The sequence below is a fragment of the Mustelus asterias genome, chromosome 4, assembly GCF_964213995.1.
Source record: "Mustelus asterias chromosome 4, sMusAst1.hap1.1, whole genome shotgun sequence".
Classification (NCBI taxonomy): domain Eukaryota; kingdom Metazoa; phylum Chordata; class Chondrichthyes; order Carcharhiniformes; family Triakidae; genus Mustelus; species Mustelus asterias.
This window is the reverse complement of record NC_135804.1, coordinates 21,065,566-21,209,744: the sequence shown is the minus strand read 5'-3', so window position 1 is coordinate 21,209,744 and position 144,179 is coordinate 21,065,566. Positions and strand designations below refer to the sequence as shown.

The 144,179-nt window shown below is 44.4% G+C and overlaps 4 protein-coding genes across 7 annotated transcripts; 2 read left to right on the top strand and 2 right to left on the bottom strand.

Moving 5' to 3' along the window:
- Positions 1 to 16,935: 16,935 nt before the first annotated feature.
- LOC144492535 (uncharacterized) lies at positions 16,936 to 50,418 on the bottom strand. Its single transcript, XM_078210645.1, has 6 exons — positions 50,014 to 50,418; positions 31,129 to 31,236; positions 29,770 to 29,909; positions 27,300 to 27,396; positions 20,675 to 20,799; positions 16,936 to 19,031 (listed from the first exon to the last, which is right to left on the bottom strand). The coding sequence occupies exons 1-6, from the start codon at positions 50,096 to 50,098 to the stop codon at positions 18,855 to 18,857; spliced, it is 732 nt and encodes a 243-aa protein (XP_078066771.1). The 5' UTR covers positions 50,099 to 50,418; the 3' UTR covers positions 16,936 to 18,854.
- Positions 50,419 to 90,982: 40,564 nt separating this feature from the next.
- spata2l (spermatogenesis associated 2-like) lies at positions 90,983 to 101,961 on the top strand. Its single transcript, XM_078210642.1, has 3 exons — positions 90,983 to 91,093; positions 98,646 to 98,949; positions 99,278 to 101,961. The coding sequence occupies exons 2-3, from the start codon at positions 98,647 to 98,649 to the stop codon at positions 100,322 to 100,324; spliced, it is 1,350 nt and encodes a 449-aa protein (XP_078066768.1). The 5' UTR covers positions 90,983 to 91,093; position 98,646; the 3' UTR covers positions 100,325 to 101,961.
- A 16-nt stretch (positions 101,962 to 101,977) lies between these two features.
- LOC144492531 (uncharacterized) lies at positions 101,978 to 143,507 on the top strand. 4 transcript variants are annotated; one of them, XM_078210639.1, is made up of 2 exons: positions 101,978 to 103,860; positions 143,437 to 143,507. In XM_078210639.1, the coding sequence occupies exons 1-2, from the start codon at positions 102,696 to 102,698 to the stop codon at positions 143,469 to 143,471; spliced, it is 1,200 nt and encodes a 399-aa protein (XP_078066765.1). In that variant the 5' UTR covers positions 101,978 to 102,695; the 3' UTR covers positions 143,472 to 143,507. The 4 variants fall into 4 exon arrangements, with proteins under 4 accessions (XP_078066765.1, XP_078066764.1, XP_078066766.1 ...); XM_078210638.1 differs by lacking the exon at positions 143,437 to 143,507 and adding an exon at positions 108,158 to 109,473; XM_078210640.1 differs by lacking the exon at positions 143,437 to 143,507 and adding an exon at positions 108,175 to 109,473 and having other exon boundaries at positions 101,978 to 103,932.
- On the bottom strand, positions 109,720 to 138,753 carry cdk10 (cyclin dependent kinase 10). The gene is made up of 14 exons (XM_078210637.1): positions 138,599 to 138,753; positions 136,121 to 136,193; positions 132,560 to 132,631; positions 130,033 to 130,135; positions 127,177 to 127,258; positions 126,899 to 126,966; positions 124,708 to 124,760; positions 122,796 to 122,865; positions 121,008 to 121,067; positions 120,282 to 120,405; positions 117,780 to 117,919; positions 115,915 to 115,967; positions 111,063 to 111,189; positions 109,720 to 110,256 (listed from the first exon to the last, which is right to left on the bottom strand). The coding sequence occupies exons 1-13, from the start codon at positions 138,677 to 138,679 to the stop codon at positions 111,095 to 111,097; spliced, it is 1,074 nt and encodes a 357-aa protein (XP_078066763.1). The 5' UTR covers positions 138,680 to 138,753; the 3' UTR covers positions 109,720 to 110,256; positions 111,063 to 111,094.
- Positions 143,508 to 144,179: the final 672 nt, after the last annotated feature.

Sequence of the window (144,179 nt, the reverse complement as noted above, 5' to 3'; positions counted from 1 at the left end):
GATATTATTAAACTAGAAAGAGTGCAGAAAAGATTTACTAGAATGCTACCGGGATTTGATGGATTGAGTTGTAAGGAGAGGCTGGATAGACTGGGACTTTTTTCTGTGGAGCGTAGGAGGCTGAGGGGTGATCTTATAGAGGTCTGTAAAATAATGAGGGGCACAGGTCAGCTAGATAATCAATATCTTTACCCAAAGGTATGGGAGTCTAAAACTAGAGGGCATAGGTCTAAGGTGAGAGGGGAGAGATACAAAAGTGTCCGGGAGAGATACAAAAGTGTCCAGAGGGGCAATTTGTTCACACAGAGGGTGGTGAGTGTCTGGAACAAGCTGCCAGAGGTAGTAGTAGAGGCAGGTACAATTTTGTCTTTTAAAAAGCATTTAGATAGTTATATGGGTAAGATGGGTATAGAGGGATATGGGCCAAATGCGGGCAATTGGGATTAGCTTAGGGTTTTTTTAAAAAAAGGGCGGCCCGGCAAGTTGGGATGAAGGGCCTGTTTCCATGCTGTAAACCTCTATGACACTATGACTCTATGAATGTGAAATTTTATTTTTCATTATTAACATAGACCACAATGTGCATTTGTATAGCACCTTTAATATACTTAAACGTCCCAAGGTGTTTCACAGGAGTGTAATCAGACAGAAATTAACACTGAACCAAAGAAGCTGATATTAGGATGGGTGTCTAAAAGCTTGGTTAAAGAGTTAACTCTTCAGGAACATCTTAAAGGAGAGAGAGAGGTGGAGAGGCAGAAAGATTTAAGGAAGGAGTTCCAGTGATTGGAACCTAAGGTCTGGTTTAAGTTAACGACTGTCCATGATGGAGTGAAGGGAATAAGAGTGTGTCAGTCCATGCTGGAGGAACATAGAGTTCTCAGAAAATTGTATAGATGAAAGACTTAACAATCGGGATTACAAATACAGAGTGGAGGAGGTTTACAGAAACTGGATGGAGGAGGATAGAGAGATTGGATGGAGGAGGTTACAAAGACTGGAAAGTGGAGATAACAGGGATAGGATGGAGGCGATTTACAGAGATAGGATGGAGGAGTTTAGAGAGACTGAATGAAGGAAGTTATAGAGGTAGCATGGAGGAGGTTTACAGAGATAGGATGGAGGAGTTTAGAGAGACTGGATGGAGGCGATTTACAGAGATAGGATGGAGGAGGTTAGAGAGACTGAATGAAGGAAGTTATAGAAGTAGCAAGGAGGAGGTTTACAGAGATAGGATGGAGGAGGCTAGAGAGACTGGATGGAGGAGGTTTACAGAGATAGGATGGAGGAAGTAACAGAGGTAGCATGAAGGAAGTTTACAGAGATGGGATGGAGAAGATTTACAGATATAGGATGGAGGAGGTTACAAAGACTGGCTGGAGGACTTTATAGAGACTGGTGTCACAATGACAGGAAATCATGCCTGAGTGATACCTACCTACAATTTCAACTGCTAACCACAGATCTATTGAACTGTTTGAAGAAGACCTGTTTTAAAAAATACAAAAAAAAACTAATCAAAGGATGGCTGTCACTAGTCACCCTATAACCAATACTGTAAGTTAACCAATTCCCTGGAAAATTTTGAGATGAATTGCACTGCAGACATGTTGCATGTAACTTCACACCTGGGTTGTCAAGGTCTGCTTCAAACAGAGACTCTCTTGAAAGGAAGGCATCAAAATGCAAAGCAATGGACGTTGATCAGCTGTCGTTCTGTCAAGACAATGGGAACTGCTAACCAACCAGAAAGTCATAAGACATTCAAAATTCCTTGTGTTGGATGAGATAACCCCATCTGCTGTTGATTTATTTCTTGAATTATATCAAAAGTTTCAGACGTCAAAAGGTCAAAAAATGGGATTACTCAGTCTGCAATGATGACTGCAAGGCATGCTAATCAAATTCCTTTCCGGGAATATGCAGACAGGAGTTCTTAAAATTGTTTCTGGCAAGCAGAAAGTGGAGGAAGAGAAAGAAGCATGACAGTCAACTGAAACATTGCCCAAAGAAAGCAGCAAAGATATTTTTCTCTCTCTTTCACATCTTTATTATTTTTTCTTGGGTTTAGTAACTGAAAAACTCACAGACCAGGATTTTATCCCTGTGTTCACTCCACACTCAAATAACAACGTCTGCATAAAATCCCATGAATCTCACTGATGATGTCTCAGGATGTAATTGTCCCTGCCATTGATGTAATGAGGTCCCCACCCAGGAAGGTCACCTGGGGGCAATGCCAAGGTGAAGTCGCCAGTGGGCAGTGCCAAGGGTTCCTCTGGGCAGCTCCATGGGTTGGTGGGGGGGAGTTGTACATGGGGGGTTCGTGAGGACTGGGTGTTCTACGTGTATACGTATGAGGGAGTCCAGTGGAGGTTTCCCCGTGGAGATGGAGGGATTCCCCATGTGTTTGTGGGGCAACCTAAGAAGAAAAGACAGTGTGCGGAATTCCCCCGCCACACTGGTATAAAAGTTGGAAATTCCCGCCCGACTGTCAATGGGGTTTCACATTGTCCGCTAACCACCCACTAAAATTCCAGTGGCAGGTGGGATGGGAGAATTCCAGCCAGATGGTTTTACCAGAGGGTGACCCAATCTCTGGAAGGCTGGAGTTGTCAGCTGTTTTAGATCAAAGCCCGTCGGCGTGAGGGCATGGGACATGCCTCCAAGATTTCTTTTCCCCAGTATTGGACAATATGGCGAGAAAAAGCTGGCAGTTCAGCCAGCAAGATTCTCGCCACTTTTTCACCCAGCCCAACACTTTAAAAAAATGGAAAATTCCGGCAACTCTTTCAGTGAATGACTCATTTAATTGGCTGCTCACTAACAAATAAATACATTTGAATTAGAAAAGGGGAAAATATTGAGACCAACTGAGGGCCTGAATTGAAGGGGAGTCAACTCATTTCTCACCCAGTCAATACTGGATGGAAAAAGTTACAGAAACAGGATGAGAATCTTACAAAATGGTTCTGTTGAAAACTCACAGACCTGAAATGTCACCTCTGATTTACTCTCCACAGATACTGCCGAACCTGCTGAGTATCTGCAACATTTTGTGTTTTTATTTGAAAATGTTATATTTGAGGCAACAGTGGAGAGGCAGGTAATGTAGATAAATGAGCACAAGGTGATGGGTAAATGGTATGTGTTAGAATACGGACAGCAGAAGTTTGGATGATCTCAAGGCTTTGGAGGCTGAGAGATGCGTAAAATATTGGCCAGACTTCTCCGGCTGCTCACGCCCCACCGCTGCTGCAAGCAAGGATGGAGAATTTGGCGCCCAGCCAAATCTCCGTTCTCTGCAGCGGGACCAGAGAATCCCGCTGGCATGAACGGCCAGAGAATTCCAGCCACTGGAATGATTGAGTCTGAAGGTTATCAAAAGCGCAGATAAGGGCTTCAGCAGCAAAGGGGCACATTGGCAGATTTATATCAGTATTTAAGGATTGTAATCCACTGAGATATATTTAATTGCAATGCTGTTGGAAAGAAGTATTTTAAAAATTGAAATAATGATAACAGATACATCGATGAAAACTGGGTAGGTTGCAGATGTCCAAGTTAAGACTTCCTCAGCTATTAGAAAATTATCATACAGTGCCACCTCTAAAGTGAGAAGAATCGTAGGTCGCAGTGACTGATTTACCTATCGGGTTCCCTTTATTGAATCACCAAGAGCACACTGGAGTACTGTACCTACCCAACTCTGAGCTTGAATTACCAAGTCTGCCATGCATTGTCAGGCAAGATATTTTACAATTCTACCCAGGGCTCCAGAAGGATGATCACCAGTCAATCACGAGGTAACTGACAAGCTGAGCATTGGAATATCACTAAAATGAGACCAGGTACCAACAACCCCTCACAAAAGGCAAGCTGGGCAGTACATTATTTATGAATGCATATTTACCATCCTCTTAAGCATGACATGGCCTCACATCCTCCACTGAACCATGGTTCTATCAATTGGATATGCAGATCTTCAACATCAATGGTTTGAATTTTGCAACTTAATCATAGTAGGCACCAGACCTTTAATATTTGAGCATATACTCTCATATGTAGCTTCCAGGTAAATGCCTTAAACTAGCTGTCATTCCAAATGTCAATGTTTCTCATCAACCATACAATTGTATCTGCCTTCAGTACAATGGAAAGAGTTAGTGATGTGACTACCATTTAGAGGTCTAAATCTAATGGTGAATATGGGACATACCAGTAGCTTAATCCAAGAAAGCTCAGCACACATAGTATGGCTGTAGGATGTTTGGTCAAATACTTTTCCATTGCCATGCCGAACTACCAGGTACGCAAATGAAAGGCCCTTGTGCAAGATCCAGGTTTAAACTGAGATTAGTAGCAGGGGAATTAAGCTTGGTTCCTTGCCAAATAACATTACCTGGGGACCTAGGTTAAGTAATTGTTAGAGGAATTAAGATAATCAACAATAATATGTGTACTAAGCAGTCCATTACTGTCATTAAATCATTATTAACCTAAGAAGAACAGAGTCATTTTCCTATGTTAACAGGCAGCTGATATTATAATTGCGCCACACGAATTGTTGGATTAGCAAGTCTAAGAAAATCTTCAGGAAGGTTGCTTCAAACTGGGCAATTGCGTTACTGAAGCTCCACAAAAACGAACGCATCTGATAGCGTTTTCATGTGGATCACATATTCTTTAACTTCTGGGCATTTTTGTTCAATGGTGATCATGAGTAATATATATGATACCAGGGCCTTGGAGATGGTTTTGGAAGTGAGAGTTAATTAGATCCCAAGCCAGATGATGAAGAGTGAAACTAGATGCCCACCCTTTTCCTTGCTAATAGGTATATTTACGGGATGCAACATTACATACATCTGTTTTCTACCTACTATCTCCCACTTCCTTGCCCCAGCAGACTATGGGCCCGATTTTACCAAAATTTCGCGCCCGTGGTAAAGTTGGGCGTCGGGCCTAAAACGCGGTCCAGACCCGGCTCAAGGCCAATCGCGCCTTTACCAACGGCCGATCGGCGCGCGCCCGAATCGGCCAGTGGGCCGATTTAGATGCATTTAAATCGGCATAATGAAGCCCGCGCCCAACTTACCCAAGGATTCCCACTTTACGAGGCTCCAATCCGATCGGCACCCGCGCATGTACCGTGTTGCTGAATTCAAGTCCAATAGGGCTTCAACTCAGCAACTGAACCGCCGAATCACCCCCGACCACCCTCCGTGGACCGCCCCCGTGAACCACCCCGGCAGCCCACCCACCCCCCCCCACCCCCGATCGGACCACCCTGGGGCACAGGCCCCGCCAGCAGGCCCCCCCCCCCCTCGGGATCGGACCCCCCGGGCCCCCATCTACCTTGATCCCTGGTGTCCGTCGAAAGCATCTTGCGATCCTGGATCCTGGCCTTCCTCCGGGGGTCCTGATGGGCAGGATGACATCTCTTCACTGGGGGGGGGCGGGGGAGGGATGTGACATCTCTTCCCTGAGGGGGCGGTAGGGGGGGGAAGTGACATCTCTTCCCTGAGGGGGCGGTAGGGGGGGAAGTGACATCTCTTCCCTGAGGGGGGGGTGGGTGGGGGGTGGGGGGGGATGTGATGTCTCCTCCCTGTGGGGCGGGGGGGGGAATGTGATGTCTCTTCCCTGAGGAAGAGACGTCAGGGAAGAGATGTCACATCCACCCCCCCCCCCCCCACCAGGGAAAGTCAGTGCTGTCAGCGCTGCCTTTGACTTTCGCGCTCAGGCGCGCTGAGTGCTGTTCGGTGCTCCGACAGATGCAAATGCGCTAGGCCCCGCCCACTGGACCCGTGCCAAAAAAAGGCGTATAGGGGCGCTGGAGCGCGGCTGCCGGGTGCGGGTCTGATTTACGACCGCACCCGGCACTTAGAGCCGATTTGGTAAAATCGGCCCCTATATCTATACAAGTTCTAAAGGTATTTAAAGCACCAATGTCCTTCACCTGTGTATCTTCATATGAGAAACGTTTCTTTATTAGAGTCACAAGTAGGCTTACATTAACACTGCAATGAAGTTATTGTGAAAATCCCCCAGTCGCCACACTCCGGCACCTGTTCGGGTACACTGAGGATGAATTCTGCATGTCCAATGCTCCTCACCAGCACATCTTTCAGACTGTGGGAGCAAACCGCAGCACCCGGAGGAAACCCATACACACACGGGGACAACATGCACAGACAGTGACCCAAGCCAGGAATCAAACCCGGGCCCCTGGCTCTGTGAGGCAGCAGTGCTAACCAGTGTGCCACCGTGCTGATTAACAGTAGAGTGGAGGTAAAATGTGTCCGGCCAGTTTGCTGACATGATCCTGCTTCTAGCCACTTTTCAGGGGGAGGGCTGAGTCAGAGGTTAGCAACCCAGCCAGCAGTGATGGTAAAACAATTGAGGAGGATAATTGGGCAATTAACTGCAATCTCCCACTGCCATTGTAATTTTCCCAGTGTCACACGGGCCTCACACATGCGTCAGCACTGCCACGTCTCTGAGAAGGAGGTGCACAGTGTCTGAAAAACATGAGCAATCATTGCTTTCTAGCAAAGAAATGCAAGGCTGCTGCTTTCCCTGACAGAGGCTTGTCATTGCATCAGGATCTTCTGAAAACTGATCTTTCTGAGAGGGCTGGGATCAATGCAGTCATTCCCATCGGATTGACCATGCTGTCATTGCAACCCTCCCACTCCTGCCACATTCCACACAACAGCATTCTCATTGCAGACATGGTAAAGATCGCTGGTTGTCATTACAATGCACTGTGCTGAATGACCTCCTGCCCCCCACAGCTCGCTTGTCCGTGCTAAATGTGGGTTCTTAATTAGCAGCAAAGAAAATGGTCCCGATGGCCAAAAATTGAGGGCAACGTTTTCTGGCCCTTCCCGCCAGTGGGATTTTCCAGCCCCACCAAAAGTGACCCCAGCCCGTGGCGGGTTCCCTGGCAGTGTGACAATGCAAAATGCCGGAGACATCGGGGGGGGCGAGGCGGGGAGACCAGAAGATCCCACCGCCGGCCAATGACGAGCCCCTCCGCTGCTGGAAAACACACTGTGGGGGGAGGGGGGAGGGTCGGAAAATCCTGCCCTATATGTCTAAACATTCTGCCTAGTTAATGATCAAAAATGAATTCTAATTTTACACTATCCTGCAGCGACAGTCATAAGATAATTTAGATCATTAACTCAATCCTGTTTTTGGACAGTGCCATGTTTAGGCTAAACTTCCCAAATTATCCTCATTTACTAGATATTCAATGTTTCATAACATTGATATCATAGAATCCTAGAATCCCTACAGTACAGAAAGAGGCCATTTGGCCCATCAAGCCTGCATTGTCAACAATCCCACCCAGGCCCTATCCCTATAACCCCAAGTATTTACCCTGCTAATCCCCTTGACCTGAAGAGCTATTTTTCAGCATGGCCAATCAACGTAACCCGGAGTGTGGGAGGAAATGGTGGCACAGTGGTTAGTGCTGCTGCCTCACAGCGCCAGGGACCCGGGTTCAATTCCGGCCTTGGGTCAATGTCTGTGTGGAGTTTGCACATTCTCCTCGTGTCTGCGTGGGTTTCCTCCGGGTGCTCCGGTTTCCTCCCACAGTCCAAAGATGTGCAGGTTAGGTTGATTGGCAGTGTCAGGGGGATTAGCTGGGTAAATATGAGGGGTTGCGGGAATAGGGCCTGGGTGGGATTGTAGTCAGTGCAAACTTGATGGGCCAAATGGCCTCTTTCTGCACTGTAGGGATTCTATGAATTCTATGAAACTGTAGACCCGGAGGAAACCCATGCAGATATGGGGAGAGCATGCAAACTACACACAGATAGTCACCCGAGGCCGGAATTGAACCCAGGCCCCTGGCGCTCTGGGCAGCCGTGCTAATCACTATGCCGCCATGCCACTTTAACTTTTGCCTTTCACTTTTTATGAAAGAAAGCACAGGCCATTTTACGTCACTAGACCGTTACCTAAGTTAAGGGCTCAGGGAATTGGAACATTTTTAAATATGTTTTTCCTGTGAGCGTTGCTGGCAAGGCTAGCATTTGTTACCCATCCGCAGGTAGTGGTGGGCCGCTTTCTTGAACCATTGCAGTCCATCTGGTGTACATACACTCACAGTGATGAGAGGAAGGGAGTTCCAGGATTTTGAGCCAGTCACAGTGAGGGAACGGTGAGAGGGTTCCAAGTTAGGATGGTGTGTGCCTTGGAGAGGATCTTGGATTTGTTTGTTGTATGTTCATCATCTTTTGTCGATGGAAGGATGAATAGAAGATTTTAGGGGTAAGGACTGCACTAATTATATAAGGAGTGTTTTGCAGTGTATCCTTTTGTCTTTTAATTAGACAGCATTCTCGGACTAATCTGGAGCTGGCAATCTAGCCATGTTAAACAGCGGGGTGTTTAAATGCTAATCCAGGGGTGAAATGTCAATGGGTTGAGTACATACAGTCAGACAGTTTCTGAAATCACTCTGTAGCTTCGAGCATCACCGCTGGCCCATTAGTGCTGTTTCCCACCCAAATCACCAGATCAATTTAGAAGCTACGGAAGATCAAAAATCCTTATCCCCTGCTGTTGTTTTGTTGCCCTGTCTCAGGCCGTTTCCCCCCAAAAGACAGGCGTGTTCACTTGAGGTTTCCCCTTTGAATTAATCTTGATTGTGAAACTGACATTGATGAAAATTACACAAATGTTGGACCCTGCCATTAGTACAATTTGCTCACAGAATGTCAGAACGCAGTTAGGAAATGAGGAATGATTACCAAAGAAAAGCATTTTAAAAATAAATATGTCCTAGAACGCAAACGTATTGTGCTCAGCTTTAGAAATTGGCAGGCACTGTTCAAGCTAAAAGCTGAAGTCAATAGCTAAGTGATTATGTAAGTGACATAGAGGCTGATTTTAAAAAAATTCTTTAATGGGCTATGAGCATCTGAGGGACCCTCCAACATTTGTGTGGATTTCCATTAGATATAAATCTGAGTACCAGTGGGAACTATAATATTATGTTCTGGATTCTACGTCTGATACTCACTACTAAAGTTATGCAGCTTGATGAATCTGCTAAGCCTTTGGACTGATTGTAGCTGCAGTTATTTCCTAAAAGTCATGAAAAATAGAAAAACAAATGCATTTGTTGTCCATTCCTAATTGATGCTGAGCCGCCTTCTTCAACCTCTGGAGTCCTTGTGGTATATTTCCTCCAAGTCATTTTTGTCATTATTCCTATTAATTTTAACTTTGTTAGGGGGGATTGCATTCCATCATCTACGATGAAGGTCATTTGCTTATTTCATGTACAGTTCTAAGTATATCAATTTGTCCAAATGCTTTGTTAGGAATAAAATGAAACATTGTTACCAAAGGACCAACATCAGAAAGATCATTATATGAGATGCATATTGCCTCAGGAAATTGCACTGATATTACATACTTCTTCACAGAACGGAGGGGAAAACTCATGAGTGATAGCATGATCATACAGTCTCTAAACTCATGGAATCATAGATAATGTAGAAACTAGAAGCAGGAGTAGGCCATTCGGTCCTTCAAGCCTGCATTGTCATTCATTTTGATCATGGCTGATCATCGAATTCAATATCCTGATCCCCCCTTCTCCCCATATCCCTTGATCCCTTTAGCCCCAAGAGTTATATCTAATTTCTTCTTAAAATCAGACAACGTTTTGGCCTCAACTACATTCTGTAGTAGTGAATTCCACACATTCACCACCCTCTGGGTGAAGAAATTTCTCCTCACCTCATTTCTAAACGGTTTACCCCTTATCCTCAAACTATGACCCCTAGTTCTGGACTGCCCCACTACTGGGAACTTTCTTCCTGAATCTAGCCTGTCTAAGCCTGTTAAAATTTTATAAGCTTCTGTGAGATCCCCTCTCACTCTTCTGAACTCCAGTGAATATAATCCTAACCGACTAAATCTCTCCTCATATGACAGATCTGCCATCCCAGGAATCAGCCAGTTACACCTTTGCTGTTCCCCCTCAATAGCAAAGATATCGTTCCTCAGATAAGGACACCAAAACTGCACACAATACTCTAGGTGTGGCTTCACCAATGCCCTATACAATTGCAATAAAAAATCCCTATTCCTATACTCAAATCCGCTTGTTATGAAGGCCAACACATTATTTGCCTTCTTTGCTGCCTGCTGTACCCTGCACGCTTACCTTCAGCAACTGATGCACGAGGACTCCAAGGTCTCATTGAATATCCATCTCTTTCAACTTACACCCATTCAAGTAATAAGCTGTCTTCCTATTATTGCTACCAAAGTGGATAACCTCACATTTATCCACATTATACTGCATCTGCCATGCAGATGTCCACACACTCAGCCTGTCCAAATCACACTGAAGCATCTCTGCATCCTCCTCATAGCTCACCTTCCACACAACTTTGTATCATCTGCAAATTTTGGAGATAATATATTTAGTTCCCTCTTCCAAATCATGAATATATGATATGAACAGTTGGGGTCCTAGCACAGATCCCTGCGAACCCCACTCATCACTGACTGCCAATCAGAAAAAGACCCATATATGCCAAGGCTTTGTTTCTTATCTGCTAACCAGCTTTCTATCCATCTCAATACATTACCTGCAATCCCATGTGCTTTAACCTTACATAGTAGTCTGTTATTTGAGACTTTGTCGAAAGCCTTCTGAAAGTGTAAATAAACTGCAAGATGTAAGATACATGGGAAAATAAAGGATGGTACAGTGGTTAGCACTGCTGCCTTACAGCGCCAGGGACCCAGATTCGATTCCGGCCTCGAGCGACTGTCTGTGTGGAGTTTGCACTTTCTCTGCGTGGGTTTCCTTTGGGTGCTCTGTTTTCCTCCCACAGTCCAAAGATGTGCAGGTTAGGTGTATTGGCCATGCTAAATTGCCCCTTAGTGTCAGGAGGATTAGCGGGATAAAAATGTGGAGTTACAGGGATGAGGACCTGGGTGGGACCTGTCGGTGCAGGCTCGATGGACTGAATGGCCTCTATCTGCACTGTAGGGATCCTATGATTCTGTGATTAATCAGTGTCCAGGGAGCTGCAGCGTTTGAAGCTCACCAGCTAGCTATAAAGCAGTTACCATTCGGAATGTTATCTAACTCCAAGCGTTGTGTTCATGAATGAAAAGCAGTCTCCATCAGCGGACCCTCTGATCTGAAACTCAAATCCTTTTAAGTGCTGCAAATGTATCAGTGTGTCCAGATGACTTAAAGAAAACTTTAATGGCAGTATATTGCTCACCGAGGGCTTGCCGATCTCATTCGTCTGAATTCTCCAGAAGCTGGGAAATAACACACCAGCAGATGACTGTACACAAGTCAAAACTGTTTGGTGCTGTCCACTGTCAGTTTAAATATTACACAGAAGTCAAATCATTCAGCAAGATATTGAGTCAACACGATACCTACAAACAACATAATGGAATTGGTCTACAATGCATCTGATATACAACAGAACTTGTGAATAAAACATTTAGATTTTTTATCGAGAATCCTTTCAGCTGTCATTGTAAATTAATGATGTAATTTATTGAGCTGGGAATCTTATCTTGGCTGTTTAAAGTGAAAAGCACATATTTGAGGGACCCTCCACTATTTGTATGGATTTCCACTAGATATAAATCTGAGTATGAGTGGGGACTATGATACTATAGTCTGAATTCTACTTTTGACACTCACTATTAGAGCTGCACAATGTGATGAAGACATCTGCTGAGCCTTTGGGCTGATTGTATCTTCAGTAGTTTCCTAAATGTTATGACAAATAGAGAAACAAATGTTACAGCCAATAGTCTATGGGCAGAGTCTATGCCAGTCCATGGTTAGGAATTGTAAACAATAGAGCCTGAATACAGAAGACCAAAAATAAGTTTCACACGCACTAAACATTTATAACCTTTGGATGTGTTTGGGCAAGTCAGTGTTTGTGGTCTAGCAAATGCATGTTTTGTCAACCTCACTAAAGTCTCAGTATTGCTATGGAAGATTTGATGCATGTATCACGTGACCCATTTCTTTCTATTTTAAAAATAACTTAGGGCCGCAATTCTGACTGTTGATAATTTCACAAATTAATTCTCTGGCCGAAATTTTACCGGCATGGAATCGGAGCAGGTGAGGCTCGCAGAACTGAATTCTCCGTTGGCCTCAGGCGGGATTTTACGAGCCTCACCCAAGCGAGGTCATAAAATCCTGGCATCTGTCTCTAAAGCAGAGTCTTTGGATATTTTTAAGGCAGAGCTGGATAGATTCTAGCTTAATAGGGGGTGAAAGGTTATCAGGGTTAGGCAGGAATTTGGGGTTGAAGATGCATTCAGATCAGCCATGATCTTATTGAACGGCAGAGCAGGCTTGAGGGGCCGAGTGGCCTACTTTTGTTCCTAATTTGTATATTCATAATTACTGTCAGGAACATATTGTCCTGTAGGCACCGAGGGTTTTAACATATCTTCCATACTCTAATGCAATCGAGCATAAATGTTTCAGCAATCCAATGCCCCTTATGGGGAACAAGAATTTTGATGTCATAAATTAAATAATACATGTTTGTAATTTAATTATTATGCCTCTGATGTAGAGGAAACCAGTTTACTTAACCTAAGTACATTGTCTTGTAAAATTAAGCATTCAAACCAAATAACCAAATGGGGGAAGTGATGGCCCAGTGGTATTATTGCAGGACTATTTATCCAGAAACTCAGCTAATGTTCTGAGGACCCAGGTTCAAATCCTGCCATGGCAGATAGTGGAATTTGAATTCAATAAAAAATATCTGGAATTAAGAATCCATTGATTGTCGGAAAAATCCATCTGGTTCACTAATGTCCTTTAGGGAAGGAAACCTGCCATCCTTACCTGGTCTGACCTACATGTGACTCCAGAGCCGCAGCAATGTGGTTGATTAAATGTGTTTAAATGAATGCTGGTCCAGCCAGTGATGTCCTAGTCCCATAAATCAATAAATAAATGTCAACCATTAAAACTTGGGATTGTAGTGAGGATTAGAACCATAGAACCATAGAAAATTACAGCTCAGAAACAGGCCTTTTGGCCCTTCTTGTCTGTGCCGAACCATTTTTTGCCTAGTCCCACTGACCTGCACTTGGACCATATCCCTCCACACCCCTCTCATCCATGAACCCGTCCAAGTTTTTCTTAAATGTTAAAAGTGACCCCGCATTTACCACTTTATCCGGCAGCTCATTCCACACTCCCACCACTCTCTGCGTGAAGAAGCCCCCCCTAATATTCCCTTTAAACTTTTCTCCTTTCACCCTTAACCCATGCCCTCTGGTTTTTTTTCTCCCCTAGCCTCAGCGGAAAAAGCCTGCTCGCATTCATTCTATCTATACCCATCAAAATCTTATACACCTCTATCAAATCTCCCCTCAATCTTCTACGCTCCAGGGAATAAAGTCCCAACCTATTCAATCTCTCTCTGTAACTCAGCTTCTCAAGTCCCGGCAACATTCTTGTGAACCTTCTCTGCACTCTTTCAACCTTATTTACATCCTTCCTGTAACTAGGTGACCAAAACTGTACACAATACTCCAAATTCGGCCTCACCAATGCCTTATACAACCTTACCATAACACTCCATTAGTGTTATGGTAAGATTAGTCCTCTGTATGATCGAAAGTCGGAAAAAAAATACAATGCAGGAATGAGAACTGAAGCGGGTAAAATGTGTTCATAAAATCACGCATTTATTGTCTGTTAGTAAATCGACTGTCAGAAAGGCCCATTACTGCAAGAATCCTCTAAATATAGTTTTGCATTCTCCACAGGAATGAGACCTTGATCTTCCTTTCAAATTAGCATTGTGTGATTCCAGGGAATTTTCACAGTAACTTCATTGTAGCAAAGCTGTCTCGTGACACTGATAAATAAATAAACATCATGGGAGGAAGATGGGCATTCAACTTTTGGCTAGTGCATTGAGAAGGTTCATTGATGCAGAAACTTGCTTTTTCATCTGTCCCCAATACGTTGCAATGCACTGTGCTTATTGACCTTGAATATTTAATTTGCAAGATAATATCATGCCCCTGTTGATCTGCGCAATACCAGACTGCACAACATTGAGAAACACTTGCTGACTCTGGCTATTGCCCTCTTTCTATGTACTCTAAGTGCAGTGGGAGCAAGTTGAAAAGCCAGCGCGAGTTATCATCGCTAATTTATCCTTATTCTATTGTCTCATATTCTCACTGGTCTGTCTGCCACCATCCAGTGATAGTCCTGTGAAAGATACAGCTACAGACTTGAAGCCTTCCTGTATTGTGACAACCTCTTCCTCAAAAGGCAACAGAACTGCCCTCCCACTCCCCTCCTGGCAGTCCTGATCTCCCAATCCCCTCCCCCCCCAATAGGAAACCATCACCGCATTCCCACGTCCCCCCTCCCCAGCCCTGACTCCCCCAGAAGGCCAACCACCCCCCCACCCGATGGCCAGCACTGATCGCTGTACTCCCTCCCTCTGCCATTGATCCCAAAGTAAGAAGTCTCACAACACCAGGTTAAAGTCCAACAGATTTATTTGGTAGCACAAGCCACAAGCTTTCGGAGCGCTACTCCTTCATCAGGTGAGTGGGAATCGTGTTCACAAACAGGGCATTTCAAGACACAAACTCAATTTACGAGATAATGATTGGAGTGCGAGTCTTTACAGGTAATCAAGCCTTAAAGGTACAGACAATGTGAGTGGAGAGAGCGTTAAGCACAGGTTAAAGAGATGTGTATTGTCTCCAGACAGGACAGTTAGTGAGATTTTGCAAGCCCAGGCGAGTCGTGGGGGTTATAGATGGTGTGACATGAACCCAAGATCCCGATTGAGGCCATCCAGGCAGGAGTGTTCTCTTCCTGTTGGGGAACTCTTCAGCAGTCACGGACATTCAGCCTCTGATCTTCGGGTAAGCGTTCTCCAAGGCCGACTGCATGACACACGACAACACAGAATCGCTGAGCAGAAACTGATAGCCAAGTTCCGCACCCGAGGACAGCCTCAACCGGGATCTTGGGTTCATGTCACAATATCTGTAACCCCCATGACTTGCCTGGGCTTGCAAAATCTCACTAACTGTCCTGGCTGGAGGCAATACACATCTCTTTAACCTGTGCTTAACACTCTCTCCACTCACATTGTCTGTACCTTTAAGACTTGATTACCTGTAAAGACTCGCATTCCAACCACTATCTTGTAAATTGAGTTTGTGTCTTTATATGCCTGGTTTGTGAACTCCCACTCACCTGATGAAGGAGCAGCGCTCCGAAAGCTCGTGGCTTGTGCTACCAGATAAACCTGTTGGACTTTAACCTGGTGTTGTGAGACTTCTTACTGTGCTTACCCCAGTCCAACGCCGGCATCTCCACATCACTGGTCCCAAATGCAGAGTGGCAGCGGGATCCCCACCCCCCACTGATCTCCCAACCCCCAAAGAACCTGCTTCGCCTCCTATGGCCCCACCGCCTTGGGACTTCCCGATGCCTGGTGAGCAGTGCCAAGGTGCCCCCTGGACATTGCCACTTTGCCCCTTGGGCAGTGCCATGGGGCTGGCAATGCCCAGGGGGCAGCCCCCCATGGCCCCAGCCTCCTGGGGGCCTCCCTTCACTCTAGCAGGGTTGGGCCGCCAGCTCCTCATTAGTGAGGAGTTGCTGTAAACCCCACTGGAGTGAACCACTCCTGACAGGGGGGAGAGGCTATCAGACCAGGAAACTTGAGTCCTGAACCCGTTAATGATATTAAAATTCTCATTTAAATATTCAAAGCAGCTCATTTTTGATTTCCAGCATGGAGCTGACCCTGCCGGAAATCCAGGGCCCAGAGATACGCAGAGACCATGGTGCCCAGCGGGAAGCCCGCTAAACGGCCTCTGCTGATGTGCCCCTGCCCTGTAGGGGAGAGCTGAGTGGTGGTGATTTTAACCTGAGGATCACCACAACTCAGGTGAGTGACAAGGTTGAGAAGGCTGGGCCTTCATGAATAACCTCAGCTGATACGGGAATTGAACTGCATCACTAACCAGCTGTCCAGCCAACTGAGCGAAACTGACCCCAATTATTTTTCGTTCGTAATGACTGTTCTCCATTGTCCCGCTACCTGTGACTCTCCAACGGATTCCATTCTTATCCATTCAACCATAGCCAGAAAATCACTTGGAATAATTTTTCTTCCCACTCCCACACCATTCTCTCTGGATACTCCAAGTATCTATCCACATGAACCCGTTTTACTATTTCTCATCTAATTGCTGCCCTCCAGGTGGCAAATGAGGTTCCCAATGGACTTCAGCAACATATTCCAAAAATGTCAGGTTCCAACACAAACTCCAAAAGATGAGTTTTAAAGTAATGGGAAATGAGATAGTCATCCAACAATAAGGGGTAGCATGGTGGCACAGTGGTTAGGACTGCTGCCTTTCAGCACAAGGGACCTGGGTTCAATTCCAACCTTGGGAGCAGTAGGAGCTGGTTTGCTTCAGATTCCAGCATAGGCAGTAATTTGCTTAGGGACAGCAGGGTGGCACAGTGGTTAGCACTGTTGCCTCACAGCACCCGGGTTCAATTCCAGCCTTGGGTGACTGTGTGGAGTTTGCATATTCTCTCTGTGTCTGCATGGGTTTTCTTCAGGTGCTCCAGTTTCCTCCCACAATCCAAAGATATGCAGGTTAGGTGATTGGCCATGCTAAATTTCCCCTTAGTGACCCAAGATGTGTAGGTTAGATGGGGTTATCAATGTATGGAGTTACAGGGATAGGGCAGACGAGAGGACCTGGGTAAGATACTCTGTCAGAGAGTCACTGCAGACATGATGGGCCGGATGGCCTCATCTACACTAGGAATTCTATGATTCCAATGACAACAATTTATTCTTACTAACATTTAAAACAAACACATTTATCTTTATAAATTATATTTATTAAAACATGCAACAGAATTGACAAATAGCAATTTACATCAAATAATGATGAACATCAGCCACATTTTACAGAGGAAATATTATTTTTAAAAGTTGCAAGACAACAGTTAGACTAATTATTCATCTGCTGCAATGAACATGTAATGTTGGTTAAACACAACTCACATTAAGAATGGCAAATGGCCAAAGTCCTATAGGTTAACTAAAGTAGCGGGCAACTTACGTTGATACTAAAACTACAAAATACTGAAAGAGAAGATGTGCCTTTCAAAGATGAACCACAATTCATTAATCCAAACTACACCTTTGGAACAATTAAATTAAATGTCCCCGTCTTACTCCTGACTGTAAGTAATGATTCATTTATTTGTTGACATGCCTGTTCATTAGTATTTTTATGTTTTGGATTATTAGTGCATTTGAGAGAGTGTTGATCTGCTCTGACATTTACCAATAAGATATAGCCTTAGAAATGGAAGATGGTTAGATGTACTGACATCGATACTAGGTTCCTTGATCTTGTTATTCCTTAAAATTTTCAGGAACTACAGTATAAAAAAAAGGGATATTAGGCTTTCCAGAAAAAGATTCTCTTAGTTTGCTGTAAACTTATTTGGCTAAAAGAAGTGCTTCAAACCATTTTCTAAACTCCAATGATGTGACATTTGTCTGACTGGTGAAGCTTTTTGAAATCATGCAAGGAACACACCTTTTGCCAAGTTCCCTTAAGGACAGAAACAAAACCATTTTTATTTAGATCATAGTTTCTCGTTTCCTGAGTATTACAAAAAGGGCAACTAGTTCAAAAGCAGTTCAGATGATCCCCAAGCATTCTGGCCAGACCATTAAGTAATATTCAAGGGCAATACTAGTTAGCAAGCTGCCCACAGACCTCGAACTTTAGGCGATGTTTTCTGGTCATTGAATTACACATTTAAGTTAAGTTGGAGGATGCATGTCTGAATTTAGTGGCATCACAATATCTCTTTTCACCTTATCACATGGACCAGTTGGCACATTGTTGCTTCCTAAGCAATTGACAAATACTATTTACACATTGAACAGAACAGACTTGTTCCAATGTCATGTCTTGGTGATCCGCATTAAAAATGCAGGAGGAATGAGGCACTGTTCCACTTTATGTTGGGGGTTTTATCTACAGCAGGTGGATACAAGACAGCAGGAGAAATGCTGCACTCTTGCTACTCCAGTGAAAGTTAATTCATTCCAGTGTGGCTCAATACTTCTCAGACCTGGACCACTTTGGTACGGCAGCATTTTAAACACAGCTCCAAATTGTGAATGCACTATTTGCTCATTTACAAGAGTGAAAAAGTCATCTTCGTCATTCATTCATTTGACTACAGATTCTTGAGGCCAAAAATGCACATTAATTTTGACTGCGTGCTGTCTTTGAATGCAAAGCAAAAGATGTAATTCAACCAATACAGAGATCAGACTTAGTTTTACCTCCTGATTCGATGTGTAAATAAAATTGCTGGAACTTTGGTAAGCATTGATATTAACAACAACAGTGAAAAGTAAAAAATTTTGAAATGTGACTTTAGTCTTCTACCCTATATCAGAACACTCTGACAACACAAGTGGAGCTATTTTCCAACAGGCTATTTAGTCGAACACAACATATGGCTTTGGGCTCTATGTTAATTTAAGTTTCTATCGGCTTTCTAATTGTCATATGGTGACAATAAACAAATCATCTATATCAACGCGAAACTTAACTTCCTTTAGCTCCCAGTGCTAAGATTAGGCACACACACTGACAGACACATCACTGGTTCTATGGTAAAGTGCACACTACTGTAGAGTTATAGGACTTTAAAATAAACTATACATGCAAGATGGGATGGTGATTTGGCATGCCAACTTGGAGTTTCTTCACTTTCAGACTTTCCCTTCCACAATCAAGGTTTTGAGATCCGCTGGGGTATTCACACAGAACACGTGATGTGAGACAGATTTCTTCTCCAAGACAGTGGCTATTGCTTCGCCCACATCCAAATGATTCACAAAACCCGGAGCAATCCGGTCTGGGGTTGCAACACCCATGTTAAGTTTCACCTGTCAGATAGAATATAAATAAAGACATTAACCCACTGAGATACAGATTAGCGGAATTTCCATGTTGCTAAATAATAAATGTCACAGCCCCTATTTTGTGATCACCTACCATGCAACTGACCTCAAAGAAAGTTGCCCGCAGGGATATAGCAATGCCTGTGACATGGATTTCCCCTTTCCTGACATCAGTTTGAATCTGGTGCCAAGTCAAGGGGATCTCCAGGCATCCAGTAAAAGAAAGGTCATCAATCAGGGTAAGCAACCAATCACATTGAAGTATTCTCACAGACAGTAAACCTGGAGGCAAAATGCACTGATCCTTTTCACTTTCAATCAAAATCTTACAGAAAATGAAATAAATGATTAGGACATATACACAGGATTAAAGTAGAAGCTGAAATATCATACATACACTTAAAAAAAAAGTGATTTAAAAAATTTTTTATGGAGAAATTTGATACTCCGCAACTATATACATAAAATAGATTTTCAGGTTGACTGAGGTTGTTAAAGTAGTAACTATGAATATATTGCATAATTAGAAACCCACTTACAGCTCATTACAGGACATGATCTTTTCAATGATTCCAGAGTTTTCAAAGAGAGACTAATAGTGCAAAAAGGCACATTCTCACCAGTTCAATGATTTCTACTTGAATTCAATCGGTGAGGATTTCAACAGTGCATGTTATGGAAAAGTGCAGATTAACTGATGTTAGCTTCTGGATTTCCAGATTTAAATGCACATGTGTGGACTCCAAAAGAAGCTGTCAGCTTCAAAGAGGTGGATGCTGACAGTTTCACCTTCATTTCCAACTCAAAATTTCAGGCCATAAAATGTCCAAATGTTTACACGACAAACTGATTTGTAGGGACTTTTAAAATGTCTTTCTTTTAAAGCAGATCCCCAGTCCTGACATTTAAATGTTCACCTGAAAATTGCGGAGAGTTTCTTCAACTTTATCCCAACTATAGTTAGATGGCATACTCTATGCAGACCCAGTTTTAACTCTTTCAGTGCAAGTCATTTTGTGTGAAAACACAACTCCAAATGTCCTGACATTAACAATGAAAAGCTGAGCTTAAAAATCAGTCAGTAATACTGATATCAGAAGTAATTAAAAAGTATGGAAACTACTTTAATGCCCTTTCATGCAAGAGAGCAGAGAAAGTTCAAATTCAAGTGTAAGAAATACAGATATGTATCTAATTCACAATCTAAGACATGTAGAAGAAAATCTAAAGGCACCTTCTCAAAATACTGATCTTTAAGCTTGTACAGAAAACAGTTACAATCCAATGTAGCTTTCACTTTATCTTATTGGGCGGCACGGTGGCATAGTGGTTAGCACTGTTGCCTCACAGCATCAGGGACCCCAGTTCGATTCCTGGCTTGGGTCACTGTCTGTGTGGACTTTGCACATTCTCCACGTGTCTGCGTGAGTTTCCCCCCACAGTCTGAAAGATGTGCTGGTTAGGTGCATTGACCCAAACAGGTGCAGAGTGTAGCGACTAGGGGAATTTTACAGTAACTTCACTGCAGTGTTAATGCAAGCCTACTTGTGACTAATAAATAATAAACTAATAAATGGAATGTATTAGAAGGTAATTTCCTTAATTTGGCAAATTCTTAAAATCTTTACCTCATTTAGTTTGCATGGGACATCAGGATATTCCTCTCTGACAACCTGACAGAATGCCAGAGCTCCCGCAGCACCCAGAGTCAAGAAACCAGTTCCGGGCATCAGCAGACGCTCTCCTGCACCACCTACAATGGAGGCAGAAAGTAACAGTGTATGGGTGAAATGAACAATTTGACATTTGTTTGGGGTTCCTGCTCTACTACCCTAAGTATTTTATGAAGCCCAACTAGACCCCAACAGCTTTTCTATTTTGGCATTAGTGTGAGGATAAGATGTTTCACTCTAGGTGTGATTCTATTGACACACGAGAGAGTTTTTATCAAAACAAAATTTAACGATATAGTTTAACTACAACACATGAAGTAGTCTCACAACACCAGGAAAAAGTCGAACAGGTTTATTTGGTAGCACGAGTTTTCGGAGCGCTGCTCCTCCCAGCACTCACCTGATGAAGGAGCAGCACTCCGAAAGCTCATGCTACCAAATAAACCTGTTGGACTTTAACCTGGTGGTGTGGGACTACTTACTGTCCAACGCCAGAGCAACGCCGGCAACTCCACATCATGTATAACATATGAATTAGCTTACTATTTACCAACTGAACAATACTTAAACATGACAAGATACAGTTCTTAACTGCTAACCTATCCTGATTAGTTCCAATTCAAGCAATATTCCTCTGATAGACATAAACTCCTCTTCAAAATCAGTTAGCACCATACAGGCTTACGTGCTTGGGCATCTTAACAGTCCCAGAGCTTTTTGAATACCTCTGGACAGAGAGAAAAACACCCATCTTCTGACAGTCCCTAATAGCAACCTCCAGAGAGGAGAGTGAGAGAGACACACACAGACAGATATCCCTTGCTTCTTTCAGAACCAGGCAGAAACTGACTGTTTTAAAATAAAAGAGAATCGTGTGTTTACCCTGCAAGCTTAGCTCCTCCCCTTCACATGACTCTGCCTCAATCAACCTAGTCAAAACCCTACTCTGAAACCCCAGGAGAAAAAACAAATAAACAAAAATGTCTCAACTCAGCTTAAAACAAACACATCCCTCGCTAAAATCAATTAGTCTGCATTCTCAGCATGTGAGCTACCTGGTGCAGACAAATCTGCACCATGTAAAACAGAGTTGAATCTTACACACACGCCCTTACAAGAAACATGATAAAAATAATTTCTTAAAGGCATCACACATTGCATCTTGAACTTTTGGCATGGATTCATTAGGGCTTTTCACTAACAAAACTGGAACCGCAAGGTACATAACCCATTAATCTAGTTCTCAGATATAGAAATATATTCCATTCATGGCTGGAGAGATTAATTTCCAAGCAACAGAAGGATCAAAACTGTATGATACCAAAATAAGATGGTATTATTTGTGGGTGCAACACTATTAGAGTTCCTCTACCTTAGCCAACTCCAATGCTATCTACAGGATTCAAGGGCATTCCCAGCAGAGATCCCTAGGCATAAACAAGGGTGGAACATGAACAACAGCAGATTTCTCTAATCTGCAGCCCAGCAGCAGAGGGTGGAATTGTTGCACAACATTGAGATGACTCAGTATAGACAAGGGATCAAACCTGGAACCTCTATAGACCATAGAAGTCACCCTCACAGCACAAGGTGCATATAGTCTCTACAATCAGCTGAAAAAAATCTATTAATGAAAATCGTGGCTGATATGTTCCAAACAAATCTACACAATTTGCTCAATCCACTTAAATTCATATCGGAAATGCAACTCTTTTGGGAAATACCTCAGGAATAGAATAGGGTAGGAGACAAATTGAGATTTCCTTACATATAGTTTATTTGCCAAGATCATGGCAGAATTTTACAGCCTTCTTGGTTGTGGGCAGGGATGGGAAATGCGGCAAGACATTCAAAAGTCCATTCATTTGGCAGGACCAGAAAGTCCCACCGGCAAGAGGGGCCCGTAACATTCCACTGGAGAGAGGGACGGTAACTTCCCGCCAGCAAGAGGGGCCGTACCTTCCCGCCCCATGAGGGCGATTCTCCCATTGTGACTCACAAATTTTCTGGCAGGTCCGGTCAGGAGAATTATGTGCCGGCCATTTCACGGGATTTGCGCATGCATTCCCGACGCATGCGCGTCTCCCAGAGCCGGAGAACAGCTGCAGTTGGGACCGCGCTAGAAACCGATGGGAAGAGAGGCAAGTCATTTAAATCTTTTTTTAATGTATCTTGCATGTGATTATTGGGCCTGACACGGAACTTGCCAGGCCCGAATGAATCTCCCACCCCACCAGTAGTACTTCATTCCGGTGGGGTTTAGAGTAGCTCCCCACGTTCGGACAACTAGCGGGAGACCCTGCTGGATTGAAGGGGGGGGGGGCAATTGGGGCCCCCCAGCCGTGGGGGTTGGTGCCCCCTGGACATGGGCACCCGGACAGTGCCAACCTGTGCCCCTTGGCACTGCCCAAGGGCCCATACCCAGGGGGCACCTTGGCACTGCCCATTGGGCATTGGGCAGTGCCAAGGGGGCAGGCCGATTGTCAGCAGGGCTGAGGGTCGATTGGTGGGGGATCCCGCTGCCACTCCGCATGGGGTTCGGTCTGGGATGGAGGGAGACCAGCAATTGAGGTGGGCTGCTCTGCCAGATTGGGGGGGGGGGTCTGTCTCCTGGGGGGGGGGGGGGGGGGGGCGCTGGACATCGGGGTGCTCCAGAGTGGGGGGGGATGGGGGTTGGGTCTGGCCCAGTAATTGTCGTGGGGACCGCAATGGTGTCAGAAGGGGACAGCACTGCGGGGGTCCCGGGCTGGCCAGCAATTGAGCTGGCCAGCAAACGGGGAGACTGACAGATCGGGGCTACTGCGCATGCGCAGAGTTCCGGAGCTGTCAGACTCCGGAGTGAATAGACCCCACCCCCTGGGATTTTAATGAGATTCACGATTGTGACCTCTGCAGTGCAGAGTGGGGAGATTCAGGTCTGAAGCTGCACTAAAAAAACAGTCATGATCTAGACCAGTGTTCTCACCAATTCAGGACTTTTGGGAGAATTGCCCGCCATGTTTCTACAGTGAAGATTTGCTGTCTCCAAGAGAGTCGCTGATGTCGAGTTGAAAAATCAAAATCAAAGCATTCTATAGAGATCTTAAACTGTGGACTAAGATCATAATTTCAATTTTAGACGCAAGCTCAGCTAATCTGTCTCATTCAGCCTCCAGCGGCAGAATGTGATTGAGACACAAATTTTACGAGTAGATTCCATCTCAAATCTTGACCAAATATCTTTCTGATTTTTGTTCATGACCAGAGCATAGATTGAGCTCAGTCATGAATTATTAAAAAATTATTTTCATAGAATCCCTACAGTGCAGAAAGAGGCCATTCGGCCCATCGAGTCTGCATTGACCACAATCCCACCCAGGCCCTACTCCCACATCCCTACATATTTACCCCCTAATCCCTCTCACCTACGCATCTCAGGACACAAAGGGGCAATTTTAGCATGGCCAATCAACCTAACCCGCACATCTTTGGACTGTGGGAGGAAACCGGAACACCCGGAGGAAACCCACGCAGACATGAGGAGAATGTGCAAACTCCACACAGACAGTGGCCCAAGCCGGGAATCGAACCCAGGTCGCTGGAGCTGTGAAGCAGCAGTACTAACCACTGTGCTAAAGTGCCGCCCTACCACTATGCTACTGTGCCGCCCTTGTTGCCTTTCCTCAATTCTGTAACGGGAGCTTAGAAAAGGGATATTTAAAGGGTAGATAAAAATGTCAGATCTTGGGCATTTGTGTCTGAATAATCTTTTCCTTTATCATAAATGTTTGAGATGGTTTCCTGAGATCCGTGTGACGACGAACCAAGATTACATCGGTGGCCACAATCCAGAGATACTAATGTCACGGACATCACGCAATGTAGGAAATGCAACAAAAGAAATTGCTAAACCGTGCATGGACTGAAAATTGGAGTAAAAGAACTGGCAGCGCATAATTAAAGAAAGATTTGTTACCAAAATAAATGGAATGTATAATAGCCCATTACATATATGTCAGAAAAGACAAAAATCTGAAAAGAATGTCAGAACCATTACTGCATACACCATACAAAAGGCTAGAAATTGAAGTTCTTCTTTTGGGAAGGAGTAGGCAAGGCTATTACTTTTCCTTTACATGAATGACATTCACTGTCAGGTTTTTAATCCCCCCCTTCCTCCACCGGACTGGTGCCAGCAAAAGAATTTAATCAAAGACAGTGCAGTGCTGCTGTATCAATGGTTTCCTATCACCAGTTGCTGTCTTTTATTTCTCCATTCCATATTTCCCCCCAACTCCCAAAATAAGTTCAAATCCCCGCTGCCGATTTAAAATTGAGGATTGCCGAGCAGCATAAATACTGAGAATGGAGATCGAAAATCAGGACTGATAAGCGGGGTTGGGTGAGAGGTTTAAATACTACAGCATTGGAAGAATGGGCTAACAAATTAATGGAGACGCATATTGAGATCAGACAGAGAATCATTGGCCGCGATTCTCCCATCGCAACCCGCAACTTTTCTGTCAGGTCACGGTGGAAGATGTGTGTCGCCGGCCTTGTACCGGGATTTGCGTATGCGCCAGGAATGCATGCGCATCTCCCAGAGCCGGCGAACACTCACCGGTCAGACCACACTGGAAACCGGCGGGAAGGCAGGTAAGTAATTAGAGTCTTTTTAACATGTATTTTAAGTATGTTCATCAGTTCAATATCAGGAACTTTCAGGTCCCGACTGAATCTCCCACCCCGCCAGCAGTACTTCATTCCAGCAGGGTTTACATTAGCTTCCCACATTCGGGGAAATAGCGGGAGACCCCGCCGGAATGAAGGCCGGAATCGAGGCTTCCCAGGGGGTCGGGTGGTGGGAGAGGTGACCCCTGGGCATGAGTACCCTAGCAGTGCTAGCCTGTGCCCCCTGGCACTGCCCAAGGGGCAAAGTGCCCATGCCCAGGGGGCACCATGGCATTGCCCACTGGGCATTGGGCAGTGCCAAGGGGTGGGGCCTTGGGCAATTGGGTGAGGGTCCCGCTGCCACTCTGTAGACAGTATCGGTCTAGGATGGAGGGAGGGCAGCGATTGGGGCGGGCTGGTCTTCCAGGGGGTGGGATGTCCATCGGGCTGGCCTGGGAATAATTGTAGGGACCACGATCGGGCCGCGGGTGGTGGGAGGAGGCTGGAGGGACAACACTGCGGGGGTCCCGGGCTGGCCAGCGAACGGGGAGTCTGACAGATCGGGACCACTGCGCGTGCGCAGAGTTCTAGAACTTTCAAATTCCGGCATGAATAGGCCCCGCTCCCCTGGGTTTTTAATGATATTCACGACTGGGACCTCTTCAGTGCACAGAGTGCGGAGATTCAGGTGAGAAGCTGAACTGACAAAACAGATTTAGAACAATTTTCCCGCCAATTCAGCAGTTTTGGGAGAATCATGGCCATTTTGTGGGTACCAATATGGAGGTGAAAATTTTGATTGTTAGGAACATAGCAACATTTATGCTCTGAGAATCCTGGATTGTTGGGGAATTTTTTTTTCAGTGGAATTTCTGGTGGTGAGCATCACCTTATATTAGTTTCCCTTATAGCTTAGTCACTTTATACACAAGCTGCCTTCTATACAAGCACATCTTGTAATTCTTTTCATATGTACTGTAATATAATTATTCATAGAATCTACAGGACAAAAACAAACCATTCATCCTAAATTTTCTCTTTTATTCATTCGTGGGACATGGGCGTTGCTGGCTGGCCAGCATTTATTGCCCATCCTTAGTTGCTCGGGTGTAGTTGAAAGTCAACCATATTGCTGTGGGTCTGAAGTCACACATAGGCCAGACCAGGTAAGGATGGCAGATTTCCTTCCCTAAAGGACATTAGAACCAGATGGGTTTTTCCCAACAATCAAAAATGGTTCATGGTCATTAGTAGATTCTTAATTACTGAATTTTTTAAATTTAATTTAAATTCCACCATCTGCCGTGTTCGAACCTGGGTCCTCAGAACATTAGCTGAGTTTCTCAATGAATAGTCTAGCAATAATACCACTAGGCCATCACCTCCCCAAATGGTCCATGCTATTGTTTATACGCAAGGTGTAGTCCCTCTTCCCACCTTGTCCCTCTATCCCTCCATTACCTTTTCCCTCATGTGCAGAATCAAACCTCATCTAAATTGCATCAATCCTATTTGCTTCAGCTATTTCATGTGGATCCTTTTTAAGGATCCAAAAATTCCCAAATGGAATCCACTGGATTATCAGATCATGCTGCTTGATGCTGATTTGGTGCCTGAAATGTAAATTTTTCCATTCATCAACACTATCCCCTCTCATCCTGGTAGGCACAACATTCTTTAAAATAAATATATAACCGAACTATTCATGCAAACACACCTTTTAAATGAAATGGAACAGTGGCAGAGGGAAATAGATGGAGTGCCTGACTGCTGTGGTTTAGAAACCATCCTATTTTGTAAGCAGGATCTAAATTTAGAAGTTCGGCACGTGAAAACTTAAGACTTTTCTGTAGAAATTCTGAAGAATCCAAAAGAATATATGATTCTTGAACAAGTTGCCACGCCGTGGAGACAGGGGTAATCTACTCACCAGTTATAAATGTGTACGATCCATTGTGGTCATCTTTAACCAAAGGGAAGAATGCCTTCCAAGATGTGAATGTGCTGAGCACCAAGGTGTTTAGAACCTGCAATATGTAATATATATATTTAACACCATGGTAAATTATTTGCTTTGAAGGTTGCTGCACAGATTTCATTGTTCTGAAGCTTTTGTCCATTATTACCTGTGAGGTCTGTTTCTTCCTTATTTCACCCTGCAGCTTCCATCATGAATTTTACATCGGAGGCACTGGAGGTTCCAGTCTTTGCCTCCCTCACTCAAATCATACATGGGGAAAGGTGCACAAAGGAAGCCTCATGAAGCAGTGGCCCTATTGGATTTGATGGTTTGATTTCTCGAAGCTTTGTAACCTTGCATGTTATTATACCTCAGTGCATCCTTTGGCATTTGACAAGGTACCTTACAAAAAGATGTCATAAGATAACTTATGGGGTGGCATGGTGGCACAGTGGTTAACCTGGGTTCGATTCCCGGCTCGGGTCACTGTCTGTGTGGAGTTTGCACATTCTCCGTGTCTGCATGGGTTCCCTCCGGGTGCTCCCACTGTCCAAAGATGTGTGGGTTAGGTTGAATGGCCATGCTAAATTGCCCCTTAGTGTCAGGGGGTTAATAGGTAGGGTTATGGGGATAGGGGTTGGGTGGGATTGTAGTCGTTGCAGACTCGATGGGCCAAATAAGTTCCTTCTGCACTGTAGGGATTCTAAGAGCCCATTGGGTGTTGGAGGTAGTATATTGGCATAGATAGAGAACTGGCTAACGGATAGGAAACAATGAGTGAGGAATAAGGAGTTCTTTTTCAGGTTGGTGACCTGTAACCAGTGGGGTTCCACAGGGATCAGTGCTGGGACCCCAACTGTTTACAAACACATTAATGACATGGAGGAAGGAACCAAATGTACTGTGGCAAATTTGCAGATGACACAAAAATAGGTGGAAATGCAAGTTGCAAGAGAGACATAAACAGTTTACAAAGAACATAGAACATTACAGCGCAGTACAGGCCCTTTGGCCCTCGATGTTGCGCCGACCTGTGAAACAAATCTAAAGCCCATCTAACCTACACTATTCCAATATCATCCATATGTTTATCCAATGACAATTTAAATGCCCTTAATGTTGGCGAGTCCACTCCTGTTGCAGGCAGGGTATTCCATGCCCTTACTACTCTTTGAGTAAGAGGTATTGATAAGTTAAGTAAGTGGGCAAAAAGTTAGAAAATGGAGTGCAGTGTGGAAAAATGTGAATTTGTTTGTTTTGGAATGGAGGGAGAACAAAAGAACAGAGTATTGTTTAAGTGGAGAAAAACTGCAGCAAGCTGCAACACAAAGGGACTTGGGGGTACTTGTGCACAAAACACAGAAAGCTAGCACACAGATGCAGCAAATAATCAAGAAGGCGAATGGAATGTTGGCCTTTATTTCAAGGGGGTTGGAGGATAAGGGTAGGGAAATCTTGCTGTAACTGTACAAGGTATTGGTGAGAGCACATTTGGAGAACTGTGAGCAATTTTGGTCTCTTTAGTTAAGGAAAGATATTATTTCATTGGAGACAGTTCAGAGAAGATTTACTGGGATGACCCCCAGTATGGAGGGATTGTCTTGTGAGGAAAGGTTAAACAGGTTGGGATTCTACTCATTGGAATTTAGAAGAATGAAAGGTGATCTCATTGAAACATATAGGATTCTTAAAGGGCTTGACAGGGTAAATGCTGAGAGGATGTTTCCCTTGATGGGAGTGTCTAGGACCAGAGGGCACAGTCTCAGAATAAAGGGGTGCCAAATTTAAGACTGAGATGAGGAGGAATTTCTTCTCTCAGAAGGTTGAGTCTTTGGAACTCCATGCCACAGAGAGCTATGGGACCAGAGTCATTATGTCTATTTAAGGCTGAGATAGATGGATTTTTGATCTGTAAGGGAATCAAAGATTATGGGGAAAGGCAGATAAGTGGACGTGAGGAATGTCGAGTTCAGCCATGATCCTATTGCATGGTGGAGCAGGCTTGAAGGGCCGAATGGCCTACTCCTGTTCCTATTTATTACGGTCTTATGGTAATATCATACTCTGACAGGAATTCTAACATGAAAGAATTTGCTTTGGCTGTGAGGTGGTCATTTAATGATTGTCCCATCATGATTCCAAATTATTAAATCAATTAAAAGGGAAATACTTTAATCTTCATGTCATGTGGAAACTGAACAAGGGCTGGGGACGATTAAGGGCAGTTCAAATGGATTAAGGAACGACAATTTTAAATTACAAGGGGCATGGACATTGCCCTGAGCCAGTGGGGTCCTCAGCAAATATATAAAGCGAGACAGAGACGCTATCAATGCATTGTAAGACCTCTCATTAATAAATCACATGCAAGGAATAGTTCATAATGGTCTGAATGTGCAATGTTGTTCAAAAGGTTTGAGGTTTTAATCCTGACACTTACCCTATTCAGTTCCTCGAGTGTTTGAGTGTGAGGAGGACCACCCTGCCACCAGCTGAACCCCAGGGATGATACAATATCCGTCACTTTTCCAACAACTTGCAGTAGTTCTTTTTTAGCTGCCTCTGCACCATCTTCAGAACCTGGAGGCATTTCGGGGAGTTAAACCAGTGCTACAAAGTGGAACATGCACTAACATTCCTCAACTTTATTTCTTACCTTTGATTTTATTAATATATAGTAAAGGGTTTATTACACCTCTAGTCTCTTTAAAACTGGGGCGGCACGGTGGCACAATGTTTAGCACTGCTGCCTCACAAGACCAGGTACTCGTGTTCAATTTCCGGCTTGGGTCACTGTCTGTGCAGAGTCTGTACGTTCTCCCTGTGTCTGCGTGGGTTTCCTCCGGGTGCTCCAGTTTCCTCCCACAGTCCGAAAGACGTGCTGGTTAGGTGCATTGGCAATGTTAAATTCTCTCTCAGTGTACCTGAACAGGTGCCGGAGTGTGGCAACGAGGGGATTTTCACAGTAACTTCATTGCAGTGTTAACGTAAGCCTACTTGTGACACTAATAAATAAACTTAAGCTTTATTAATGCTTCAACTTAAATCGGACCCCTTGATATGCTTATACTAAAAATCCAAAAGGGTGAAAGGACAGGAATAGTTTGTTTATACTGAAAGCAATGTTAAGCTTCTTATCTGGGAAGATAGTGACTTATTGGTAATGTCACTGGACCATTAATCCAGAGGTCCGGTTAATGCTCTGAGGACATATGTTCAAATCCTGCCATGACAGTGGGTGGAATTTCAATTCAATTAATAAATCTAGAAGATAAAACTAGTCTCAGTAATGCAGACCACCATGAAACTATCAATTGTTGTAGAAACCCATCTGGTTCACTTTAGGGAAGGAAATCTGCCTGTTCTGGCCTACACATGACTCCAGACCCACTTGCAATGTGGTTGGTTCTTAACTGCCTTCTGCAATGACCGAGCAAGCCATTCAGTTCAAGGACAATGAGGGATAGGCAACTAATGCGGGCCTTGGAAGAATATCCCATGGAAAAATATAGAAAAAAATGTAAATGAGTGAGTCTGCACTGAGGTTACATAGAATTTACAGAGATAGGCCATTTGGCCCAACCTGTTCAGCCAGTGTTTATGAGTCTCCTTTCACATGTCCTCATCTAACCCCATCAATGAGATTCAAATTGAACTAAAATTTATTTTATCAGGCTTGAATAGAATTTGTTGAGGTTTCATGCTGATCTTTCTCTAGCCTCCTTTTTCCACCAAATGTGGAGTAAGAACATTTATTTTGATCATTTTTGAGTTACTGCTCAAAAAGAAGACACCTTACCGACATCTCCAACCAACGTAAAAAGCCTAGATCTGGTAGCAGCCGGGACAAAGTTCTTCAGTTTTTCCAACCGGGCTGCATCTCGGGATATAGCTGCCACCCGGAAGCCTAAAAAACACAAACAGGGATTCAACAACTGTAACACAAACACAGCCCTCTTGCAAGCAGAGAAAAATCATCTTTTAGAAGGGGAAGGGGGGCGGATTGTTAGAATGAAAAACTTCTCATGAACAAGTTTGGATCTGTCTCAACACAAATTCTTAATTGTTGCCAGTTGGAACATTTGACATTAAAATGGCAATCAGGATAGAGCACAAGAAAGGCATTTTCAAAAATGTGTGCTGGGGAAATTCCAGTCATGGACTTCGGAGTTTAACCAAAAATCGTTGGGCCACAGTATAAGGTATTTTACTTTATAGAATTTCTGAATATCTGGTATTTGGATATTTAGTATTGCAAAATCTGTTCTCCATGTTTCTAACTTCTTTGGCCTTCATAATCATTAAAGCTCACTTGAAAGAAATTAAAATGAAAAGTGTGATTCATTTAATTAATTAATCTGTTTTAAACATCAAAGCATGGTGATGTCCCGGACAACATTCACTCCAAAATTGGTTAGCTGGTCATTACCTCATTTAATGCTTTTTGTGGGACCTTGCCAAGAACAGAATTGCCTGTTGCACTGATCTACATTATAAATGTGACTGCATTTTGGAAGTAATTTGTATGAAACACATTGCGACATGCAGAGCAGGTGAAAGGTTTTGTATGAATATTTCTTTCTTTCCTGCACAAAGGGATACTAAATACACAGTCTAGGTAGACAGACAGAATAGACTAATTCAGAAAATACTACCGTGCCATAGTATGACTACAAACAAATGTGTGAACATTGAAGCGAGGCAGGCAAATTGATCTGTGTATTGTTGGTAGTAAATGAGTTCAAGCATCCATACGAAGTTACTTAGCTATTTTAACAAAAAACTTCTTCAGCATTTTCTCTTTGCATATAAGTTTTATATGAGCATACTAATGTGCCATTATTGTCATAGAGCATTGTTTCAACTCACATGTAGCATAGACAGAACTCTTAAGTGCCCAGAATATATTTTACCTAACATCATCATCTGGGCCCTACTATTACAGAGCCAATTAAGTTTTTTTCCATGAGCATACTGGCTGCTACAATCCCTACATGTCTTTTGCCTAAAAGGGGACTTCATCTCCTGGGGTGATTAGCCACTCTCGTCCCAAGGCAGATGACCCTCTTCTGTTATGATGCACTTAACAGGACAATCACCACAAATCACCCCATCCCTCCCCCTTTAACTCCTTTAAACAATCTTCAATAACCAAGCTACTCAAGCCCAGATTCTAATTAAATATTATACATGCACACACATGCGAGTTGGACAATTAGTCTTTTATTGGAAGATTTTAACTATACACAGTTCCAAATACGGTCTTGCATGCAACTCTTTCCTACAGGCTTGCTACTTTTCCATTCATGTGGCCAATTCAGCAACCCCCTTATGTGAATTTTAAAATAAAGTTTATTTATTAGTGTCACAAGTAGGCTTACATTAACACTGCAATGAAGTTACTGTGAAAATCCCCTAGTCGCCACACTCCGGAGCCAGTTCAGGTTACACTGAGGAAGAATTTAGCATGGCCAATGCACCTAACCAGCACGTCTTTCGGACTGTGGGAGGAAACCGGAGCATCCAGAGGAAACCCACGCAGACACAGGGAGAATATGCAAACTCCACACAGACAGTGACCCAAGCTGGGAATCAAACCTAGGTCCCTGGCGCTATGAGGCAACAGTGCTAACCACTGTGCCACCGTGCCGCTCTGAATCTCTGCTTTACTAATCCAATGACATTACCATTTTTACGCTACCGGTTCCCTGTGGTAGACAGTCACCTTGCCGGAGGACAGTGGCCTGAAGTAACATTGAGTTAAAAAATGCGAACCATGAATATGTCTGCCTTAAATCCCTTTACTCTCCTTAACAAAGGTGTACTTGAGTTATTTTAAACACATTAAAGCCTCTGAGAAAAAATGGAGAGAATCTCAAACAAATAAATTGAGCATTCCCACCTGTTATGCCCCAGCCTTTAGAATTTGCGGCATTTAATCAACTTTGCCATTCTTTTTCGAACCCTCCAACAAATCAATGTTCTTTTGAAGAATGAAAGTTCAACATCACACAATGACCTGTAATCAAAGACTCTTAAGAAACATTCCATTCCTCGATTGATCCTGTTGATAACAGCCTCAGACTCATTAGATGTTTCCAGTGAAATGGTTGATAATTACACCCAAGCATTGGCTAGCACCTAAGTGGGGAGTCCCATGCTCAGATTTAAACAGAAGGACTGCATAAAAACCAGAGACTAAGGCACTTTCAGCTGCTGTCAATGTGATGAATTACTAAACAATGTTGGTCTGAATGTACAATCATGTTATGTGAGACTTCTGGGAAAGGGAATCACCGGCGGGGATTTTCCAAACCTCCTGCTGTTGTTGCTTGCCATTAAAGTTAAAGTTTATTTATTATTTATTAGTCACAAGTAGGCTTACATTAACACTGCAATGAAGTGACTATGGAAATCCCGTAGTCGCCACACTCCTGCACCTGTTCGGGTACACAGAGAATTTCGCATGGCCAATTCACACCTAACCAGCACGTCTTTCGGACTGTGGGAAGAAACCGGAGCATCCAGAGGAAACCCACACAGACACAGGGAAAATGTGCGGACTCCACACGGATAGTGACCCAAGCCGGGAATTGAACCCATGCCCCTGGCACTGTGAGGCAGCAGTGTTAACTACTGTGCCACCCTACTGGCCAATGCTGTTTTTCATGGCTCACTGACCACAACCACTGAAAATATAAATTCTTCTTCCATAAACCAATCAAATGCTAAACTGTTAACAAAACTGAAGATGCAAACACGTCTATGCATCATTAATATATTTGCCACCTCACCTCAAATATATACATTAACATTACTCATCATTCTGCATCAGGGAACAGGCTCATATCAAGGTAACAGGTCAAACACTGCAGCACAATATCACCATTTTTAATAAAATTGTACGTGTGTGATGATAATGATTTTAATTGAAATAATTTAGGAATCAGCCATGATGAGTCAGTGGCATAATCTGATTTGATCTCGCTAACAAGAGTCCTTTTAAGATCATGGGGGAATGATCCTTGACATCCCTCCATTCATGAAAGGTGATGACAAGCAGCGAACAAATCCATTTCACAAGGGGTGTTATAATATGGCGGACCTGTGCTGATGGCTGAAGAGGCCACTCCTTGAGAGGCAGATTCTGCCCCAAGCTGCACATGAGGCTACTAAGTGACATTGTGGGTTCTTGTTTTTGACGTTGGCGCCTTTTGCCAAGCCGCTGTAGTATCTGGTCATTCTGGTAGTGCATGCCATCCCACATGGGGTGCCACCATTTCCCTGTGTCATCAGTTCATGTCTTCCATGTGTGATAATCGATGTCTAAAATGCCCTCCTGTCATACGTGAGAGCATCCTTGAACTGGAGCTTTGGGAGTCCTACTGGCTCCACCTACCTCACCATCCAGAAAGTTGGTGGGTACGCAACTATCTTCCTTCCTGCAGACATGCCTGAGCCCCGCTGCTTGATAGGATAGCTAACAAACTTGCGTGTTCTGCCTTGAAGAGGATTGCTCCACTTGTCCTGTCAGGACATATTCATAATGCGCCTCAAACAGTGAAGATGGAGACTGTTGAGCCTCTTTTTTTGATAGCTGTAAATCATTCATTTTTCACAGCTGAGGTGCTGAGGACACAGGTCTTATAAACTAACAGCTTGGCCCTAAGGATCGGCTCCATGCATGCATTGCGAATCAGTCAATGCCTGCTGCTTTCCCTATCTGTATAAAACGCTCAGCATCAAGGACCTGATTTTCTATCATCATGGACCCAAAGGGAATGTCAGCACAGTAACAAACCAGGTTTGTTTCTGTTCAATGGCCCATCTCCTAATCATATAGCAAATTATACTTAGATTGCTCATATCTTCCATTTATCAATGTCGTTAAAAAGACGGACAAGTCTTGTCGGCGTTTAAGGAGAATTAAGTTAAGATACTGAAATGATAAACCTTCGAAGTGTTCTTTCTGCTACTTTGTTTCAACTTCTTTAAGAATAAAAACTACGGACTCCATTTGGTTTCCCCAACTTATTACACTAATTATCAATGTGTCTCAAAGTGTCTGTGAAGCAGGTTACAACATTTTTGTATTTATAACTAAGATTCAGAAGTTGGATGAGTCATTAACCCACCCACGCCCTTTTACAAAAGTTCAGTAAAATGATCGAAATTGGACAAGTTCAATGGAGTTTTTTTTTCCCAATCATCCACTCTCTGCCTATCCCTGCCAGTCCTGCAAGTGATTACATGCACCAAGTACATCACACAAAGGGCAGTGTTTGGAAAATAAATCGCAACAAGATATTGAACTGTTGGAGCAAAGTCACACCTTACACTGACTCAGTAACCTTAACATTCCTGCTGCAGTGGCAGATCTCATAACTACCTGGAATTAGGTGGGAGGTCAGGTGTTTCGCACACATTGTCACAGATTCGATGGGCTGAAGGGTCTCGTCTGCACTTTACGATTCTATGATTCTACCAGTCAGACTTAACACATACCCTGTCCCAATTCCCAGGGGTGAGGAAATTAGCATAAAGATGGTGGTTCCACACCACTTTCAACACTCCCTAGGGGCCTACCTTACCAAATGGCAAGGACTTTCAGAATGGCACCTTGCCACCTCACAAGAGTTGCTCCAGCTAAAGATCTGACTGAAGACCCTGAAGATCCCACGCAGATAAAGGGAGAGTGTGTGAACTCTGCACAGATAGTGCACTTGTGATGCCAAGGCATACAAGGCTATGGGCCAATTGCTGGAAAATGGAATTGAATCGTTGGGTGACTTGTTTTTAATTGGCGCAGACTCAACTGTCTCAAAATATGAGAGATTTGACATTTGCCACTTCCCTTTTTACCATCAATTGCTCTTCAAGAACTGCTTCCCCTCGTCCCCCCACCAAAATAGGAAGGAATCCAGCAGAACTGGGCCCCATCCAGATCATGGCAACCATATTAGCAGATACAAGATGGGGAATTTTCCCATCACGCTCGCCACGGGAAACGTTGCGGGTGGGGGGTGGACCAGGCAAAGGTTCGTTGACCTCGGGTGAGATTTTCTGGTTTTGGGACAAGCGTGGCCAGAAAACCCCGCCCAAGGAGCTCGTTGCCCAGTTTTTATACAGTAGGTGTGAGTCATAACTGTCTAAATGTTTCTTAAAAGACAAAATTGTACATGTCTCAACTACTACCTCTGGCAACTCATTCCAGACATTGACCATACTCTGAGTGAAAAAACTGCCCCCTCTGGACCCTTTTGTATCTCTCCCCTTAAACCTATGCCCTCTGTTTTAGATTCCCCTACCTTTGGGAAAAGGTGTTGATTATCTCTACCTTATCTATGCCCCTCATTATTTTACAGACCTCTATAAGATCACCCCTAACCCTCCTATGCTCCAGGGAAAGAAGCCCCAGTCTATCCAGCCTCTCCTTACAACTCAAACCATCAAGTCCTGATAGCATCCTGGTAAATCTTTTCTGCACTCTTTCTAGTTTAATAATATATGCACCGTGGGTTGCAGTTGGGTGCGGGAAGGCAAATCAATTTCTTCTGTTTCATTCAGGAATGCTTAGGTTAGGTTAGGTTGATTGGCCATGTTAAATTGATCCTATTGTAAGGGAGATTAGCAGGGTAAACGCGTGGGGTTGTGGTCAGTACAGACTCGATGGGCCGAATGGCCTCCTTCTGTACTGTAGGGATTCTATGATTCTATGAATGCTGTCTTTCATTCAGGAATGCTCTGGCTAATTGAGATCAATTAACTCAGATTTGAGATCAGACCAGGGTTATTACTTATTAAAATGATTCAGCACTGGAAAGAGTCCAGAGGAGATTTACCAGGCCTGGGCTTTAGAGTTTTAGTCATGAAGAGAGATTGCATAGACTGGGGGTTGTTTTCCTTGGAGCAGGAGGTGGGGACATGATTGAGATGTATAAAATTGTGAGGGACATAGATAAACAAGAATAAACTTTTCCCCTGATTGGAGGGACCAATAACCAGGGGGCATAGATTTAAGTTAAGGGGATGTGAGGAAAAACTATTTTGCCCAAAAGGTGGTGGGAGTCTGAATCTCACTGCCTGAAAGGGTAGTGGAGGCAGAGGCCCTCATAACATTGAAGAAGCATTTAAATGGGCACTTGCGATGCCAAGGCACACAAGGCGATGGGCCAAGTGCTAGAAAATGGGATTAGAATAGTTAGGTGGTTTATCTTTAACTGGCGCAGACTCCATGGGCCGAAGAGCCTTTTTTTCTATGCTGCAGACCTCTATGACACACTATGGGCCCTATTTAACCAAAAACGTGGTAAAGTTGGGTGTGAGGCCATTAACGCGATCTGCGCCCGCATCCGCGCAGGTTGCCACTTTACCGAAACCCGGGAATGGCGGCGAGTCGATTCGCGCCCAAAATGGGCGCAACGATGATTTAAATGCATTTGCATGCATTTAAATTGAATTAATGAACTGCCCGCCCAACTTTATCAGCATTTCCCCCTTTACCACCGCGTTTGCCAATCCGGAACCGCGCCATAATGGACCTGCTAAATAAAAGTCTGAATCGGGTGCTCCAGCTTCTGAAGAGCGCGTTCAGAGCTTCCAACGGCTCACTGACTCAGATCAGTGGTGGGGGGGAGGAGGGAGGCGGGTCAGATCATTCTCTGGTTGGCGGGGGGGGTGAGGAGGGTAGTGAGGCCAGACCATTGTCTGGTTGGTGGGGGGGGGGGGTGGAGGAGGAGGAGGAAGAGGGTCAGATGTATCTCTGGGGGGGATGGGAGCGAGAGGGCCGACCGTTGTCTGGTGGTGGGGGGGGGGGGGGGGTGGGGGGTGGGAGGGCTGATCGTTGTCTGGTGGTGTGGGGGGGGGGGGTAGGAGGGAGGCGGCTAAGATGTATCTCGGGGGGGGGGATGGCCCGATCGCTCACTGGTGGGGGGGGCAGATGGATCTCTGGGGGGGGGGGGTCCGCTGCCACTCTGTGGGCGATCAGTGGGGAGGGGAGGGGGGCAGGGGTGGCAATCGGTCTGGGTAGCGGGGGGGGGGGTGAATAAGGGGAACAGCGATGTGTGTGGGTAGTGGGGGGGCTGGATAAGGGGGACAGTGATGTGTGTGGGTAGTGGGGGGGTGGATAAGGGGGACAGTGATGTGTGTGGGTAGTGGGGGGTGGATAAGGGGGACAGTGATGTGTGTGGGTAGTGGGGGGGTGAATAAGGGGGACAGTGATGTGTGTGAGCAGTGGGGGGTTGGATAAGGGGGACAGTGATGTGTGTGAGCAGTGGGGGGGGGTGGATAAGGGGGACAGTGATGTGTGTGCGCTTTCTCCGCTTTCTGCGGCCGGGGAGCGATCTGACACGGGCGCGCTTTTTCAAATTCTTTTCTAACTGCGCATGCGCAGTTCAGAGCTCCGATCGTTTTGGCCGCGCTAAGCCCCGCCCACAGCGCGAATGGGATTGGAGATGGCTGACAGCATATGGGGGCGCCTGAAAGCAGATTTCTAAGTCAGATCTGCATTTCACCCAGATTCGGCACTTAGAATGAAAATGGTAAAATCAGGCCCTATGTCTCCATGACATACTAAACATATCAATTACCCACAGAAACACTGGGAACTCCCATCTGTTGGCCTTGCCCAACGTTGATATTTGGTAGCCCCATAAAAAGCCTGCACAATCTTCAATTTCCACTAGATAATTATTCCAAAAATTCTATCTGGTTACATTTCTGTTTGTCCCAGTCAATGCTCTGTTGCCTGTAAACAGAAGAGTGGAGTTTGAAGCTGGATCCCAGGGCTTCTGTTGACCATCTATGTTACCATTTGTGGGACTTTGTGCAGGTTACTGCTGTACCTATCCGCAAAAGGACAGTGATTACATCAAAAGTAATTTCCCTTTGGATGTCCTGAATATCCATGTCATAACTTTAAACTTCAGCAGCACCAAAGAATGAAGAACAGTACAGCACAGGAACAGACCCTTCGGCCCTCCAAGCCCGTGCCGATCATGATGCCCCGGGGAGGCAATGGTCTAGTGGTATTATCGCTAGACTCTTAATCCAGAAACTCAGCTCATGTTCTGGGGGACCCAGGTTCGAATCCCACTACAGCAGATGTTGGAATTTGAATTCAATAAAAAATATCTGGAATTAAGAATCTATTGGTGACCATGAAACCATTGTTAATTGTTGGTATAATCCATCTGGTTCACTAATGTACTTTAGGGAAGGAAATCTGCCTTCCTTACCTGGTCTGGCCTACATGTGACTCCAGAGCCAGAACAATGTGGTTGACTCTCAACTGCCCTCCAAGGACAACTAGGGATGGTCAATAAATGCTGGCCAACCAGTGACGCCCATGTCCCATGAATAAAAATTAACTAAACTCTAAAAAAAAACCTGCTGTCCGGATTCAGTCCAGATTGAAAGAAATATTTATTTAAATGTCTGTCATAAACAGAAAGAGCATGTTTGCATGTTTATACTCCAGGAACGAGGGTGTGGGCAGGCTCTTTCCACACAAAAGCTGCTGCAAATGCAGGAGTGACTCTGGGCTACTGAGCTATCAACATTTTCACTGTCAGGGACCCTCTACTTATTGTCTCTTTCCAATGGTAAGGCTTAAATTGGAAACTCATCTTATGAAGAAATTGAATTGTATTTTGTGTCATTTCTGTCACTGCAACGTTAACCTCTTGGCCAGATCAGCATTGTAAATGAGAATTGGTTCTCAACTGACTTAATAAAAGTTAAATAATACACAAATAAATGTATTAGACAATTGCCCAGCAGAAGTTTGAACTTCCTGGGCAATTCCCGTGCAATCTTTGCAAGGGGACTTCCCAGAAGTCCCCCAGCTTAGCTTCTGGATCGCCTCCAGGATATGACAGCCCCCTCCCCACCCCCAACCCCTGATAAAAAGTAATTCTGGGCCAGAGATATGTTTGAGAGGAAGCTTGATAAACATATGAGGGAGGAAGAAATTGAGGATTATGCTGATAGGTGAAAAAAGATGGGAGGACTCTCCAGGTGGAACATAAAACACCAGCATGGAATTGTTGGGCCAAATAGCCTACACATGATCTGGGCATGGAGGTAACTGCTAAGAGAACAGGGTTATTTCAACTCTCAGCTTTCAAATGTCTCTGTTAAAATGACATTGACAAAATAACTTCTCACATCCTGCTAACCGTATAATCGTAGAATCCTTACAGTACAGAAAGAGGCCATTAGGCCTATCAAGCCTGCACCGATCACAATCCCACCCAGGCCCTATTCCCGTAACCTCACACATCGCCCTGACACTAGGGACAATTTTGCATGGCCAATCAACCTAACCCTCACATCTTTGGACTGTGGGACGAAACCAGAGCACCCGGCGGAAACCCACGCAGACACGGGGAGAAATTGCAAACTCCACACAGATAGTGACCCGAGGCGGGAACTGAACCCAGGTCCCTGGCGCTGTGAGGCAGCAATGCTAAACATTGTGCCACCGTACCGCCCATCTGCACAACAGATCTAGCGGACATTAATATAAAATGAATAGGCATCAAGCAAGGTCAGAAGTAATATTCTCCCCATCTGCACATTCTCAATATGTGGAATAGACTCAGTTAATTTAGCTTTAGTTATTGATTAACAACTTTATAAAGAGCTGGACAAATGTCTGCTTAGGAATGGCTTTGTGGGATGATGAATACAGATTAAAGTAATACATGATCGTTCATGAACTACTGAAATCACATGCCAAGAAAAGTAGCCTTTGCAAATGCCTTGACAGCTCCAATTAGTTTATTCCCTTTTCTACACAAATTCATGTTTACTTTTAACAATCCCAAAGGGCACTTGACCTCTCCCAAAGGGATCCTAGGTGCTCAAGGTGTTCTGGCGCCATATCCGAAAGGGTATCCTACCATTCCAAAGAACCTACTCTCCTACCAGGTCTAATGTGCATTAGTTGTATTTCTCAGTCCCTCTTTTTTCATGTCAAATTTAAGTGAAGGTAGCTGCATTTAACATGTAACTGCCTCCATGAACCATGGATTGTCCAAAGTTTTACCCACCCCATCCACCCCCTCCAAAAATGGTCAGGCCTGAGACTTCTGGGTTCAGGACTCTGGTGCCATTTTGTCAAAGACAGAGAGCACCTCCATCTCTTTGGAAAGTCAGGCCATCGTTATCAAAGTAGAGAATGCTGGGAATACTCAGCAGCATCTGTGGAGAGGGAAACAAGGTTAACTTTTCAGTTTGGTGATCTTTCATCAGGACCAGAAGAAGTTAGAGTTGTAAAACATTTCAAACAAGTGCAGAGACAAGCAAAGGACAAGGGAAGGACAAAAGGCAGGAGCGATTCAGCGACAAAAGGGATGATGGTGCAAGGCAAAAGGAGATGTTTTTGGGGCAAATAAAGAAACAAAAAGGTAGGTCTAGAGCAGGAGTAAGTCAGAATAGCAGCATTGTTACCAACAGCCATTGGTACAAATGGAGTAATGGTTAGGATTAAAATTGTTGAATTCAATATTGGAGTCCGGAAGACGGTAAGGTGTCAGATTGAAAGATGAGATGCTGTTTCTTGAGCTTGTATTGAGCTTCATCAGAAGAGTGTAGGAGGTCAAGGACAGAGACGTCAGACTGGGAGCAAGGCAGGGAATTAAAATGACAGAGGATTGAAACTTCAAGGTCACCCTTGTGGACAGAATGAAGGTATTTCCAAAGTGATCCTTTCCACAGTGCAGAGGAAATCACATTTTAAGCTGTAAATGTACCAAACTGAAGATAGTGCAAATATACCATTGTTTCACCTGGAAGCAGAGTTCAGGGTCCGAGACCAAGGGAAGCGAGGCTGTAAAAGGGTAAGTGTTGCATCTCTTGCACTTGCATGAAAAGATGCAAGGGAAAAGGGAAGATATATTGGAAACACTGGTAGGTGGCATTGACAGCATAGATGTGGCGGAGACAAAGAATCTGGGACCTAAAGAGTCCTTTCAGGAAGCAGGGCAGAAGAAAGTATAGTCATGATAGCTGTGAATTCAATGGATTCATAGTAGATATTGGTCAACGGTCTATTGCCAGGAATGTATAAAGCAAAGTCAAGGAAAGGAAGCAGAGAGTCAGAGATGTGAAAGGCAAGAGGAAATTGGAAGCAAAGTTGATGAATTTTTCAGTTCAGGACTGGAGCAGGAAGCGACATTAACAGAGTCAATGTACCGGAAAAGGAGGTGAGGGAGGAAGCACCATGTAGAGCTGGAAGAAAGAATGCTCCATGTATCCCACTAAAAGACAAACATAGAACTATACAGCCAAAGCGTATTGTTTGAGGAAGGGAATGGGTATACTCAGTACAGTTAGTATTTTAGCTCCCAAAAAAGAATATTGAAACAAATTGATTTTTGATTCAGAGTGTTGTCAAAAGACATGATACATTTAATCTCCTGGCCGGCAGCATATGGGGAGCTGTCTGTTGTGTCTCAAGCTGCGAAAGTGCTTCTCAGCTAATGTCAGTGATGTACTTCTCATAGATGTAGCAGAGTGGTATCATTCTTAGTCCTCAGGGCTGTACAGGAGGTGTCACCAACAGTGTAAAAATTCCTGGTGAGTATTAACTTTCAGAATTGACAACACCTCTCAGACCACATTCCGTAACCAAGAAGGAATCTAATCCATACTAATGTTAGAAGAGCCACTCCCTGACAGACCTACCACTGATGTCCTCCAAGTTGCTCTTTTCTAACATCGCAGCTATACAACAACTTTCAATTTTATTTATTAGCATCGCAGGTAGGCTTACATTAACACTGCAATGAAGTTACTGTGAGAATCCCCTAGTCGTCACACTCCGGCACCTGTTCGGGTACACTGAGGGAGAATTTAGCATGGCCAATGCACCTAACCAGCACATCTTTCAGACTGTGGGAGGAAACAGGAGTACCCGGAGGAAAGATACAAAAGTCTCAGGACATGTATCAACCGACTCAAGAACAGCTTCTTCCCTGCTGCCATCAGACTTTTGAATGAACCTACCTCGTATCAAGTTGATCTTTCTCTACACCCTGACTATAACTGTAACGCTACATTCTGCACTCTCCTTTCCTTCTCTATGTATGGTATGCTTTACCATACCATAGCGCGCAAGAAGCAATACTTTTCACTGTATACTAATATATGTGACAATAATAAATCAAATCAAATTCAGCACTTCAAAGTGTTCCAAATAAACATGCAGTGAATTCCATGATCTAGCAACTCAATACATTGGATTTTTGCCAATAATATTACCAAAGCACTGAAAACAAAGGAAGCTCCATCAACTTGGTGATAACTGATGAACAGAATGTGATTTTTTTTTTCAATTAAATGTCAAGGTAAATAAGAATAAAGATTGAGTAATTTCAACTTCTCAAAATTTAGCACGTTACTGATAGCTGAAAAAAATTTAACCTTAAGAAAAAGGATTTACCATTAACAATAGCTGGATAGAGAAGATTTTGAAAATAAGGATGGGGCCTGGAAATTACAGCTGGAATGTTACCATCACAGTGGCGGCCCTGGCCATGGACTCAAAAGGAGAGGGAAACTGCCTCAGGTGTATGCGGGACTCCAGCTGCATTTTAAGGGGCTCTAACGGCTAATTGGCTGCTGTTGGAGCTGCCATCTTTTAAAGAACATGCGGCCACCTGTAGGAGCTGCTGGCCAATCAGAGGATTGGAAGCTTCAGTGGTGCCACCACGAGTGGTGGCCACCACTGGGACTGCGCCTGAAGAAAGAAGGCGCCATGGAAAGACACCATCTTAGCAGCTAGATAAGTGGACTCTGGGCATCCTGGAGTCAGTCAGGCAGGCGCTGGTGAGGGGAAAGGAGTGGGGTGGGGGAGAGTGGTGGTTCGTGGTTACTGAGGGTAGTGGTGCTGTTGCCAAGGGGACAAACATTGCCGGTGGGTGGTCCTTCTGTATCCCAAAGAATGTCCAAATAGGAGGATCCCTACCTCACTGAACTCACTGAGAAGCTGCCAGTTTGCTTCGCAGGTTTCCCATGAAATGTAGGGCCCAGTTGAGTTAGCAGAGAGACTTTTAATTGGCGCCTGCATAGGGAAATTGTATTTCCCACCTGTCCCACTGCTGGTAAAATGGTATGGTGGCAGGAAGGTGATGGACCCTTCAACATCTGAAATTTTATGGGCCACCACCCCCCCAACACCTCCCTGTCCATCCCCAGATGGGTTTGTAAAATCCAGCCCCTCTTGCATGCAGCACATGGTTACTAACCTTTCTGCGTTGCCTGAGATTTCCCAAGCACTGTTGCAAGCTAGCTAGGAGGAAAAAAACAATGTCAGCAAAGCTAACCTGATGACTATCACTGCTGTATCTGGAACTTTCACGGAGGTTATATCATCAACACTTTGCTTGGTCTGATACCTTGCAGTTCCCAAATTCTCTTGAGGTGGTCTCTTCCATGGCGCCAGTGCTTGCCAATGGATTTGTAACAGAAGTGGTCTTTGTGGAATGGAGAGTTACTTTCCCAGCATCCATTGCAGCAGAGAACCCGCTCTATCCCTGTACACATCTACAAACATTTGACTCCAAGGGATAGAACAGTTTCTCAATCATTATGGATGCTGGGTAGAGAACTCCCCATTTTACAAAAGCCAATACCACTTTCAAACTTGCCTTTGGAAGTTTCAATAAATCAGAGATTGTGTTTGCTCTTTTCGTTCCTGTGACTGCCTGCTCATGCTGGCATGTAGAAATCGAGAAATACATTGCTACAATAACGCTCACTGAATAGGAGGAACATTTGAAGTGAAATATGAATTTACACTAAATATAAAGATAGCTGGAAGCTAGTGTGTAAAATAGAAATTAGAAATTGGCTTTCCTCACTAAAATCTGAGTTGACATCTGTAATTAAGTGACAAGTTTTAACTGATCTAAGAGCAGAGCCAAATTTTAAAAGTGAATTCAATGTATTCAGTGAATAGCGTTGTCAGCCTGGTGGGTTGTAGCAGTAGCAACAGGAACTGAGTGTTGTGTGTTATCAGTGACTGTAGTTGGAGTGACAGAAACTGAGTGTTGTGTGTTATCAATGACTGTAGTTGGAGTGACAGGAACTGAGTGTTGTGTATTATCAGTGACTGTAGTGGTAGCAACAGGAACTAAGAGCTGTGTGTTATCAGTGACTGTAGTTGGAGTTACAGGAACTGAGTGTTGTGTGTTATCAGTGACTGTAGTGACTGTAACAGGAACTGAGTGCTGTGTGGGTGTGAAAGCTGACTTGGTGCTTACAAAAATGAAGTAGTTGCAATGGTCCCATCGGGAAACTCACTTAGTTAAGTTAATAATCCAGTCAGGCTGACAGAGGATATACATTGCTGAATATCTGCTGTTAATTAATCTCTCCCCATATTGTCAGACTCTTCCAGTTAATTTATACAATGACATCACCAACAAATATCATTAAATTAGGTAACTAATATAAAAATAACCAGGTAAATATTAAATGAAATTGAAGTTAACTGTTTTTACTATTTCATGAAACTCTATTTTGGAAAGGCACTTTGATGTTAATCCCTGGATTGTGCTCAGTTAGTTCTCCTACACTACATAGAACATAGAACATAGAACATTACAGCGCAGAACAGGCCCTTCGGCCCACGATGTTGCACCGACCAGTTAAAAAAAAAACTGTGACCCTCCAACCTAAACCAATTTTTTTTCGTCCATGAACCTATCTACGGATCTCTTAAACGCCCCCAAACTAGGCGCATTTACTACTGATGCTGGCAGGGCATTCCAATCCCTCACCACCCTCTGGGTAAAGAACCTACCCCTGACATCGGTTCTATAACTACCCCCCCTCAATTTAAAGCCATGCCCCCTCGTGCTGGATTTCTCCATCAGAGGAAAAAGGCTATCACTATCCACCCTATCTAAACCTCTAATCATCTTATATGTTTCAATAAGATCCCCTCTTAGCCGCCGCCTTTCCAGCGAAAACAATCCCAAATCCCTCAGCCTCTCCTCATAGGATCTCCCCTCCATACCAGGCAACATCCTGGTAAACCTCCTCTGCACCCTCTCCAAAGCCTCCACATCCTTCCTGTAATGTGGGGACCAGAACTGCACACAGTACTCCAAGTGCGGCCGCACCAGAGTTGTGTACAGTTGCAACATAACGCTACGACTCCTAAATTCAATCCCCCTACCAATAAACGCCAAGACACCATATGCCTTCTTAACAACCTTATCTACTTGATTCCCAACTTTCAGGGATCTATGCACACATATACCTAGATCCCTCTGCTCCTCCACACTATTCAAAGTCCTCCCGTTAGCCCTATACTCAACACATCTGTTATTCCTACCAAAGTGAATTACCTCACACTTCTCCGCATTAAACTCCATCCGCCACCTCTCGGCCCAACTTTGCAACCTGTCTAAGTCTTCCTGCAAACTACGACACCCTTCCTCACTGTCTACCACACCACCGACTTTGGTGTCATCAGCAAATTTGCTAATCCACCCAACTATACCCTCATCCAGATCATTAATAAATATTACAAACAGCATATTACAAATATTAATTCACCCAACTATACCCTCATCCAGATCATTAATAAATATTACAAACTAGGACAACTCAATACTATGGTTTCTATGGCCCATTAGTAGAATGCATGCTGCGGATTGGTGAAATATAACTCCCTTTCATCTCTTATTCTGTTGTGTTGTATCAGACAACTTATCTGAGATAAATAACCCACTGACGGAAGGTATTGCAGGTCTGCATGCTATCCGAGGCAAGGCTGCTTTTTTGCTGTATCTTAGTTTTAAGCTTTCCGATTTCACAACAGGCTGGATTTCGAGGGGAACAAATTATTAAATCATGATATTGCATATAATTAACAGACCAATCATGACAGAATACAGCACAGGCCCAAACAACTGCATGAATCGCAGAAAACTAGTATGCAGGTACAGCAGGTAACAAGGAAGGCAAATGGAATCTTGGTGTTTATTGTTAAAGGATTAGAATATAGAAGCAATGAAGTGCTGTTGCTGCTACTGTACAAAGCATTTGTGAGACTGCACTTGGAATATTGTGAACAGTTTTGGTCCCCTTACTTGAGGAGGGATGTAGTTGCATTGGAGACGGTGTAGAGGAGGTTCACTAGATTGATTCCAGCGATGAAGGTTTGACATACAAAGAGAGATTTGGCAATTTAGGCCTATACTCCCCGGGGTTTAGAAGAATGAGAAGGGATCTAACTGAGGTAGTCAAGATGATAAGGGGGATTAACAAAGTAGACGTGAAGAGGATGCTTCCTCTTGTAAGGCAATCTAGAACATGTCATAGTTTTAGGCTAAGCGGCAGCAGGTTTAAATCAGAGATGAGGAGAAATGACTTCTCTCAAAGGGTGGTGAGTCTGTGGAATTCACTGACGCAGAGCGTGGTGGATGCCAGGACTTTGAGTAAATTTAAGGAAGAAGTGGACAGATTTTTAATTAGTAGCAGGCAGGAAGGTGGAGTTGAAGGCAAGATGAGATCAGCCATGATCATATTAAATGACGGAGCAGGCTCGAAGAGCTAAATTGCCGACTTCTGCTCTTAGTTCGTATGATTATGGTTCTTACGATTCTTAATTAAAAAGGCCAGGAGTTCAATGAGGCAAAGATTATTTGTCTCTTAAAGCTCTCATTTGGGATCCACATATCGTCAATTCTAAGTTTTGATGCCGAGTTTTATGCATTTTTTCTGTTGGAGTTCAAATTCACCACAACTTGTAACATCATTCCGGTTACTCAAGTCCTGCAATCTGTTCTAATTCAGTGCTCCTCACGTTTTTTCTTAACCTGGCACTTAATGCAAAACTACAAGTAACAAACAAGAAAGGGAGAGAAAATAATCCACGCTGACCGTCCCCCAGTCATTCTGGGTGGCTAATTTTGAGTACCTGTAGCAATACATTGCCTTTTGTGCTGTAATTAGTCACTCATGGCTGGATGAAAGTCAAACAGAACCAAACATGCACTTGTCACATTCCCGAGCAGCTGGGTAATAGGTTTTAGAAGCTGCTCGGGGGGGCTTCGCATTGCAGCGAAGACAATTGAACTGAAGACCAGGGCAAGATATCTTTCTTTTAATCTTTAAGTAATAAACATGGCTGGCGAAACACTGCCACGAAGTGATTAGGGAGTGGAGCAGCGAAGTAACTTGTCAGAGATTCATGTATGTGTCTTAATCATGCTAGTTTTCACTTTGTTTTCTTCCAGGTGATGCCGTTCTTCATATATTCTTAAGATTGGGCAAAGTTGATTTGACCTTACCGTCATACTTAAAGTAAACTCGAGGAGGTTATGGAAACAGAGTGCTGAAATCACAGCATAGCCACTGGATATTAAGCATCACAGGTAGCTTGATTTAACTCCGGGTTTTTTTTTAATTGTTCGCGATTTACAAGGGGCATTTTACAGGAGATGTAAACTTTTCTCCTCCCTTCTCAGATGCAGACCCGCCTGTCCTACAAATCCTGCCATTCTGCTTTTATGCTGAAATTTACCTGCCCTGCATCTTGTTAAAAACTGATTGGACCTGCAATATTGCACCAGCATGTGTGGTATGTCATTTTAGGCAGGGGTATCAAAACCTAGAGGACAGCGCACAGGAGATTTACTACAATGATACCGGGGATGAGAGACTGAACAAGCTGGCTCTGTTCTACTTAGAGCTGAGAATGTTAAAGAGGAGTTATAATAACTTTCCAAAATAATGAAGGGCAGTGACAGAGTAAACTTGGAGCGACGGTCTCCGTTGACAAAAGGGGGTGTCCAAGGGACATGTTTGTATGGTAATTGGAGTAGCAACCTCGGGGGGGGGGGGGGGGGGGGATTGTTTTTTTTTGCAAACAGTTGTGATCTGGAATACACTGCCTGAAAGTGATGCTGAAATCAGATTCGATAGTAAATTTCCAATGGGAATTGGGTATATACACAAGAAAAATTTAAATACTCCTTGGTGGGGAGTAATTAAAAACAAACTCTTTCAGGTGGCTGGCAAAGATATGGCAGGCCAAATGGCCTTCTTCTCTGTTATTTGATTCTCTGAATTACCTTTTGGAGCATTATTTTCACCTTACATTCTTCCGTGGACAAAAAAGCTAGTTAATTGAGCCCAGATCTTTCATCAATAATTCCTTTCCTTTAGATAAACAATGGGAATCGGAATTCCAAAATTGTGCAGATTACGTGGATTGGCCCTGCTAAATTGCCCCTAAATGCAGAATTTTCCCATCCTGCCCGTCACGGGAATCATAGCGGGTGGGACAGGACCACGCAAAGTCCATCGACCTCAGGGGGGACTTTCCAATCTTGGGGCGAGTGCAGGCAGAAAATCCTGCCCTTAGTGTCCCAAGATGTGCAGGTTAGGGGGATGAGTGGGGTAAATACATGGAGTTATGGAGATAGGGCCCCGGGTGAGATGCTCTGCCAGAGAGTTGGTGTCAACTCGATGGGCTGAATGGCCTCCTTCTGCACTGTAGGGATTCAATGAAACAGCAAGAGCGGTGTGCAAAATAAACCCATAGCAGAATGAAGACAATAGCTCAAATATTCCATTAAACACGTGGCAAAGATTAATAAATGCCATGAGAAGGATTCGCCACCTAATTCAGATCCCAAAGGTGCCTATAGTCACCACTTACCTTTTTCCAGCAGAACTTTGACAATCCCCGAGCCAACAGTGCCGGCTCCCCCCAGCACAAGGACGGTGCGCTCGGCTGCAGACATCCTGGTCGGAGCGAGTGGTGTTTGCAACCTCTGGGAGTGAAATGAACAGAGTGGCGAGACAGAGACGGCGCCTGGACTTATAGCGGGCTGGGAGAGGGGCGCTCCGCCTCCCCTAGGCACAATGCTCCACCCAACACTGACACATCTCAGCCGCAAACACAACACCCTCCTGTACCTGTCAACAGCACCACTGAGATTCACACTCGCAGAGAATGACCTTTTCCTGACACCATCCGATGAAGAAGTTAAACAAAACTCTCCCAGCCAGCCTGTGAGAAATGACTAATACACTTTGACACTGATGTTCCCTCCCAAAACCAAACAAGCAGAATGTTTTTGGGATCACAAGACGGCTCATTCCCGGATTCTGGAATTCTGATGTGAAAACCTCCACCTGGAGAATGACTGGCCGAATGTGCCAGAGATCTGAGCGCTGGTTAGGAGCGAGTCAGAATTCTTAATCAGTGCAGAGATTGGAGAGATTGCCCTGACAGGTAAGTACAGGCTGACTTCTCCACGCTGCAGCAAGCCCGTTTGCTAAACATGTCTCCCATTATTTTTCAATCTGTCCTCCCTCACCGCTCTACAGTCTGCAGTTTTATAAACAAGACTTTGATGTCTCCCTAACCTTAGTACATTCTGGTCTTCAATCCCTTTCTAATCAACCTTGACAAAGTCTGGCACTTCACAAAGCACCACCTGCTGCCTCACAGCACCAGGGACCCAGGTTCGATTCCCGGTTTGGGTCACTGTCTGTGTGGAGTTTGCACGTTCTCCCCGTGCCTGCGTGGGTTTCCCCGGGTGCTCCGCTTTCCTCCCACATTCTGAAAGACATGTTGGTTAGATGCATTGACCCGAACAGGTGCTGGACTGTGGCGACTAGGGGAATTTCACAGTAACTTCATTGCAGTGTTAATGTAAGCCTTACTTGTGACTGATAAATAAACTTTAATGTGGCCCAACTTGCTTCAACAACAGTTTGTGGAGCCAATGTTAAACTCCACCTAATTAATATCAGTACAAATACATTGGGGCAAAATTCGATAGCCCCCCAAACAGGCATGAGGATGGCAATGCACTCCTTCCTTTCGATGGAGGTAATACACATCCTCGGCACTTGCCTGCTAATTCTAAAGACAGTTACTGAAGCCCAAGGCTGTTGAGCTGACTGCATGCCTCAGCAGGGGGCCCCCAAGTTCATCCAAGGCTAACACTACCTAAAGCTAAAAGTAAAATACTGCGGATGCTGGAATCTGAAACAAAAACAGAAAATGCTGGAAAATCTCAGCAGGCCTGAGAACATCTATGGAGAAAAAATAGACCAATGTATCAAGTCTGGATGATCAAGTCAGAGTGGCTCTGGTGAAGGGTCATCCTGACTCAAAACATTGGGCGTGATTTTCCGGCCATGCTTGCCCCGAAACTGGAAAATCCCACCTGAGGTCAATGGACCTCAGGTCCCGCTACGATTCCTGTCACATTGGCTCTGTTCTCGCTCCACAGATGCTGTCAGACCTGCTGAGATTTTGCAACATTTTCTGTTTTTATGACTACTTAAGACTAGCCTGCAGTACTTAAAACCAATCTGCACCCTTTAAAATGGTGGTGGGCGGGCGGACGGGGGATACTGGAGGGTACATTCTGGCTGGAGCAAGTGTTGGAAGTGGCTGGGATGGAGTTACACTCTCGATCCACAGGAAGCTCCCCAGATAAACTCGGCATTCTAGGGTCAGAAATCCATCATTGTTGATGCAAGCAATGTAGCCCCGAGAACCTGGATGCAGTTCAGGAAGAATTTTAATGACCTCACCTGAGTGGTCATGGTCGGTGAATATATTTTTGAATGCCATGTCCTTATATGTGAATCAACAGCCTCATTCATTGCTCAATTCACCACACTCCTTTCACTCATCTCCCAACCATCTCTGTAAACCACAACCCATACATCACAATCATAGCTCTTTTCACCCTCGCATCTTTAGCACTGCAGCAAGCCTCCCACCCAAATCTCACAGCTTGCAAAACATTGCAAATGAGTCAACAATGACAGGTAGATCTATCCAAACAGATTGCGCCACACTCAATAACACACTTCTCTCTTGCACAACCACAGGCAACAGAAGATAACTGGCACAGGACAGGTACCACAGGACAGGCACCATGGAACAGACACCACGGGACAGGCACCGGAGACAGGCACCATTGGACAGGTGCCTCTGGACAGGCACCTCTGGACAGGCACCATGGGACAGGCAACATGAGACAGGAATGGCTGCCTGTCCTAATCCTGATGGAAGAGGTAGTGCTTGCCATCACTGCAATGAGGCAGTGACCATTTGCAGGGCTGGAACTATTGAAAGTGATGCTATGCTGACTGGTAATCCTGCCTCTCACATATCAATGCCCACTCAAATCAAAGTGGCTGCTGGTTTTCAAGCTGCACATGGCCTAAGCATGCCGCTCTTGCTTTCCCTGCTTTGCCAGCGGCGCTGACATTCCATCAAAGAAATTTCCAAAAACTTATAGGTGAGCTCCCCACATGGTGAGGCATGGCACATGAGTGACCTGCGGTCAGAGCAGAGGGAAAGGATAGCGCACACACTCAGCTTCTAGAGGGTGAGGTTGCCCAAAGCTCCTGTTGCAGAGGACTCGGATAAGGACTTTGACAGAGCGGTGGAAAATACTGATGGGCATTCACACAGAGATACTTGCTGCATTGGCAGGTCTGCCAGAAATCCTACAGTCACTGTCAAGAAGATTCTGGCATCAACTCGGCACAAGGCTTTGTGAAGAGCATGAAACCCAACATTTCCACCATGGAAGTGGTGGCCAAATCTGTGAGAAGACTTGTGAACCTGACCATGATGCAGTGTCTGATGGTCAATGTCTCGACTATCATTGCAGCACAGGCAGAAGCCACACAGAGGGTTGCATTTTATGGGGAAGGAACTGACAACTTGACACCACCCCCTCCCCCACCCTCCCCCCAACCCTTGGTGGAAGGAAAGTTGGCTGGAAATCAACACGGCCGGGACAAGCCCATTCCGCAGCCATACCATGCTGGGATGGGGAGGAAGACCTGCCTTCAGACACCCTGCCGAAAACACACCTGGCAGGGGCATGTAAAATCCAGCCAATGTCTGTGGAAACTCAGACTGAAGTGATTGTTCTATGGACTGTTCTACAGACAGCTGCCATCATTGCTGCAGGTTCTAGTCTTCAAAGGGGCTTGCAGGCTCTCAGCAGTTCAGCAATTTGTGCTTCCACAAATCACCAGGTTGCCTGAAACGCTGGCCTAGGGAACTGGCAGTGGCTCCACAGAGCATGAACCTCACAGGATGACAGCGTTCACCTTCTCACCACTGCCTCTCTGCCAATGTACCTGTCTTTGCTGTCAGATAGCGAGCCCAGACTGCTGCTGCCAAACTGGGGTGGTGTGGCCTCCTGCCAGCCTTCTGTGCCCAGGACTGCTTGAGGTCATCCTCCAAGATCATCTGATGTCTCCCAGTCTGGTGTTCCACCAGCCATGCTGCAGCCTCTAGAGTAGAGTAAGAAGTCTCACAACACCAGGTTAAAGTCCAACAGGTTTATTTGGAAGCACGAGCTTTCGGAGCCTTCCTCAGATGGTACCAACTGGTACTGTGCCCACCCCAGTCCAAAGTCGGCATCTCCACATCATAGCTTCCAGAGTAGCGCTGCGAAGGAACATTCAAACAGGCAAAGGGACACTGAAGGCAGTCAGAAAGGCAATGCTCAAAGTTGATTAGTTTTTTCTGAATGGAATATTATTATTGGAATGTTGTTTTTTTGGTGTTAATTACTTCAGCGTTCTGATCAAGAGAATGTTGTGATATTTTGTAACAAATTGGTGGTCAAGTGTGGTACTATTGTTAAGAATTGGGGTTATGTTCAGTGATACTACAGTCAGATGAACCAATCAGACTCAGCCTGGCCAGAAAGAATATGGGCTGGTTGCCTCATCCTTTTCCCACTCTTATAGAATCACAGAATCCCCACAGTACAGAAAGAGGCCATTCAGCCAATGAGCCTACACTGACAGCATTCCCACCCAGGCCCCATCCCCAGAACCCCACATAATTACCCCTGAAACTAAGGGGCAATTTAGCATGGCCAAGCAACTTAACCTGCACATCTTTGGACTGTGGGAGGAAACCGGAGCAGACAAGGGGAGAGTGTGCAAACTCTACACGGACGGTCACCCAAGGCCGGAATTGAACCCGGGCCCCTGGCACTGTGAGGCAGCAGTGCTAACCACTGTGCCACTGTGCCACCCCTCTTCCTTCCCTTCCATCTCCCTCTCTTCCTCCTGCATGAGACACAGTGAGTCATCACTCACATTCTGGAGAGAACTGCAGGCCTCCTTCGGTGCGGTCCCAGGAAGCCCATACTTTTTTTAAGCACCTCAATTGTCTGCATGATCACATTCTCAGTGGCAGTATGGCTGTCATACACATGCTGCCCACTCTGTGTGACCTGCGCACCAAATCACAAACCAGGTGGTCAGTGGCCAGGTGGCCAGCTCTTGTCATGCTCTGGTTTTGCACAGCGGTTTAAATGCTGAGGGTACAGCAAATTGATGACAAGCACTAAGACTGCTGCTAGGATAGAAGACATTGACATGCATGATGCATTGAATATGGTCGCACACCAGCTACACAGAGGGAGTGGAAACCTTAGTGGTTGCAACATCTGTCTGAATTTATATGCAGTGCCTGCAAAGTAATGTGCGTGCAGTCAGTAGAACCATGGGGAAACCCACTAATGTGCACATTCCATCTGCTTCACTATGGAAAGAAAGAATCATAGAATCCTTACAATGCAGAAGGAGGCCATTCGGCCCATCAAGTCTGCACCGACCACAATCCCACCCAGGCCTTATGCCCATAACCCCATTTACCCTAGCTAGCCCCCCTGACACTAAGGGGCAATCCAGCATGGCCAATCCACCTAACCCGCATATCTTTGGACTATGGGAGGAAACCGGAGCACCTGGAGGAAACCTACACAGACACGGGGAGAATGTGCAAACTCCGCACAGACAGTGACCCAAGCCAGGAATTGAATCTGGGTTCTTGGCGCTGTGAGGCAGCAGTGCTAACCACTGTGCCACCGAAGAGAATGCAATGTTTTCCCATTTTTTTTGCTTTTGGGGCAGGTGTCACCTCCCTGATGGTGGACGGCAAACTTTGAGTTAGACTTATCCTCTGCTCCAGCCAAGAAGAAACCTGATGCAAAGAAGTTCATGGCCACAGTCACCGACTGGCAATGCCTTCCTCTACCTACTTTGAGGCTACAATGCCTGCAGAGTTCAGTGATCATCTCCTGAATGGAACAGAGATATTGCATACATTGTCCTTGGTTTAGGCTGAGGAACAGAATTGCTCCCTCAATATTCTGGGTGAATAAGGCCTCCTGCTGAGACACCATCTCTCCCTCTTCCTCCTGCTCCTCCCTCAATGAGTACCTTGTCCTCCTTTGTGTCACTCTGCTCATTCATCCTGTCATACAGCAGGACAAAGGGAATAGAAAGTACAGCTGCCATGACTGGGAGCAAATGACCTGAGCAGAATCCTTGAAATGAAAATCAAGACTTTAGCAAATGACACATCACTCCTTGCAGACCACACCAGCTTTAAGTAGCAGTACAAATGGCCAAGCATTTTCATAGTAACTTCATTACAGTGTTAATGTAAGCCTACTTGTGACACTAATAAATAAACTTTAAAGATTTCTACTTTCTCAGCAGTAGCTGTAGAGAGCAAGTTATTGAAGATGCTTTTAAATGGCCCAGGACAACTATTGAATGCCTATACTGTTCTTCAATGTTAAGAGTGGACATTAGTTGGTGTGATGAGCATGAAAGTGGCCCCACCCCCGTGAAATCAGCATTAAACATTGAGTGTTGTCACACTGTCTACTTCCTGCACACGCATTGAGTGCTGGTGCTACTGACCTCCCAAAACGGCATCTAATAGGGTCCACACACATGTGGCATGGTGGCACAGTGATTAGCACTGCTGCCTCACAACACCAAGGACCCAGGTTCGATTCCTGGCTTGGGTCACTGTCTGTGCGGAGTCTGTGCATTCTCCCTGTGCCTGTGTGGGTTTCCTCTGGGTGCTCCGGTTTCCTCCCACAGTCTGAAAGATGTACTGGTGAGGTGCATTGGCCATGCTAAATTCTCCCTCAGTGTATCTGGACAGGTGCCAGAGTGTGACGACTAGCGGCTTTTCATAGTAACTTCATTGCAGTGTTAATGTGACACTAATAGACTTTATAAAACTTTAAACTTTATAAAAACACAGGAAGCATGCTCATGCAATGGAGACAACAATTTGGATGCAATATGGCACCTGAATATTGCAGCCATTTTTAACACTTTTTAAGCTTGTCATAAATCTCCTGGTTAGTGTGTCACTGGCCAATGAAAACAATGTATTACTATTTGGGTGTGATCTTACCTGTCATTCAAGCCATGCTCTTGCTGCAGTGAAGTTGGAGAATTTGGCAGCCAGCCAAATCTCCGTTCGCTGTAGCGGGATGGGAAAATTCCATCAGCGTGAACGGTAGTAACAGTGGCCATTGTCTTATTTATAATGCTAACGAGCCATGGTCGCTATGAAGTCAACATAATTTCAATCACATGCGCTGCTTTAAACTTAGCATTTTACCTTAATAAAAATCAGGATATTAATATTCTCACAATAGTTCTATAAATTTGCTCCGCATGCATTGAACACGGTGATGTGGCAGCATGTAAAGGTACCCGGGCATCAACTTACACCTTCTGTCACGCCGCCAACATGGTGGCAAGGCAACAGATATGACTATTGTTGCAGCTTGGACATACCATGACATTGCCAACAGATATACAGCTCCAGCTGTACCGGGAGGTGACCGGGATATCAAATTAGTGGTGTTGAAGACAGTGGCTTGCTTGCGTGTAAAACTTAATGTTGCCTTGTGAACTTGGCCCTGCATCAACCTTTTAGCATGACAGAGGACAGTCTTGCAGCACGAACATGCCAAAGCATTAACATAGCGATGCACCAGCACACATAGCTCCTGCTAGTGTGAACTTGCCTTACCATCACATTGGTTGTCTGCGAGCAAACTTTGGAGCAGGTTGATTCTGATTGCTAAACCTGTCTCAAAAAAAACTAAAGCTGGCTAAATAAATTTGTGCTAAGCACTGACGCCTCTTTAAATTATTTATTTTGGCACCTGTAGAGATGTTTTATAACTCTTTACTTTGAAATTCAAAAGGTACTGTAGAACTGTCAAATGTGATCCTTACTTTGAGGTTAATATGTAAATCCCTGAAACCTTGTTTGGTATCCACAGCACACAGCCAAATCTGCTGGAGTCCTTAAATAACATAAATGAAAGAAAATATGAGCAAGAGAAATTGAGAAAAAAATTAATTGAAAACAACGCAGCTAAAACAAAATTGAACTTTTTAAAGTTTATTTATTAGTGTCACAAGTAGGCTTACATTAACACTGCAAAGAAGTTACTGTGAAAATCCCCTCGTCTCCACACTCTGGTGCCTGTTCGGGTACACTGAGGGAGAATTTAGCATGCACGTTAACCAGCACATCTTTCGGACTGTGGGAGGAACCAGAGCACCCGGATGAAACCCACGCAGCCATGGGGAGAATGTGCAGATTCCAAACAGACTGTCACCCAAGCCAGGAATCGAACCAGGATCCCTGGCGCTGTGAAGCAGCAGTGCTAACCATTGTGCCGCCGTGCCACCCTGCGGAATCATAGAATCCTACAGTGCAGAAGGAGGCCATTCAGCCCATCGAGTCTGCACCGACTACAATCCCACCCAGGCCCTACCCCCATAACCCTGTGCATTTACCCGAGTTAGTTCTCCTGCACTAAGGGGCAATTTAATATGTCCAATCCACCTAACCCGCACATCTTTGGTCTGTCTACTATCTCAAATTTCTAAATTCACAACTCTCTGCCCGTCAACGTGACGAAAATCAAAAATGCTTTCAACATTGGCGGAATACATAGCAATGTTACAAAAAGACCATAAAATGTCGCCAACTTTCAATATTGCCAAGTGTCACCCTTCATACCACAGGGACATCGGGAATCCATGGAGCAATCATTTGAATGAAGATATCATTTTAAAAATCAAACCCCTGTAAATAAGTGGTAACAGTCGCCTGTAGAATCAACTTGCATTTGACAAACAACAAATTACTCGAGGCCATGGCTCTGAGACCAGAGTGTCTTGATAACAAACTCCACCCACAGAAGAAAATCAAACTTCACATTTCATATCATCACCAAATCATTGCTGCCATGCTGCAGATGGGAATAAGAAGATTAAAAGCCATTACTGTCATCCAAAGAACTGCTATAAAACTATCATCCCCAGGTCATGATATCACACTGCTTGCTGTTGGCAAAGATTGGTGTAGAATTTTACGGTTCCTCCCGCCAGTAGGATCTACAGTTCCCATTGGCGTCAATGGGTGTTCAAACGGCCTGCTGCATTTTCCAGCCACAACGGGGCCGGAAAATTCTGGAGGGTCAGGAAATTTTGGAATGCTACATATTTTGAGATACTTTTCCACCATCTGGAGTAGAATAATTAGTAACACACCAAAAACTTCACCACTGAAAACTTCTCCAACAGAAAAAAACATGTTTTTATGAATTCAAACTGGACAGGAACATAGTGGAAGTATGAACTAAACAGTGAAAATTTTATTGCAAGACATGAATGGAATGCATGTACTCCCATGTATGTAATCAGTTACAATTTGTACAATGTGTGAGTAATTTGGTGGTCAAATTACTCTGGCACAGAGAATCAGCAGCCATCTCACTTTGGATATAATCTTTGGAGATTAGGAGCCTGGCATTAATAGAGCAGTAACACCCTCAAAATGTAGTTAGTAGCATTACTGATCCTTTACTTCGAACAACATAGCCAGTGGGCATTTTGAGGGGCCCTAATGCTAGGTGCCCAAAGCACCTGCCTGTTTCAGATGGTAGGTTTCTTACAATATGCAAAATATCCCAGGATATTACACAATAACTACCAGTCCCCTGATAGCTCAGTTTGGGATCTGTCAGGGACATTTAGTTCCAGATCTCGTTACAGCCTTGGTCCAGCAAACATGGGCAAAAGATTTGAATTCCATGGGTGAGGATGAGTGACTGCCCTTAACATCAAGGTAGCATTTGGCTGAGTGTTGCATCAAGGGACCCAAGCAAAATTGAAGTCAATGCAAATCAGCAGGAGAACTCTCCACTATTTGGAATCAGAATCAGCATTAAAGAAGATGGTTATGACTGTTAGAAGCCAACCATTTCAGCTGCAGGATATCAGTGCAGCAGTTCCTCAGGGTAATGCATTAGGTCCAAATATCTTTGGATGCTTTATCGATGATCTGCCTTGCAATATAAAAATCATAAGTAGGAATGTGTTATCAGCAAACCTGAAAATCGATAATCAATAATGGTTTCATGGTCATTTTCAATTCCAGATTTTTATTCAATTCAAATTTTACTATCGGCGTGAGAATTGAACCTATGTCCCCAGTCTATTACCCTACGTCTCGGGATTACTTGTCTCGTAACAATACCACTACGCCAATGCCTGTGCTGCATACATGGACAACAGTTCAAGAATATAGCTCACCACCAACTGCTCATGGGCAATTACGGATGGTGGCGATCGTGTCAGCAACACTCACATCCATTGAACAAATAAATAAAACAAAAGGACCCTGATTGCTATTTTAGGTTGGAACATATTCCTTGCTATTTCTCTGCTAATTCACCTTCCAGGATGTGCTACAATTGTAGATTGTGCAAAATAAACTTGTTCAGCATTAAAACTGAAATTTAAAATGTGCTCAAATCATCCATTCAGCCACCTTGGAGCTTGTAATATTTGAAAAGAACTGATGGTCCAAGTTTAATGGATAAAGCTCTACAGAGAAGTACTGCATTCCCAAAATCTTGGGAATTAGCCTTTGAAGAGCGACAATGCAGATTCAATAATTTGCTATCAGGACTTAATGGGTTAAATCGTGAGGACAGGTTGCATAAATTCAGTTTGTATTCCCTTGAGTTTAAGGAGGTTGAGGAGTAATTTAATTGAAGTATTTAAAATGAATAAGTAATTTAATTGTGTCCTTATGGTGAAACTATCTTCTCTGGTGGGGGAATGCAGATCGGGAGGGCCTAGTCTTAAAATTAGAGTTAGGCCAATTAGAAGTGAAATCAGAAATAATGGGCGAGATTCTCCAGCCTCCCAGCCATGTGTTTCTTGTCAGCGGGAGGTGGAGCATTGTTTGCGAGCGGCGGGATTCTCTGGTCCCACCACCGTCAATGGGAATCCCCATTGACGTCACCCCACGCTGACGGGAAATCCACGGGTGGGGTTGCACTGCTAGCAGGACAGGAGAATCCTGCCGGTGTGAACGCCTGGAAAATTCCAGCTGATTTCTTTCACACAGAAGGTAATGAAAATCTGGAACTTGCTCCTGCAAAATACTGGGTCACTTGACATTTTCCAGACTTGAGATTGATGAGATAGCAGATAGGGAATGCAGCTGGCTAAAGGGAGTTGGCAAATAAATCATCCATAATCTAATTAAATAGGGAGGCGATGGTGGTATTATCGCTAGACTATTAATCTAGAACCTCAGCTAATATTCTGGGGACCCGGGTTCGAATCCCACCACGGGAGATGGTGGAATTTGGATTCAATAAACAATATCTGGAATTAAGAATCTACTGATGACTGACCATGAAACCATTGCCGATTGTCGGAAAAACCCATCTGGATCACTAATGTCCTTCCTTACCTGGTCTGGCTTATATGTGACTTCAGATCCACTCAACTGTCCTCGGGCAACGAGGGATGGGCAATAAATGCTGGCCAACCAGCGACGCCCATATCCCACGAATGAATAAAAAAACAAGCTCAAGGGGCTGAATGGCCCACTCCAGTTCCTTTGTAAGAGGCTTGAGTTGCTGAATGGCCTTGTCCTGTACCTAATCACACACCGATCTTGATAGTAAACCTGTTGTTGCAAGTGTTGATCTGCAGTGGATCACATATTCTAACTTACGATTTTGACTTAAGGAAAGTATCAGAATCCAGGATAAGCTTTTATTTTCTCACCCTTTAATTATGTTTGTGGTCAATCAATCAATCAGTTAAGCAATTGAAAGAGATTAGTTTAAAGCAACAAAGTCTGAACCTACCTACTGTTTTAACACTAACGATTCTCTGGTTCATGTCTGTGGTTTTTAACCACCCTTCTCCTATCATAGAAACATAGAAACTAGAAGCAGGAGTAGGCCATTCAGCCCTTTGAGCGTGCTCCGTCCTTCATTATGATCATGGCTGATCATTATATTCAATATCCTGATCCCTCTTTCCCCCATATCCCTTGATCCTTTTAGCTCCAAGACCTATATCGAATTTCTTCTTCATATTTGGGCACAGCTTGAGTAAAGAAGGTTGAGAAACAATCGGAACGTTTTTCCAAATAAAGTCAATCTTTCCTAACATGTTCATGTTATCAGGGGTATTTAAAGATAGGAATTACTTTAGGCAGCATTAGTCAGCCAATTAAAATAATTACTAATGGATGACTGACCGTCTTAAGAAACCAGACTGAATACCACAGAAATGTGATAAACATTCATCTGCTCATCGTCCTGAAAGAAACAGAGCTCATCAAATGGGAACATTTTTATAATGTGTACTTTCCAATTCTGCACAGGAAATGCAAATGTAAAGTTGTCTTCAGTTTACGGTGTCTCAGATATAGGGTTAATGATAAACTGACTGCCTCTAAGGGTGCTGAAGCAGAATGAATGCCAACTGTCCGTATTATGCGGTGAAGAGGCCTTCAATAAACCCAATGGGTGGAATCCAGTTGAGCTGTTGGGGGTCTCACCTACCAGCTGGAGAACCAATGAGAGACCTGAGCTGCTTCTATTGGAGAAGACTCACTGAACCATGTTAGAAAGTGACGTGGCCAGTGGCATGACTTTCCCTTGAGTCATGGGGAGAGGGATCTTAGGGGGTTGGCAGCAAGGTGGGTAGCTCTCAGCAATGGTCCCCACCCTTTCCTGATGCCATGTCCCTCCATTAGGCACTGAATGCCTTTGATTGAGGGACTTATTCCCCAGAAGATGACAAGCACGGTTTTAGCTGCCATGATTGCCTGCAGCTCAGTTAATACCAGTGGGAAAAGGTCCTTAAGTGGTCATTAATTGACCAATTAAGGGCTTTAATTGGCAGCAGGGTGGGAAGGTCAACCATGGGCCTTACCACAAATAACTTCATTCTGGCAGAGGCCGGGCAGTGACAGGGTTCAGGTACCCCCACCATCCTGCCTTATTAAGTGCCCTTGTCACTTTCAAGCTCAACACCAGATTGGTGTACTCTGAGTTTCCCCAGTCCCCAGGCCTGAAACACTTCCAGTGCTCAGTGATGGACAGGCTATGTACATGGCTCAACAAGGCTCTTGGACTATACTTAAATAAGCACAAGTCCCAAAATGCATTGGTATTCTTGTGATTATCCTGATGAGTGCAAGACAAAAAGCTTTGACTAAATGTCTTTTATCAGCAATATGATTTTGAGAATCAGTACAGAACATTTACTTGGAAACGAATAGCAAAACAAATATCTAGCCATTGTCCCAAAGGAATATCCCTTCATCAGAGAGACAGTTTGATTGCTCGTAGCTTGTAGGGTGCCATGCTGCATACATGGGATAAGGTGAGAATACTAAGAAGTCTCACAACACCAGGTTAAAGTCCAACAGGTTTATTTGGCAGCACAAGCTTTCGGAGTCTCAGGTTCCTTCTTCAGGTCCCTGAAGAAGGAACCTGAGACTCTGAAAGCTTGGGCTGCCAAATAAACCTGTTGGACTTTAACCTGGTGCTGTGAGATTTGTTACTGTGCTTACCCCAGTCCAACGTCGGCATCTCCACATCATAAGGTGGGAAAGCAGGGCCTCCATCAATTAACCATAGCCGGTGTAGGGGTTGAACCCACGTTTTTGGCACAATTCTAGATCACACTTTAGTTATTATGCTGATTTAACCAGCCCCAACAACAAAACACATGACGACACACAAAAGGGGTAGGTTCTGGGTTCAGTTTACCAAAATGTCTTACAAAGATTCCTTGTTGCAAAACAAGGGGATTTAATTTTTGCACAAACTTTTCAAAGTAGTATTCTATTTGAAATCCACTGCAGCAATATTTAATTGTAAACATGATCATTTCCCATAAATACCATGCAAAATGATTCGATTCCCTGTGTATTTTTGTTCAATAGAAGATGTGTCAAATTGACTTCCTAAACTTTTAAGGAGCCATACATTCACAAGATATTAAGATAGTGGATTCACATTCGCAAGGTGTTTCGCATTAGCTGCTGAGTTTCAAACCAGCTTTACCCCTTTCTGCAATTAGTAGTAAAAAAAAACTGTCATGATTTATGTTCAAAAGTAGAGCACTATCCTTAATGGTAGTTAACACTTAGCATAAATCAACAGGGTCTGATTCTGCAGAAGCATAATAATAACTTAATTTTAAGTGCCAAAATAGCTGGCTTCGACCACCAGAATAATTTTTAACGTCTACAACAGCTGCATGTACTTGACATGTTAATTTCCTCAATTTATTGTAATTTTATTCATTCATGGCATGTGGAAATCACTGACAAGGCCAGCTTTTATTTCCCCTTCCTAATTACCCTTGAGAAAGTGAACCATTTTCTTGAACCATTGCAGTCCATGTGATGAAGATACTCCCTTTGTATTAATTAGGTAGGGGGCTGGGGTTTGGGGGATCCAGGACAATGAAGCTATATGACAGGTTTATGTCCAAAGATGTGCGGGTTAGGTTGATTGGCCATGCTAAATTGACCCTAGTGCCAGAGGGATTAGTAGGGTTAGGGGAATTGGGCCTCGGTGGGATTGTGGTCGGTGCAGACTCGATGGGCCGAATGGCCTCTTTCTGCACTTTAGGGATTCTATGATTAGTTTTTAAGGCAGGATGGTGTGTGACTTGAACGGGAACTTGGAAGTTGTTGTGTTCCTATACATCTGCTGCCTTATCCTTTTAGTGGGGTTGTGGGTTTGGAAAATTCTGTCAAAGGAGCTTTGGCAGGTTGCTGCAGTGCATCTTGTAGATGGTACACACTTCTGCTACTGTGCACCGGTGGTGGAGGGAGTGAATGCTTAAGATGGTGGCAGATAGAGTGCTACTCAAGTGGACTGCTTTATCTTAGATGGTCAAGCTTCTTGAGTGTTGTTGAAACTGGTGGTCATGAACCCTCACTCAAACTCCAAGGCCATTTTACAAAAATCTAGGAAGAGGTACGACCTTCCAACTTCCCCAATGCCATCATTGTCCCTCTTCATGGAGGATGATAAACCAATTTGTGGAAACTATGGGATTGTATATCTGCTGTCCACTCTGAAGGAGAATCTCACATGAATCTTGCTGAATCACCTCTTACTCATCAGTAAAGGCAGCTTTTCAGAGACTCAATGTGGTTTCTAGAGGAACCACAGATAAGTGCTGGAATCTTTCAGTTGTGAATGCCCCGCTAACACCGCCAGCGAGAATGGAGAATTTCATGCTCAGCCAAATCTCCATTCACAGCAGCGGGACTGGAGAATCCCAGCCATGGGCGAGGCCAGAGAATCCAGCCCATGATACTTGTTTCTCAACAAATCTGAGAAAAGTGTCTGGAACGATGCAGAGAGCTTTGCATGGTTTTTATTGAACTGTCAGAAGCTTTTGACTTCATCCACTGGAAACTTCCCCAGAGACTTGGATGTCCAACAAAGGTTGTTGCTATCCTGTGATTTCTGCATGAGATTATGACAACGATCCTTTACAATGTAGTAGACACCTAGCCCTTTCACCTCTAAATGGGCATCAAGAAAGTTTGTGTGATTGCGCCAACTCTCTTCATTATCTACCCCAACCTGGTCATGGAACTCATTTGTGACCAACTTTCACAAGCGGTCATGCTTGAGTTTTGACTCAACAAGAAGCTTTTTAACCCCAAGACCACTTAGGTGACCACCAGCATATCCATGATTTACAACATACTAATAATTGGGCACTTGTGGCTCGTACTGCACGTGACATTCAGACTACCCTCAACATCTTCATATCTGCACATAAAAATGATTGGTCTCTCACACAACATCAGCAAGATCAAAATACCCCCCACCGTACCTCCTCTGAACAAGAACCTCCACCTCCAGCTGTTGTTATTGATGTTGCTGGACATTTCCCTTATCGTAACAGCCATCTTTCTCAAAATGTCTTCATTGAGGAGAACATCAAACACAGAATCGACCGTGCCAGCACAGCCTTCCAAAAATTGCACAACCGAGTTTGGAAAAACAGAGATCTCCATAATAAAGTTAAGACTTCAGTCTAAAATGTTATTGTTATCATTAGCCTTCAATGTGTCAGTGAAGCTTGGGTGAGCTGTTCAAAATGTCAAACGGTGAGAGGCAGCATGGTGGCACAGTGGTTAGCACTGCTGCCTCACAGCACCAGGGACCCAGGTTCAATTCCCAGCTTGGGTCACTGTCTGTGTGGAGTTTGCATGTTCTCCCCATGTCTGCGTGGGTTTCTTCCGGGTGCTCCGGTTTCCTCCCACAGTCCAAAGATGTGCTGGTTAGGTGCACTGGCCATACTAAATTCTCCCTGAGTTTACCCGAACTGGCGCCCGAGTATGGTGACTAGGGGATTTTCACAGTAACATTGCAGTGTTAATGTAAGCCTACTTGTGACACTAATAAATAAACTTTAAACCTCTGAAGACACCCTGGGCACTGGAGAATTTCTACCAGCTCTGTTTCTGCAGAATGTTCATAGTCAAAGATGCTCCAGCATTCTTACTGATGCCAATTCCTCCAGCAATGTAACCATAATCACCCAAAATCAACCCTGCTGCTCTGGCACTGCATCCAACAGCCAAATAATTGCCATCTGAATTGAATCCTGTTTCAGAACTTAAGGGCTGCACCTGATCTCAAGGAAGTTTTCAGGACACCCTGAAAGCCTCACTGAACAGAGGATAAATTGACATTGGCCAGTTTCTCTTGAGGAACTTGCCACAAGCCGTACCATGTGGCAGCGCCGAATCCAACAAGCCACAGCATAGTCACAACGTAAGTGTGTAAATTCTGCTTGCAGAGAGAGAACCGACAAGAACAAAAAGATGAGAGAGCAGCATCCAGGCTTGAGACCTGCCCACATCTTCCACCAGGGCAACTCTTGTCCTCTCTACCCAGGATTAGCTCCAGGAATGGCCTGCCGAATTACCCGAGGACACACAAATCGTAAAGCCTGGCAGATGCCATCCTCATTCTGAGGGACTGGCAATGACGATGATTGAGCACAGGTCACTAATTACAGTATCTCGACAGAAGATCTTCATCTGGGTACTGACTGACGGAGGATATACAACCCACAGAATAAAATTGAGGACAGGTTACTTTTTAAACTGGCTGATTGCCAGTCTTTAATTGTGGAGTCTTTAACATGTAAAACAAATCAGTGTGGCTGGGGAATATATTATAGAGCCAAATATCCTCAGCGCAAGGAGTTTGAGACATTGATTTAATTGACATTATTTAATAGAGTGATTGCTGATCCAGTTTGATATAGTAGAGTTTAAGGAGCACTGAATACGTCTGTTGTATCACACGATACTATCCATAATAATTAGGTCAGTGGTGATCTTATATACCTGTGGGAATATCATCTTTAAATTTTAACTGGCTGATAAATATGTAAAAGGGAACAGCACCAAGCTCAGATACCTTAGGCTTACCGTAGACATGTTAATATGGAGAGATATTAATGTGTTTTTACCTTTGTTCAATTATGTTCAGAATATTTTGAATTGGTTCATTTTTGAATTGTAGAAAATGCTTCTCTTCAAATTAACCTAAAGGCACACATCTATATCAAGTTCAATTAGTATAATTGTTAAAGGATCATTTATAATGACATAACAATTATACTCTCCATGGTTCCAGCGACAGGACTTTCGATACCTAGGGAACTCTAGTTTCTCACTGACTTGATTAACATAAATTAATTATGTATAATTATCATATCCTAAGCAGCGCCAATTCACTCCTCTATTGGACTGTGAATTGTCACACAGGTGCTGTCATTATACCCTCTTTTTTTCAACATCATGATATTCTAATAATGTTCTGAATGTTAAAGGTGAAGGAATGCTTAGGATTCAGGTTGGTTTAAAAGTAAACCTTTGTGATATTGCACTCTTTTGTTCACCAGGCTCTTAAGAGTTCAAAGCTGTCTCTGGGTTACAATATATTTTGGTACAGTTCCAGATAGCTTTAGGAAAGAATGAATAGTGTTGACAACTAAGCCTTAAAGAGAGTCAGTTGCTTGACATTAATTACTGTGGTGATTTATGCTTACAGTAATAATCAACATTCTTATTGATAGATCAGCAGTATTAAACACAGCAACCATCACGCCATTTTCATGTATCTGTCTTGTTAAAAAGTCAGCCGTTCCCAATGCTAGCCAAAGACAACCCACATGATAGAAATATTATGGTTTTCACTTATGCCTGTTAATTGAAACCAGCATTCCACAGTTTTATCTCCATGACACCCATGAGCAACAGATTAAGAATGATGGCATTCACTAAATATGATCTTCAAGAAGCGAATTACACCATAAAATATAAAGCAGAGGTGATGGCACATCTACACACTTGCAAAAATGAGAAAAATTAATGGGCTATTTGTTGGAAACCCACAAATTTATTCATTTTGACCAAGCTTCTGGTTATCTGACCAAATATTTCCTTATGTGGCTCATTATTATATTTTATTCATTCACAGGATGTGTTGGGAAGGTCATTATTTATTGCCCACCCCTGATTGCCTTTGAGAAGGTTGTGGTGAACTGCCTTCTTGAACTATTGCAGTCCCTGTGGTAAAGATATTCACAGAGTCATGTTGGGTAGAGATTTTCAAGATTTTGACCTAACGATGAAGTATTTCCAAGTCTGGATGATGTCTTGCTGCATATGTGTATGGGCAATGTCAATAGTTGAAGTTGAGAGTGGAACTGAATAATGTGTAATCAAGAACTAACATCCCCTCTTCTGCCCTTATGATGGAGTAAAGTTCATTGATGAAGCAGCTGAAGATGGTTGGGGTGTAGTGATGTCCTGTGACTCCAACAACCACAACCATCTTCTTTTGTGCTCAGCATGACTCCAACTAGTGGAGAGCTTTCCCCTTGATTCCTATTGACTTCCATTTTACTAGGGCTCTTTGATGTCACACACAGTCAAATGCTGTCTTGATGTCATGGGCAGCCTTCTTGCCTCACCTCTGGAACTCCTCTTTTATTCAAGGACCAAGGCTGCAATGAGGCCTGGAGTTGAGTGGTCCTGGAGAAACCCAAACAAGGTCATTAGCGAGTAAGTGTCACTTGATAGCGCAGTTCACCACACCTTCCATTATTATAGTGATGGTTGAGAGTAAATGGATCGGGTGATAAGTGGCCAGATTGGATTTGTCCTGCTTTTTGTAGATAGGACATGCCTGAGGATTGTTGGGTAGATGCCAATGCTGCAATGTTCTGGAACAGCTGGGCTAGGGGCACTCCCAGTATTGGAGCACAAATTTTGACCACTATTATAGGGACCCATTGCTTTTGCTGCATCCAATGTGTTCAATCATTTCTTTATATCACGTAGAGGAAATAAAAATTGGTGAAGAATGGCATCTTTGATGATGAGTACTTCAGACAGAATCCAAGTTGGATTACCCACTCAACATTTCTAGCTGATGCTTTCAAAGCAAATGCTTTGTTCTTGTCTTTTACACTCAGGTGCTAAACTCATCGAGGATGTTAAAGTTTTTTTTAAAGTTAAAAATTTGTTAAATTAATTTATTATTAGTGTCACAAGTAGGCTTACATCAACACTATAATGAAGTTACTGTGAAAAATCCCCTAGTTGTCACACTCCGGTGCCTGTCCAGGTACACTGAGGGATGGGTGTTGGGGGTGGAGGGGAGGTGACTATTTTACTTTGAAAATGTTTTTGATGATTGTGAAACACAGCCAGCTGATAAACATAGAACATAGAACATAGAAAGCCACAGCACAAACAGGCCCTTCGGCCCACAGGTTGCGCCGATCACATCCCCACCTCTAGGCCTATCTATAGCCCTCAATCCCATTAAATCCCATGTACTCATCCAGAAGTCTCTTAAAAGACCCCAACGAGTTTGCCTCCACCACCACCGACGTCAGCCGATTCCACTCACCCACCACCCTCTGAGTGAAAAACTTACCCCTGACATCTCCTCTGTACCTACCCCCCAGCACCTTAAACCTGTGTCCTCTCGTAGCAACCATTTCAGCCCTTGGAAATAGCCTCTGAGAGTCTACCCTATCCAGACCTCTCAACATCTTGTAAACCTCTATCAGGTCACCTCTCATCCTTCGTCTCTCCAGGGAGAAGAGACCAAGCTCCCTCAACCTATCCTCATAAGGCATGCCCCCCAATCCAGGCAACATCCTTGTAAATCTCCTCTGCACCCTTTCAATGGCTTCAACATCTTTCCTGTAATGAGGTGACCAGAACTGCGCGCAGTACTCCAAGTGGGGTCTAACCAGGGTCCTATAAAGCTGCAGCATTATCTCCCGACTCCTAAACTCAATCCCTCGATTAATGAAGGCCAGTACGCCGTACGCCTTCTTGACCGCATCCTCCACCTGCGAGGCCGATTTAAGAGTCCTATGGACCCGGACCCCAAGGTCCTTCTGATCCTCTACACTGCTAAGAATGGTACCCTTCATATTATATTGCTGCTTCATCCCATTGGATCTGCCAAAATGGATCACCACACACTTATCCGGGTTGAAGTCCATCTGCCACTTCTCCGCCCAGTCTTGCATTCTATCTATGTCTCGCTGCAACTTCTGACATCCCTCCAAACTATCCACAACACCACCTACCTTGGTGTCGTCAGCAAACTTACCAACCCATCCCTCCACTTCCTCATCCAGGTCATTTATGAAAATGACAAACAGCAAGGGTCCCAGAACAGATCCCTGGGGCACTCCACTGGTCACTGACCGCCATGCAGAGAAAGACCCCTCCACAGCCACTCTCTGCCTTCTGCAGGCAAGCCAGTTCTGGATCCACAAGGCAACAGCCCCTTGGATCCCATGCCCTCTCACTTTCTCAAGAAGTCTTGCATGGGGGACCTTATCGAACGCCTTGCTGAAGTCCATATAGACCACATCCACCGTTTGAATATTATTCGAAAGTCACACTCAGTTCAGATCAGTAAATAATGTTACCACCAAATAATGTTACTAGATCAGTAAATAGTGACCGTCATCAAGCTTGAGGTTTTGGTTAAAAAATGTTCCCTGCAAATAATTGTACACTCTAAGCACAAGTGGTCAAAGGATCCAAGGTCCGTCAGTTCTGCATTGCAGGTCACTTGAGAGTTGATTCCATGCATGGAGATGGAATTCGTAAAGCCACAGTACTATGTAATCCCTTTGTTGTGCCTCAGGTAGGTGCTTAGTAGTTTACCTGTGAAAGTATTATGTTTCAAACAGAACTAGTTTTTAAATATTTCATTTTTTAAACACAAGGTGATTATCAGATGCTTGTGGTTTATACTACAAAACCAAAAATTAGACACAAACAAAAGCTGGCAGCTTTGCGACACTTACATGATCAATTCTGATGCCTACAGTAAAAAATTGATCTTAAAAATGGACTAAAAGAATACTTTTTATTTCAAAAAAGCCTCCAAGGAAGCACAATGATAATATCTTGACATGAGGAGGCGATGGTCCAGTGGTATTATCGCGAGACTATTAATCCAGAAACTCAGCTAATGTTCTGTGGACCCGGATTCAAATTACGCCACGGCAGATGGTGGAATTTGAATTCAATTTAAAAATCTGGAATGAAGAATCTACTAATGGCCATGAAACCATTGTCGATTGTCGAAAAAATCTGATTCACTGATGTCCTTTTGGGAAGGAAATCTGTCATCCTTACCTGGTCTGGCCTATGTGTAACTCCTGAGCACAGCAATGTGGTTGACTCTCAATTGCCCTCGGGCAACAAGGGATGGGCAATAAATGTCTGTCCTTGATCTCCCATTCTCTTTCATTGTGCACCAGACCTTTACTCAGGAGACTAATCTTTCTCATTCCCATTCTTACGCTGACGTAAGCCAATGAAGAATCAAAGCAGAATATCTATTATTGCATTATAGCATCTCAACTTTCAACACAGTAGCACCATATAACAAACTATATATATTTTTTATTTATTAGTCACAAGTAAGGGCTTGCATTAACACTGCAATGAAGTTACTGTGAAATTCCCCTAATCGCGACACTCTGGTGCCTGTTCGGGTACACTGAGGGAGAATTTAGCATGGCCAATGCACCTAACCAGCATGTCTTTCAGACTGTGGGAGGAAACCAGAGAACCCGGAGGAAACCCACGCAGACATGGGGAGAACATGCAAACTCCACACAGACAGTGACCCAAGCCAGGAATCGAACCCGGTTCCCTGGCTCTATGAGGCAGCAGTGCTAACCACAATGCCACCGTCCCGCCCCTATATCTAACGACACAAATGCTGGGAAAATATTCTAATCCGATATCTCTGATATTCATTGCATAGAAATTGCCTGAATTTAATGTAATTCTGAAATTGTGAAACTCCAAATATGTGCAGGTTAGGTTGATTGGCCATGCTAAATTGACCCTGAGGAGGGAATTTTCCCACCCTGCCCGCCACAGGAATGATAGAGGGCAGGGGGTGCACCATGCAAAGGTCCGTTGACCTCGAGTGGGATTTTCCAGTTTTGGGGCGAACGCAGCCAGAAAATCCTGCCATTAGTGTTAGGGGGATTAGTAGGGTAAATAAATGGGGATAGGGCCTGAGTGGGATTGTTGTTGATGCAGACTCGATGGGCCAAATGGCCTCCTTCTGCATTGTGGGATTCTATGATTCCATGAGTGTTGTTTAAGCTGCACTCACCCAAGCAAGTGGAGGATATTCCATTACAGTCCTGACTTGTGCCTTGTAGATGGTGGACAGGCTACGATTCTATGATTCTTTCCTGTGTGTGGAAGGTGATTAGTAAAATCAGTGTGAAGTAAACAACTCTGTCAATATTTCCTGCATACTACAGAGTCGCTGAGCAGAAACTGATAGCCAAGTTCCGCACACATGAGGACGGCCTAAACCGGGATGTTGGATTTATGTCACATTATCAGTAACCCCCACAGCTTGCCTCCTTGGCTTGCAGAATTTCACTGGCTGTTCTGTCTGGAGACAATACACATCTCTTTAACCTATGTTGAATGCTCCCTCCACCCACATTGTCTGTACATTTAAGACCTGGCTGGCTGTAGAGATTTGCATTCTAATCAGTATTCTGTAATTTGATTTCTGTGTCTGTTTGCACTGTTTGAGAACAGATAACCACTCCATCTGACGAAGGGGCAGCGCTCCGAAAGCTTATGGTATTTGCTACCAAATAAACCTGTTGGACTTTAACTTGGTGTTGTGAGACTTCTTACTGTACTACGAAAGAACACAGACTAATAATTCCTTGTTTTACCACCGGAGGGGCATTCTGCTGGTAACATTAATATATGGGTGTCAAATGACCATTAATAACTCAGTAAATGCACTAAAAATAAACAGACTTCATTGTGAATGAAAGGCAACATCAAACTTGCTGTTTCTCTCACAATTTCATAATTTAATGGCTGGAATAGATGAGGAGCTGTATATGGCGCTGAGCATACAGAACAGAATAGATTGTATATCTTCTCACATTGAATTGCGTTCTTGTTAATAACTATTCAAACTGACCTGCATCGCAAATTAAGTGCCCTTGTTAAGACTGTATATTGAGGTAGTTTCTGGTTCTGAATACAGAGAAACAAGCTCTGGTTGCAGTGGAGAGGATAGTCACAAGACTCTGAATTAAGGATATTATTAAACTAAAAGAGTGCAGAAAAGATTTACTAGGATGCTACCTACTTGATGATTTGAGTTATAAGGAGAGGCTGGATAGACTGGGATTTATTTCTCTGGAGCGTAGGAGGCTTAGGGCTGATCTTATAGAGGTCTATAAAATAACGAGGGGCAAAGATCAGCTAGATAGTCAATATCTTTTCCCAAAGGTAGAGGAGTCTAAAACTAGAGGGCATAGGTTTAAGGTGAGGGAGGAGAGATACAAAAGGGTCCAGAGGGACAATGTTTTCACTCAGAGGATGGTGAGTGTCTGGAACAAGCTGCCAGAGGTAGTAGTAAAAGCGGGTACAACTTTGTCTTTTAAATGGGTAAAATGGGTATAGAGGGATATGGGCCAAACGTGGGCAATTGGGACTAGGTTAGTGAATAAAAAGGGGTGGCATGGGCAAATTGGGTCAAAGGGCCTGTTTCCATGCTGTAAACCTCTATGACTGTTAGGAAAAAACTGGATAAATGTGGACATTTTCTCACTTGGAAATGAGTCTGAGTTGATATTATACAGATACATAAATTGTTAAGGGTGCAGGAAAAGTTAATCTAGAATATTACTTTAAATTAATTTGTGGGGGTACAATTAAGAAACAAATGCTCAAATTGGTAAAAGATAATTTGAGGACTAATATCATGGCAATGTTATTAACAGAAAGAATGATCAATGTATGGAGTAAACTTCTAACTAGAGTAATGGAAGCAAAGATTTGTACAATGGGGGTGCGGGGAGCTGGAGGTGTTAGCATCTCTCTGATTGGATAAAATAGGCTGGGCCAAATGATTTTCCTCAGCTGTAATTAAATTGTGACCTTGCAACAGTTAACCAATGACGAAAGTTGAAATCTTATTGCTCTCCAACAGAAAATCAGAATGTCACTCTGCAGCAACGCTCCATTGGACATCGGAACAGATGTTGAAAACAGCAATGAAAGCAAATTACTGCTGGAATCTGAAACCAAAAGAGAAAATGCTGGAAAATCTCAGCAGGTCTGGCAGCATCTGTAAGGAGAGAAAAGATCTGACGTTTCGAGTCCAGGTGACATTTTCAAAGGGTCTCGAAGCGTCAGCTACTTTCTCTCCTCACAGATACTGCCAGACCTGCTGAAATTTTCAAGCATTTTCTCTTTTGGATTGAAAACAGAAATGCTGTCCAATAATCCACATCGGTTACTGGAACTCAGTGAGATCATTACTGGCATGTGACTTGCATTACCTCTTTCAGTAAAGCCAAAAGATAAATAAACCTGCCTGCCAGAAAACTGATGTGATCAAATTCTTCTGTTTCACGCACTGTTCATTTTTTCTTTTCACTGAAGAATGTGGCGAGTAATATTGGATAGGGTTTAAACCACTATATACCACCATACTATCAACTTCGACATTTGCTCCTTCCATCATTGGTGCAATACTCTTTGTATTCATTCATGAGATGTGGGCATCGCTGACTGGGCCAGCATTTGTTGCCCATTCCTAATTGCCGTTGAAGGGACATTAAGAGTCAACCACATTGCTGTGAATCTAGAGTCACATGTAGACCAGACCAGGTAAGGGCGGCAGAATCCCTTCCTTAAAGGGCATTAGTGAACCAGATGGGTTTTTACGACAATTGACAATGGTTTCATGGTCATCGTTAGACTTTTAAATCCAGATTTTTTACTGAATTCAAATTTCACCATCTGCCATGGTGGGATTTGAACCCGGGTCCCCACAGCATTACCATAGATCTCTGGGTTACTAATCCAGTGACAATATCACTGTGCCACTGCCTCCCCTAACAAAGCTGCAGTGCGTTCAATATACAAGCAGTTGCTGGCCAAGGTTTCTCCAACAGCAATTCCCAAATGCTCAAACTCTGTCTCCTTGATGGTAAGGATAGCAGACGCATCTTCCAAATTGCGCATCATCCTGACTTGGAAATATTGGCCGCGATTCTCCCAAAAGCGCTGAATTGGCGGAAAAACTGTTCTCGATCCCGACTGTTTTGTCAGTTCAGCTTCTCACTCAAATCTCCCACTCTGTGCACTGCAGAGGCCACAATCGTGAATCTCATTGAAAACCCGGCGGGGGGGGGGCCTATTCGCGCCGGAGTCTGACAGTTCTGGAACTCTGCCCATGCGCTGTGGCCCCGATCTGTCAGATTCCCTGTTTGCTGGCCAGCTCAATCACTGGCCAGCCCGGGACCCCCACAGTGCTGCCCCTCCAGCCGATCATGGCCCCCACAATAATCCCCGGGCCAGCACTGAACCCCCCACCCCGGAGCGCCTCGATGCACAGCCCACCCCAGCCCCAGCAGTGGCAATTGCCCCACCCTCTCACCCCAGCAGATCCCCCCCCCGCTGACCTCTCCTGGGGTCAGACCCCCCCTCCCTGGGAGGCAGGCTCCCCTGGCAGACCACCCCCCACCCCTCCACCCCCCCAGCCCGCCCCAATCTCTGCCCTCTCTCCATCCCAGACCGATCCTGTCTGCAGAGTGGCAGCGGGACCCCTACCCCCACCGATCACCTCTAGACCCCGCACACAATAGACCCCGTCCCCTTGGCACTGCCCGATGCCCAGTGGGCAGTACCAAGGTGCCTCCTAGGCATGGGCACTTTGCCCCTTGGGCAGTGCCAGGGGCACAGGCTGGCACTGCCAGGTGCTCATGCCCCGGGGACACCACCCTCCCATCGCCCGACTCCCTAGGGGGTCCCAATTGCCCCCTTCTTCATTCTGGCGGGATCTCCCGCTAATTCCCCAAGCGTGGGGAGCTAATCGAAACACTGCTGGAATGAAGTACTCCTGGCGGGGTGGGAGATTCAATCGGGGCCTGAAGGTTCCCAATAATTAGATTTAAAATACATTTAAAACGTATTAAAAAGAGATTCAAATGACTTACCTGCCTTCCCGCCGGTTTCCAGCGTGGTCTGACGGTGACTGTTTGCCGGTTTTGGGAGATGCACTTGCGTTCCCGGCGCATGTGCAAATCCCGGTACAAGGCCGGCAACGCGCATCTCCCACCGCGACCTGCCAGAAAAGTTGCAGGTCGCGATGGGAGAATCACGGCCATAATCGCCATTTCTTCTTTGTCACTGGGTCCAAATCCTGGAGAGTGTGTGTGTGTGTGCGCTTGTGTGTGTGTTTGTGTTCCATTTGGACAGTGGCAGGTTCAACAAAGCAGCTCACTACTACCTTCTCAAGGGTAATTAGAGATGGGCAATAAATGCTGGCCTTACCTGGGACATGCGCATCCGTGACTAATGAAAAAATACGTTTTTTAAGAAGTCATTACCTCCTAAACAACTTGCTCCTTTGACACAAAAAAGTTGTTGTACTTTGTTTACCTGTGGAATAGCATCCTTCTGTTTAACTTGTTACTAAAATACAATTCAATAATTTTGAAAAAGTTTATTTATTTGGGTCACAATAGGCTCACATTAACACTGCAATGAAGTTACTGTGAAAATATCCTCGTGGCCACACTCCGGCACCTGTTCGGGTACACTGAGGAAGAATTTAGCATTGACAATGCACCTAACCAGTACACCTTCTCGGACTGTGGGAGGAAACCAGAGCACCTGGAGGAAACCCACGCAGACACGGGGAGAATGTGCAGACTCCCTGATCCAAGGCTGGAATCGAACCCAGGTCCCTGGCACTGTGAGTCAGCAGTGCTAACCACTGTGCCGCCAGTTGGACAACCCTCATTGAATAAAATTATTGCAAATAAAATTTAAATATGAAATCGGTGTTTCATATTCCAATGAGAATATTTTAACTTCTAGGATAGCATTATGCGCTGCTTATTTTTGAGACCAAATTCTCAAATTGGCCGTGAACTCTCTCACACAATCAGACTGCTTTGTGTAACTCTGGAACAGTTACAGAAGACAGGAACAAATAAGTGAGAAAAAATATTGGGAAGTATTTTAATTTATTTTTCAAATTTAAATTTGATAGATAATGGCTTTATTTAAAAGTTTATAAATATTTTCATCTTCAGACAGAACATTTGATATTCGGTCGGCTGCTGAGAACAGCAAGAGCCAATCTATTGAAACGTGTACAGAGAGCGCCATCTCCTGTACGGTGATGTGAAGTGCTTTGGATGATGTGCCCAAACACTTGTGTGATCCAACTGGCTGTTCACGCGACGCTCCTGCTGCAGCGAAGTCGGAGAATTTGGTGCCCAGCTAAATCTCCGTCCACTGCAGCGGGATGGGAAAATCCCGCCGGCGTGAACGGCCATAACATTTCAGCCTCAGAGCATTTTTATTTTGGCCAGTAACATTATAGGACACTTGTGATTGTTACTGTCTTAACTTTCTGATTTCTTTGAGTTCAATATTTTCAAAAGTAGGAAATAATATTATTTCCCAAATTTAATTCTACTTCTTTCTATTGGATGTTAATCAACCAGGTCCAATCAGTTAAGATAGGAGGCTAAACCTAATTGCAGTAAATGTGGCATTTTGTTAATCAGCTGTTAATTAGGCAACAGAATAAACATCAATCCACATATAAAGTTCTACTTCCTAATGGTCCTTCTGTAATTAGATTTCCTATACCTTAGGCTACTGTTTCTTGACGAAGATTCTGGTGAACAGGTGCAACAACAATAATCTCTCCCTCAATGTCAGTAAAACGAAGGAGGTAGTCATCGACTTCAGGAAGTGTAGTGGAGGACATGCCCCTGTCTACATTAACAGGGACAAAGTGGAAATGGGCGAGAGCTTTGTGTTTCTAGGTGTCCAGATCACCAACGATCTGTCCTGGTCCCTCCACGCTGACGCTATAGTTAAGAAACCGCACCAATGTTTCTACTTTCTCAGGAGGCTAAGGAAATTCGGCATGTCCGATACGACTGTCACCAACTTTTACAGAGGCACAATAGAAAGCATCCTTTCCAATGTATCACAGCTTGGTATGTCTCCTATTCTGACTAAGGCTGCAAGAAACTACAAAGGGTCGTGAACATAGCCCAGTCCATCAAGCAAACCAGCCTCCCATCCATTGACTCTGTCTACACTTCCTGCTGCCTCGGCAAAGCAGTCAGCATAATCAAGGACCCCACGCACCCCGGACATTCTCTCTTCCACCTTCTTCCATCAGGAAAAATATACAAAAATCTGAAATCACGTACCAACCGATTCAAAAACAGCTTCTACCTCATATTAAATTGATCTTAAGATCTACCTCATATTAAGTTGATCTTCCTCTACACCCTAGCTATGACTGTAACATTACATTCTGCACCCTCACCTTTCCTTCTCCCCTATGTACTCTATGGACTGTATGCTTTGCCTCTATAGTACGCAAGAAACAATACTTTTCAATGTATACCAATACATGTGACAAATTAAATCATAATCAAAACAAATCAATGTTACTAACGTGGACAGTCACACTCACATGTGTATACACATACACACACACAAATGTAAACACACACACACACAGACACATATAAACACATAGACACACAAATATGCACATAGACACATTCACACCATGAAAAACAAACACCCACACCATCCACCCTCACACCCACCAAAACACACACCCACCCATGACTCCCTCACATGCACACACACCCACGTGCACCTCTTCACACACCTACACACACATCCCTGACACATACAAAGGCACCCACGTCCCCATACACAGCCATCCACATCTCCCACCACCCCCCCTCCCCCACACACACACACCCATACACACAAACAAACACACACAAACACATACAAACACACAGAGATGCATACACACACACACACTTGCCACTCAGTCACACATCCATCCAGAATACCCGAGGTGGAATTCTTTGTTTTTGAGACTAAGTGCAGTGGCGTGCGGCTCCAGTAGTGTCTTTCTCGCTGGCCAGATTGGTGGGATGCCAGATTCTGCGCTTGGAACCCTATTAATTATGCACAGATGAGTTCTCCTCTGAATCCCCTGATGAGCCGGCAGCTGATTTGTCGCCCCGCCATCAGCTGGTGGATTTGTAGGTCCCAGTGCCATGTTTAAATACCAGTCCAGCACACTCATATCACTCTCTTCAGCCATCTGTTTCCACCAGACCCTGCAGAATTTCAGCAACTCAGAGGGAAAAGACTGACAGCCTCGAGAGGTTGATTCAACCACTCCCCCTTTCCCCCGAGCCCATCGCCTGCAGGGTGCCCATGGCTCACTTGACCTCTATCCACCACTGCCTCTGGAGTTTTCACCATCCCCTTCCAGAACACAGTGTGGTATCCCTTTGATCCCCTTGTTTCTGACCTCTTCATGCAGCTTCGTCAGGATCCAACTTCCCTTCCCTCCATCTTCCCTGCGCTTTCCATTGTTCATCTACTTTATCCATCTCCTTGCCCCTCTGCCTGACATCGCTAGCCCTCAATGTAGTCTTAAAGGGACCACAAAGTGCAAAAAACAGGCTATGCACAGTGCAGGGAAATTAGAGGGAACTCTTAAGGGGCTAACCAATATCTGACAGCAAGTCAAATTACCTCAGTGACAGATATGTCAATATTAATCGACCATCCCAGATAATTTATGTTCAGTTCCAGCATCCTTCCTTCTATTGAAGATGATGGACACATAGCAAATAAATCCATTTCAGATGGCGTGTCTTCATTTGGTTGAAGAGGCCAATCCTTGAGAGGCAGGTTCTGCCACAAACTGCACATAAATCTTTCCAATGTCATTGTGGGTTATTGTTTTCAGCGTTGGCATCTGTTGTCAAGCTATTGTAGTCATTGGTCTTTGTGGTGGTCCATGTCAGCCCACAGGAGATCCCTGTTTAAATACCAGTCCCCATTTTCCTCTGTCATCAGCTAATGAATCCACATACCAGAATCCATATCTGGCTTGCATGCAGCCTTGAAGTGGAGCTTAAGGGCATTTGGCTGACCGGCTGACTCTGGCTACCTCACCAGACAGAAGGCCCTTGGGTCCAACTGTCTTCCATCCTGCAAACATGCCCGAGACAACAAGCTGTCTCGATTTGATCAGTGCCAACAAACTTGGAAACTATACCCTTAAGAAGACTGACATTTTTAAAATTTATTCATGGGATGTCGGTGTCACTGTCTAGGCCAGCATTTATTGCCCATCCCTAATCGCCCTTGAGAAGGTGGTGGCGATCCATCTTCTTGAACTACTGCAGTCCATGTGGTGTAGGTACACCCATAGTGCTGTTAGAAAGGGAGTTCCAAGATTTGACCCAGCAACAGTGAAAGAACAGCAATATAGTTCCTATTCAGGATGGTGAGTGGCTTGGAGGGGAACTTGCAGGTAATGGCATTCCCATGCATCTTCTGCCCTTGTCCTTCTGGGGGTAAAGGTTGTGGCTGTTGAAGGAGACATGGTGAGTTGCTACAGTGCATCTTGTAGATGGTACACACTGCTGCCACTGTTTGTCAGTGGTGGAGGAATGAATTTGAAGATGATGGATGGGGTGCCAATCAAGTGGGCTTCTTTGTCCTGGATGACATTGGGCTTCTTGAGTGAAGTTGGAGCTGCATTCATCCAGGCAAGTGGAGAGTATTACATTGCACTCCTGACTTGTGCCTTATAGATGGGGGACAGGCATTGGGGATCAGGAGGTAAGTTTTCTGTCACAGAATTCCCAGCCTCTGACCTGTTCATGTGTAAGAAGTTTAACAACACCAGGTTAAAGTCCAACAGGTTTATTTGGTAGCAAAAGCCACACAAACTTTCGGAGCTGCAAGCCCCTTCTTCACCTGAAGAAGGGGCTTGCAGCTCCGAAAGCTTGTGTGGCTTTTGCTACCAAATAAACCTGTTGGACTTTAACCTGGTGTTGTTAAACTTCTTACTGTGTTTACCCCAGTCCAACGCCGGCATCTCCACATCATGACTGTTCATGTGGTCACAGCATTTATATAGCAGGTCCTGTTCAGTTTCTGATCAATGGTAACCCCTAGAATGTTGATGTATGGGGATTCAGCAATGATAATGCCATTGAATATAAAGCAGAGATGGTTTAATTCCCTATTGTTAGAGAAGGGCAGTGCCTGACACTTGAGTGAAGTGAATGAGTCCAAAGCCTGAATGTTATCCAGGTCTTGCTGCATTTCAACACGAACTGCTTCAGTATCTGAAGAGTCACGAATGGTGCTGAACATTGTGCAATCATCAGCAAACAACACCACTCCTGACCTTATGATGGAAGGAAGGTAATTGATGGAACAACTAAAAATGATGGGGGCAAGGACAGTACCTGAGGAACTGATGGGGGGGGAGGGGCAGTAATTGGCGCATTTGGATTTGTCCTTTTTGTGCACAGGACATACCTAGGCAATTTTTTGTATTGCTGGGTAGATGCCAGTGTTGTAGCTATGCTTGGCAAGGAGCATGGCTAGTTCTGGAACACAAGTCTTCAGAACTTGTGCCAGAATATATTCAGGGCCCATAGCCTTTGCAATATTCAGTACCTTCAGCTGTTTCATGATATCACCTGGAGTGAATCGAATTGGCTGAAGACTGGCATTTATTATGCTGGAGACCTCAGGAGGAGGCCAGGAAAGATTGTCCACTCACCACTTCCACTTGAAGATGGTTGCAATTGCCTTCTCTTTTGCTCTGTTGTCCTGGGCTCCCTCATATTTGAGGATGGGAATATTTGTGCCGTCTTCTCCAGTTATTTTTTTTAGTTGTTCACAACTCCATATGGCAGGATTGATCCATTGGTTGTGAGATTGCTTAGTTCTGCTTCTACTGTTTGGCTTGCAAGTAGTCCTGTTTTGTAGCTTCACCAGGTTGATACCTCATTTTTAGGTGTGTATGGTGCTGCTCCTGGCATGCCCTCCTGAACTTTTCATTAAACTAGGATTGATCTCCTGGTTTGGTGGTAATGAGTGGGGGTATGCCAGGCCTTACAGTTTCAGATTGTGGTTGAGTACAATCCTGCTGCTGCTGATGGCCCACAGCACCTCATGGATGCCCAGTTTTTGATCACTAAATCTATTCAAAATCTGTCCCATTTAGCACTGTGGTAATGCCACACAATATGATGGAGGATATCCTCACTGTGGAGACAGGACTTTGTCTTCAAAAAGACTGTGTGATCGTCACTCACAGATCATAGATCTAGAATCATAGATCATAGAGAATCCTGCAGTGCAGAAGGTAGTCCTGATGTGGAGATGCCGGCGTTGGACTGGGGTGAACACAGTAAGAAGTCTCACAACACCAGGTTAAAGTCCAACAGGTTTATTTGGTAGCAAATACCATAAGCTTTCGGAGCGTGTTGCTCCTTCGTCAGATGGAGTGGTCTCTGTTCTCCAACAGTGCACAGACACAGAAATCAAGTTACAGAATACTAATTAGAATGCAAATCTCTACAGCCAGCCAGGTCTTAAAAGGTACAGATAATGTGGTTGGAGGGAACATTAAACACAGGTTAAAGAGATGTGTATTGTCTCCAGACAGAACAGCTAGTGAAATTCTGCACGACCAGGGGCAAGCTGTGGGGGTTACTGATAATGTGACATAAATCCAACATCCCGGTTTAGGCCGTCTTCATGTGTGCGGAACTTGGCTATCAGTTTCTGCTCAGCGACTCTGCACTGTTGTGTGTCGTGAAGGCCGCCTTGGAGAACGCTTACCTGAAGATCCAAGGCTGAATGCCCGTGACTGCTGAAGTGCTCCCCCACAGGAAGAGAACAGTCTTGCCTGGTGATTGTCGAGTGGTGTTCATTCATCCGTTGTCGTAGCGTCTGCATGGTTTCCCCAATGTACCATGCCTCGGGACATCCTTTCCTGCAGCGTATCAGGTAGACAACGTTGGCCGAGTTGCAAGAGTATGTACCGTGTACCTGGTAGATGGTGTTCTCACGTGAGATGATGGCATCCGTGTCGATGATCCGGCACGTCTTGCAGAGGTTGCTGTGGCAGGTTGTGTGGTGTCATGGTCACTGTTCTCCTGAAGGCTGGGTAGTTTGCTGCGGACAATGGTCTGTTTGAGGTTGCGTGTTTGTTTGAAGGCAAGAAGTGGGGGTGTGGGGATGGCCTTAGCGAGATGTTCGTCTTCATCAATGACATGTTGAAGGCTCCGGAGGAGATGCCGTAGCTTCTCCGCTCCGGGGAAGTACTGGACGACGAAGGGTACTCTGTCCACCGTGTCCCGTGTTTGTCTTCTGAGGAGGTCGGTGCGGTTTTTCGCTGTGGCATGTCGGAACTGTTGATCGATGAGTCGAGCGCCATATCCTGTTCTTATGAGGCCCTCATTGGTAGGGACGTAACCAAAAGTTGAAACCAACGTATGTGGCGCCCTCATGACGCAGCTATGGAGGGGAAAGAGGTGTCACAATCAAAGTGCCCGCACACTCTGCCCTTTAGAACCTGGTCAAATGGTCCAGGGCAATGTAAGCATGACAAAATGGCAGTAGTTACACAGCCATGTCCCACTGCCAAACAGCTATGTGGTTGCCTTGGACAGTGCTCATGACACAGGAAACTGGCCTCACCTACTGCAGGTATCTGAATCAGCACCATCAACTACCACAGTGCCCCATGTATTCAGCCTGCCATCCAGGTCCCTACACCAATGAAAGTGGAAGCTCCTCCAGAGGCCAATGAATCAAACCCTGCAGCCACTGGGTACACTGTAAGAACACCTGATGCCATCCACATTGAGAAAACCAATCCGAGAGCATCAACAGCACACCCAACTAGCACAATCACATACTCAGGGCATGTGTGTAAACCAGATACAAGGTTCAAGGACAATGTGATGAACTCGTCTAAAAATGGACCTTATTCTTTTAAAATGGTGGACACACATGCACACACACATGCTGGGCTATGTGCCATTAAGTGTTCTGCACAATGTAAGTAGTTATGTGTTGTTAGCCCTGTTCAGTTTTGTATGTTGTAAATAGTTGACACGTTGTGACTGTTCTCTTACACTGTCACACTTCAGGGCTACCAGTTGTGGTGAACCACTGTTACTACATGGATGTGCCTGGACACACCCATGCTGCAACTGGCCCGAGACTCCTCCCTTTCCACCTGAGGCCCCTCCCTTTCCACCCAGAGTGGGGTATAAAGGTGATGGTCCCTCCTCCTTGCCTCAGTCCAGACCAGGTCAGCTACAAGGGTGTGCTCCTGTACTCTGTGAATAAAAGCCTATTAGTTTTCCCTCACTCTCAGAAGTCTTTGCGTCGTAATTGATAGTGCATCAATTTTATTCACAGAGAAAAAAAAAACAGAATGGAGCAGCTTTTAAAGCCTGACACTCTAAATTTGGATCCGCAAGCGCCGGGGGCCGCCAACAGCTTTAATCTCTGGCTGAAGTGCTTCGAAGCCTTCCTCAGAGCCTCCACGGTCGTCCGGTCCGATGCAGACAAGCTACACATGCTCAACGCCCGGGTAAGCGACACAGTTTTCGCCACCATCTGTGACGCAGAAACGTACGCTGATGCGCTAGCGCTCTTAAAGAGCCAATACGGCCAACAGAAGAACGAAGTCTACGCCAGGCATCTGCTAGCTACCCGTAAACAGCGGCCGGGGGAATCAAATGCACAGTTCCTCCGCGAACTCCGTGCGCTCGGCAGGGCCTGTAACTGCAAGGCCGTATCCGCTGCGCAGTATACAGAGGACTTGATCCGCGATGCCTACGTTACGGGCATCACATCCAACTACATTCGACAGCGCCTGCTCGAACAAGGTGGGCTAGATCTTCCAAAAACTGTAGCGCTCGCTAAATCCCTCGAAGTAGCATCACGTAACCTCGAGGCGTACACGCCCGATCACGCGACATCGTGGGCCTCACGGCCTCTATCATCCCAGTACCTAGGAGGGCCTCTGACTTATGCCACGCAGCGCCCCACCAATGACTCAACGGCCCCGGCCGCGGCAGCCCCGAAGTGTTACTTTTGCGGCCTAACGAAACACCCCCGACAACGCTGCCCGGCAAGGGAGGCGTTCTGCTCAGGGTGTGGAAAGAAAGGCCACTACGCGAAAGTCTGCAAGGCAAAGTCGAAACCGAATAGCGCAGCATGCGACCCGAAGGAACAGAAAACCCGATCGCCATCAGCCGCGTGGGAGTCAAGGGGGCCGCCATCTTGAACACCAGCGACCACGTGTGAGCCCGGGGAGCCGCTATTTTGGACGGCATTGGCCGCATGGGAGTCAAGGGGGCCGCCATCTTGGACGCAGCCAACCGCATGCGAGACAGGGGAGCTGCCATCTTGGACGCCGGCAGATGACTCTTCGGGATCTATGGTGGCAGCGATCCAGCTGGACCAGTCTCGTCCACATCAGCTCGCCAGGTCTATGATGGACATACAGGTAAACGGCCGTGCGGGAAATTGTTTGTTTGACAGCGGGAGTACGGAGAGCTTTATCCACCCCGATACTGCGCGTCGCTATGCCCTTTCGGTATGGCCAGTCAAACAAACCATTTCCTTGGCCTCAAAGTCCCGCTCCGTGGATGTCATCGGGTACTGTGTGGTGACTCTTACGGTTCGGGGGACCGATTACGCAAATTTTTAGCTCCTGGTGCTCCCACACCTCTGCGCTCCCGTACTCTTAGGCCTCGACTTCATGACACATCTTAAGAGTGTCACGCTACAGTACAACGGGCCCCTTTCCCCGATCTCGGTCTGCAACCCTCAGTTCCTGGACTACCCACCGCACACCACCTGCGGCCTTTCGACCCTCCAAGTCACCCCCCCACCGCTATTCGAACACCTCACCCCCGAGTGTAAGCCCATTGCCACCAAGAGCAGACGGTACAGTGCGGGGGACAGGACCTTCATTAGGTCCAATGTCCAGCGGCTTCTGAAGGAAGGGATCATCGAGGCGAGCACCAGCCCTTGGAGAGCGCAGGTGGTAGTGGTCAAAACTGGGGAGAAACACCGGATGGTCATCGATTATAGTCAGACCATCAACCGGGACACGCAGCTGGATGCGTATCCCCTTCCGCGCATATCCGACATGGTCAATCGGATTGCGCAATACCGGGTGTTCTCCACGATCAACCTCAAATCGGCCTACCACCAGCTCCCCATCCGCCCGGAGGACCGCAAATATACGGCTTTCGAGGCGGATGACCACCTCTGCCATTTTCTTAGGGTTCCCTTCGGCGTCACCAATGGGGTCTCGGTCTTCCAGCGCGAAATGGACCGAATGGTGGACCAGAACAGGCTGCGGGCTACCTTTCCGTACCTGGATAACGTCACCATCTGTGGCCATGATCAGCAGGACCACGACGCCAACCTTAACAAATTCCTCCGTACGGCCGCTCTCCTAAATCTGACCTATAATAAGGAGAAGTGTGTCTTCCGCACTCACCGCCTCGCCATCCTGGGATATGTGGTGGAAAACGGGGTCATCGGCCCCGATCCCGACCGCATGCGCCCCCTTATGGAACTTCCCCTCCCGACCACGCTTAAAGCACTGAGGAGATGCCTGGGCTTCTTATACTACGCCCAGTGGGTCCCTAATTACGCGGATAAGGCCTGTCCGCTTATCAAATCCACCCTTTTTCCCCTGTCGGGAGAGGCCCGCTCGGCCTTCAACCGCATCAAGGCGGACATCGCAAAGGCCACGATGCACGCTGTGGACGAGTCAATCCCCTTTCAGGTGGAGAGTGATGCGTCTGACTTCGCCCTGGCCGCCACCCTCAACCAGGCAGGCAGACCCATAGCCTTCTTCTCACGAACCCTTCAGGGCTCGGAAATCCGACACTCCTCAGTCGAGAAGGAGGCTCAGGCCATCGTCGAAGCGGTGCGACACTGGCGCCACTACCTAGCTGGCCGACGGTTCACCTTGCTCACGGACCAACGTTCAGTGGCTTTCATGTTCAACAATGCGCAGAGGGGCAAGATTAAGAATGATAAGATACTGAGGTGGAGGATTGAGCTCTCCACCTACAATTACGATATCTTATACCGACCCGGGAAGCTCAATGAGCCTCCAGACACCCTGTCTTGCGGAACATGTGCTAGCGCGCAGGTGAACCAACTACAGACTCTCCACAATGACCTCTGTCACCCGGGGGTCACCAGGCTCTACCATTTTATTAAGGCCCGTAATCTGCCCTATTCTGTTGACGACGTCCGGTCTATAACCAGACACTGTCCGGTCTGCGCAGAATGTAAGCCGCACTTCTATCAGCCGGACCGAGCACACCCCATAAAAGCCACCCGCCCCTTTGAACGCCTCAGCGTCGATTTCAAAGGGCCCCTTCCTTCTTCTGACCGCAACATCTATTTCCTCAACATGATAGATGAGTACTCCCGATTCCCCTTTGCCATCCCCTGCTCGGACATGACCTCGACCACAGTCGTCAAGGCCCTGCGCGGCCTCTTCACCCTGTTCGGGTACCCCAACTATATCCACAGCGACCAGGCATTCTCATTCATGAGTGATGAGCTGTGTCAGTACCTGCTCTCCAAGGGCATAACCTCGAGTAGGACTACCAGCTACAACCCCAGGGGTAACGGACAGGTGGAGAGGGAGAACACGACAGTCTGGAAGGCCGTTCTACTAGCGCTACGGTCTAAAGGCCTTCCAGTCTCCCGCTGGCAAGAAGTCCTCCCCAATGCACTACACTCAATCCAGTCACTCCTGTGTACAGCCACCAACGCCACCCCCCACGAGCGGATGTTTGCTTTCCCGAGGAAGTCTTCCTTGGGAATCGCACTACCGTCATGGCTGGCGTACCCAGGCCCAGTTCTGCTCCGGAGGCATGTACAACCCCATAAGTCGGATCCCCTAGTTGAAAAAGTCCAGCTCCTCCACGCCAACCCCCAATATGCCTATGGGGCGTACCACGATGGGCGGGAGGACACGGTCTCTATCTGGGACCTGGCGCCTCCGGGTGCCCCGGAGCCCACTATGACCCCCCACCCCACACCCCTAAACCCCTCTGTTCAGGTAGCACCAGGTCTGCTTACATCTTTGCCTATTGTACGCAGCTCGCCTGAGCCCCCGGAGTCACCACGTAGGACCAGACCAGAAGGGACGACGGCGGATTCGAGCAGCTCCACCCTGCCACCCCCCAACCAGTACTGCGGTGGTCACAACGACTAGTCAAGCCGCCCGACAGGCTGAACCTTTGAAGGGACGATGCCTCACCTCAGCTTGTGACTTTTCTATGTATATATACCCCTGTACTTATGGTTCCACCCACTCCGCCGGACTCCTTTTTAAAGGAGGGGTGAATGTGGTGAACCACTGTTACTACATGTATGTGCCTGGACACACCCATGCTGAACCTGGCCCGAGACTCCTCCCTTTCCACCTGAGACCCCTCCCTTTCCACCCAGAGTGGGGTATAAAGGTGATGGTCCCTCCTCCTTGCCTCAGTCCAGGCCAGGTCAGCTACAAGGGTGTGCTCCTGTTCTCTGTGAATAAAAGCCTATTAGTTTTCCCTCACTCTCAGAAGTCTCCGCGTCGTAATTGATAGTGCATCACCAGTTGTCCCAAATTAAACAGGGAAGATGTGACTAGGTAGTCACGTGGATGCTGGGATGACACAGGTACAAAAAGGGGTCACGTCTCGGGAGTGCAAGAGTTCTCCCCTGGGTGCGGGCAGGCACACAGCATGGAAGAGTTGCTCAATATTATAAATAAACTGTTATTGTTGTTAGTCCCTGGTTGCCAGTTGTTGCAACCCAATATGTCTACAATACCCATAGGGATTGAGAATCCTGTCAGGCAGGAGATTTTTATGGGCATTTTCAGTTTTAAGTCTGGATGATAACTGTCCTATCTTATGCATTGATTGAAACCATTTGGTAGTAAATTGACAATTTTGTAATTCAGTGTCTCTTTTCTTTGAGGTGGTGTCCAGTTCATATCAGTTTAAAGTCCTGTGATAAGTTTATTGGAGTGACGATTATTGAGTATATTGATGAATTGTTCTAACTCTGTTTCTGTGTGAATTGAAATATCCTACATGTTGTTAAAATCTCTGAGTATCACACAGGGAGCCTGGGACAGTTTCAAATACATCTGCCGTGTATATATTTGCAGAGTTTAACAAGGATAACCGCTAACCTCAGACACAACCTCACAAAGCTGCCTGGTGCACACTGCATTTAAACAGATATGACGAGATTCTTACATGCGGCTGACTTTATCTTGAAGGTAGAACTTTATTTTTAAATGTTTTACACTGTCGAATATTCATGGTAGACATGAGGCCCAACACAGTACAAACACACTACTGACTTAATCCCTTCATTCCACCCTGCTCCCGGGAAATCAACATTTTGCATCCCGCCTAATTCTGTCCCCCACAGTCCCCTCTCCATGAAATTACCCTTCGCCGCAGTTACTGACTCATACAAGTCAATATAGATCTTCGCTACTTACCTGAATACAATACTGCTGGAGCTGCCACCTTTCAGGTGTAACAAGGAATTCAAGCCTCACCTGCCCTTATCGATGGAAAAGATCTTGTTCTCTTGGAAGAGAAACAAGGATGTTCGCAGGTGCCCTGGCCAACAATTGATCCCTTAACCAATACATAAAAACAAAGAATCTACTTATTTAATTCAGCATCTGTGGGATCTTACGATGCATAAACTGGCTGCCACGGTTTCAACATTAGAACAGCAACTGGACTTTAAAAATAATTTACTGGCTGACCTGACGTCAAGAGAGGCACCAAAAAATTGCAACTTTTAAAGTTTATTTCTTAGTGATGGAAATAGGATTACAATAACACTGCAATGGAGTTACTGTGAAAATCCCCTAGTCGTCACACTCCGGCACCTGTTCAGGTACATTGAGGGAGAATTTAGCATGGCCAGTGCACCTAACCTGCACATCCTTCGAACAGTGGGAGGAAACCAGAGAACCCAGAGGCAACCCACGCAGACACGGGGAGAATGTGCAAACTCCACACAGACAGTGATCCAGGGTGGGAATCGAACCCTGGTCCCTGCTGTGAGGCAGCAGTGCTAACCACTGTGCCACCATGCCACCTCTCATGGTTTGGCATTTTGAACAACTCGATGAAAGAATGTGGAGCTTATTAGCACGAGTAGTTGAAGTGAGTAGCACAGACGTTGCTGAGGGGAAGCTGGATAAAGTACCTAAGGAATAAAGGCACAGAAAGGTATACAGATAGGGCTGGAGGGAGGCTCATATGCACACACATACACACACACACCAACATAGACCAAAATAGCCTGCTTCTGTGAATTGCATGTGGTCTATATCCATAAGGGTGGCATGGTGGCACAATGGTTAGCACTGTTGCTTCGCAGCGCCAGGGACCCAGGTTCGATTCTGGCCTTGGGTGACTGTCTGTGTGGAGTTTGTACATTCTTCCCGTGTCTGCGAGGGTTTCCTCCGGGTGCTCACAGTCCAAAGATGTACAGGTTAGATACTAAATTACCTCTGAGTGTCCCAAGATCTGTAGGTTATAGGGGATTAGTGGGGCAAATGGGGTTATGGGGATAAGGCAAGGATGGTGGGCCTGGGTAAGATGCTTTGTGGGAGAGTTGGTGCAGACTAGATGGGCTGAATGGCCTCCTTCTGCACTGTAGGGATTCTCTAATCTGTGTGGGTGAGTAATTAACGACAAGCTCGCTTTTTTAAAAGAACCACAACGCATGGAAAATGCTTTGGAGAGTTTTTTAGAGCAAATTATTTGGCAGTCGCTTCTGAGCAGTGACACTGGGCAGGCAACATAACACACACGGACCGCAAGCACAGGGCTGGGTGTCAATCATTCCTATCCACCACTGAGTCTCTGGAGGTAGGGACTTGTCTGGATCACATGTTGCTGAACGGGAAGTGGTTTGAGCAGTTTCTCTTTGCAAGTAGACGCACTTTAACTGGCTGCAAAGTCTTTCTGCCGGAGATCAAACATTGTGCGCTGTGATTTTACAGGTGAGTGGGGTTAAGTGAGCAGAGAGTTCTGATCCCTTTACCAGATTTCCAGACATGCATTTGGGGGAAGACCTTTAACATTTGACTTAGCGAGTACGTTCAAATGTTGCTGGTGGTTTAAATTTCTCAAAGGGAAATTATAAATCAGGAAGTTGGAGGAGGGTTTTTTTTTTGTTTGCTGTTCGCAGTTTCGAGATCAACTCCATTATTTCTCTTTCTCTTCCGTTCTCCTGACCTTGTTTCAGGAGGTCCCAGTAACCTGTGGGTGATGCTTTCTGAAACTCCTACCAGACTCCCCATCCTGCTTCATTGTAGAGTGAATCAAGGTCCTGCGGCTACAATAAGCTCTTGTTATTACCCACTAAGAACACTTGGCTGGGAGCAGTGGAAAAGTGAAACTTGGAACACTGTTGAATTGTCTTTTTCCGGCTGCCAACTTGTCTCCGCCCACAGCAGGAGTTGTGTGTGTGTGTGTGATGTAAAGCTGGCAAACGATTGTGTTCGATTTCACCTTGCATGAAGCAGTTTGTCGCCTCGGTATCTTTCTTCCCCCACCCCCCTTTTTCTTTGCAAAGAGTCAGCCCATTCTTCCAGGAGTTTTGTTCCAACTCCTGCCCATGGATATGCTTCCTCAGCCGTGGCATGCACAGAAAGGGGACAGATGGGTCCCTGGCATTGTCGGAGAGCAGATTGGCTTATGGAAGCTGCCTTTGTGTCATTTTTTATTTATCGTTGTCACAAGTAGGCTTACATTATTTATCGTTGTCACAAGGCTGAAGTTGCTGTGTAAACCCCCTAGTCGCCACACACCGGGAGGGAGAATTTAGCAGGGCCAATGCACCTAACCAACACGTCTTTGGACAATGGCAGGAAATCGGAGCATCCGGAGGAAACCCACGCAGGGAGAACGTGCAGGTTCCACACACTCATCCAAGCTGGGAATTGAACCCAGGTCCCTGGCACTGTGATGCAGCAGTGCTAACCACTGTGCCACTGGTCATGGCCACAGGATGGAAGTGTTGCCCCCAGCTGTACTTGGGCCACCCCACCGAGATATTATATGGCAGTAGTTCTCAAACTGGGGTCGGGGGGGAGGGAGGGGAGTGGGGTTCTATACAGACTTTCCCAGGGAGAGTGAAGTAGTGTGGATGAAATGTGAAGTTGTTACTGTGATGACATGGGGTTGGGTTTTTGCTGTCGACTGCTATTTTGTTTTTTGTTATCCACTGGAGTGCCATGGCTGAGATCTTGCGCACCAGAGAGTTTGTCAGGACTGGAGCCTGGTGCACTCACACAGCAGGGAGGGGGGACACTGGCGGGTGATTACCAGGTGGCACTGAGGACAAGGCGGCCCTAGAGATGGGTGCATAACTGGAATAACGGGACCTTGGATTGACTGTCTGAGGAGAGATGAGAGGCCCATGGGATATGGAGCAGAATTGGGAAAGGGCAGAGAGGAGCTGCTTTGTTCGCCTTGCCCAGGGGCCTGGAATGATAATAAAGATGGGCTTCATTTGGACTCTGATTAAAGCCAAGATCCCTGTCACCGGTGGTGTTCTGATAGCAGAAATGTCATAAGTCAGGCAGTGATATTTCAGTGCAGGCAGGATGAGATGGAGCAAAGAAACTCTGAAACACTGAGTGGTAAACAGGCAGGTGGTGGAGGGCTACACCGGAAACAGTGGCAGTGTTCTCAACAAGAGCCACTGTGCCTAATCCCATTCCTGGAAGAGCAAGCAGATGGCATAGGTGAAATATTGAACAGGTTGCTGAACCCGTAGGGTTACCTTTCAGGGAAGATAAAAGTTTTCACAACTCCAATCACACCGTTGATTATTATATGAGAGAGCAGTGAGCTTTGTTTACAAATCAATTTGAATTTGGTTTTTGGAGCAAGCAAGGCGATGGATTCGGACTTGCCCAGTCCACTCTGCGCATTGACTTTGTAACTTTACGAATGAGTAATTCTTTTTTTAAAAATCAGAGAGCAGAAGATTGTGTTGCTGGAACTTCCAGCTGGTCCCCACCCGAAATGGACCTGCTGGAGCTTTGAGCTCATTTAATTTTAACTCTAATGGTTTTGGACAGGAATGTAATGGATCATGCAGATATTAACAGGCAAGTTCATATTTTTGATAGTTCAGCAGATGTTTGCAAAAAACATGTTGCCCATGACAAAGCAAGTATAAAGAGGGAGCATCTTGACGTACAAATTTAAAGCAACCGTTTTTAATTATTTTTGTAAATTTAAGGCAATTATGTATTGACTGAAGGAACAGAACCCGAAAGGTAATCATAACCTGATACCTGAGCCAAAGGTGCTGGTAAAACAGATTAGAAGTGTTCGATGCATGGTTCAGGGTGATGTGGAAGTTGGGGATTTGAGTCCTTGGGTACATGTATCTGCACTCTGGTAGGAGACCAGCTGCATTTAAATTGGACTCTGACCATTGACCTATTGACCTGAATAACAAGAACTGAGGACAAGGCTTTAAACTTAAAAGGGTGATGTTTGCTCAGGATTCAGGTGAGTGCATCTTGTGCATCTAAAGGGGAATAATCAAAGCCAGAGAGAAGACTAGTGCTTAGGATAAAGAAAAGCGGAGTGTGATAGGAAAGGATGGAGAGTTTTAACAGTTATTTGCACCAGTGAATGTCAGTACAGAAAAATGGCAAAGTTAAAATTAAAGGGGTGCATGTATCTGCAGTCTGGTAGGAGACCAGCTGATTTACCTGAAGCATTTAAAATATTATAGAAAAGAGCTAGTGGTACAACCAAAGATAAATGGCCATTTAGGTATGTGATTGCATGATGAACAAAGTTGGGAACAAAGTATTGCAGAATTTAGGATAGCCCTAATAATAAAGGATAGCATAAAGACAGTATGGCGCAATGGTTAGCACCGCTGCCTCACAGAGCCAGGGACCCGGGTTCCATTCCCAGCTTGGGTCACTATCTGTGCGGAGTCTGCACGTTCTCCCCATGTCTGCGTGGGTTTGCTCCGGGTGCTATGGTTTCCTCCCACAGTCCGAAAGACATGCTGGTTAGGTGCATTGGCCATGTTTTTTAAAAAGTCTCCCTCAACGTACCCAAACAGGCGACAGAGTGTGGCAACTAGGGGATTTTCTTAGCAGTGTTAATATAAGCCTACTTGTGACACCAATAAAAAAAAGGGAAGAAGGATCTGGAAGAACAGGTGAATCCGTATGGGGGAGATGAAATATGACCAGGGACATAAAATATTGGTAGGAATAGTTGATAGGTCTTTACAGTTGTTATACGGTTGGACAGTATTAATCAAAGAATAAGGAACATATCATGCAATTATCATGGGAACTTGAACAAATCAATAGGCAAAGAACTTAGAGGACTGGTTCACATTCTAGATAGATGAATGAGAAAGTTGGAATTGATTCCAGGGAGGTATTCTAACAATGGAGCTCAGATCAGATTTTTAAGTTGATATGTAACTTGGTGTGATTTCAAGTTGGTAATGTATTTGAAGGATTTAGTTCATATCCATGCGTACAGTAAGGTTGAATAACTTGTATTTGTTCTGACAGGAAACCGTTACCTTGTGATAGACTGGGAACTGGATAATCTGGCCTGGAAACATTCAGAAAGGCACGGTGCCACAATGGTTAGCACTACTGCCTCACCAGCACCAGGGACCCGGATTCAATTCCAGCCTTGGGTGACTGTGTGAAGTTTGCACGTTCTCCCTGTTTCTGCGTGGGTTTCCGCCGGGTGCTCCAGTTTCCTCCCACAGTCCAAAGATGTGCAGGTTAGGTTGATTGGCCATGCTAAATTGCCCCTTGGTGTCAGGGGGATTATGGGGATAGGGGCTGGGTGGGTTTGTTGTCGGTGCAGGCTCGATGGACTGAATGGCCTCCTCCTTCACTGTATGGATTTGAGACAGTTTTCAAGGACAATATGTCCTTGAAAGAATCAGGGATGAGGCTATTGTGCACTGGCACTGGTTGTGGGAAAACTTGGGGCGCCACGGTGGCACAGTGGTTAGCACTGCTACCTCACAGTGCCAGGGACCCGGCTTCGGTAACTGTCTGTGCAGAGTTGAAGTAGACATAGGGCCCTATTTTATCATTGCATCGCGCCCATTTTCGGTCTGGGTAGCGGGTGGGGGTGGATAAGGGGGACAGTGATGTCTGTGGGGGCCATCGCTCCCGCTTTTTGCTCCCGGGCCGCTTTCTCCGCTTTCTGCGGCCTGGGAGTGATCAGACACGGGTGCACTTTTTCAAATAGTTTTCTAACTGCGCATGCACAGTTCAGAGCTCCAATCGTTTCGGGCGCATTAAGCCCCGCCCACAGCACGAATGGGACCCGCGATTTTTTTTTCCGGGCTAAGTGCGTAAGGGGGCGCCTGAAAGCAGATTTCTAAGTCGGATCTGAATTACGCCCAGATTCAGCACTTACAACGAAAATGGTAAAATCAGTCCCAAAGTTTGAGATCTCAGATATTTGCCAAGAGAATTCTCATGATTTTGAACAAACAAAATAAACTTTACAAAGTCAGAAAAGTAGAACAGTTTTTAAAATTCACTTACAGGAGGTGGTCATTGCTGGCATTTATTGACCATCCCTAATTGCCATTGTTCAGAGTGTACTTAAGAGTCAACCACCTTGCTGTGGACCACATGTAAGTCAGACCAAGTGAGGATGGCAAATTTCCTTCGCTAAAGGACATTAACAAAGTGGATGGGTTTTTATGACAGTGGATTCATGATCATCATTGAACTTATAATTTCAGATTTTTTAATTTCAATTCAGATTCCACCATTTGATGTGGTGGGATTCAAACCTTAGTTCCCTGGAACATTCCTCAGGGTCTCATTATTAATAATCCACTGATAATACTACAACGCCACTGCCTCCTAAATACCTTTTACAATATCTTATCTTATAATCTAATATTCAGAATTGACATGGATACAAAATTAGCCCATCCTTAAACAGTAAGATGTGTAAAGTAGGTGAGGATATCTCACACCCTTGTTCACTAAGTTAATTATTTACTAGAGACTTGATACTGTCAGTAGTTCTCCTTCTGCACAGTAAAGGTTCTGGGAATTGTGCTTAATAGGATGGTAAATATGATCATCACAAAAGTATTTCCTATAATGCCAGTGGTCATTTTGTCACAAAGTGTGCTGCATCATCTAACTTGGGACTAAATACAGTGGCACTTGGCATTTATTTATTGCGTGGGGTTGCCTGAGCAATGTAAAAAAATCCAAACCGCGCATGTATGGCCCTTTCCTGGCTAGCATCTGCGCAGGAGGCCCAAAGGTCATCGGGATGTGGAGATGCCAAACACGGAACTGAAGACGAAAGTTAGTTTAGTTTATTTACATGAATGTTGGATTATTTTGAATCTTATTTTGCGGCTTACTTGGGGCCTTCACACTGTGGCATGGGAAACACTGCTTTAAGTCACCAGCTATGTACTAGACTGGCACACCTACCTGGAGGTAACGCTAAGCGAACTAGTTCAGTCTTAAAGTTGTATTGCTGAAGTACAGTCACATTGCTGCTCTTGTTTGGGGTGGGGAGAAGGTAGAGTTCGGCATATTCATTCAACAAGCCATCAGGCAAGTTCCTGCAAAGAGATTTAAATGCATTCCTTTCAGTCAGTTAACGAAGAAAAGGAACACTTTAAAAGATGATATGTGACAGTATGATAGGTGTTATGCAGTAATACTGAAACAGTTAATCAGCTTGAAGCTGACATTTGTCATTTATTGGCAAGCACCAACAAAAATTATGAATTGTCTATCTAGAACATAGAACAGTACAGCACAGAACAGGCCCTTCGGCCCACGATGTTGTGCCGAGCTTTATGTGAAACCAAGATCAAGCTATCCCACTCCCTATCATCCTGGTGTGCTCCATGTGCCTATCCAATAACCGCTTAAATGTTCCTAAAGTGTCTGACTCCACTATCACTGCAGGCAGTCCATTCCACACCCCAACCACTCTCTGCGTAAAGAACCTACCTCTGATATCCTTCCTATATCTCCCACTATGAACCCTATAGTTATGCCCCCTTGTATTAGCTCCATCCACCCGAGGAAATAGTCTTTGAACGTTCACTCTATCTATCCCCTTCATCATTTTATAAACCTCTATTAAGTCTCCCCTCAGCCTCCTCCGCTCCAGAGAGAACAGCCCCGGCTCCCTCAACCTTTCCTCATAAGACCTACCCTCCAAACCAGGCAGCATCCTGGTAAATCTAGATGAAAAGAGGAATCTAATCGAAAAAGACTAAATTTGATATCTATGTGTTTACACTAAATAAAGGCTGCAAATGTATGCTGTACCCTCTCCATTCGTAAAGAGAGAAATTAAGGTATTCATATGAAAGGTGTGTTCTGAAGACTTTATGAAAGCTTTTCTATCTTGTTGTTTAACTTTGGCACATTTATCTTTCAGTAGGGATCGGTACTGGGGCCTCAACTATTTACCATTTATATAGACGATCTGGAGGAGGGGACTGAGTGTAGGGTAACAAAGTTTGCAGACGACACAAAGATAAGTGGAAAAGTGAATCGTGTGGAGGGCGTAGAAGGTCTGCAGAGAGATTTGGACAGGCTGAGTGAGTGGGCGAGGATCTGGCAGATGGAGTATAACGTTAACAAATGCGAGGTTATTCACTTTGGAAGAAATAATAGCAAATTGGATTATTATCTAAATGGAAAGAAATTACAACATGCTGCTGTGCAGAGGGACCTGGGGGTCCTTGTGCATGAGACGCAAAAACCCAGTCTGCAGGTGCAACAGGTGATCAAGAAGGCAAATGGGATGTTGGCCTATATCGCAAGGGCGATAGAATATAAAAGCAGAGATGTCTTGCTGCATCTGTACAGGGCATTGGTGAGGCCGCAGCTGGAATACTGTGTGCAGTATTGGTCCCCTTATTTGCGGAAGGATATATTGGCCTTGGAGGGAGTGCAGAGAAGGTTCACCAGGTTGATACCAGAAATGAGGGGTGTTGATTATGAGGAGAGACTGAGCAGATTGGGTTTGTATTCGTTGGAATTTAGAAGGCTGAGGGGGGATCTTATAGAGACCTATAAGATAATGAAGGGGCTGGATAGGGCAGAGATGGAGAGATTCTTTCCACTTAGAAAGGAAAGTAGAACTAGAGGGCACAGCCTCAAAATAAAAGGGGGGTCGGTTTAGGACAGAGTTGAGGAGGAACTTCTTCTCTGAGGGTGGTGAATCTCTGGAATTCTCTGCCCACTGAAGTGGTGGAGGCTACCTCGTTGAATATGTTTTAATCACGGATAGATGGATTCCTGATCGGTAAGGGAATTAGGGGTTATAGGGATCAGGCGGGTAAGTGGAACTGATCCACTTCAGATCAGCCATAATCTTATTGAATGGCGGGGCAGGCTCAAGGGGCTAGATGGCCTACTCCTGCTCCTATTTCTTATGTTCTTATGTACCAAATGGAAGTGATTACTGGAAATAAATCTGTTGACTGAAAATCTGTCATCGTAGCTTAAATGGTATCGGATTTCTTTCTTTCAGAATGAGCACTGGATTTAGAATTATTTACGAACAATATAAAACGTTTTGCGAAGATGCCCATCCAGATGGAATCTGCCATGATAAAGAATTAAAAGGATTAGTCAGGCTGCAGTTAATAAAGAGTGCTGCAGACATAGCGGTCTTCCTACGGCATGAACTGGTCGAAACTATTTCCAAGGCTCTGCACAACTCGGTGAATTACCCAAGTATGTTAAAATTGTTGATTGGGGCTTTTGAGATGTTGGAGTTGGCTGCAGTCAACCTCTTTCAGTACCCATGGAGAACTGAGTTCAAAACAATAAAAGTAAGTTCCTTATTAAACATCCATAGTTACTATGCCATGTACGTTGTCTTGCGCAGAATATATCGCAACATGTTGAGAGATTGAAATGATATTGTAAAACATATTGAACAAAAAATTAAGACTAGTTATTAACTGCATTGTGCCCCTCTCCACTCGCATGCTTTGATTATTACTATATTATGTATGCCAGCCCAACATTTGGGCACTTTTCATTATCCGCTAATTTTCAATGTTTACTGGGGTGACGTTGTTTTTCAAATGGGGTTCTACTCTAGAGAATACTACTTCTTACTTCTCCAAAAAATAAACATCTTAATCTTTTCCTCAGACTTTTTCAGGAGCTTATGTGCACTACCTAAAACCTGCAATCTGTAATGAAGATCTGATAAGAATTTTTAAGAAAATGGGTTATACACTAAAGGATAACTTCCAACTCGAAATCGAAGACCCACCACATTCTTCGGGATTGATCAGGCTGGCTTTTGAATTCTTTGTTACAAGAATTGAATGTGAAATCCTGTTGGAAATAGTGGGAAAGTTGGAGCATTACAAAATTTTGGTTGATGAGTTGCTTCGGGAAAGAAAGTTGATGGAAAGCATTGACACTTGTGTCAATAAACTAAGAAAATGCCTTCCTGCTGCTGATGGAAGCCAAAGAGAAAGACATCTCAAAAAAACTGCTTCTGTTGGGGAAAGTTTTGACGTGGATCCAAAAATGGTTTCTAGTGAAAGGAATCAAGCTGGCTCCCCTTCTCAAAGGGAATATGATGGAAGAAATGCAATCCATTCACCACCATGGAGATTAATGAAATCTGCTCCTGTTCACCAATACAAGGATGATGTCTACAGCAAGCACGTTACTGGAATCCCTGGTACGAACACTGCTCATTCAGTGGCCCATCACGACAGTACACTTGAGTCCCAAGATCAGGCTAAAGAAAGATGCGAGTTTAACCCTGACATTCGTAATTCACATGCTGATGGAGATATGAAAACAGTATTGCCTGGAGAGATTGGTGATAAAAACTATGAACTGCATGGCTGCCTTGATAATGGTGAATCTGCTCACTTCTGTTGTGAAACATGTCACACAGTGCACACCATTCTGTGTGACCATATGAAACAGTATGATGGTCATTCCCTTAGATTTTTTGGTGCTGAAGGTTTGACATGTCTGAGAAATGCTGAAGCCTCTCAGAGTGACTTAAAGCAGCCATCATATGCAGATGTATTAAAAACAAATCCAAACTGTGAGCTTTGTAGAGATTTAGCTATAAAGTTCCATTGTACATGTGGCATAAATTTGTGTGGACATTGTGGCTATAAAAATATTTTGTTGTGTAAGATGTGTGGGGGTAAAGTTTTCAAAATTTAAATCCTGGCTTTGAACCGCATCACTACTAAGTTGCTAGTCAATAAAATGAGCACTCGTTCATTTACAAATAAAGTAATTTTGTGTAATAGGTTGGTAAAATAGTGGCTCTTTTTGTCAGTTATTCACGTAAATGTTTAACACCATATTTGCTAGTAGCAATTTCTGCTTGTGACTTGAAATTTTGATAACCAAGGATTGTTGCAGATCAAATGTTCACTTTTCTACATTGTCATGTTGTCATTTTGTAATACGTTGGAGCAAAATTCTTGATCAATGTTTGGCGGGAAAAGGGAGGGTGCAGGTTGGGTGCTCGTAATGTGCTTCCTCAGGGGGGGACAGCCTCTGCGGAGCTGTGGCAGGGAGCTACACCTCTGGAAAAACAAAATGTAATGGAGAAACACTGCAAGAGTGTCCAGGCAGCACATCCCTAAGTTCCCAGACTTTAAAATTTTTTTTATTTCGGCCGGCATTTCACCTGCCCCGAATCAAGGTTCCAACTAAAACAAAGAGTGCCTGACCAATCAGCCCATCCACCTACTGGAAAAGCGACGGGCCACATAAAATTACATTCAATGGGCACCTTAATTTATTATTGCTTTAAGTTTTTTGAAGAACCACAGTTCATCTGCTGCGAAAACTAACTTGCAACCACCAGACTCAACGTCCTGTCATGCATACGTTTTGTAACTCTGACCAATTCATGTTCACCAATGATGCTTGACCAATGCTCCATCCCTTTCTCCTGCTTAAGCAACATATCAAATTTAAAATTCTCCTCGTGTTCTAATGCCACCATTGTCTTGCCCTTCCCCGTATCTATCAATTTCAGCCTTGCAGTCCTCCGAGAACTCGGTTCTAATTCTGATTCATTCAGCCCACCATTTGCAGCCATATCTTCAGCTAACTCCATCCATAGCGCTGGAATTTCCCTCCCTAAACATAACCGTGCTCCACTTCTTTATCTCCTAATCTTTGATCACTTGTTCAAGTATCTCATGGTTTGATGCAGTGTGTAATGGAAAATTTTAACATAAAGAATAAAGCAGACCACTGGTCAGGATGGCCAAGCTTGGGCTAGTTCAATAAGGAGGAACTAAAATGATTAAAACTCAAGGTTGAGCAGCTGCACAAGGGGGTGGTTGAGAAACTACAGAAGCGGGGAGACTGATTAAAACTGGCTGAATGAGGAAGATAAGGAAAATACAGCAAAGGAAGGAAAACAACTCCCTAATACGGAATGAAAAGGTACTGAAATTGTATTAGCTCATTACTGCCTGTGTGTGTCTGAGTAGCAGGCTAGTAGAATAGGTATAAAGACTGTCGTTTGCTGTACTCGGGCGCGCCTTCCTCCCCACTCTCTCAAGTGACAGGAGGAACACGACCTCTGCAGAGTAAAATAAACGTTGTTCCTATCCATGACTGACTGTCTCTGAATCCTATTTTTCCACCACAGTTCTTGGGGGCTCGTCCGGGATCCCGTGTTTGAGGAAGGCACCAGGGAACTCCGGGGAGGCGTTAGCGCTGACGCCTTGGGGGCTTTTCACCTAATCTTAAGCACAAAAATTGGCTACCAAGCGCGAGAGGACCAGGGAGTTCACTGTGTCGCCTCGGCACCGGGATCCGAACTAAAATCTGTGGTAAGGATTTTATTTATTCAGTTGTTCAAATTACAAAATTGGGAACTTGTTGGACATTCTTACAGTGACAGGGTAGGTTTAGACTTGGATCTACCAACGGGTTGGACCCGTAAAATACCCAAAAGAGGGGGTATTGGTTTGTTGGTTTAGGAAAGCCTTCTGGTTTGCTGGTTTCCGAAAACCACGCCGCCCAGGTGGACGCGCCTGGGTGAGGTGACCTCCGGAGGAAAAATCAAGTCAAAAGGATAGGTTGGACCTAGATTTTGAGATCACTGTAAGATTGTGCCACGGTTACTAATAAGAGACTGGTCATGGGTAACAGCAACGGCAAGGGGTCTGTGAATACAATAATTTTAAATAGCCCGAACGAGCGATACATGGCGGTCAATTATGGACAAGATTCCGTACGCCAGGTAGAAATGTGGGTGAAGGAGTGTGGTTTTCCCGAAAGGGGGGAGTTTTAGTGTCAGGCGATTAGAATTGTTAAGGGCCAGACTGGAGCAGAAGGAGAAAGAAAGTGAGAAAAAAGGGAAGAAGAAAAAGGTAAAAATAGATTGGGTGGCATTTAATATGTGGAAGACTGAGGCAGAACTATGTGATAGATGGTCACGACCGAAACCCAGAGAGACTGCGCGGGAACTTAATAATCTCCAGTGTCATAAGTCTGTTTCAGGATACCCCATTAAGGATGATCCCGACCTGGATGGCTGCCCCCCCCCCCCCCCCCACATCCAATGGCTCCTCCTCAGGGACAAGGGGTCCAAGTGGGTCCGGCCCCGCAATCGCCGCAAGGAAGGACGGGTCCACCGCCATACAGTGAACCGCCGCCCGCACTGCCCTCCGCTTCGACAGCGCATGGGATCCGACTCTACCCAGACATTGACTCCCCAGTGTCCCATCATACCCGAAGTAAGGTGGCTGAGGGATCTAAGGTCGCTCCTCCGAATGCCCTGAAATCGTCAGAGGATGAAGAAGAAAAAGATGAAGTCCTGGATAGTGTTCTTACAGCCCCAATGGTGGAAGTGGCAGGTCCCAACGGGGCGCCCGTACTCGTTCACCGACCATGGACGATGAAGGACATTGGATGTGCCTATGAACAACTGCCAGATCCCCGAGAAACGGGGGGCCAAAAATTTGCAGAAGAAGTACGCAGGTTCTGTCTTGAGTTTCGCCCCGCCTCACAAGAAATGCGTCGCCTACTGGGCAGAAAGTTAGGAGCCGACATCTCTAAGATTAGATACAACAGGCTGAATGAAAATGTACAAGCCCGCCAGGTCCAGCAAGACCATGATGACAACGTGCCTTATAATACTTTTGTCACGGGGCTGGTGGATGCCTGCCAGACTGCTTTTCCGGTAAGAATGGACATGACAAAGATTGCCATGTGTAAGCAGCGTGATGGAGAAACTATGTCCCAGTATCTGACCCGACTCACAGAGATCCACAATGCTCACAGCGGACTTACAGCACCAGCTGACATGAATGCAGCTGAGGTAACCCCGTACGAGGCACACCTGCGGAACAGTTTTATGAATGCACTGCATGAGGACATTGCTAAGATTGTGAGAAACACATGCATCAAATGGGATACAGGAAAACTTAATTTGATTGAACAACATGCCATACATGCTGAGAAGTTGTTAGTGCAAGAAAAGGCAAAACGGAACAAAAAGAGGGAGGACCAAACTCAACAGGCACAGTTAACTATGATGCAAATGGTGTCACAGACTTCAGAAAGAGGAAGAGGTAGAGGACGGGCAAGAGGAAGAGGTAGAGGACGGGCAAGAGGAAGAGGAGGCCGAGGACGAGGAAGAAACGATGGGTGCTTCACATGTGGAAGTAAAGACCACTGGGCAAGAGATTGCCCAACAAAGGAAAAGAAAGGGCCACGAGATAATGGTAAGGAAGCTGATGGAGCTGACTGACTAGGAGGAGAAGGAGCGGACGAGAGGGGTATGCCTGAAGGAGAGGGTGAGTCCAAAACTTTGATGCTTTGCAATGAAGAATCGCTTAAGCTAATTATTCATACTAACCTACTCGAACAAATTACGCGGGCTGAACGGGACGTGGCGTGTGGGCCTGAATGACAAGATACATTCGTTAGGTATAGGGAGGAATTTTATAAACGAATGCCAGAGTATGCATTGACTGTTGAGGGAGAGAGCCTTACGTTTTTAGTCGACTCCGGTGCAGGGAACTCTGTAATACAGGTCGGTCAGCTAAAAACAACAGTTAAAATGAGCGGGAGGTATCTGAACTCCAGAGGAGCATCTGGCGTCATAGTGAAAGAGCAGTTCACAGCACCTTTAGAATGCGAAACCGACGGTGGAGAACACTTTAAGTTTGCGTTTTTACTCTCCAGATTTTGTCCGATAAATCTCATGGGACGAGATTTAATAGGGAGGTTGAGGCTTAACTTAATTAGTACCCCAGAAGGATTGCGAGTGACAGAAGGGGAGGAGGACGGATTCCAAGGAGTTAAATTTGACGCCAGACCTCTGATATATGTTTATGAATGGAGATTGACTCCAACTGCTGTGAGTTCAGTGAACCGAGTGCTCATGGGGGAAGCACACGCATGCGTTAACCCTACTAACACTGACTTTAAGTCAGAAGAAAATTTGCATTGCACAGCACACATTCATTTTGGGGGACCAGATAACTGGTATGAAAGTGAATGGTTTAGAAAGTTGCAGAGGTCTGAGATGCTATTGTTGCAGGAGCTGTATTGGGATGAACATAGGTGTGCAGCCAGTGTGGGCTTGTCAAGAATAAGCCTGAGATCGGGAGCACCACACCCCTTTACGATAGAAGGGTCATATCCCCATGTATCACTGGCGAAAGGACGTGGCGAACCGGGGAGGGGTTTGGGACCGTGGATCCTCAGGAATCTTAAAACTAGTGACTGGGTGCTGACTTCGGATACAGCAGTATGGTTCAGTGCCAGAATACAAACATATAGAAAAAGTCTTAATTGGTTATCCCAAACGGAGAGAGTAGTGGAAATAATCCCTGTCTCAGGGACGAAACATAAGGAAACAAATCAGTGTTTTGTGCAAATGACTGCCGATGATCCACGGTTACAGACGGTTCCCGGGGAGCTTTGGGCGATGGGAAAGCATGATGTAGGTCTAGTGCGAAATTGTGAACCTATAAGAATGACCCCAAAATCTGATTATAGGCCATGCAAGACACAGTATCCATTGAAACCGGAAGCGGTGGAGGGAATCACTCCGGTATTCAATTCATTGTTGAAAACAGGGGTCATAGTCCCCTGTGAAAATTCACCGGTGCGTACGCCAATTTTCCCTGTGCGCAAGGCAACACTTCCAGGGGAACCTGAGGAGTGGCGATTTGTGCAAGATTTGCAAGCAGTCAACGGTGCAGTTGTGCCTAGAGCCCCTAATGTTCCGAATCCGTATACCATTTTAGCGCAGATTCCACCTGAGAGCACATGGTTCTCGGTAGTAGACCTTGCGAATGCATTTTTTAGTATACCTGTCCACCCAGATGGTCAGTACTGGTTTGCTTTTTCGTTTAAAGGAAAGTCCTATACATTCACCAGGCTGTGCCAGGGGTATTGTGAGTCCCCCACGATCTATAATGAGGTACTGAAAAGGAGTTTAGAACTGCTGGTCTTGTCCTCTGGGACAGCTCTCCTGCAATATGTGGATGACTGCCTGATTGCGGCTCCCACCAAGGAACAATGTGAAAGGGACACAGTGACACTGTTGTGTCACCTAGCTAGAGAAGGACACAAAGCGAGTCTCTCCAAGTTACAATTTGTACAAGAACAAGTAAAGTTTCTAGGGCATCTGATATCAGGACAGGGTAAAGCTCTAGAGCAAAGTAGAGTAAAAGCGATCCAGGAAATCCCAAAGCCAAAGACGAAAAAACAATTGTTGTCCTTTCTGGGCATGTGCTCATATTGTCGAACCTTTGTCTCCAATTATGCCGTTCTGAGTGGCATAGCCCATGGAAAGGGCTTACAGGCTCATGGTGTACTTAGCTGGACCCCTGAAGCAGAGCAGGCATTTAGAGATTTGAAGCAGTGGATGAAAAAAGAGGTTGCATGACATCGGTGCTGTTGCAAGAGCATGGGGGAAGGCTCAGACCGGTGGCGTATTTCTCCGCTAAACTAGATCCAGTAGCGGCGGGGCTGCCCACCTGCCTGAGGGCAGTTGCGGCGGCTGAGAAAGCAGTAAACGCTTCTAGAGATATTGTGGGTTACAGTGACTTAACACTGCTTGTACCACATGCGGTCTCACTTCTCCTCTTAGAACAAAAAACAGCTCACATAGAAATCATAGAAACCCTACAGTGCAGAAGGAGGCCATTCGGCCCATCGAGTCTGCACCGACCACAATCCCACCCAGGCCCTACCCCCACATATTTACCCGCTAATCCCTCTAATCTACGCATCCCAGGACTCTAAGGGGCATTTTTTAACCTGGCCAATCAACCTAACCCGCACATCTTTGGACTGTGGGAGGAAACCGGAGCACCCGGAGGAAACCCACGCAGACACGAGGAGAATGTGCAAACTCCACACAGTGACCCGAGCCGGGAATCGAACCTGGGACCCTGGAGCTGTGAAGCAGCAGTGCTAACCACTGTGCTACCGTGCCGCAGCCAGATGGCTAAGGTATAATACGGTGCTATTGGAAATGCCAAACGTCAGTTAAAAGGTGCACCGTACTTAACCCTGCCACTCTCCTCCCCACTGCAGATGATGGGGAACCACACGATTGTGTTGCCCTGACTAATGAGCTTTGCAGTCCAAGACCTGACCTGCAGGACATTCCGCTACAAAGTCCCGACCTGGAACTGTTTGTGGATGGATCTGCATTCAGGGACCAGGAGACTGGCCAAAACCGGGTGGGATATGCTATAGTTACGCTACATGACACAGTAAAAGCAGAATCACTCCCCAGACATTTGTCAGCGCAGGCTGCAGAGCTTGTGGCCCTCACGGAGGCATGTAAACTCGCAAAGGGAAAGTCCGTTACTATCTATACGGATAGTAGATATGCCTTTGGGGTGACCCATGATTTTGGGACACTATGGAAACATAGAGGCTTCTTAACGTCAACGGGCAAGCCGATCACAGATCATGCGCTGATTTCTGATCTCTTGGAGGCAGTCCTTTTACCCAAAGTTATAACAGTCTGTAAGTGTGATGCGCACACTGGAAAGGCTGATCCAGTCTCACAGGGAAACGCCAGAGCAGATGCGACGGCAAAAGCAGTGGCACAGAAGGCCATTAGTGATAATGCAAACATGCCAATGTTACCAGTTTCTACCCCAACGGTGGACCTACAGGATTTGCAGACACAAGCCTCGCCGGGTGAGAAGAGGGAATGGTCAAAGACGGGAGGTAAGGTACAAGAAGGGGTATGGTACGGCCCCAATGGAAAGCCATGCTTGCCAAAAGCATTGTTCCCACACTATGCTAAATTGACACATGGGAAGGACCATGTGTCAAAAGGGGGGATGTTCAGGAGTATCTCTGCATACTGGTACACTAGGGGCTTCACTAATTACTCTCAAAAATTTTGTGAACAATGTGTCATCTGTGCTACTAATAATGTAGGAAGAGGAATAAAGATGAGTCAGGGAGCGCACCCAGAACCACAGGCACCCTTCGAACACATTCAGATGGACTTTATCGAACTCTCCTCAAGCGAAGGGAAAAAATACTGCTTGGTGATGGTTGATATGTTCTCGAAGTGGATAGAGGCGTTCCCTACAGATAGACAAGATGCTAGTGCAGTTGCCAAGGCTCTGCTGACGGAAATAATCCCGCGGTGGGGTATACCAGAAAAGATCAGGAGTGATAATGGCACACATTTTGTGAACCAGGCGCTTAAGCAAGTGGGGGAATGCTTGGGTATAGACCTCAGACAGCATTGTGCATACCACCCAGCAAGTGGGGGAGCAGTAGAGAGGGAAAACGATACCTTAAAGAACAAGTTAGCAAAATGCTGTGATGAGGTGGGAACGCCATGGACAAAAGCCCTGCCCGTGGTGTTAATGTACATGAGAACCAGGATAAGGGGAAGAGCTAACTTGAGCTCATTTGAGATACTCTTTGGCAGACCACCTAACACTGGGATTGGGCCAAAACCTGTTATAAGAACCCTAACCAGTCATTGTGAGGATGAAATGCTACATTATTGTGCAAAACGTTCTGCAGTTTTGTCTCAAGTACAGGCCCAAGTGAAAGAAGCCCTACCACGACCAACAGAGGGAAAACTGCATGACCTACGACCAGGCGAGTGGGTAGTGATAAAGGATTTTAGAAGGAAGAGTTGGAAAGCCAGAAGGTGGTTGGGACCATTCCAGGTGCTCCTTGTGACGCAGACAGCGGTAAAGGTAGCAGAGAGGTCTACGTGGGTTCACGCCAGCCATTGCAAGCGAGTACCAGAACTCCAGCAAGCACCAGACGAGGCAACATGAAGCGGACAGGATCGCACCCCATGAAACTCCTGATTCTACTGGCGGAGCGAGGAGGTGTCTGCAAACTGCTTAATACATCCTGCTGTTTTTATATACCCGACGAACATGAGAACATAACTAATGTCATTAAGCATATGAGAGAGGCCATTCGTGTGCCCCCGGCAGCAGATAGTGCTTGGTTTGCTTGGCTCACCCAGGTGTGGGGAGGCTGGGGGTACTGGATGATACATGTAATGATACCAGTAGTGATCGGGTTTATATTCCTACTATGCATGGGACCGTGCGTCTGCCAGTTTTTGCAAAGAATGATAACAAGCCTGTCTCGCGACTACCAAATGATGAGACAATCTGACTCTCGAAGGAAATGGAAGAGGCAATTGAATGGATACCTCCGTTCAAAGACGAACTGTCAATGGACTAAATGCTTATAATGTATAACTGTTGTGTGACTATCATTCCCTATATCATATACCAAAGATTAATGATGGCATTGCAATGGTAATACCTGATTAATGTACTTTGAGTAAAATACTGTACAAAGCTAAGAGAATGTAAATAACGCTTGAGTAGCTTGGTAAGATTGAGCATTAAAATTTTAATAAGGTATTGTCATAAAATGACAAAAGGGGGGGAATTGTAATGGAAAATTTTAACATAAACAATAAAGCAGACCACAGGTCAGGATGGCCAAGCTTGGGCTAGTTCAATAAGGAGGAACTAAAATGATTAAAACTCAAGGTTGAGCAGCTGCACAAGGGGGCGGTTGAGAAACTACAGAAGCGAGGAGACTGATTAAAACTGGCTGAATGAGGAAGATAAGGAAAATACAGCAAAGGAAGGAAAACAACTCCCTAATACGGAATGAAAAAGTACTGAAATTGTATTAGCTCATTACTGCCTGTGTGTGTCTGAGTAGCAGGCTAGTAGAATAGGTATAAAGACTGTCGTTTGCTGTACTCGGGCGTGCCTTCCTCCCCACTCTCTCAAGTGACAGGAGGAACACAACCTCTGCAGAGTAAAATAAACGTTGTTCCTATCCATGACTGACTGTCTCTGAATCCTATTTTTCCACCACAAGTGTTGCATTTAAGAGTGTTGAGAACTATTATTGATTTTTGATAGATTGAATCTGAGCTACCTACATACAGGAGGTTATGTGTTGACACAAATAAACACCAAACCAAATAGATTCCAATCAGTTCAAATTTCAACATATAGATAATTATAGTGCATATTCTTAAGTCATCAGAAATCAACAGCAGCAGGTGGAGTTGATTTTGTAGAACAAAAAGACTTCAATATATTTCCATCAGCATATCGCATTTTTATTGTGAAGATCTGCTCATGGCATTACCACATATACAATATCTATGACATAGCATTAGCTACTTACACTATAAAGTAACTAAACCTTTTTGGAACAATAGTCGTCTTCAGACAAAGTCAAAACCAATTTTGACAGAGAAATAAAATTCAGAAAAAGACCCACATCGGAAGAGATGTAGTATCGCAATTAAATATGTGCAAATTTATCAGTTGCACTGACTGCAATGTGTTGTGAAAGACATCGGTTGGTTTTATACAACAGTCAGTGATTGTTTGAAAGTAGTCTGATGTTTTATTTTTTGTCCTTTACCATTTTAAATAGTGTTGTTATTCTGTCAGTTTGATTAATTCAATATTGCCACTGGATCATTGCCACCCCTGAGCGTTGTCTCCTGGTGGGTTTGTGCATCGTAACGTCCACTTCAGCTTGTACGGCATGGGATACAGCACATGAGGAAGAGCACATTCTTCTTTGTCTCTTGAGCAATAATTTGAGTGTAAAACAGCGAGCTGGGGGGGGGGGGAAAAAAAGCTTTTTGACAATTTACTTAGGTTTCCATGATGATAGGCTGTGATCACAGAACACTAGATTATAGCACTTTCTTATTCGAATGCTGCAATAGCAATAAGTTAAAGTTAAACTATAAAAAAAGAAAATAAACTTTTAGAAGTACACAATCTATCATGCATGAAAAAGACTTGCATAGAAGTTGACCAAATTAAAATATGGATTAAGAATTCCAAAATTACAGTGAACAAAAATCAGCCAAGATTTCTTGTTTTCATAATAAACAATCATTGAATGCAGGTTTCTTTACAACCTAGATCAGGAGTGGGTCAGAATTCAACTTGTGCAAACTATAAAATTGAGGTGACGTTTTTGACAACTGCAGTTTGGGATGTATATTTTTTCTGACGATTTGAGGTGTCACGATACCAGGTTATAGTCCAACAGGTTCATTTGAAATCACAAGCATTCGGAGCACTGCTCCTTCATCACCCTTCTGATGATTAACTGTACTGTTAACTATTAACTAAGGAATTTACTTGAATGCTTTTGGACAATTTGAAGTCCTGGTTGGTAAATACAATTAAGTTAGAGGGAAATATAAGGATATTGGCACTTTTTGAACTAAATGTTAAGAGATAAGAGGAGGAAAATACCCAATCACCACACTAAAATGTGACTGCATCAAGAGAGGTAACCTTGCAGTATTACTTACAATCTTGAAATTGTTTCTCACACACACTGCAGTGGGAATAGGCTTGACAAAGACACACCACCCACATGTGAAAGAGAATAAGTGACCTTGTACCTTAGATGTCCTGAGGCATCAAGTACATTGCATTACACTTTGAGACGTTTTTGCTGATTATCCAGACTAGAAGCAGCTCGCTTGTTACGATGATGAGGGAATGTAGGCATCAGCTCTGGTTCACACGCTTTAAGAGAGAGAGTTTTTGATTTAGTTTCAAATTATATATTTTTTTCTATTAATCAGACAGGTATTTGGATAAGTTTTATCCTGAACAGTAAATTGATTTTGCAGTTTAGTTTTACATTTATAATAGAAAAATGCACTTCAGGGTGGTGTACTGATTGGTCCATATCTAGGCCTTGCCTGAACAATCCTGTTAGAACATAAGAACATAAGAAATAGGAGCAGGAGTAGGCCATCTAGCCCCTCGAGCCTGCCCCGCCATTCAATAAGATCATGGCTGATCTGACGTGGATCAGTACCACTTACCCGCCTGATCCCCATAACCCTTAATTCCCTTACCGATCAGGAATCCATCCATCCGCGCTTTAAACATATTCAGCGAGGTAGCCTCCACCACCTCAGTGGGCAGAGAATTCCAGAGATTCACCACCCTCTGGGAGAAGAAGTTCCTCCTCAACTCTGTCTTAAACCGACCCCCCTTTATTTTGAGGCTGTGTCCTCTAGTTTTAACTTCCTTACTAAGTGGAAAGAATCTCTCCGCCTCCACCCTATCCAGCCCCCGCATTATCTTATAAGTCTCCATAAGATCCCCCCTCATCCTTCTAAACTCCAACGAGTACAAACCCAATCTCCTCAGCCTCTCCTCATAATCCAAACCCCTCATCTCCGGTATCAACCTGGTGAACCTTCTCTGCACTCCCTCCAATGCCAATATATCCTTCCTCATATAAGGGGACCAATACTGCACACAGTATTCCAGCTGTTGTCCCAACAATTTCCTCAAGTAATTCAAATCTCCAAATTTTCAGCTTTTCCTTTTTTGGACAACCTTGAAACTATGTTGTTAGAAATGAGGCAATAGAAGATACAGCCGGACTGGGGGAACACCCTGGGATTATTGACAGCTGATCCCAGCTTGGCTTGCGCTCCAATTTATCCAGGCCCCTCTCCCAGATATGGTGTTGACAGCATCTCTTATCCTCTGCCATCATGGGCAGCACAGTGGTTGGCACTGCTGCCTCAGCGCCAAGGACCCGGGTTCAATTCCGGCCTCGGGTCACTGGAGTTTGTACATTCTCCTGTGTCTGCGTGGGTTTTCTCCGGGTGCTCCAGTTTCCACCCACAGTACAAACTTGCATGGGTTAGGATGATTGGCCATGCCAAATTGACCCTAGTGTCAGGGAGATTAGCAGGGCAAATATGTGGGGTTACGGGAATAGGGCCTGGGTGGAACTCTGGTCAGTGCAGACTCGATGGGCTGAATGGTCTCCTTCTGCACTCTAGGGATCCGATGATCATTGAGCTCATGGTCGCTCTGCGGCAGGTGGGGCAGCTGCAGGTAGACATGCTCAGTGTGGGGGCCAGGAAGAAACAGCTCTTGTACAATGGAGTGGAGCACAATTATACAGACTTGCATTTCCCCCTAATTTGAAACTCAAAATGAGCAGGCGTTGGTTAGTGCATCCCACTTTTGACTTTTGAAAATCTGGTCACCTTATTCATATTTTGCATCATAAGTAATGAGGAGGCTATCAGGAAGCTGCCATTCAAGTTACTCTGGCTCCTCCAGAAGCTTCACTATACTGGCCTCCTGTTGAAAGACTCTGTACTGAAACACACAGAAGGATATAAAGTTGCTGTACTTACATGCTTGTTACCCACTAAATGTGGCAATAAAAGTTGGGACTTATCTACTTTTGTATGAGTAATACTTTAATGTGTGGACGATCTTAATACTACCAAAGATCCTAACTTAATTTCTTTAGATTTTAATTACTATTGGAAACATTTTTTAAAATACCCAACTTTTTCCTTCATATCTCTCAAAATGTTGCTTCCTGTGAATGATTTGACATTTAACTAACTATTCCAATTGGCAGCTCCTGATTCAGATTGTGAAAGCCTCAATAACAATTCTTCACCCTGGTTACACAGATAGATCGTTGCTTGTACACACTTTTTTCAAGAGTCCCAGAAGGAAGTGTTGTATTGAAATTTTCAATTTAAAATATTTTTTAAAATTTGAGAAGTCATAGAATCCTTAAAGTGCAGGAGGCCGCCACTTGGCCCATCAAGCTTGCACCAACAATAATCCCACCAGGCCGTATCCCTGTAACCCCATGTATTTACCCTGCTAATCTCCCTGACATTAAGGGGCAATTTAGCGTGGTCAATCAATCTAACCTGCACATCTTTGGAATGTGGGTGGAAACCCACAAAGATACGGGGAGAACATGCAAAATCCACACAGACAGTGACCCAAGATTGGAATTGAACCCAGGTCCTTGGTGCTGAGGCAGCAGTGCTAACCACTGTGCCACCGTGCTGCCCAATTTTTCCCTTAATCCAATCTTTCATTCCATCTCCATTTCTCTTTCTGCACCCAATTTGATGTTGAATTCACCCACTCTTTACTCCTTCTTCGTAGTCCTTGCACTATTTGTTTCTCATTATTTCAATCGGATTAAGGAGATACAGTTTCTTGCCCTATTCTCAGATCCCAGATGTCTGGTTTCTCTTCGGTGCAGGTTATCAATTTGCACTTTCAGAAACATTGTGGGCCAAAAGATGCAGGAGAAAGTCTCATTAATTTTCCTGCTACGGTAAAACCTGGCCCAATGGTGTTGTGGGGAGGCAGCCAGTTATTGTGTTGATGTTACTGCCTGCCCAAAAATTAAAAATGTCCAAGTTGTTTGACTAGTCCATACTTTGAAATGTTAAGGCTGGCAAACCAGAATACCCATCAGACAGACACTCTTGCAGTCAGGCATCGGGGGGGAAACGGCTCAGCACTTGATCAAGAAATTGTTATTTATACCATATCTACTTGTGTTGTAGAAATTAATATTCTGATTGTCTGACAATCGAGAGAAAATATTTTAACTTCAGAGGTAATCTGCCTTTTGGAGATTCAAAAGGAATGTGTTAGAGGGATGGGTCTTCCAGTTCCATGCTTCTCTTTACATTTTAAATACAAGGTGGTCAAGAGTGAAGGATGTTTACCAGTGACTCAGTAAAAAATTTCAGGAAAGAACTAAAGATTTTGGACTTTGCGTATTGAGGATGTCAATCATTATACTGCCACTCACTTGATGTATATTTGCATGTGTAAATATTCTAAATGCAGTTTTTGCTTGAACATAAAAGTTTTGAACATGGTATTTCCTACTGTTCAAAGTGGACTGGAGAAGGTGCTGGGCAGCTGATGTGACTGCCAGGACAGAGAAACATAGAAGATAGGAGGAGGCCATTTAGCCTTTCGAGCCTGCTCTGCCATTCATTACGTCATGGCTGATCATCCAACTCAATAGTCTAATCCTGCTTTTTCCCCATAACCTTTGATTCCATTTGCTCCAAGTGCTGTATCCAGCCTCCCCTTGAATATATTCAATGTTTTGGCATCAACTACTTCCTGTGGTAATGAATTCCACAGGCTCACCACACTTTGGGTGAAGAAATGTCTCCTCACCTTCGTCCTAAAATGGTATACCCTGAATCTTCAGACTGTGACCTCCTGGTTCTGGACTGCCCCACCATAGGGAATAGCCCCCCTACATCTACCCTGTCTAGTCCTGTTAGAACTTTGTAAGTCTCTATGAGATGCCCCCTCATTCATCTGAACTCCAGCAAAAACAATCCTAATCTAGTCAATCTCTCCTCATACATCAGTCCCACCATCCCCAGAATCAGCCTGGTAAACCTTCACTGAACTCCCTTGAGAGCAAGAATATCTTTCCTCAGAAAAGGAGACCAAAACTGCACACAATACTCTAGGTGTGGCCTCACCAAGGCCCTGTATAATTGCAACAACACATCCCTGCTCCTGTACTCGAAACCGCTCGCAATGAAGGCCAACATGCCATTTGCCTTCTTTACAACCTGCTGCACCTGCATGCTCACCTTCAGTAACTGGCGCACAAGGACACCCAGGTCCCGCTGCACGCTCCCCTCTCCCAATTTACAGCCATTCAGGTAGTAATCTGCCTTCTTATTTTTGCTTCCAAAGTGAATAACTTCACATTTACCTCACAATACTGAGGTACAATTGTTAGACTTATGGTATATACCATTTCACAGATGGTTGCAAGTTTCAGAAACTGCTTTTTACAATCTGGGATAAAGTGTTGAGCCACCAAAATAAATGAAACTGTTGCAGAAGGCAACAATACTTAAATATTATCAATGCACCTTTGAGTTGTGATATTATAAAATATGTAAGTATATAGAATTCTGAGAGGTCTAATGGCGCATTGGGTTGCATCTCTGCCTCTGAGTCGGGTGCTCCAGGTTTGAGTCACACTCCAAGACTTGATGGCCAAGGTGGTGAAAAGCTAGCAACCTGCCCCAGAAATTCTAGCCATGAGAACAGACAAGAGTATGTGCTCTGTCTACCTCATGTGCCTGTAGGCATGGAAAGATGGATATACAACTCTGATACAAGGTAGGCAGGCAACATGAAGTTGATAATTTACTTTTAAACAGTGATGGGAAAATTTTGATTTATGCACTTTATTCAATGCAAGTTATACCACAAGATCAGAGTGTTATTAGAATCAAATTTTTTTTTGGGGGGGGGGGGAAAGAGGTTCAAATACCAAATTTTACTTCATCCAATGTGATTTCTATTTGAAAATAAATGATATGTTCAGAATTAGTTTGTTTTTGTTATGTACAGAAATACAATGAAAAATGAAAATCACGGCAAAATATTTCTAAAACTACTTACGTAATGGTTTTTCTTTAAAATAGGAACTTTCGAGACTGTCCTCTGCTGTTGCCCTTTAACATAGAATAACATCCATCATCCCCTTTATCGTATGCCAAGTACAGAATCACAGTACTACAAAACACAATTGCATTAGTGGCAATCTACTAAACCAGTACCAGTTCTTTGTAAAATTCTGTTTTAATTGAATGTTTTTAAGGCAAGGATAGATACATTTTTGAACAGTGAAGGAATTAAGGGTTATGGTGAGCGGGCGGGTAAGTGGAGCTGAGTCCATGAAAAGATCAGCCATGATCTTATTGAATGGCAGAGCAGGCTCGAGGGGCCAGATGGCCTACTCCTGCTCCTAGTTCTTATGTTCTTAATCATTCAAGATGCAAAGTCACAGAACCATCAACTTATTATAACTTTTTAATTCAAAGCTCAATCCAACAGATAGATTTACATGCGGAGGGCAAATTATTGACATTTTCAGCACTTCAGCTTCTGAAAATACAGTGGGGCAAAATTTTAAAAATGAGCAGCCCCTGAACTGAGTGATGAGAGGACAATTAGGAAATTTGGCCGTGGAAGTGTGTAAATGATACAATGCACTTATTTGCATCAGTTTTTTAATTTCATGAAACACGGACGTCACTGCCCAGGCCAGCATTTTTGTCAGCCATCTCCAATTGCCCTTGAAGGCAGTGGTGAGCTACCTTCTTAAAGCGCTGCAGGTCATCTGGTTTAGATAGAGCCACAGTGCTGTTAGGGAGTTCCAGGAATTTGAGCCAACAGCAGTGAAGGAACAGTGATATAGTTGCAGCTGATGATAATGTGTGGTTTGGAGGTGAATTTTCCGGTGGTGGTGTACGCAATGTCCACCTTTAATGCCCCAACAATGGTATGGTCTCTCTGGTGTATATCCGAAGATTGATTTCTGCCTAAGTAAGGGCCGGTGCCTGCTTTAGAGTCCCAAATCTTCCTGAAGGTCTCCTCACTGATCACTGTTGCAGAGGCTCCTGTGTCCACGCCCATCTTAATTTGTGTACCATCTACATCCACTGCAGCAAAAATAGACGCTGCACACCCATCACTCATATTAAACATCTCTCCTCTGCCTGGTCTGAGATTTCCAAGTGATGCACTGTTAACTGAGGCTTCCTTGCATTTGAAGTTAGACTTGCTCTTAGCACCTCGGCACTTTTAATCTAAATGACTCTTCTTGTTGTAAGAAGACAGGCTGAGAAAATCCTCTTGCCAGTTTACAGCTAAGCTAGCTTTTTTGAAACTGGCTCCACCTTCACTGGAGGCACCCATGAGACAGAAAAAAAAAAGTTGTGGAATGGGTATACGCATTTAATAAAAGTGAAACCTAAACAAAAATTGAAGTAAATAATCGGGGTAGAGGAAGACATACTGAGTTGGAGGAAAGTTAAAAATAAGTTTATTTTAGTTATGAAATGTTAACATTACAGTAATAAAGTAAATCATGGTCAGGATTAGCAGTATTACTCTAAAACTGACCAAATACTACGTTGAAAAATGCTCTCAACGTTTGAATAAATTCATTACTGCAATATAAATACTTGTTGCAGCACCATGCATGCTGAAAATTAAAGACCAAAGCAGAGAGCTTGGAAGTGTGTCCAACAACAGAGTGGGTAAGAATTCTTTTAGACGAGAGGACACAATCTAATCCCAATCAATATGACTGCCATATTATCACCAGACCTACACTGGCTCTTATAATGTGACCTTATTTTGAAGTGCTATCTCAACAAAGATAAAGATCTAACACATGAAAGCACTAACTTTCCCACAGAAACTATTTCCATCAGAACACAAATCTCTTGCCACATACGAAACAGCGAATGTTAAAATACCTCTTTTTTGGGTCATACATGAAGAGGAAGTTGAGAAGTCGGAGGCCTGCTTCCGAAAGCCATGGAAACTTGTGCTTCAGGTTATTGTAAGGCTGTTTTCGCAGAGTGTACTGACCCACTAATGGCAGCTTGGAAAAACCCTAGACCACATCATAAATGCAGGTAAACAGCTATAAGTAGCTACTCGATAATATGAAAGGAGCATCAAGAGCATTGTGATAACAGCCACATAACAACATTTATGCAGAAGATGAACATTTCCTCCTATTTATTTCAAGACATAACGTGATCTTCTTTGTTCAAAATTACACAAAAAATGAGCCTTCTTCAAACTGAATGAAAAGCTTAAACAGATTTCAACATGTGGAAAAATAATGTTAGAACTGTTTAAAACCTGCAGCTATTTTCAGTGATATAGAAGCAAAATACCATGGATGCTGAGAACCTAAAAAGCAGAAAATGCTGGAAAAATCTCAGCCGCTCTGGCACCATTTGTGGAGGAAGAAGCAGAAGCAAAGAACAGACCAAACATTTTGAGAACTATGGAGGCAATGGACCCTGCAATTTCCACTATAGGCTAACGTGTTGGTTTGCTTGCATGTTCCCGCTGCCAGGCTATTTTTAAATATGCTGGTTCTGGGAGGCAAGTTATCCGGTAACCAATTATAGATATTGATGGGTTATGAAGACGACTGTGCAAATGCTGACTGGAATTTTCCAGGTGGCAGTTGGACACCCCATTGCGACCAAATCCCCAAGTGATGAATGGGGGTGGCAGTCCGCAGCAGAGCTGGGGGCCACTGCTCCATTCTTAACCTTAACTCTGCCCTGCCCTCCCCTCCCCCCAACCCCCTCTCTGCGCCCCCATTGAAAGGTGGCTATATCTGCAGCTACACGCCACCCTGCACCCCTTCCACTATGACGGCATGGCAGCTGTGGCCTCCTTGTAAAAGGTTTTCAGAGGGTGCTTTCCAATTTTAGGTGTCCTCCCTCCCTCTGATCTTCATAAGCAGCCCCCACCTCTGGTGGGGGCCTGCCGATGTGCGTGCTGTAGGGTCGCCTATTAGCCCTCTTGTCTTGGGAGCCACCTGCTATCATTAATTGGACAGCAAGCAGTACCGGACCACTAATTGGCCTCCTAGTCAAAAGTTGCATCCGACTTCAAGCTTAGGACCGGGACATATATCAGACTTTGGGGTTCCGCACGCAGAGAAAAAGTCAGCCCCATGTTCAAGCTCGTGACCTTAAAAAGGGAGTTCTGATGAAAGGTCCCAGACCTGAAATATTTATTTTGTTTCTCTCTGCTCCCCCCAAGGATGGCCGACTGAGTATTTCCAACATTTTCTTTCTCTTTTGTTACAGCTATTTTCAGCACTTACTACCACAAAACTAGAGAAACTTAAAACAGAATAATTGTGTCGTTAAAGTCACTTTAAGGCACTGGTCATGTTAGAAATGGAACAACAAATGTTCTTTCAGACTATGATCTGGGTAGAATTTTCTACCGCAACAATTACTTAAATCCAAAAGACATGTTTTTAATTCTATCTGTAATACAGACATGGGGCAGAATTTTCACAAAAAAATGACTAAGTGTCATTCCGGGGGCGAAAACTGATGTGATTGAATCAGATTGCAATTTTCCCATAGTCAGTTTTTGGGAGAGTGGTGAGTTTTACACTGATTCTGAGATGGACAGGGCCAAACACGATAATCCTGGCTTCAGAGATCGGGCGCTCCAGTGTCAAATTGAAATTGAGGACTCTCCCCACCCCGCCACAGTTATCAGGAGAATCCCCCGCCCCCCAAACCCTGTCCTCCCCTCATTCAAGGGATGTTTACCCACCCCACTCCCCCTCCACAACTAAGATCACTGGCATCAGGGCCTTTCCAATGGGTCCCCCTACATGACCCTCCATTTTGTGATGCCCTCCCCCCACCCCCTCAAGGCTCCTCCGTTCCCCACTTCTGGCTCTGCACCACCACCACACCACCCCCCCCCCCCCCCTCCCCCAAGCTCCACCCCCAGCACCCTGGCACTGCCACTGCCTTATTGGGCAGGGACCCGATTATGTCTGGGAGCAGTGGGTGGGACGATACCCAATGTGGTTTGGCGCCGGCACAGAATGCACTATACCACTCACCCACGATTTTCCGACTTCGCTCCGCTCTAACGCGTTCTGCGCGGGCATGGGCGTAAAGCGGCTGGAAAATTGAGGCCGTGCTCTTTAATTCCATTAAGTTTAAGTAGTTAGGAGTGACGGTCACTAACAGAAGAAGAGGCTTTTAACTAGATGTCCATATTTTGACTGCTCTAACAAAGCCTTGGCTTTAGAAGGATGACACTAAAAAGCTAACAAATTGAATTTACACTTCAAGTTTCTGAGCTTACACACTCAAAAGAGTTGTGCTCTACAACATTTATTGCACCTTAATAAATATGTTATTTTCTCTACTTGTAGTGAGCGAGCAAACCTCTGAAGTATTCACACCATGACTTACTGGCCATATATTCTCATTAGGAGTCCCTAATAACTGAACAATCAGGTCAATCTGATGGATCTCAGAGCTTCCTGGAAGCAAAGGTTTGTGAGCCAACAGCTCTGCAAGAATACAACCCACCGCCCTGTATAAGCAAAAAGAAAAGATTATGAGAAAACCTGTATCACAGCTTAGTAACAAAAAGAAAAAAAAATCAGATTTAGCACAAGTAAATAAGAGACTTCATGAGAGAGGGAGAGGCTGCCTTTTTGCTGAGTATTTCCAGCTTAGTCTGCTTGGATTCATAGAATCATAGAATCCTACAGTTCAGGAGGAGGTCATTTGGCCCATCTGCATCGACCACAATCCCACCCAGGCCCTATCCCCATAACCCCATGCATTTATCCTAGTGAGTCCCCCTGACACGAAGGGGCAATTTAGCAAGGCCAACCACCTAACCTGCACATCTTTGGACTGTGGGAGGAAACCGGAGCACTCAGAGGAAACCCACACAGACACAGGGAGAATGTGCAAACTTCACACGGACAGTGACCCAAGCCGGGAATCAAACCCAGGTCCCTGGCACTGTGAGGCAGCAGTTCTATAAGCAGGTAATTGGAGTTGAGGATTATCGTATTAGATCAGTCATGATCACATTGAATGATGGAGCAGACTCGACGGGCCTAATAGCCAACTTCTGCTTCTACATCTTAAGGTCTTTTATTTTACATCAAATAAGATACTTACCACATGTCAATAGCTGTAGTCTGGGTCTTTGTTCCCAGTAGTAATTCTGGTGCTCTGTACCTAAGAATTCAAGTAGACAAAATCCAATCAAAAATTCTGAGCTCCCAAATACGAAAAGTAACCTCAATGTTTAAATGTTTCACAAGTCAAAACATCCAATATAACTGCTTTAAATAAGGAGCCTTTGGTTTTGAAAAACAAGTGGCAAACGTTAAAGTGGCACAATTTTAACAAGTCTGTAGTTTTTGAAAGAAGTGACAAACTGTGAGTTTTATTTCTTTGATTTTAATTCGTTAATATGAAAATGAACATTGAAACTTATGGACATCACTGTGCAACACCTACAGTCCCAGAAAACTTTACATTCTTTTCAGAGATCCAGAAAGATCTTTAACACTGCTGGCAGCATAGTGTTGCTTGAAAAGAGACTGGGATTGAAGTGTTGAGATGGACAAAAGTACATGTTGGAGTGTCACATATTGATTTGATTCATTGTCACATGTATTGGGATACAGTGAAAAGTATTGTTTCCTTGCGCACTATACAGACAAAGCATACCGTTCATAGAGAACATAAGGGAGGAGGAGAGGAGACAGTGCAGAATGTAGTGTTACAATCACAGCTAGGATGTAGAGAAAAATCAGCTTAATATATGGTAGGTCCATTCAAAAGTCTGATAGCAGCTGGAAAGAAGCTGATCTTGAGTCAGTTATCGAGATATGACTGCATAAAAGCATTAGATTAGATATGTGGCTGCTTTTAAACAGATAGATCATGAAGCTTTGAAACATTAATCACAAGAAATGACTGACAGAGTGAGATCATTGAAAATTGGTTTGTAAGGATACTAAACTAGGAAGAATGCAAAAAAGATTTACTTGGATGCTACCGGGACTTGATGGTTTGAGTTATAAGGAGAGGCTGGACAGACTGGGACTTCCTGGAGCATAAGAGGCTTAGGGGTGATCTTATAGAGGTCTATAAAATAATGAGGGGCATAGATAAGGTAGATATCTTTTCCCAAAGGTAGAGGAGTCTAAAACTAGAGAGTATAGGTTTAAGGTGAGAGGGGAGAGATGCAAAAGGATCCAGAGGGGCAATTTTTTCACTCAGAGGGTGATGAGTGTCTGGAACAAGCTGCCAGAGGCAGTAGTAGAGACGGATATAATTTTGTCTTTTAAAAAGCATTTAGACAGTTACATGGGTAGGATGGGTATAGAGGGATATGGGCTGAATGCGGGCAATTGGGAATAGCTTAATGGTAAAAACTGGGTGGCATGGACAAGTTGGGCCAAAGGGCCTGTTTCCGTGCTGTAAACCTCTATGACTCTATCCAAGTGGTGTGGAGTAAGGTGACTTCAACATAGTGTATTTCATAAAGGTTGGTCTCTAATGTTTAACCAAAATTTGCAATGCAACAGTCACATTGGGTTTTCATTATTGTGTCTTGAAGTTTCTGGTAACTCACTGGATGAAAAAGATATCTGTGACCTATGCAGAGATTTTGAATTAGACGGAGAGAGGATACGATCTTCTAAACGCTTGTCTCCAGTATTCCCTCAACCTTCTCAACAAATGCAGCATCATGATGCATAATAGATAACTGTTTATAAAATCGAGGTCAAGAGGTGCTTTTGGAAATAAATATGTGGAGCTGAGGAAAACATGAAGGGATGATAGTGAACACACTCCAAAAAGGGCCTTCAAGCAGCACACCTAGTTTAATATCAAATCATATCACAATCATAGAAATATGGGACCTACATTAATCTGTGCCAACTAACTTACCATAGTGTGACTACTTTTGGAGTCATTGGCTTCAAAGGCACTCCATATGCGCGTGCCAACCCAAAATCCGCTGCAATGAAGAATAACATCGTTAAAAGATTTAAAACAGGAAAGATATGCAGCCTCTAAACAGTATAAGGTGCAAAAGGAAGAATTATAGTGCCTTTGACAGCTTCAGGACTCACTGAAGCAATTTATAGCTAAATAATTACTTTTGAAGTGTAGTCACTATTGTGGCAGTCAACATGTTCACACTAAGGTCCCATAAAAAGTCAAGAGTTAAATGATGAGATGGCACGTGGGAGCAGAATACCTAAATTCAGGGAGTGTGAATAGTGAACAAATTGCTGAAAAAGAGAGACATGCTGCCTAAGCTTTTCATCCTGCGTTCATCAAGACAGATTGCAATTTATACCCCATGAGAAGAGAGTGCTGATTGGTTAACAAGTTCGGTAGAAGTGAGGTCCTGGAGAATGTAGTAGGGAACAGTTAACTGCGAAGCTATTGTTCAAATTCAAACCAGGCAGGTTGACTCCGATTGATCAAGGTATTACCATGGGGAATGAACCACGGATTGGCTGACCCCTAAGCTTTTGTTTAGTGGAAAAAGGTGCAATGCTTGGGCATGCTCATTCTGTCTGCAAAGACAGGGCCTTGTGTGTGAATATATGTGGCTTCTAGCATGAATAATCGAGCCTCAATGCGTGCCGCATAGATATTCCTAAATTGGTCTTCAGAGTCATTCTTAGCACGATCAGGATTGTTTAGCAAGTGTTGTCCAATAAAAAAAAATCACATTTAATGTTGGGCACTATGTTTTGAGTTTTGCAAGCACAGACTGGTTGGGTAAGTTCAGTACATTGTCTGCTACCAACAGCCAAAGGTACATGATGTTTGATCCAATCCACCACCAGTTGATGGGATGTATGGCCTACATACCAGGCATCACAGCAGCACTGAAATTCATATACTCCATTGCTCATTCATGTGACAGGTAGAACATCTTTTTGGCTTGACAGCAGCATCCTGTAAGCAGAGTGTTGCTCCTTCATAGGTACAGCGACAAATGGCTAGCTGCACCTGTTGCTCAAATTTCTGAGGTAGACTGGACACTTTCCAGGACTGAAGGTGGTCACCTTAAGCCTATTCATGAGCTTACGTGACATACAGCAAGCAATGACCTGATCTGGGTACCATTATCCTGCAGGATGGCAATGACCTGATCAGGGTACCATTATCGTGCAGAATGGTTTTGATGTGTCCTATTTCAGCATCAAACTAGCAGTGAGCAAATGGCTCCGGCCTTACTTAGGAGGTTGCCGATAAGGCCAACTTCATAGCTCATGAAACTGTTGGAATCATGGAATCCCGAGAGTGCAGAAGAGGCCATTTGGCCCATCAAGTCTGCACCAACTCTCTGATAGAGTATCTTATCCAGGCTCTCTCCCTCGCTCTATCCCCATAACCCCATACATTTCCCATGGCTGATCCATTGAATCTACATATCTTGGGACACTAAGGGGCAATTTAGTGTGGCCAATCCATCTAATCTGCAAATTTGTAGGCTGTGGGAGAAAACCAGAGCACCCAGAGGAAACCCACGCAGATATGGGGAGAATGTGCAAACTCCACACAGACAGTCACCCAAGGCTGGAATTGAACCTGGGTCCCTGGAGCTGTGAGACAGCAATGTTAATCACTGTACCACTGTAGGTTCAATTTACAAATTAAACAATGGTCCCACAAAGCACAGCCTATAGCAGTCTGAAGAAAGCCCACCTTAATTTTTTTAAATATAAAGAATTCATGAAAGTTATTATTGTGCAATTTCAAATGGTTAAATCAATTTTATGAGACCAAAAGCTAATGGAACCAACGACATTAAATATAAATAGAAGGTTACAAATCTTACCTATCTTAACACACCCTTTATCGGTCATTAGTAAGTTGGACACCTTAAGGTCCCTGCAGAAAAGAAAAGGATTTGTTACCAATCTGAAGCCGTGTAAAAGCTCGTCTCAGAGCTGTAGATGGGACCCAAGGCCCACGTCCCTGTTACTAAACAGCACTGACTCTGAGCTAAACAGAATGATTTCTGCTCCAATTAACCTCTCAGAAGGCATTACAGTTTATAATTAACAGTTAGAATGATTCATACAGAAAGAAATAAAAATTGATTTTTTGAAAAGAAAAGCGTCGATAATTATAAAAGTACTTCTTTCCTAAAAAAAAATGCTTCAGGCCCGAGGAATGCAGATTTTCCTGTTGTTACGCCGTTTCCAGGTCCTGCTATGTTTAAATATTTGGGATTAAATGTGCAGCAGCACATTAACAGCATAAATTCAGGAATTTTGTTGGTCATATACGTGGAGGTGCCCAGCTCGGGAAATGAGTAGCAGAGAATTTTGGAAGATATATTGGAAGCAGTGCTGACGAACAAGTAAAGGTGCTATAGCAATGTTTCACTTTATTTGATTTGATTTATCATTGTCACATGTATTAGCATAGTGAAAAGTATTGTTTCGTGAACATTATATAGACAGAGCATACCATTCCTGGAGTACAAAGGGGAGAAGGAAACGAGAGAGTGCAGATGTAGTGTTACGGTCATTGTTAGGGTGTAGAGGAAGATCAACTTGATGCAAGGTAGATCCATTCAAAAGTCTGATGGCAGCAGGGAAGAAGCTGTTCTTGAGTCGGTTGGTATGTGACCTCACGACTTTTGTATCTTTTAGAGCTAACCTAATTCTGTCATGTGTGAATATCCTTAGAAAAAGTGGCGTAACTTCGCTCTTAAGCTCTCGTTACGCAAAGAGGTTCTAGAAAATTCCTTGCCAATGTATCCAGAATCAATTGGGCAGACAGGTGAAAGAAAGAAATATTGACCAGGGGACTGGCAATAACTCCCTATCGAACAGAAAAGGCAGAAGGGTCTTATTTAACATATCATCACAAAAAGACAATGTCGCACTCCCCTCAGTACTGCACTGGAGTGTTAGCCTTGAATTTTGTGCTCAAGCCCTATAGTGGAACTTAAACCCACAACCTTCTGATTCAAGTTCAACAACTGAGCCATGCCTTGCTGTGCTGCACTGAGGGCCACAACATCAGTGGGAAAGAAATTTCATAACACAGCAAACAATGAATGCAATTAGTGCCCCAAACTGCTAACAAATTGACATAATTTCATGAAAATCAGCACCACATTAAAAGAAATTCCATGGAGCTATAACATTTAAAGTATTCAGTATTTCTATAAAAGATAAGCTGGCAAAGTCTAATCTGATATGAAGAATGTATGCTTTTCACCCTGCCATTAGACAAATAAATGGCATACCTGTGTGTAATCATTCTTGTCTTAGGACTTGCAACCTAGGAGGTCATAGGCTCAGATTGTACCAATTGTTAAAAACAGAATTCAATAAATTTAGTAATTTGTGAATCACCACCAGAAAAATAAACTTAAATACTGAAGGATTGTTGTAAAGATCCAATTGGTTCATTCTTTCCTTCACAGAATAATCCTGCAATCTAGCCAATACATTACTTCAAACCCACTAAATAGTTGACTTTTTAGCCTTTTTAGGAATAGGCCACTGTTGGTAGTTAAGTACAAGGCAAGAAAACCCAAAATGTTGTGCTAAAATTATTTTATGCTCATAAAATCTAGGTTATCAGGCACAAAGTTTTGCTGAACTAAGGTTTGAATTTCATGTACAAAGAACCAAGAGCAATTTTGGGTTGCAAAATTGCACATTCCAACATATAGGGTTTGATCATATTCCGAACTTTAAGAAGCTGAAAGATAAAAAAGCCAACCCATTTGTGAAAGTTAATGGGGTAGAAATAAAACCAAATGTTAGATCCCATGTATAATGGATAGCCAATTCGAAACTTGCCATTTAGCACCACTGCCCCAAATATCTAGCCCAGTGTGTTTAGTTTTCCAGCTACAATCCAGCATTGTCTCCTTTTTTTTGTGCAGTAGCAGGTTTTTTTTAAAGGGCAGCTCTTTGGTCTTCTACTCCCCAGTGTCAAAGTGATTTACTGTTTCAAGTCTGTGTGAAAGGAAACAATGATACTTACCTTTTCAACTCTCTCACCTGTGAATAATGAAGTTTTCGTGTAGATATCGCAGTCCCTTCAATAACTGCAGGATTATACATTTCACCTTAAGAAAAAGGGAAGCAATCCATTGTTGACGCATTAAATTTTAGAAAGGAATAATGGCTGTAAAGTGCTTTATAAATCCGTGAGAATATAAAAGAACGAAAAGTGAGAATGTGGTGCTTTCACTTGGGAATGAAGTTACCAAGCTAGGACTTTGCAACTTTTTTAACAAACTATGATAGAAATTCTAAAAATTTAAACTTATGTTTACCTGAGCCTCTGAGAACGGTGACTGCATATTTTCCAGCAGACTGGCAAGATCCTGTTCACAGTATCCCATTACCAGGAAAATACTGTGGAAAAACGTGATAAAGAAGTGAAAAATTCATCTATTGCTTAACGATCTTCATGTTCTACCTTAGTAAAAGCATTACATGATAACACAGCTCAAATGTATAACACATCCTTCCTAAAGGTATTTAAAATGTTTTGCAGCGGCCTCAGCTTTTAACACCCAGGTAGATAAGGCCAATACCAATCATAGAACAGCACCTCTGATAATGACAAACATTAGCGTCAGCATGGTTTTATGAAGGATAAATCATGTTTGACTAATTTGCTAGAGTTCTTCGAAGATGTAACAAAGCTAAATGGATAATGGGGATACTGTAGATGTAGTATATCCGGACTTCAAGAAGACGTCTTTTAAGGTGCTGTATAGAAGATAAGCTCACATGGGGTTGGGGTAATTTATTAGCTTGGATAGAAGACTGGCTAACTAACAGAAGGCAGAGAGTGGGGATAAATGTTTCTTCTTCTGGTTTGCACGATGTAACTAGTGGGGTACCACAGGATTCAGTCCTTGGGCCCCAACTATTTACAAGTTATATTAATCACTTGGATACAGGAATAGAAGGTACTATAGCTAAATTTGCAGATGACAATAAAATAAGTGGGATAGTAAGCTGCAATGTGGAAAAGAAATTTACAAATGGATATAGATAGGTTAGATGAGTGGGCCAAAATGTGGCAGATGGGGTTTAATGTGGATAAGTGTGGGGCTATCCATTTTGGTCGGGAAAATGGAAAGGCAACTTATTATCTAAGTGGAAGGAGACTTTGGGGCGCTTTGGTGCAGAGGGTGTCCTCGTGCATGAGTTGCAGAAAACTGGTATGCAAATACAACAGGTAATAAGGAAAGCAAATAGAATTTTGGCATTTATAGCGAAAGGAATTGAGTATAAAAGTAAGGAAGTGTTGCTGCAACTATATAAGGCATTGGTGAGACCGCACCTGGAGCACGGTGTACAGTTTTGGTCCCCTTAATGAGGAAGGATGTAGTTGCATTAGAGGCAGTTCAGAGGAGATTCACTAAATTGATTCCAGAGATGAGGGGGTTTGTCTTATGAAGAGAGATTGAGCAGTTTAGGCCTGTACTCTCTAGAGTTTAGAAGAATGAGGGGAGATCTAATTGAAGTATACAAGATGTTAAAAGGTATTGACAAAGTAGACGTAGATCAGATGCTTCCTCTTGTGGAGCAATCTAGAACAAAAGGTCATAGCTTTAGGATAAGGGATATCTGATTTAAAACAGAGATAAGGAGAAACTACTTCTCTCAAAGGGTGGTGAATCTGTGGAATTTATGGTTTTAAATTGGGTGGCAGGGTGGCACTGTGGTTAGTACTGCTGCCTCACAGCGCCAGGAACCCAGGTTCAATTTTGGCCTCGGGTGACATTCTCCCTGTGCTCGCGTGGGTTTCCTCCGGGTGCTCCGGTTTCCTCCCACAGTCGAAAAACATGCAGGTTAGGTGGATTAATCATGGTAAATTGCCCCTTAGTGTCAGGGGGACTAGCAGGGTAAATATGTGGGGTTACAGGGATGGAATCTGGGTGGGATTGTTGTCAGTGCAGGCTCAATGGGCCAAATGGCCTCCTTCTGCACTGTCGGGATTCTATAATTTTATAAATTGCTAATGGAATGAAAGAAACATTTGTTGCACAAATACTCGGAGTGTACTTTTTTTTAAAAAAAATTCTCTGAGTCTCTGGAGCCAATTGTCTCCTGTTCAGTATTTTTATTCAATCCGAGGCCCCTGTAATACAGTTATGTTTTGGTTTCCAGAGTTGCCTCAGCCGCAGTGCCCGCCCAGCAATAACCGATCAGTGTCTCCCTGTGTGTGACATAGAACTTCCTTGTGAGCGAGCTCTCAGCTGCACTGTACATCTTAAGCAGAGGGGGGATGTCAACCCATGCCATCTCAGCAACAGGTCTCGTTCACCTTATTTTGCAAAACCCCGGCAAGTCCCTTGGTTTTGTGAATCCTAGTTTGAGAACTACTGCGCAAGGGTAGCAAAGCAAAGGCCAGACCAGCTAGAGGAGGTTCAAAGCAACAACATAAAAAAGACAGTTACAATGCAACATTCACTCATGTTGTAGATGATTATTATATAATACATATATATTGAATTTCTACCGCTGGTAAGGAATAGCACAAGTCTCGAATTGTCAGTCTGATTCTTTAGGCCTTTAGGAAAGAGAGAGATTCCTAAAATGTACTGATAATTAGATTTGTATTTTACAGCTATAAATTCCTCATCACAAAATGCGCTGTCCTCTGCGTCAAGGGTAGTAAATGATGTAGGGCAATCTCAAAGTGGTAACAGTTATTTTTCCTTCTTGGGCAGAACAGTCGTTAGCAATGCTGCATCACAGCACCAAGGACCTACGTTCAATTCTGGCCTCGGGTGACTGTCTGTGTGGAGTTTGCACAGTCTCCCCGTGTCTGCGTGGGTTTCCTCCGGGTGCTATGGTCTCCTCCCACTGTCCAAAGAAGTGCGGGTTAGGTTGACTGGCCATGCTAAATTGCCGCTTAGTGTCAGAGGGATTAGCAGGGTAAATACGTGGGGTTACGGAGACGGGGCCTGGGTGGGATTATTTTCGGTGCAGGCTCGATGGGCCGACTGGCCTCCTTCTGTACTGTAGGGATTCTATGAAAAAGAAAAGGAGGCCAAGGAACAACGAGTTAACCTGGAAACTTTCAAACGTAATCTTTCAAACTTTTGTGTAAATCTTCCTAGCTGCAGATGAAAAGTCGACATGTTTGTGCTGTGAATCAAACCACTGACCTGTCTAAATGGTTTCCTACCACTACTTCTTTCAGCTCCACAATATTTGGGTGCCGCAGTTTAAGGAGCAGATTAATCTCTCTTAAACTACTGATGGGAATACCTGCAAATGAGCAAAAGAAACACAGAAGCTTATACTTACAGCAGATTGGATTTTATTTCACCCAATTCTATTTGTGCTTATACTTACAATACATTATTAAATTACAACAGTAACTCCACTTCAACAAGTTAAAAAATAATTATTGCACCCATTTGCGCTTATACTTACCTTGTACATTTTTTTTCCACAATAGTGGACTGGGAGGCTTCAAAAGAGCCTTTTTAATGCTGTTACCTAACTGATGGATAAACAGACCATCCACATTAAAATCACAGCTAACCAGAGCAGGCCAGAGGCTGGAAATTCTGCAAAGTAATTCACCTTCTGACTCCCCAAAGCCTGTCCACCCATCTACAAGGCACAAGTCACAAATGTGATGCTATACTCTCCATTTTCCTCAATGATTGCACTTCCCACAACACTCAAGAAGCTCGACACCATCCAGGGCAAAGCACCCACAGGAATGACACTCCAGTCACTACCTTAAAACATTCACTTCCTCCATCCCTGCTGCAAACTGACAGCAGTGACTGCTACCTACAAGGTTCACTGCAGCAACGCACAAAGGATCCTTGAACGGTATCTTCCATCTTGAAGGACAGGGCAGCAAATGCATGGGGCGGCCACAACCTGCAAGTTCCTCTCCAAGCCACACACCACCCTGACTTAAAACTATATCACTGTTCCCTCACTGTTGCTGAGTCAAAATCCTGGAACTCCCTTCCTAACAGCACTGTGGGTGTACTTTACCACATGGCCTGCTGCTGTTCACCACTACTTTCTCAAGGACAATTAGGGATGGGTAATAAATGCTGGCCTAGCCAGCGATGCCTACAACCCGTGAAAGAATTTTGAAAGATCCAAAATTGCAAGTCCAAGATCTATTAATAACAGCAACTTGAGGTTGAGGAAAATTGATTCAAATTTTAGATGCAGCCTCCAAGACTTTGTGACAAACAAGAGAAAAAGATCAGAAACTTTCATTAGTAACCTGTTTTAATAATTATTAATTCGCATTAGCATTCCAGCTTGCAGAGTGATGCAACATTATTAACGATGATGAGTGAGTAGACATTATCAGTGATAAAGCTAATGCTTAATAGAATAAGTAATAGCCATTTTAGCTACAAGTTATCATTTCAAGGACACCACTATAACCCTTCATGTGCTTGGCATTTGTGTCATCACAGAATGTGATCTCAATTTTACTTTGGTACACACTCAACTAGAGATTATTAGAGTCTAGTAGCATTTTCATTTATTGTTTTCACAACTTCAAATGAAAATAATTTGGTCAATTTTAAAATTACACAATGAGACATTATGTACACTTGCACCCCTATCCCAATTTATGTTTCCCTCACTGAAAGGAACAAGCTGCCTTGTGGTCCCAGCAAGAACATAGCGTCAACCATGTCTCAGTGGTTCAGAAGGTTGTGGTTCAAGCCTCAATCCAGAGACTTGAGCACAAATCTAGGTTCACCACTCAGGCGCAGTATGAAGTAGTGCTGCACTGTCTGAGGAGTAGATTTCTGGAACAGACATTAAAATGAATCTGTCCGCTCTATCAGGTGGACATCAAAGAACCCATGGCATCATATCAAACAAGAGCTGGGAAGGTAGCCCTTGTGTCCTGACTAATATTTGTCCTCAATCAACATCATAAAAACAGATTATTTGATCGTCTCCACGTTGCTGTTTGCTTGAGCTTATCGTGCATAAATTGGCTGCTGCATTTTCTACACCACAACTCTGATAATAGCCGCGATTCTCCCATCCCGCTGCACTAACTTTTTACCGCAGCGGGCCGGGAGAATTGTATGGGGGGGGGATGCGCAAGAGTTCGCGCTCCGCTAGCGTCTCCCAGTGCCGGATTTCCACAGCAATCGGGAGGCTGATAGTGCGGGGCCATTGCGCATATGCAGAGGCCTGCTGGCTTCAGTCTCCCAGGCAGGAAGAGGTCCCACCCACAGATTTATAATGATATTCACGCTAGTGGCCTCTGCAGTGTACAGTGTGGGAGATTCTAGTCTGAACTCCCACTGACAAAAGCAGTGTGAATTACTCCAGTTTTCACGTGAATTCAACACTTTTTTGGGAGAATTCCGGCCCACAATGCTGATTATATATCAAAACGTACGGTGTAATCTGGCAATAAAGTACTTTGGAATGTCTCAGTGGGCCAGAAGGTTGTGGTTCAAGCCACAAGGTCAAGAAAGATACTATATCAATGCAAGTCTTATTTTTCTTTTAGAGGTCACTAGTAAATTCAACATATCAAAGTAATACAGATTTCAAAATATACTTTTGGTGTGCAATTGGTTTCAAACATTATTGCTAAAGATTTAGCGAGCTTTAAAAACATTTACTTAGCTATAACAAATTAAATAAGGAATTATTTTAACTATGATATTTCTGACTTACCATCCCTCTCTTTATCCATTCGAACTTTCTTCAGGGCAACAATTTCATCGCTTTTTGTGTCATGGGCTCGGTCTAAAGCAACATAAAATGTTAATGCAGAAACTACTACCTTGTAGCTTATCACTACTGTGTATAAGTTTGCTGCGTTTGCTGTGTAAAAATTGTCTGATGCTTTTTCTACATTGCAGTGACTATACTGCCCAAGTACTGCATTGGCTGCAAAGCATCTTGAGACATGTGGTGATCCTGAAAGGCAAGTCTTACTTAAATTTTGTTGTTCACAGACTCGTAGGTGCTAGAGTTAAGAACTCAACAGCAAAGGTTTTCAAACCGCTCATTATACATACAGCGACAACTCAAAATGTTTACAAGGCAATGGACATTCAGTGTGGGGTGGGCTGGGGTATCGGGAAGAGAATCAGGAGACGTCAGAAACACAGTGAAGAAAAAGAGTCTGAAAGAGAATCTTGAAGTCAAATTGGAGACTGGTGTGGTTGAAATTCTGAGAGGGGGGTTCATCCCCATGAAGGACTGAGGAAAGTCAACTTAAGAAGCAGGTGGAAGGAGAGAGGAAGCTGAAGATAGAAGATTTACATTGTGTCACGAGGCTGGAGGGGACTATGAAAGTAGCGCAGAGTGAAGTTCTGGAATCCGCTGAAGTTGAAGATGGGAAAGCTGTGATTAGCTCTCTCAGACCTTGTCTAAGTGGCTACTGGAGTTTGGCAAGTAGAAGAGTGACGGGGATGCATGCTTTTGTATGGGTGGGGATATGGGTAACTAGTAGTTGGTGAATTGTAAAAGTGGAATGTCAATTAGAAGAGGATGGAAGAGCAGTTGAACAGTGATAAAGGTGTGGGTTAGTGTTTCAGCAGCAAAGAGTTGAGGTGAAGGTGAGCAAGAGTAAATGACAGCAGTTTTCATAGAGTCATAGGATCATAGAATCCCTACAGTGCCCACCAAGCCTGCACTGACAACAATCCCACCCAGAACCTATCCCCGTAACCCCATGTATTTACCCTGCTAATTCCCCTGACACTAAGGGGGAGTTAGTGGTGACCATTTCAGCATGACCAATCCATGGTTAACCTGCATATCTTTGGAGTGTGGTAAGAAACTGGAGCACCCGGAGGAAAGTGCAAACTCCACACAGTCACCCAAGGCTGGAATTGAACCCGCGTTCCTGGCGCTGTGAGGCAACAGTGTTAACCTTTGTGCCACCGTGCTGCCGGTGGCATATTGCATTTGATGGAGGAAGCCAAACTGAGGGTTGAATGAAATCTTCAGGTCCCACACTTCCAGGTTAAGCTTGAGGAGAGAGATGAAGTTCAAACAACACATATAAAGTCAAAGAAGATAGCTCTGTTTCTGCCAACATTAAGCTGGAGGTGGTTTTGGTTCATCCAAGTATAATGGCACAAAGTCTAGTGGCAACAGCTATGAGATTTATGGAGACAGCATGAAGCTCAGTGACAAGAGCATACATGTGAAATCTGGCCCAAAGTTCTACATAATTAACAGCAACAGGAAAACAGCAAAGAGGTCAAAGCCAGAACCCACGCTGGTGCAGTAGGGGGAAGCCAATTGAAGCAATACTAAGGAGGTGGACTATGGAGAAAAGACATTTGTGGAGCACAGAGAGATTGACAAGTTCAAAGGCAGCAGACAGATCAGGGAGGGACAATGAGGTGAAGTTACAGTCATGCGTGATGTTGGTAACTTTTACAAAAGTAGTTTTGGTGCTGTTGGAAAGGCAGAATCCTTAATGAAGGACTTTCTCTATTGTTCATACTTTGTAACAACAATGAATACTCCCACAACAGGTATAAAGCAAGTCAAGTATGTAAATCTCCAATAATGTGCTTAATTCAAACCTTTGAAGACTTTCACCAGTATGAACAAATTGATTACACAACAACCATTCTTATGAATTTTCTAGCCATTTGCCATTTATCTTAACTAAGATTAAAATGTTGATTAGAAATGCGACTCATTTGAATGACACTACCATTTTAGTTCTAATTTTGTTCAAATGTGGAAAAAATTGTCTCATCAAAACTACTAATTTTACTTTTGTTATTTGTAAAAACACACACAGACAGGAAGAACATGCAGACTCTGCACAGACAGTGACCCAAGCGATGGCATAATAGTTAGCACTGCTGCCTCACAGCGCCAGGGACCAAAGTTCGATTCCCGGCTTGGGTCACTGTCTGTGTGGAGTCTGCGCATTTTCCCAGTGTCTGGGTTTCCTCCGGGTGCTCCGGTTTCCTCACACAGTCCGAAAGATATGCTGGTTAGGTGTATTGGCCATGCTAAATTCTCCCTCAGTGTACCCGAACAGGCGCCTGGGTGCGGTGACTAGGGGATTTTCACAGTGACTTCATTGCAGTGTTGATGTAAGCCTACTTGTGACATTAATAAATAAACTTAAACTTAACACATGGTTATGAACAGTTACTGTTAGCTGTTTTCTGCAAATAAGAAAGAGTTTACGGACCATCTGTCCAATATTTATATGATGTGGAGAATTACTAATATTTATATATCATGGCAAGGCAGAGACACATATAATTCTGGATACACCCCATGGGAGTGGCTGCTCTGGCTGCCCCCATCTCTTCCGCACCCTTGTCCAAGTGACCCTACAGAAAGAGTATGTGATGTCTAACGGTATACTGGAGTTTTCAGCGACCATTAAGCACCACAGGGAGCGGAGGGTGTAGGGGATAGTGCAGATAATATTTAATTCAGAAGTTTTCTTTGTCTTTGGTAAGTTTTTAAAATTAGTCTTAGCCCTTTGAAAAAGGGACCGTTTTGTTGTTTTCTTTTCTTTTCGTTCAATGATGCTGGAGCAGCCCAAAATTGCTTTCTAGTTTAATTAAGAGATATATACTCCTGGAATTTTTTAGTGTGTTTGGTCTAGCTGGATTCTCATGGTAATGGTAGCAGACAGGTTGCCAGAATGAGTGTCAATGAGAAAATAAATGTATAGAGAGAGAGAGAATAGCAATTGTACCCTACACAAGTTAAATAATTGATAAGATATTAGAGTTGCACTGATCTTGTTATCCCAACAGAAATGTAGCTTGTTGGTAAAGTTATAATTTAAGTTATTGTGAAACTAAAGATGGAATTAGATTATCCTCTTAATTTAACCCTTGATATAATCAGATAATGCAGGAGTGTGTAAAATTATCATAGTTGGGCGAGAGAAATGTATAAAAAGAGTCTCCAATTGAAATGACTATTTTGATTTGGAACAGTTTGATGTGACCAAGAATACTCAGTTCGGAATTCTAATGCACTGAGTCCCCAAACATCATGCATGATTGTAAGCAATATTCCTTAAGCTGTGTGGCTGCGACCGTAAAGATCCCTCACCGGCCACACATGGGCTGGCTGCTTCAAATGACCACCTTTAAAAAAGCTTAAAGGGGCATGAACTTAAACAAATCGCCCTCCCCACCTCAAAAAAATATACTTAGATCATACTATCTTTTCTGCATATTTAAATATTATTGCATGCTTGGAGACAATCATAAAATATTAAACTGGACGTACACACAATACCATAGGTCCCTTCACCAATGCGATTCAATTTTACAAATTCTTTCACACTTCTGCCTCTTCCCAACTGCAAATAAAAACATCAAAAATTAATTTCAAACAATGTAATTTCTTCCATCTTAAAAGATACTTCCTGCAGCAAACGGACAAAGCCAAGAATTGTTCAGGTATCTTAAATTGATCCATTCCTCTGGAAGCTATTGATATTCTACAAACATCAAAACCCAAAATACATGCATATATCAATGCTAAGTAGATAGCTCTGATTTCTACACTGAAATATTGCACAAAGTATCCAAGTGCAACCGTACAATAACAGAGGAAAATCTAAGAAGAAGCCATTAAGTTTTAAAGTATAAAGTTTATGTATTAGTGTCACAAGTAGGCTTACATTAACACTGCAATGAGGTTACTGTGAAAATTCTCTAGTCGCCACACTCTGGCACCTGTTCGGGAACACTGAGGGAGAATTTAGCATGGTCAATGCACCTAACCAGCACATCTTTTGGACTGCGGGAGGAAACTGGAGCACGCGGAGGAAACCCATGCAGACACAGGGAGACTCCACACAGACAGTGACGCAAGCCGGGAATCAAACCCGGGTCCCTGGCGCTGTGAGACAGCAATGCTAACCACGGTGCCACCGTACCTCTGCTTGTAGCAAAGTATATGAGTGCTAAACTGTAAAGATTATATCTCATGAATTCTATTCCTCCCTGTTGGGTGAATGTTGGAAAGGATACAATCAACTTGCATGCTCCTATGTATTTTTTGTTCCAACCCCAGATTAAGTGTAGTCAACATGGCTCAGTTAAGGGAAAGTCACGTCAGACTAGCTTGATTGAATTTTCTATGGAAGTAACAAGGGAGATTGATGATGGCAGTGCAGTTGATGTGGCACACATTTTTATTCATTCATGGAATGTGGGCTTCTCTGGCTAGGCCAGCATTTATTGCTCACCCCTAATTGCCCTTGAGAAGGTGATGGTGAGCTGCCTTCTTGAACTGCTGCAGTCCATGTGGTGTTCCACAGTTTTGATCCATGGACAGTGAAGGAATGGCAATATATTTCCAAGTCAGGATGGTGAGTGGCTTGGAGGGGAACTTCCAGGTGATGCTCCCATGAATCTGCTGCTCTTGTCTTTCAAGATGGCAGTGGTTGTAGTTTTGGAAGATGCTGTTGAGGATTTTAGCAGGGCTTTTGACAAGATGCCATATGACAGACTGGTTAAAAAAAGCCCATGGGAAACATAGCAAGCTGGATACAAATTTGGCTCAGTGGTTGGAAAAAAAGGGTAATCGTTGTGTGTTTTTGTGACTGGAGGACTATTTCCAGTAGGGATCCACAGGGTTGTACAGGGTCTCCTGCTTTTTGTAGCATATATTGTGGGGGAAAATCTCAAGAAGTTTGCGGGTGACACAAAAAATGGCCACATGGTTGATAGTGTGGACGATAGCTGTAGATTGCAGGGAAGATATCAGTGGACTAGTCAGGTAGGCAGAAAAGCGGCTAAATGGAATTCAACCAAGAGAGGTGTGGGGCAGCACGGTGGCTAGCACTGTTGCCTCACAGCGTTGGGGACCCGGGTTCGATTCCCAGCTTTGGTCACTGTCTGTGCGGAGTCTGCACGTTCTCCTCATGTCTGCGTGGGTTTCCTCCGGATGCTCTGGTTTCTTCCCACAGTCCAAAAGATGCGCTGATTAGGTGCATTGCATCATAGAATCCTACAGTGCAGAAGGAGGCCATTCGGCCCATTGAGCCTGCACCAACCACAATCCCACCCAGGCCCCATCCCCATAACCCCATGCATTTACCCTAGCTAGCCCCCCTTACACTAAGGAGCAATTTAGCATGGCCAATCCACCTAACCCGCACATCTTTGGACTGGGAGAAGAAATCGGAGCAACCGGAGGAAACCCACGCAGACACCAGGAGAACGTGCAAACTCCACACAGACAGTGACCCAAGCCGGGAATCAAACCCGGGACCCTGGCGCTGTGAGGCAGCAGTGCTAACCACTGTGCCGCCCCACAGCCCATGCTAAAATTCTCCCTCAGTGTACCCGAACAGGCGCCAGAGTGTGGCGACTGGGGGATTTTCACCGTAACTTCATTGCAGTGTTAACGTAAGCCTAATTGTGACGAATAAATAAATAAACTTTAAAAACAATGGATTTAGGGAAGTCAAACAAGTCAAAGGGATACACATTTGGACAGGGATCCAGGACCTTAAAAAGTGCTCGTCTTTCCAGTGGACTAGAAATAGCTACTTGAAGGTAAATCAACAGCAGAAGAGTGGGAGACATTCAACAGGGAGATCCAAGTAAACATGTCCCCATGAAGGCGGCTGGAATGTAGAGCCCTCTGCATGTCAGGGGGCTGACTGGGCAATGGGGAATTAGTGAATGGTTTGAAGGGGTTTTGGCTGCAGATTAAGTTTTATTCCCCCTCCCCTTTCCCCAATGCGGCTACCTTGTCCTCAGGCGGCACGGTGAAGCTCCCTTCATATCTGAGGCTCTTCAATCGGATTTGCTCCTCATTCACATCCGCCATCGTCCCGGAGACCAGGGGCCGAGCAGCTCCTTACTCGGGGTTTACCCGCTCCTGATGGCCAACCATCGCCTCCCGGAGTGACGGTCCAACACACACAAACTGACTCAGAGTTGGGAGCTGCTGTCACATGTACTCAGTGTTGTGGTTATCAATGCGAGAAACACACCACTGGTCTTTGTAATATACTTTGGTTCCCCTTAATTTGCAATTTAGATTTTATAATTCCCCCTTTCCCCATCCATTTGCTGCAGAATTTCACTCAGTTTTCTTTTCTCAATCTATTTGAGACTTGCACTTTAAAGAGGTTTGCAAGGAAATATACTGTCTGACACATAATAACGCTAAGAAAATAACCCCGGATGATTAATGAAGGTCTGGTGTTTCTCTGGGCATGGCACCTTCTGAGCTGAGGTAATGACCAATGCTGTGTGAATAATAAATGATAGCCATGATGTGGAGATGCTGGCGTTGGATTGGGGTGGGCACAGTAGCAAGTCTCACAACGCCAGGTTAAAGTCCAACAGGTTTATTTGGAATCACGAGCTTTCAGAACACTGCTGATGAAGGAGCAGCGCTCTGAAAGCTCGTGATTCCAAATAAACCTTTTGGACTTTAACCTGGTGTTGTGAGACTTCTTACTGTGTGAATAAATGCCAGTGTCGGGAAGGATGGGTCTGGCCAGATTGCCACAGAATGCTCCATTCAGTTAGACTGTGCCCTACCACATGTTCCAGCTGGAAATGTTTGTGGAGCAAGTTTGACCACAAGTCCATTAGGCAGTAATCTGCACGTAGTGTCTTTGAAGCTCTGCAGGAAAGGAGCAAGTGAATCTGGTCACATGCTTCCCTGTGCATCCCGCCAAAGTCATTAGCAGAATGCCTCATCACCAGAATTTTCAGACATAGCTTGGCTGGTGGTGAGAAGGGTCATCGCCGTCAAATCTTTCACGTAGACTAGTCAGAGTGATTGAAAGGAGCAGAGAAATTGAGGCAGCCAATATCAATTCTGCAGTTCTTCATGAAAAGGTCTAAAGAAAGTAAGAAGCCAGAAGGAGTGTCCAGGAGGAGGGAGAACACTGGAAAAGGGTAACAGTGTCTACTGTGCAGAGGGAAGACTACAGACCAATGGAATGAGCACAGAGGTGAAGGCCACAGAAGATGCAAGGATAATGACAAGTTAGGAATTATTTGAGGGGCTTAGGAGATGAGGCCTCTCCTAAGGCCATAAGATTCAGGGTCATAGAGGAGAATGCTGAAGGACAATTCTCTCTAATCTATCTTCCGCTTGCTGCATTCCATTCTCTGATGTACAACACTAACAAAGGCAACAAAGCTTCTAACAAGGGTGGCACTGTGTCTGGCAAATCGACCACTAAATAGCAAAGGCCAAAAGCCAACCCTACAAACATTTCCTCTTGCCGCCCAGATCCCATTATCAAACCTCAAGCCATTGTTTTCAATCACCAACCTGATCTCTAAGATCTTCCTTCATGGCCTCCAACATCATAATCCCCTAACACTGAACAGCCTGTTTCTAACTTTTCTCCAAGATCCACAAACAGGACTACCCTGGTAGACCCATCATTTCAGTCTGTTCCTGCCCCTATGAACTGATTTTTTCCCATCTCAACTCTTCTTTTTTCTCCCCTTGTCCTGAATCTTCTCACCTACATCCAGGACTCTTTTGATACTGTCCGTCCCTTTGATAGTTTCCAATTTCTTCACCATGGATGTCCATTTTCTCTGCACTTCTATACCCTAGTCAGACTGCCTAAGGCAGGCTTTTCCAACCTTTTCGCTCGGAGGAGGAACATTCTAATTGTTTTCCTCACAATAGGGGCCAACAAGCAAATTTCAGAGAGATGAGGTTTGGCACAACATTAACATCAATTTATAAAAGAAACTGACCTATCAAAAGAAACAAATTGCTGAGTAGAAAGTGTCAAAATAATAATTTACTAGTTGAAAATCAAGTCATAAAGATGAGCATGTGTGTTCAGCTCACTCCCAGTCTTGGGTGCTCACTCACTCACCCACTGTGAGTGGCTGAGAATGAATGATGCAGTGCAGGTAAATGAGAACATAGACAGGGAGATGCAGGGAGAGAGAACAGCGCCGGGGGGGCCGGGGGGGGGGGTGGAGGGGAGCATGAAGAAAGACTGGGGGGTGGAAGTGGGGGGTTGGGCAGGGAGAGTGACTGGGTGACGGGGGTGGAGAGAATCCAGCAGAGGCAGTCATGGAGGAAATAGCAGATGATCTGAGGATTATTTTCCAATCCTCACTAGACACAAGTGAGGTGCCGGAGGACTGGAGGAATGCAAATGTTGTTCTGTTGTTTAAAAAAGGATGGAAGGAAATGTCAAACAATTGTAGCCAGTTAATCTTACATTGATTCTACTAATTTGCCCACTACCAATCTTAAGAGATAGAATTAACTGTCACGTAGAAAGGCATGGACTAGTTAGGAATGCTCGGCATGGAATTGTTAAAAGGTCTTGTCTCACAAATTTGATTGGCTTCTTTGAGAAAGTGACAAGAAGGGTTGATGAAGGTAGTGCAGCGGGCGTTGTGAACACATATTTTAGCAAGGCGTTTGACAAGGTCCTACATGACAGATTGGTCAAAAAAGTAAAAGCCAATGGAATACAGGGTAATTTGGCAAACCGGATAAAAAGTTGGCTTAGTAACAGGAAACAGTAATAGTCTATGGATGCCCTTGTGAATGGAAAGTTGTTTCAAGTGGTGTCCCACAGGGCTCGGTGTTGGGAACCTTACGATTTGTGTTGTATATTAACGATTTGGACGGGAACGTGGGAAGCACAATTGGGAAATTTGCAGACGACACAAAGATTGGCCGAGTAGTGGATAGTGTAGAGGATAACTATAATCTCCAAAATGATATAGATGAGTTGGTGGGGTGGATAGTAAAGTGGCAGATGGATTTTAACATAGAGAAGTGTGAGGTAATGCATTTAGGGAGGCCAAACAGTTATAGGGAATGCACAATAAATGGTAACATAATAAGAGGGTAGATGAAGTGTAAGATCTTGGCATACAAGTACACAGGTCCCTAAAGACAGCAGTTCAAGGAGACAAGGTTGTAAAGAAGGCATATGGAATGCTCTCCTTCATTGGCAGAAGTATAGAATATAAAAGGATATAATGTTGGAATTATGTAAAACACTGGTGAGGTCACAATTGGAGTATTGTGTGCAGTTCTGGTCACCACATTACAGGAAGGACATAATTGCTCTGGAGAGAGTGCAGAGGAGGGTTTACAAGAATGTTGCCAGTGCTAGAAAAGAGTAGCTATGGCCATGCTAGAATTCAGACTGTGGAAGGAAACTGGAGCACCTGGAGGAAACCCACGCAGACATGGGGAGAATGTGCAAACTCCACACAGACAGTGACCCAAACCGGGAATCAAACCCGAGTCCCTGGTGCAGTGAGGCAGCAGTGCTAACCACTTTGCCACTATGCCGCCCATATCCCTGTCCCTGTTGTGATTGGTTTTGTTTATGTAGCTGTGAATATACTTTTATATTAGGTTATATAATAAGTTAAAATGTAAATTAAATTTTGGCAAGTTATGAACCTTGGGCATCATGAAAAATGGGGAGGCAGTGGTGAGTCATCGGACTAATAACCCAGAGACCCAGGGTAATGCTCTAGGGTCCCGGATTCGAATCCCACGGCAGATGGTGAAATTTGAATTCAATAAAAATCTGGAATTGAATGTCTAATGATGACCATGAAACCATTATCGATTGTTCCAAAAACCCACCTCGTTCACTAATGTCCTTTAGGGAAGGAAATCTGCCATCCTTACCCAGTCTGGCCTACAGGTGACTCCCGATCCACAGCAATGTGGTTGACTCTTAACTGCCCTCTGAAATGGCAGAGAACGCAACTCAGTCTATGGGCAATTTGGGATGGGCAATAAATGCTGGCCCAGCCATTGATGCCCACTCACCTCCCCTTACTGAATATAAAATAAAATCCAACCTAATTCTCCAAAAAGGATTAAAGACAAATCCGTTACCCAATGATGAACATTCCTTGAATTGGATTGGCAGGAAAGAAGAGTGCAAACACTGTGAGTTTTGGAGGAAAGAGTGGGTAACTGGAGGACACAGTATCTTGTGGTTAGCATTGTTCTTCTCAGCGCCAGGGATGCGGGTTCGATTCCTGGCTTGGGTCACTGCCTGTGTGGAGTTTGCACGTTCTCCCTGTGTCTGCGTGGGTTTCCTCCGGGTGCTTCGGTTTCCTCCCACAGTCCAAAGATGTGCAGGTTAGGTGAATTGGCTGTGCTAAATTCTACCTCAGTGTAGAACAGGCGCCGGAGTGTGGCGACTAGGGGATTCTCACAGTAATTTCATTGCAGTGTTAATGTAAGCCTACTTGTGACTAATAAATAAACTTTAACTTTAGAAGAATGCAGAGTGGCTGACCATTGCCAAGGTCAGGGGAGGAAGAGGGCAAGGGCCATATGGGAATTGATACTTTTGAAATACATACTCTGAAACCCCAAAGTTTTCCTTTGCAAGATCAGAATCTATAAATTCTAAACAAATAAGTTTCAAAATTAAGAAGAATGCACCATTTGTAAATGTTGTGCATATCATCATAGGTTGAGGCACATGTGGGTAAGACATGTACATAGTTCCATTTTTATCACCTCCTAACTTGAATGATCCCACGATCAATAGCAAACCAAATGCAAACCAAAAAGAAAATGTTTTTTTCTCCCAAGCGTAGATCATTGGGAGAAAAAGGAGCTTGAAGAGAAATAATGAATCCACAAGTGGCAAAAGGAGAAACTGCCAAGACAATTCTGCAAATGTTTTTTTGAAATCACTTTGATCACAAGTTTGCAGTACTGAACTAGGATTTAGGTAAGTATATGATGGTCTCACCAGGTGTCCGGTTGACACCCCCCTTTTTGCGCCACAAGTGGGTGGGGTTTGAGAGGTCAATGAGGGGAGAGCAGCCTGGGTGGGGTAAAACTGTGTGGGGTAAAATCTTGATGGAGAGCGGAGAATCTCTGATGGGCCCCGTAAAGAGGGAACACACCATGCCTGCCCGCCACCAACCCATACAGGGGAGTCTACCAGGCTGCCCACTTGGTGTAGAACCTTACCTGCTGCTGGTTAAATTTCAGCGGCAGTTGGTTAACTTCCCACTTAAGGGCCTAGATTGGCCCACTGATGGGTGGCGAGTAGGCAGCTAGCCTGACCTTCAAACCCATCGACGGGAGCCACTACTGAAGAATGACTCAAAATACCAACTTCATTTATAGTCATTTGGAGCCTTTAAAGAAGTGCTCTGAATACTAAACCAAAATCTTGTAAAAGTTGAAAACAATAAAAATGAACAAACCTGTCCCATACTAGAATGTGTGAATGTTTCAACTAACAATGTCACACAAAGCAATCGATAACTAACTGAAATTTTACACAGGTTTATATTGTTATCATAGAATCATAGAATCCTACAGTGCA

What these genes read in the sequence shown, in the direction of transcription:
- LOC144492535 (XM_078210645.1), bottom strand. Translation starts at nt 50,098, where the DNA reads ATGTCTGCAGCCGAGCGCACCGTCCTTGTGCTGGGGGGAGCCGGCACT. An exon ending in CAAAGTTCTGCTGGAAAAAG is followed by an intron (nt 31,237 to 50,013) that starts GTAAGTGGTGAC and finishes TGTGTTTTTTAG; the next exon opens with GCTTCCGGGTGGCAGCTATA. An exon ending in CACTCGAGGAACTGAATAGG is followed by an intron (nt 27,397 to 29,769) that starts GTAAGTGTCAGG and finishes TACATATTGCAG; the next exon opens with GTTCTAAACACCTTGGTGCT.
- spata2l (XM_078210642.1), top strand. Translation starts at nt 98,647, where the DNA reads ATGAGCACTGGATTTAGAATTATTTACGAACAATATAAAACGTTTTGC. An exon ending in CTGAGTTCAAAACAATAAAA is followed by an intron (nt 98,950 to 99,277) that starts GTAAGTTCCTTA and finishes TCTTTTCCTCAG; the next exon opens with ACTTTTTCAGGAGCTTATGT.
- LOC144492531 (XM_078210638.1), top strand. Translation starts at nt 102,696, where the DNA reads ATGGCTCCTCCTCAGGGACAAGGGGTCCAAGTGGGTCCGGCCCCGCAA. An exon ending in GAAAGGGCCACGAGATAATG is followed by an intron (nt 103,861 to 108,157) that starts GTAAGGAAGCTG and finishes AACGTTCTGCAG; the next exon opens with TTTTGTCTCAAGTACAGGCC.
- cdk10 (XM_078210637.1), bottom strand. Translation starts at nt 138,679, where the DNA reads ATGGCGGATGTGAATGAGGAGCAAATCCGATTGAAGAGCCTCAGATAT. An exon ending in AATGGATAAAGAGAGGGATG is followed by an intron (nt 130,136 to 132,559) that starts GTAAGTCAGAAA and finishes GCTCATTTGCAG; the next exon opens with GTATTCCCATCAGTAGTTTA. An exon ending in GAAAACTTCATTATTCACAG is followed by an intron (nt 124,761 to 126,898) that starts GTGAGAGAGTTG and finishes TCTTTTCTGCAG; the next exon opens with GGACCTTAAGGTGTCCAACT.